The sequence below is a fragment of the Mauremys reevesii genome, linkage group 7 (assembly GCF_016161935.1).
Source record: "Mauremys reevesii isolate NIE-2019 linkage group 7, ASM1616193v1, whole genome shotgun sequence".
NCBI lineage: Eukaryota > Metazoa > Chordata > Testudines > Geoemydidae > Mauremys > Mauremys reevesii.
Window position 1 is genome coordinate 75,961,198 of NC_052629.1, and position 144,179 is coordinate 76,105,376.

The 144,179-nt window shown below is 46.3% G+C and overlaps 1 protein-coding gene across 2 annotated transcripts; it reads right to left on the minus strand.

The window, feature by feature from the left end:
* Window positions 1–11,834: 11,834 nt before the first annotated feature.
* Window positions 11,835–114,358, minus strand: LOC120409243 (protein bassoon-like). 2 transcript variants are annotated; one of them, XM_039546972.1, is made up of 3 exons: window positions 114,078–114,358; window positions 104,289–104,688; window positions 11,835–11,976 (listed from the first exon to the last, which is right to left on the minus strand). In XM_039546972.1, exons 1-3 carry the CDS (start codon window positions 114,239–114,241, stop codon window positions 11,902–11,904), a joined length of 639 nt encoding a protein of 212 aa, XP_039402906.1. In that variant the 5' UTR covers window positions 114,242–114,358; the 3' UTR covers window positions 11,835–11,901. The 2 variants fall into 2 exon arrangements, with proteins under 2 accessions (XP_039402906.1, XP_039402905.1); XM_039546971.1 differs by lacking the exon at window positions 11,835–11,976 and adding an exon at window positions 62,616–62,859 and having other exon boundaries at window positions 114,078–114,355.
* Window positions 114,359–144,179: the final 29,821 nt, after the last annotated feature.

A 144,179-nucleotide genomic window follows, 5' to 3' on the forward strand; every position in this document is an offset into this window, starting at 1 on the left:
GCAAGGTTCACACTATGGGAAAGCACAATATAGAGCAGCAGCACACATTTCTGTGGCTCGTTACTGAAACAAGTTTTCAAAGCCTCCCAGAAACACAGTGCTCCACACTAAGCAATTCTTATAGCCCTGGTATCTGGCTGCTCAAAATTAGCAGACAGCCTCTCCACCTCCACCCCTATGGAAACTTCTCTCTCTTTGCCTCAAAGATATTATGAAGCACACAGCAGGCAGCTATAACCATGGGGATATTACTTTCACTGAGGTCTAACCTAGTAAGCAAACTGCTCCAGCAACCCTTTAAAGAGCCAAAGGCATATTCAACCACCATTCTGCACTTGCTGAGATTATTGTTGAACTGATCCTTGAGGCTATCAGGTGTACAGCTTCATGAACCATTGGAGTAAGGGACAGGCTGGGTCTCTCAGGATCACTACTGGCATTTCAACATCAACAATGGTTATTTTGCATTCAGGAAAGAAAGTCCCTGCTTGCAGCTTTCTGAAGAGACCTGTGTTCCTAAAGATGCTCATGTCATGCACATTCCCTGACCATCCCACACTGATGTCAATAAAATAGCCCCGGTAATCTACCAGCGCTTGCACCACCATTGAAAAGTATCCCTTTCTTGTTTATGTACTCATTGGCAAGGTGGTCTGGTGCAAAGATAGGGATATGTGTGCCATCTATTGCCCTACTGCAGTTAAGGAACCCCATTGCAGCAAAACCATCCAATATCTCCTCCACATTGGCCAGAGTCACAACACATCTTATCAAAAGGCAATTAAGGGCCCTGCATACTTGGATCACAACAGCCCCCATGGTGGATTTACAAACTCCAAATTGATTCCCCACTGACTGGTAACAGTCTGGCATTGCAAGCTTCCACATAGCAATCACCACTCGCTTCTCCACTGTCAGAGCCGGTCTCATTTTAGCGTCATTACGCTGCAGGGCTGGGAAGAACTCTACACACAGTGCCTGGAAAGTGGCCTTGCGCATACGAAAGTTCTGCAATCACTGATCATCATCCCATAACTGCATAATGACGTGATCCCACCAGTCAATGCTTGTTTCGCAAGCCCAGAAATGGCACTCTGCCATGTTCGGTTGCTGTGCAACTGCAGCAGCAACCAGAAATTGTTTTAAACATAAGGATGTTTAAATATAAATGGATTCACTTGACACATGGTTTCATAATTCTTCTTACCATGCTTGATTTTGGCAAGGTATGTTCTGATTTTAATAAGGCCTTCTCTCACAGCACCATCTTCTCCAACTCAGAGCCACTGGCAGAGGGGATTGCATGCATCTAGTCTCATTTGTAGCTAAATAAAGGGTAGTAAGGCTGATAGAGGACTTGATTCTCCATCAGCACTACAAGCTGGGGTACTAGTAACAGTTCTGGATCTAAACAGAAGCACCTGCACCTCCCCTGCCTCCACTATCAACAGTCAGTTTACCAGCAAAAGTGTGGAAGTGACATCTGTTCTCACCCAGTCCACAGAACAAGCTGATCAGCTAATGAGAAATGAGAGAGCAAGAGAAACTATGACATCTCCAGACTGCTGCTCCTTGCCTGAATCATAGAATATCAGGGTTGGAAGGGACCTCAGGAGGTCATCTAGTCCAACCCCCTGCTCAAAGCAGGACCAATTCCCAACTAAATCATCCCAGCCAGGGCTTTGTCAAGCCTGACCTTAAAAACCTCTAAGGAAGGAGATTCCACCACCTCCCTAGGTAACCCATTCCACTGTTTCACCACTCTCTGAGTGAATAAGTTTTTTCTAATATCCAACCTAAAAATCCCCCACTGCGACTTGAGACCATTACTCCTTGTTCTGTCATCGGGTACTACTGAGAACAGTCTAGATCCATCCTCTTTGGAACCCTCTTTCTGGTAGTTGAAAGCAACTATCAAATCCCCCCTCATTCTTCTCTTCTGCAGACTAAACAATCCCAGTTCCCTCAGCCTCTCCTCATAAGTCATGTGCTCCAGACCCCTAATCATTTTTGTTGCCCTCCCGCTGGACTCTTTCCAATTTTTCCACATCCTTCTTGTAGTGTGGGGCCCAAAACTGAACACACTACTCCAGATGAGGCCTCACCAATGTCCAATAGAGGGGAATGATCACATCCCTCGATCTGCTGGCAATGCCCCTACTTATACAGCCCAAAATGCCATTAGCATTCTTTGCAAAAAGGGCACATTGTTGACTCATATCCAGCTTTTCATCCACTGTAACCCCTAGGTCCTTTTCTGCAGAACTGCTTCCTAGCCATTCAGTCCCTAGTCTGTAACAGTGAATGGGATTCTTCCGTCCTAAGTGCAGGACTCTGGTCTCCCTTCAGCTGTCATATAAGGCCACAGAAGCGGCACAGAGAGGGCTTTGAGTCCTTTGTTGCCATGTATGTGGGGGGAAGAGCAAGAGAGAGAAGAAGGAGCTGTGGGGGTGGTGCAAAGAGGGAGTAAGGGGATGTAGGAGAGAGAATGAAAATTAAGCATAGAATACAGCTAAATGTCACCACAAGTAACTGCCCTAAGCATCGTGCTGAACTGAGCTTCCTTGGGTTTAGATCGCATCCTATCCAATGGCTAGAAAGTCAATGTTGATTCAAAATACTGACCAACTGAGGGAGCAATGGTGTAACATTGTGATGGATTTGGAGCTGCCTGTAATAATTGATGAAGATTGTATCTAGACTAGTTTATAGTGTTGTATATTTTATGCATACACTGAGTTAGGGTGAGGGGAGGGGTGAGGATGTGACGTTATTGACATAAACTGTGACCGTATAGATCATTGTTGCAACCAGGTTCCTATGGTTGCATCAGGTCTTGTACAGAGGAGACCAAGTGGGGTGTCTATGGGAAGGCTGTAGTTTGCTGATTATGATTATGCTGTCTGTATGTGTGTATCATTTTTGTATTCAAAGTTATGAATACTGGCTATGTACTTGTTTGATTCTAGGTAGCCTCAGTGAAGCATTTGATCAGCTTCTTGAGAAAGGACTATGCTCAGTAAGTGCCCAGTCAAGAAACACTTAACTGACAATGAACTTTGAGAGATGCCAATCCACATGTGAGCTTTCCTGGGAACATTCAAACTAACATGTAAACAATGGCGTTGGCCTGCAAAAAGCTGAATCATTCATAGATATGGGACTTGCCCAGGTGACTGCAAACTCCATCTTGTTGAGGGGATTTTACACAGGAGAACAAAGGGGTTTCCACTCACAAGAGAAAGACTATATAAGGCCCTGGAAACCCCTCCATTTTGTCTTCAGCTGGCTCAAAAGATAGCCTCTCCACCCCAACGAGATGCCTGAAAGAAACTGGAACAAAGGACAGTAACTACGGGGGTGTGAGTGATTGCTGCACCCAGACTAGGAAGGAGTCTAGTCTGTGAAAGAAGCTTATTGGAACATCTCTGAGGGTGAGATTTACCTGCATTAAGTTTCCTACTGTATTAGGCTTAAATTTGCGTGTTTTTGTTTTATTTTGCTACATAATTCACTTTGTTCTGTTTGTTATTACTTGGAACCACTTAAATCCTACTTTTTATATTTAATAAAATCACGTTTTGCTTATTAATTAACCCAGAGCAAGTATTAATACCTGGAGGAGCAAACAGCTGTGCATATCTCTCTATCAGTGTTATAGAGGGTGAACAATTGACGAGTTTACCCTGTATAAACTTTATACAGAGTAAAACGGATTTATATGGGGTTTGGACCCCATTGGGAACTGGGTATCTGGGTGCTGGAGACAGAAGCACTTCTTAAGCTGTTTTCAGTTAAGCCTGCAACTTTGGGGGGGATGTGGTTCAGACCCATGTCTGTGTTTGCAGCAGGCTAGCATGTCTGGCTCAACAAGACAAGGTACTGAAGTCCCAAAATGCCAGGGAAAACGGGCTCAGAGGTAGTCTCAGCACATCAGGTGGCAGTCCCAAAGGGTTTCTGTGACCCAACCCGTCACAGAGGGTAGAGGTGAAAGTGGGGTGAGGGTGTGGTTAGCAGTGAGGGTAGGGGTGAGAGTGAGGTTGAGGGTGAGGGTAGGGGTGAGGGTGGATTCAAGTTGGAATCCCTGCTCTGTGCAGGGGTCAGAAGCCAAGCCCCTTTCCAGGGGTCAGGGAAAGGTGCGGGTAGGGGTGGGGGAGTATTCTTCCAAGCTCCATCCCCCAAACAAGGTCCCTCCTTGTGAGTCACCAGAATGAGATGCCACATGCAGATTGTGCAGCTATTTAAAATCTGATTATGCATGTTCTCTGAGCACCTCTAGGCTCCTTGTGTCTGGAGTAAAACAGGCCTACTTAAGTCTTTAGGTAAGAAGATGTGTGTATAGCTTGTTTCACTGGTTCAAAAATCTTTTTTCTTTTCTTATGCTATTTCTGCTGTTAAGATTAAATGATACTTTGTTTTAAGAAGTCTGGCTTGGGTTAACGCATTCACCACTGATCACAACTCCTGAAGGGAAGAACCGCAGGGAGCCAAACCCCATCGAACTTGCTGAGCAATCACTATTGGTACATAGGGAGCTGTAGCCCAAAGCCTGGTCTGAGAGTGGGAGAATTGCAGGATTCCTCCTCAGGGAGGTAAAGGCTCTCCAGGCATAAGACCTAGATGGAGGTGTATTCAGGTCGACCAAACAAAGGGTCAGAGGTGCAGCTGAACTTATGACATATTAGTGGCAGAATGGGACAGTGAGAGTAATGAATTTCCAATAAGTGACAACAGGAGTAAATACAAATATTGTAGAAGGAAAAAGCAAGAGAAATGTGTCTTGTGTTCTTTATGGGAATAGAACTGGAAAAACAGACAGAAAAAATGTTACTCAAAGTTTAGGAAAGGTTAGTTAATAGAGATGTGTAAAGAAATAAATCTATATTTCAAAGAACTTTTAAAAAGTCAGCTCTGGTGAAGCTACATGAAGATGACCAGAAGCAAAATGGGGTACCAGCCTGTAATCAGTTGGTTGGGGCTCGACCCTCCAGCGGGCAGGAGGGGAGCCACACCGACTCCCTTCTTATCTCCTGTAAGTCTGCTTGAGTGACAGGGAACAATGTTAGAAGGCCCAGGCCCTCTGGAGCAGGAGCTGGGCAACAGCAGTACACGTCAGTACAAAATAGGCCCAGGCCCTCTGGAGCAGGGGTGGCAGGGGGGACACAGGCCCACCCACTCCACTGTGTCCCAGCCCGGGGCCCTAGCAGCGGCGTGGATCCGCTACCCCCGGGCTACACTCCATTTCCCCCTCAGGGCCTACCTCGTCGGTCGCACTGGGTTCGGGCCAGTCCATCTGCATCGGCTCCTCTGGACCCGGGCTTGGCGGCAGGTCCGGCAGCTCCTCCGGGAAGTCGGGCCAGGACTGCTCGGGCGGCTCCTCCGGGTAACAGCAGGGCCTGGGGGGCTCCTCGTCGTAGCGGGCGCTAGGCAATCCTGGGGGCTCCTCCCAGTACCGGCTCCGGGGACTCCTCGTCGTAGTGAGCGCGGGGAAGCTCCGGCCAGGCAGGGTAGTTGCCTCGGGCCAAGGAGGGTTCCCAGCCGGGAGCTCCCGCTGGCACGTCTGCTCTCGGCGGTGGCTGGCCTCTGACTGAGCTTTGGTGCGCTCCTTTTCTACTTCCTGCCCCGCCCCTTGACTTTCGGGGGGCGGGGACTGGTGGCGGTAGCTCCGCCCACTGAGGGGTTGGCAAGGGAGCTCCCTCTGCCGGGCAGGAGGGGAGCCACACCGACTCACTACACAGCCCCAGACTATAAGCCAGTGCTCTGGCAGGCCAGGCAGATGCCCCAGGGGACAGAGGCCTGAATGGACAAGCAGGACTGGGAGAGTTTGGGAACAACCTACCAGAGGGAAGCAGGGAAGAGGATGACAGGTGTTGATGTAGCGACAGGAGCAGCAACCAGGCCCCAGATAGGCTGAGTTCATTGATGCAACAGTGAAAGAGGCCAAACACCTTGAGGGGGTGCACTCAGAAACCAAGTAGGGGATCAGAGGTGCACTTGGTCAATTATTTTGTTCCAGGCAAGTTGGCCTTTTACCACCTCACAAGGCTGTAATGAATGATCTTCCTGAACATAGAATCATAGAAGATTAGGGTTATAAGAGACCTCAGGAGGTCATCTAGTCCAACCCCCTGCTCAAAGCAGGACCAACCCCAACTAAATCATCCTGGCAGCAGCACTCTAAGAGTCTTGTGCCATTAGTACACAATCAATGGGCCACAATCAGCAGCATGCTCACCTTTGCGCTGCTCCAGAGACACAAAGCAACCGTAATGGGCCAGTTAAACAGGGTATATGACTGTTTTGTCTTATTAGAGCTGTGCAAAGCAGCTAGGCCTCAGTTCAGCAAAGCACATAAGCACATACTTTTTAAGCATGTGTTTGTGTGTTTTGCTGGATCAAGGCCGTAGAGCATAGCAGTGAATCTGGCCATGGGGCTGGAGACCCACTGGCTAAATGGCAGTTCTGCAGAAAAGGACCAGGGGATTACAGTGGACAAGAAGCTGGATATGATTCAACAGTGTGCCCTTGTTGCCAAGAAGGCTAACAGCATATTGGGCTGCATTAGTAGGAGCGTTGCCAACAGATCGAGGGAAGTGATTATTCCCCTCTGTTCGGCACTGGTGAGGCCACATCTGGAGTATCGCGTCCAGTTTTGGGACCCCCACTACAGAAAGGATGTGGACAAATTGGAGAGAGTCCAGCAGAGGGCAGTTAAAATTATTAGGGGGCTGGGCACATAACTTATGAGGAGAGGCTGATGGAACTGGGATTATTTAGTCTGCAGAAGAGTGGGGGGGATTTGATAGCAGCCTTCAACTACCTGAAGAGGATAGAGTTAAGCTGTTCTCAGTGATGGTGGGCAGTGATCGATCCAGCAGGGGTCGATTTATCGCTGTTCTCAGTGATGGCTGTAGGCAAGTTAAAAGAGTTTGACTTGAAGGGTTGAATTGTCACGTGGGCCTCTGGGTTGATGAATTTGGGGTCCACTAAATATTGGTGGATAGTTGACACCTGTGCTCCAGTGTCCCTCCACACAGTAACCTTCTTCCCAGCCACACTCACAGTTTCTCTTCGCTCTGAGGGTATCTGGAAGGCATCTGGGCCTAAGGACCGTTGGTGTGACCCCCATGCAATGAACTGCAAACTGTTGGGGTTCTTGGGGCAGCTGGCCTTCACATGCCCCAGCTCGTTACATTTAACACATCGTCCCGCTGACTGGTCACTGGGGCGAGGTGGGTTGCTGGAGACTGGTGTGGTGGGACGATAAGATGTCTGCAGTTTTCCTTGGGGTAGTAGGTGGGGCCTTGGGCTCTCCCCAGTGCTAGGGTGTTGTCTTGGGTTGCCCCTTCTAATATCCGCTCCAAATGCTACTAGCTTTCTTCTTTTCCGCCACCTCCACCCATTTGGTTCCAATCTCCCCTACCTTGATTACAGTTTTGGGCTTCCCATCTAGGATGTATCGTTCTATTTCTTCAGGAACACCCTCTAAGAACTACTCCACTTGCATGAGCAGAGACAGATCTTCTAGAGATTTAACATTTGCTCCTGATATCCAGGCATTCCAATTTGTTACAATGTGGGAAGTGTGTTGGGAAAATGCCACGTCTGGTTTCTGCCGTAGGGCTCTGAACTGCCGACAGGTATGCTCGGGTGTTAGCACCATTCTAATTTAGCCTTTTTAAAAAAAAGTTCATACTCTGTGATGGGGTCCACTTACCCCGCACTAGCTCAGACAGGGTTAAGCCCCAGGTATTTACAGCGGAAGTCCCGCCTCCCTGGCAAGTCTGGGCATGCTCCAAGTGCTCTAGTAGTATAAAGGGAGAGAGACCAGCTCATTCTGGGCTGGAGGCTGCAGGGGAAGGACCTGCCTGAGAAGCTCCTGTGGAGGGCCAGCCACAGCCTCTGACTATGTTGGGCATTGAAGCTGTTCGCGGCCTGCCTGCACTCCGGCGACTGGAGGAGATCCTAGAGATGACTGGACCTGCCAAACACAGAGAACCCAACGTCTCATGGCAAACTCCAACACAGACTCTGGTAGGAAGTGACCCAGGGAGGGTGGCAGAGTGGTACCTGCTGCCTGGGGAAACTCAGCGTGTTTTGGTAGGACCCCCTGCCCCCCACTGAGTCAGCAAGCCGCTACATCACTGTTAGGTCCCTGGATTGGGGCCTGGTGGAGTCGGATGGGCCCGAGCCCCCCTACTGAATTACAAGTGGATCTGATCTACAAATATTGCTAGGCTAGGGAATCAATCCCCGCTAGAGTAGATGCAGCCAACACCAACAGACATTTTTCTGCTGGTGTAGGTACACCACCTCCAGAACGACACTAGTTATGCTGACAGAAGTACTGTTCTGTCTGTATAGTTGCATCTATGAGGGGTGGGGGGCAGGGGAGTTGGGGGTTGGCACAGCTATATTGATTAGGGGTGTGGTCTTTTCATACCCATGACCGCCACTATAAGTTTAAAGTACAAACCTGTAACAGGGTGATTTTCCCCTTGAACAGCTGGGGCAGGAGAAGACAGGAAACAGCTGATCCTGCCCCAGAAAGTAACCTGACAGGTGCTGTGTTGTGAAGGTCAGGACTAAAACAGGGTTCAAAAAAGAACTAGATAAATTCATGGAGGATAGGTCCATCAATATTAGTCAGGATGGGCAGGGATGGTGTCCTTAGCCTCTGTTTGCCAGAAGCTGGGAATGGGCAATGGGATGGATCGCTTAATGATTACCTGTTCTATTCATTCCCTCTGGGGCACATGGCATTGGCCACTGTCAGAAGATATGATACTGGGCTAGATAGACCTTTGGTCTGACCCAGTATAGCCATTCTTATGTTCTGGGAATCAGCTGATACAGCACCTCATAACTGGCCCTCATTATCACCTGGACAATCATAGGTGACGTGTGAGTTTTCCATTTGGGGAGGTCCATGCGAGTGCCAAAATCTCCCTAAAAATGGGGGGGGGGGGGCCCACTGGCACCTGGACTGTGGCCTTGCCCGCAATCCCCCTCATTCCCCAAAGTCCCACCCTTACTCCATCTCTTCCAGCCCCTGCTCCGCCCCCTCCCCCAAGTTCCGGCCGCTGCTTGCTCCTCTTTGCCTCTTCCTGAGGCCTGCTCACTCCCCTCCACCCCCTCCCCAAAGTCTCCCCCACCCTTCAGCTCACTCCTCTCCTCCTCCTCCCCTGAGGCTCCCCACCTGCCACTCACTCCTATCTGCCTCTTCCCCCGAGAACACCCGGCAGCTTGCTCCTCTCCACCCTCTTCCCCAAGGCCGCCCTGCCCGCTCCGTCCCACCTCTTCCCCTGAGGGCTGCTCGCTCCTCTCCGAGAAACACCCCCCGGCCCACCGCGTGCTCCTCACTGCCTCTTCGCCCGAGGCCTACCCACCCACTGGCCACTCACTCACTCCTCTCCACAGCAGAGAGAAGCAAGCAGCAGGCAGGGGGCCATAAGGGGAAGAGGCAGAGAGAAGCAAGCAGAGGGGGCCTCAGGGTGGGATGCTGGTGGGGACATGGTCCAGGCACCAGTCCCCCCACCCCACACACTTCTAGGATGCTTCTTTTCTGGTGCTCCAAAGGCAGCAGGCTGGTGCGCCTCCAAAGGGAGGTGACCTATGCATCTGTGGCATTTGCCCTCCTGCATGGCCAGCCTTTTTTGGGGAGACAGCCTCCAAGCCTCCAATATCAACTAGTTAGGGCCCTTTCCAACCCAGGGGGCTACACAGGGCAGGCCAGCTGCCTCCTCTCTCCTGGCTTCCCCCTTCCTTCATAGTGCTGAGTTCTCCTTTATATTGTCCACATGGCTGGTGCGTACAAGAGGCCAGAGGACCTCAGTCTGAACCCCTAACCAGACTGTTGTGTTACTTTCTGAACACTTTTCTTTGTTTGTTTGTGAAGACAAACAGAGCCCCAAAGAAAGGGACAGAAACCTAACCCAACTGTCTATCTCCAGCTGGTGACTAGGGCCACTACCATACAGGACCAAATCCTAGTGCCAAGATGGCAGAGACTCATGGTAGAACTGTTATCTTGCTCTCTGGAGTTTATCAGAAAAAAGGTGGATTCTTTCAGGTATCTGACCCACAGGAGCTGGAAAGGTCACCCACTTGGACCTCCAGACCCAGAACGCAATGCTTCCAGGGCTACCTGAGGCCAAGAAAAAGGTACTCTCAAACCAAATGACTGACAATCGAAGGAAAACTACATTCTCATTTATCCCTGAAGTCTGCAATTGAGGATCCCGTTTGGGGAGCAGTCTCTCTTGTTAAAATAAATGAAAGGACAGAGGAAGAGACTGTTACATATTATTAGAGTTGAACCCTGAACCCCAATCCAGGAAGAAGGAAACTATCTGAATACTTGCTTACTTTACTAAAAAGTATTTCTTGGTAACAACCCTTCCAACTGTGAGCAGGCCAGAGCAAGGCACAGGCACTGAAAGCCAATGCCTAGAGCCCCAATTCCCACACCTGTGATTACTTCAGAAGGAGTAAAATGAAAGTAAGTTTCTAGCCCTCATGGCTGTGAAGAAAAGCTTGAAAATGGACCTGAATATACTCAGTGTGGTGACGTCTGTCTATAGTCTGCAGACAGCAACAGCTCTGAGAGAGACTAGCTGCACTAGACATCATAATGGGCTGTTAACTCTAAGGCCCACTGCTCCAAGGTCCCCTGTCCACGTCAACCCATCAGAGGACTCATGCTGCAGGATTGCAACAGGCTCAATGCATCCAGCCAATGAGATACACTCTACCTCCTAAAGTAAGTACTGGAGGGACCCCTACTGTCACCCCTGCCTGAGACAAGGGGCTCCCTTGCTGCTCCCAAAGGGAAGAGGCTCTGCTGCCATTTTGAGGATTTGGGGAGAAGAGGACACTATGCCCCTTCCCACCTCTCTGGAAGAGGAGGTGCACCCTTTGCTACTGCTCTTCTAAGTAAGGGGTATGATCACAGTATAAGATAGGCCATGGGGGCCCTGTTTTATGGTGTACTTAGACCCTGATTGACTCATCTTGCAGTGAGGGCCAGATGAGTTAGACTAGGTTTCAGAACACAGAGTGCACAAAAAGCCTGCAGAAAAAAAATAACATTTTCTTCTCTCTCCTCAGAATCAATACTTTCTTTAAAAAGCAAACAGAGAACTGTTTGGTTTATATAATCCAATATAAATGCTGGGTGTAGACTCCAGGGGATTTTAGATTAAATAGTATTTTTTTAAAAATCTCAAATTGGCAGATCAGGTCAAATGAAAATAGACAATTTTTCTTAATTGTAAATAGTATTTCTCAGATGAAAGGCTCACTCCACAACTATGGCAGATTGTTATTTCTGGACAGTTGATTTATAGTGTTATGGTACACTTCTGAAGAGGTGTAGTAGAGAAAAAGCCTAGAGCACAGAGCCTGGTGCAAGATCTGAGGCCTGAATCAGAGGCTGTGAACCAAAGTCAGGCCTTGCCATGAACCAAGGTCAGGTCATGTATTAAAGCAGATGCTTACAAGTTCACTGTCTGGTACATAAACTTGGCAAAGTTGCTGCTAGCATCGTTAAAACATAAGCACTCCCAAGAAGCACTAGGCACTAGATATTCATGTAAATACATTCCAGGAGGTTAGTACAGATACCTCCCAACACAGTAAAAGATAAGATATTTTAACAGAATAATAAATAAGGATGTTTTGTCCAAGACCTCAGGAACAAGGTACAAGGGGAGGTAACAAACAGATGTCCTGAAACATGTAACGTGATATGTAAGTTGTTTATCCCAGTTGTTTCAGTGTATAAATGTCAGGGTACCTTGCCTTAACCCTCTGCATAATTGAGGAGACAGCAGAAATTCCCGCAGCAGATTGAGCCATTCCTTGCCGCTGGACACTCATGTGTTAGTGTACCTGGAGCTCCTATGGGATGCTAGTACTGTGCCTTGAGGGCAATAAACCTGTCCGAGTGCCTCTATCACCAAACGATGCCTTTCTCTGTGAATAACATCAAAATTTGCTAAATCAGTAGGCTGCATTATCTGCTAGTGCTGATAACACTGGAGCTCCAAGAAAAGAGGCACTGAGCAGTTGTAACAGCTTAGCGGCCTAGACAGCATTACCGCAGCAAAAACAACATTCAATACTTAACAGCAGCAGGCAGTTTTTCTATGAACACTTTGCACTGAAGTTATGGGCCCAGGATATGACCTCCATAGGGGCAGAGACATTTATTTTGTTCTGTGTTTGTATAGGGCCTAGCACAATGGGGGTCCTGGTTCATGGCTGGAACTCGGAGCTCTAGAGCATTACAAATAAACAATTTTGACTAGAGTTGGAATGGTGAATAATCACTATTACTCTGGAAATTGTATTACATTCCTTACAATCAAACAGAGGGGAGAATAAAAGCAAGCAGAATTAGCTGCATAGGATTCCAGTTGGTCCTAACAGCCAGTGGTTTGAGAGAAGTTTTAAATGCTAATTGGAAACAATTTCAGGAGAGGAATGAAGATCACATGATTAAGACACTGGCTCAAGATCTGGCAGATCTGTGTTCAATTCCCAGCTCTACCACAGACTCCATGGGTGACTTAGGGCAAGTCATATACAAATTTTCAAGTGACCACTGATCTGAGTTACCTCCATTTTTGGGTGCCCAATCTGAGATCACATGGTCCGGATTTTCAGAAGTCTGAGTATTTGCAACTACAATTGAACTCTGTGGAGCTTTGGATGCTCAACCATCAGACCCCAATTATCTTAACTTGGACATACAAATTGTGGCATCCAAAATCAGTTGCCATTTCTAAAAACTCGTGATGTAACCTCCCTAATTCACATAGGTGCTGTGAAGCTAAATCCACTTTTTTTTAAGACATTCAGACGTTATAGTGATGACCAACAAAGAAAAGCCTGTATGAAAAATAAATATAACTTGAAAACCAGGCAGAGTAAGAGACAAGAGAGATGTGGTCTAGACTGAGGACTGTGTCAGATGTTAGAGAGAACAGAGTTAGATCAGAGGCCGACACGCTACTTCCATCATAGTTAAGTAACAAATTCAGTGTGAAGCTGATTTTTCAAAGTGCTCTAAAATGTACAGAAAGGGTCAGGTTGGCTTTAAAGTCAGTGGGCCAACTGAAGGCCTAGAGTAGGGTATGTGGTACAAATTTGGGGACATTTGATCCAGGAATTCCAGATATACAATCCCCTCAAAATAGCTTGCCTTTAAAAAAGTCTTGTTCTTAATTATTTTATTTTGTGCAGACTTGAGGGAAAAATCATAGCCAGGATCCACATAAAACACACACTGTGGAACAATGCAGGGTAGAGCTGGGCCAGGGAAGAGCAGGGGCAGCGTGGAGCTGGGGATGAGGCTAGAGCTGGACAGAGCAGAGCTGAGGCTGGGGTGAGGCTGGGCTGGGGGTAGAGTGGGTCTGGGTGGCGCTCTCTCCTGCCTCCCATGGGGGCAGCCCAGGGCCCCCCCATGCGCCCCCCCCATGCACCCCCCCAAATGTTCCTCCATTCTTCCCTAGGGGGGAATGCCCCACAGTTTGGGGACCACTGCTGTAGGGACCACTTCTTGTACCCTTGTCACAAGCCCACTATGTTGTCCTGTCACAGACCATGCTCCATCTATGCAAATTCCAAAACAACATACCCAATCAAGGCCTATGTCTTGGACAAAATTATTTAATAGTTTTAAAAGCTCTTAATCAGTTACTCATGTTGGAAGTGGATGGCAAAACAGAAATTCCTCTTTTAATTCTGTTAATGTAACAAAATGAATGTACACCAGTAGCTGTACAGCATTTGATATATCGGTAGACTCATCTATTGGAATTGAATAATATGGGCTCTGATGAACATTTTCTAGAAGCTGCTCTTTTACATGAGTGGCCATCTCTGCAATATGGCATGTAATTGTGTCATTAGAAAGTGGAATTACATCCAGCTGTGATGCTGCTTTCTCTCCTATCATCACCACACACATAGCCTTTTCAGCTGGAAGTAGTAGTTTCTCACCTATATTGTGCGGCTTACCAGCTTGGGCAACGCACAAAGCCACACAGAAAGAAGTCTCAGTAGCCTTCACATTAACAGTGCTGTACACTTCAACAACTTTTTTTTGTCCTGTTAACTCATTGAGCTTCCTCTGAAAAAACTCTATGAGTTTAGATACTAAGATACACCGGCATCTTGAAACAAGATACTCTAGCTTACAGGGCTGCATACTGTCATAAGAATGCCCATACTGGGTCAGACCAAAGGTCCATCTAGCCCAGTATCCTGTCTTCTGACAGTGGCCAATGCTAGATGCCCCAGAGGGAATGAACAGAACAAGTGATCCATTGCCTGTCACCCATTCCCAGCTTCTGGCAAACAGAAGGTAGGGACACCATCCCTGCCCATCCTGGCTAATAGCCATAGATGGACCTATCCTCCATGAATGTATCTAGTTCTTTTTTGAACCCTGTTATAATCTTGGCCTTTACAACATCCTCTGGCAAAGAGTTCCACAGGTTGACTGTGTGTTGTGTGAAGAAATTACTTCCTTTTATTTGTTTTAAACCCGCTGCCTATTAATTTCATTTGGTGACCCCTAGTTCTTGTGTAATGAGGAGTAAATAACACTTCCTTATTTACTTTCTCCACACCAGTCATGAGTTTATAGACCTCAATCATATCCCCCCTTAGTCGTCTCTTTTCCAAGCCAAAAAGTCCCTGTCTTATTAATCTCTCCTCATATGGAAGCCATTCCATGCCCCTAATCATTTTTGTTGCCTTTTACTGAACCTTTTCCAATTCCAATATATCTTTTTTGAGATGGAGCGATCACATCGGCATGCAATATTCAACATGTGGGTGTTACATGGATTTATATAGCGGCAGCATGATATTTTCTGTCTTATTATCTATCCCTTTCTTAATAATTCCCAACATTCTGTTCCCATTTTTTACTGCCACTGCACACTGAGTGGACGTTTTCAAAGAACTATCCACAATGACTCTAAGATCTCTTTCTTGAGTGTGAACAGCTAATTTAGACCCCATCATTTTATATGTATAGTTAGGATTATGTTTTCCAATGTGCTTTACTTTGCATTTAGCAACATTGAATTTCATCTGCCATTTTGTTGCCCAGTTGCCCAGTTCTGAGAGATCCTTTTGTAGCTCTTTGCAGTCTGCCTGGGCCTTAACTATCTTGAGTAGTTTTGTATCATCTGAAAATTTTGTCACCTCACTGTTTACCCCTTTTTCCAGATCATTTATTAATATGTTGAATAGTTCTGGTCCCAGTACAAGACACCACTATTTACCTCTCTCCATTCTGAAAACTGACCATTTATTCCTACCCTTTGTTTCCTGTCTTTTAATCGGTTATCAATCAATGAGAGCACCTTCCGTCTTATCCCATGACTGCTTACTTTGCTTAAGAGCCTTTGGTGAGAGATCTTGTCAAAGGCTTTCTGAAAATCTAACTACACTATATCCATCGGATCCCCCTTGTTCACATGCTTGTTGACCCTCCTCACTGAATTCTGGTAGATTGGTGAGGCATGATTTCCCTTTACAAAAACCATGTTGTCTCTTCCCCAACAAATTATGTTCATCTATATGTCTGACAGTTTTTTTTTTATTTACTATAGTTTCAGCCAGTTTGCCTGGTGCTGAAGTCAGACTTCCTGGCCTGTAATTGTTGGGATCACCTTTGGAGCACTTTTTAAAAATTGGTGTCACATTAGCTATCCTCCAGTCATTTTGTACAGAAGCTGATTTAAATGATAGGTTACATACCACAGTTAAATGTGAAATTGCAGAATTACTGAGTTCCTTCAGAACTCTTGGGTGAATACAATCTGGCGTTTGCCAACACAGGCCTTGGTGCATCGCTGGACCCGCTCCATGCAAAGCCCAATTTGAAATAAGTCATGTAGGGCCCTGTGTGGCTGTGGCTGTGACTCCTCCTGTCAGTCCAGGCTCCCGCTGTCAGAGTGAGGTAGGCTGCAGCTGCCCATAAGCCCAGGCTCCCACTCTCAGAGCAGGGCAGGCTGCAGCTCCCTGTCAGCCTGGGCTTTGGCTGTCCAAGTGGGGCAGGCTGTGGCTCTGGCTGTCCCCTTTAACCCTTCACCCCCGGGTTTGCACAAGTCCCAGCTGTCCAGAGCTGACAGCTGTATCTCTTTAAAAAAAAAAAAAAGCATACAGATTGCACCTCCCTTTACACATTCTCGCACTCCATAGTTTAAGAACCGCTGGTCTAGACAATACTTAGTCCTGTCTCAATGCAGAAGACCTATTGAGGTCTTTTCCAGTCCTACGTTCCTATGCTCACTGGCAGATTTTTAGGCACCATAGGGACTTTATTAATGGAAAGTTAGGCACCTAGGGAATTTAGGCAGCTATAATGTTAGGCAGCAGCTGAAGGCGGGTTATGAGGATTTAAGTGTTGGGCTTTGGAGCCCAAAGTGGCAATTAGACACCTAGATCCCTTTGTGGGTCTTAGCCCATTACATACACTGCCTTTCACAAAGCATGTGCCATCTGTCTCCATAGCTATGTAGTGTGCACCATCTGAGCCATGCAGACAAGGAGCAGAACTTCCAGTAGCAGGAAGGTTGGGGTGGGGGGGCAGAGGTGAGATTGGAATGCCAAATATATGTCTTCTTGCTTTCATCTGTAGAGCTCCAATTGGGCATGAATGGAAGATAACAATGCCTCTCATACAAACGGCCATACTGGGTCAGACCAGTGGCCCATCTAGCCCAGTATCCTGTCTTCCAACAGTGGCCAATGCCAGGTGCTTCAGCAGGAATGAACGGAACAGGCAATCAGCGAGTGATCCATCTCTTGTTGTCCACTCCCAGCTTCCGGCAGTCAAAGGCTAGGGACACCCAGAAAATGGGGCTACATCCTTCACCATCTTGACTAATAGCCATTGATCTTCCAGGTACTTCTTTAATGCTTTTTTGAACCCAGTTATACTTTTGGCCTTCACAACATCCCCTGGCAATGAGTTCCACAGATTGACTGTGCATTGTATGCATCATAAAAGAGGGCTAAAAATCTGCATGCCCAGGCTCTAAAAATGGGGCTTAGTAAGAAACTTTAATTACAGGCTTGTTATTTCATAACTGCCCATGACAGGGTTTCCTGTCCCTTCCTCTGAAGCATCTGGGATTGGTCACTTTGAGAGAGCAGAGGACCAGAAGGATCACAGATGTGGTCTAATATAGCAGATCGTGTGCCCTTATCTTTTAATCTGTCATACTCATAGAAAGAAACAGGAAAAATCTCCTGTGTCATACTGCTGGAGAGCACTGACTCAAAAACATATCCACCATGCACACGGAAGCTTCTAGAACAAGTTGCAGAACTCAGGGAGCTAGACAAGATGTCTAACTTGTCTAAGCAACCAAGACCACTCCAAGTCATGTAGGATTCTGAGGAGGAGCCACTTGAGATTCAAGATACAACAGCTTCTGATGGATTTCCTCTTTACAATGAACTATAAATAGGGTGACCAGATGTCCCATTTTTAAAGGGACAGTCCTGTATTTAAACTCTCCTGCAGGAGTCCTGACTTTTTCTTAAAAATGGACAAACTGTCCTGCATTTTCTGTCTCCCTCCCATCAGTACTGGTGGGTCCTACTGCTGGCCGGGTGCCTTCTTGCCAGTCGCCTGCCACCAGGGGTGAGTTGGGGGTAGAGCCTGGTGGCCGATGATAGAGGTGGGTGTGCAAGCCTGGTGGTGGGGGAAAGCTGCAGTGCTGGTCCATCAGCGCAGCCCCCACCGTGTGCCGACTCTCAGCCAGCGGGGCCCTGTCCCCGTCCCATTTCCGGCCAGTGCTGGCTGTGTGCTGCAAGGTGCATGTGGGCAGGCACCAGGCAGTGGCCGGTTATGTGTTGCCTCTGCTGCCCCCTATTTACATGCTCCCCCTCTCACTGCCCTCTCACTGCTTTGCCCCTTCACAACCTCAGTCCTGTTGTTCTTCCATATACCCCCCAAAAGGGTGAGTCCCTCTCCCAGCACTGTGCGGAGAACAAGCGCCTGGTCGGAGTGCTCAGCTCATCAACGGGCTAGCCGGTAGACTCCTTCCTTCCTTCCCCCACTGCCTCTGGCTGGGCCAGGGCCCCAAGAAAGCTCAAGACCCTCTGGCCCAGGGTACTGGCCAGGAGGAGCCGAGCCCTGCATGTGCCAAAGCCCAATGCAGTTCTGGCATGAGGAAGTCTCTCCACCCCTCAGCTAATCTCTGGAGTGGAGGGGAGGGAAGCAATTTCCAGCCCGTTCATGCCCAAACGCTGCAGGCTCCACAGCAGTTCCCCGTGCAGGGGCTTACCACCCTCTTCACCCGCCCCCCTCCCACCCTGGGTCCTGCCCAAGGGACCAATGGGCTGTTCCATCCCCTAGGTAACCTCCATTGCTGAGCCACCTCTCTGGCCAGTTCGCTAAAGCCCCTGCAGTCAGGTTCCCTGGGCCTTGGTGCACAACAAATCATAGACTCATAGAATCTCAGGGTTGGAAGGGACCTCAGGAGGTCATCTAGTCCAACCCCCTGCTCAAAGCAGGACCAAACCCAACTAAATCATCCCAGCCAGGGCTTTGTCAAGCCTGACCTTAAAAACCTCTAAGGAAGGAGATTCCACCACCTCCCTAGGTAACCCATTCCAGTTCTTCACCACCCTACTAGTGAAAACGTTTTTCCTAATGTCCAACCTAAACCTCCCCCTCTGCAACTTGAGACCATTACTCCTTGTTCTGTCATCTTCTATCACTGATAACAGTCTAGATCCATCCTCTTTGGAACCCCCTTTCAGGTAGTTGAAAGCAGCTATCAAATCCCCCCTCATTCTTCTCTTCTGCAGACTAAACAATCCCAGTTCCCTTAGCCTCTCCTCATAAGTCATGTGCTCCAGACCCCTAATCATTTTTGTTGCCCTCCGCTGGACTCTCTCCAATATATCCACATCCTTCTTGTAGTGTTGGGCCCAAAACTGGACACAGTACTCCAAATGAGGCCTCACCAGTGCTGAGTAGAGGGGAATGATCACATCCCTCGATCTGCTGGAAATGCCCCTACTTATACAACCCAAAATGCCATTAGCCTTCTTGGCAACAAGGGCACACTGTTGACTCATTCAGCTTTTCGTCCACCGTAACCCCTAGGTCCTTTTCTGCAGAACTGCTGCCTAGCCATTCAGTCCCTAGTCTGTAACAGTGCATGGGATTCTTCCGTCCTAAGTGCAGGACTCTGCACTTGTCCTTGTTGAACCTCATCATATTTCTTTTGGCCCAATCCTCTAATTTGTCTAGGTCCCTCTGTATCCTATCCCTACCCTCCAGAGTATCAACCACTAGTTGATACTCAGATCGAGGGATGTGATCATTCCCCTCTACTCAGCACTGGTGAGGCCTCATTTGGAGTACTGTGTCCAGAGGAGCGTGTGGATCGGACACAGACTTCTCTTAGGGGAGAGTCTGATGATAGAGAATCTCCAGGTTATAGTCAGGAGCAGAGGAATGAGAAGTATAATGTAAGGGCCGGATCAGATGATAAACAATCACATAAAAAAGAATCTGGCACATCAGAAAAAGGCAGGCTAATAAACAGGGACAAGTTTTTAAAGTGCTTGTACACAAATGCTAGAAGTCTAAATAATAAGATGGGTGAACTAGAGTGCCTTGTGATAAAGGAGGATATAGATATAATAGGCATCACAGAAACCTGGTGGACTGAGACCAATCAATGGGACACAATCATTCCGGGGTACAAAATATATCGGAAGGACAGAACAGGCCGTGCAGGGGGAGGAGTGGCACTATATGTTAAAGAAAGTGTAGATTCAAATGAAGTAAAAATCTTAGGCGAATCCACAGGTTCCATAGAGTCTCTGTGGATAGAAATTTCATGCTCTAGTAAAAATATAACATTAGGGATCTATTATCGACCACCTGACCAGGATAGTAATAGTGATGATGAAATGCTAAGGGAAATTAGAGAGGCTATCAAAATTAAGAACCCAATAATAGTGGGGGATTTCAATTATCCCCATATTGACTGGGAACATTTCACTTCAGGACGAAATGCAGAGATAAAATTTCTCGATACTTTAAATGACTGCTTCATGGAGCAGCTGGTACGGGAACCCACAAGGGGAGAGGCGACTCTAGATTTAATCCTGAGTGGAGCGCAGGAGCTGGTCCAAGAGGTAACTATAGCAGGACCGCTTGGAAATAGTGACCATAATACAATAGCATTCAACATCCCTGTGGTGGGAAGAACATCTCAACTGCCCAACACTGTGGCCTTTAATTTCAAAAGGGGAACTATACAAAAATGAGGGGTTAGTTAGACAAAAGTTAAAAGGTACAGTGACTAAAGTGAAATCCCTGCAAGTTGCATGGGCCCTTTTAAAGACACCATAATAGAGGCCCAACTTCAATGTATACCCCAAATTAAGAAAAACAGTAAAAGAACTAAAAAGAGCCACCGTGGCTTAACAACCATGTAAAAGAAGCAGTGAGAGATAAAAGACTTCCTTTAAAAAGTGGAAGTCAAATCCCAGTGAGGCAAATAGAAAGGAGCACAAACACTGCCAACTTAAGTGCAAGAGTGTAATAAGAAAAGCCAAAGAGGAGTTTGAAGAACGGCTAGCCAAAAACTCCAAAGGTAATAACAAAATGTTTTTTAAGTACATCAGAAGCAGGAAGCCTGCTAAACAACCAGTGGGGCCCCTTGACGATGAAAATACAAAAGGAGCGCTTAAAGATGATAAAGTCATTGCGGAGAAACTAAATGGATTCTTTGCTTCAGTCTTCACGGCTGAGGATGTTAGGGAGATTCCCAAACCTGAGCTGGCTTTTGTAGGTGACAAATCTGAGGAACTGTCACAGATTGAAGTGTCACTAGAGGAGGTTTTGGAATTAATTGATAAACTCAACATTAACAAGTCACCAGGACCAGATGGCATTCACCCAAGAGTTCTGAAAGAACTCAAATGTGAAGTTGCGGAACTATTAACCAAGGTTTGTAACCTGTCCTTTAAATCGGCTTCAGTACCCAATGACTGGAAGTTAGCTAATGTAACGCCAATATTTAAAAAGGGCTCTAGGGGTGATCCTGGCAATTACAGACCGGTAAGTCTAACGTCGGTACCGGGCAAATTAGTTGAAACAATAGTAAAGAATAAAATTGTCAGACACATAGAAAAACATAAACTCTTGAGCAATAGTCAACATGGTTTCTGTAAAGGGAAATCGTGTCTTACTAATCTATTAGAGTTCTTTGAAGAGGTCAACAAACACGTGGACAAGGGGGATCCGGTAGACATAGTGTACTTAGATTTCCAGAAAGCCTTTGACAAGGTCCCTCACCAAAGGCTCTTACGTAAATTAAGCTGTCATGGGATAAAAGGGAAGGTCCTTTCATGGATTGAGAACTGGTTAAAGGACAGGGAACAAAGGATAGGAATTAATGGTAAATTCTCAGAATGGAGAGGGGTAACTAGTGGTGTTCCCCAAGGGTCAGTCCTAGGACCAATCCTATTCAATTTATTCATAAATGATCTGGAGAAAGGGGTAAACAGTGAGGTGGCAAAGTTTGCAGATGACACTAAACTACTCAAGATAGTTAAGACCAAAGCAGATTGTGAAGAACTTCAAAAAGATCTCACAAAACTAAGTGATTGGGCAACAAAATGGCAAATGAAATTTAATGTGGATAAATGTAAAGTAATGCACATTGGAAAAAATAACCCCAACTATACATACAACATGATGGGGGCTAATTTAGCTACAACGAGTCAGGAAAAAGATCTTGGAGTTATCGTGGATAGTTCTCTGAAGATGTCCACGCAGTGTGCAGAGGCGGTCAAAAAAGCAAACAGGATGTTAGGAATCATTAAAAAGGGGATAGAGAATAAGACTGAGAATATATTATTGCCCTTATATAAATCCATGGTATGCCCACATCTCGAATACTGTGTACAGATGTGATCTCCTCACCTCAAAAAAGATATTCTAAGGGGGGATATGATAGAGGTCTATAAAATCATGAGTGATGTTGAGAAAGTGGATAAGGAAAAGTTATTTACTTATTCCCATAATACAAGAACTAGGGGTCACCAAATGAAATTAATAGGCAGCAGGTTTAAAACAAATAAAAGGAAGTTCTTCTTCATGCAGCGCACAGTCAACTTGTGGAACTCCTTACCTGAGGAGGTTGTGAAGGCTAGGACTATAACAATGTTTAAAAGGGGACTGGATAAATTCATGGTGGCTAAGTCCATAAATGGCTATTAGCCAGGATGGGTAAGAATGGTGTCCCTAGCCTCTGTTTGTCAGAGGATGGAGATGGATGGCAGGAGAGAGATCACTTGATCATTGCCTGTTAGGTTCACTCATTCAGGGGCACCTGGCATTGGCCACTGGCGGTAGACAGATACTGGGCTAGATGGACCTTTGGTCTGACCCGGTACGGCCTTTATGTTCTTATGTTATGTTCACTCCTCCCTGTTTAGTGTCATCTGCAAACTTGCTAAGGGTGCAGTCCACACCATCCTCCAGATCGTTAATGAAGATATTGAATAAAACCGGCCCAAGCACCGACCCTTGGGGCACTCCACTTGATACCGGCTGCCAACTAGACATGGAACCATTGATCACTACCCGTTGAGCCCGACCATCTAGCCAGTTTTCTATCCACCTTACCGTCCATTCATCCAGCCCAGACTTCTTTAACTTGCTGGCAAGAATACTATGGGAGACTGTATCAAAAGCTTTGCTAAAGTCCAGAAATTGCACATCCACTGCTTTCCCCTCATCCACAGAGCCGGTTATCTCATCATAGAAGGCAATTATGTTAGTCAGGCATGACTTGCCCTTGGTGAATCCATGCTGACTGTTCCTGATCACTTTCCCCTCCTTTAAGTGGTTCAGGATTGATTCCTTGAGGACCTGTTCCATGATTTTTCCAGAGACTGAGGTGAGATTGACTGGCCTGTAGTTCCCTAGATCTTCCTTCTTCCCTTTTTTTAAAGATGGGCACTATATTAGCCTTTTTCCAGTCATCCGGGACCGCCCCCGATCGCCATGATTTTTCAAAGATAATGGCCAATGGCTCTGCAATCTCATCGGCCAACTCCTTTAGCACCCTCGGATGCAGCGCATCCGGCCCCATGGACTTGTGCTCGTCCAGCTTTCCTAAATAGTCCCGAACTACTTCTTTCTCCACAGAGAGCTGGTCACCTCCTCCCCATACCGTGCTGTAGAGTGCACCTTGTCTGTGAAGACAGAGGCAAAAAAAGCATTGAGTACACTAGCTTTCTCCACATCCTCTGTCACTAGGTTCCCTCCCTCATTCAGCAAGGGGCCCACACTTTCCTTGACTTTCTTCTTGTTGCTAACATACCTAAAGAAACCCTTCTTGTTACTCCTAACATCTCCGGCTAGCTGCAACTCCAAGTGTGATTTGGCCTTCCTGATTTCACACCTGCATGCCTGAGCAATACTTTTATACTCCTCCCTGGTTATTTGTCCAATCTTCCACTTCTTGTAAGCTTTTTTTTGTGTTTAAGACGAGCAAGGATTTCACCATTAAGCCAAGCTGGTCGCCTGCCATATTTACTTTACTTTTCTTCCTACACATTGGGATGGTTTGTTCCTGCAACCTCAATAAGGTTTCTTTAAAATACAGCCAGCTTTCCTCAACTCCTTTCCCCGTCATGTTATTCTCCCAGGGGACCTTGCCCATCAGTTCCCTGAGGGAGTCAAAGTCTGCTTTTCTGAAGTCCAGGGTCTCTGTTCTACTGCTTTCCTTGTGTCAGGATCCTGAACTCGACCATCTCATGGTCACTGCCTCCCAGGTTCCCATCCACTATTGCTTCCTCTACTATTTCTTCCCTGTTTGTGAGCAGCAGGTCAAGAAGAGCTTTTCCCCTAGTTGGTTCCTCCAGCACTTGCACCAGGAAATTGTCCCCTACACTTTCCAGAAACTTCCTGGATTGTCTGTGCACCGCTGTATTGCTCTCCCAGCAGATATCAGGGTGATTAAAGTCACCCATGAGAACCAGGGCTTGTGATCTAGCAACTTCTGTTAGTTGCTGGAAGAAAGCCTCGTCCACCTCATCCCCCTGGTCTGGTGGTCTGTAGCAGACTCCCACCACGACATTACCCTTGTTGTTCATACTTAATTTAATCCAGAGACTCTCAGGTTTTTCTGCAGTTTCATACCAGAGCTCTGAGCAGTCATACTGCTCACTTACATACAACGCAACTCCCCCACCTTTTCTGCCCTGCCTGTCCTTCCTGAACAGTTTATATCCATCCATGACAGTACTCCAGTCATGTGAGTTATCCCACCAAGTCTGTTATTCCATCACATCACAATTCCCTGACTGTGCCAGGACTTCTAGTTCTCCCTGCTTGTTCCCCAGGTTTCTTGCATTTGTGTATAGGCACTTAAAATAACTCGCTGATTGTCCCGCTTTCTCGGTCTGAGACAGGAGTCCTCCCCTCTTGCAGTCTCCTGCTTGTGCTTCCTCCCGGTATCCCACTTCCCCACTTACCTCGGGGCTTTGGTCTCCTTCCCCCGGTGAACCTAGTTTAAAGCCCTCCTCACTAGGTTAGCCAGCCTGCTTGCAAAGATGCTCTTCCCTCTCTTCGTGAGGTGGAGCCCGTCTCTGCCTAGCAATCCTTCTTCTTGGAAGACCATCCCATTGTCAAAGAATCCAAACCCTTCTCTCCGACACCATCTGCGTAGCCATTCGTTGATTTCCACGATTCGACAGTCTCTACTCTGGCCTTTTTCCTGCCACAGGGAGGATAGACGAGAACACCACTTGCACCTCAAACTCCTTTATCCTTCTTCCCAGAGCCACGTAGTCTGCAGCGATACGCTCAAGGTCATTCTTGGCAGTATCATTGGTGCCCATGTGGAGAAGCAGGAAGGGGTAGCGATCCGAGGGCTTGATGAGTCTCGGCCGTCTCTCCGTCACATCGTGAATCCTAGCCTCTGGCAAGCAGCACACCTCTCGGTTTTCCCGGTCAGGGTGGCAGATAGATGACTCAGTCCCCCTGAGGAGAGAGTCCCCGACCACCACCACCCTCCTCCTCCTCCTGGGAGTGGTGGTCGTGGAACCCCCATCCCTAGGACGGCGCATCTCATGCCTTCCAATCAGTGGAGTCTCCTTCTGCTCTGTTCCCTCAGATGTATCATCCACTCCACTCTCTGCACTAGTAGTTGCGGAGAGAACACGAAAACGGTTACTCACCTGTATCTGTGTTTCTGGTACATGGACGTTTCTGGTACTCTTTCCTCTTCTGGATGTCACATGCCGCCAGTTATCCTCACTGGCCTTCTGTCCCCGCTGTGTAGCCTGCTCTGAATCTTCAGAACATTGTGCCCACTGAAGCTGATCCTGACGTCTATCCAGGAAATCCTCATTTTCTTTTATGGAACGCAGGGTTGATATCCGTTTCTCCAGACCTTGAATCTTCTCTTCCAAGATGGAGATCAGCTTGCACTTTGTACAGACAAAGTCGCTCCTATCCTGTGGAAGGAAGACGAACATGGCGCATCCTGTGCAGGTCACAACAGCAGATCGCTCAGCATCCATGGTCTCTTCCTTCCTCCAGGCGAATTCCCAGGCAAACTCCTTCTGTTTGTCGCTCTGCTGTTCGCTGCTGTAAGCCTTAGGGCTTAACCTCTTCCTGCCCACGCTGCAGCTGGGGGACAGGAGGCAGGTGGGTTATGTCAGAGGCCAGTAGCAACCTGGAGGTGTTAGCTGCCTTTCAACACTATGTGGGCAGGAAGGGACAAGCTGCTTCCAGCCACAGGGGAGTGGGGAAAGAGATGAATGGAGAGGGCTAAATTATGGAAAGAGAATTCATATAAACCTGGATAATTTGAAGCAGTGGGGAGGCAGATTAAAACAGGTATTCAAATGTTATTCATTTCTAGATCTCAAGGTAGATAGAAAATCCATTGTTGAGTTTATTCTCCTCTTCATTAAGTGACAGTAAACGCAAAGCAGCAGAATGGATGAGCTGTGATATTATTACTTCTCATAGTGGGCAGGTCTTCTATGGAAGAGTGATAGGGCAGGGACAGTTTGTCAGTTTGACCGTGTGCTTGATTGTTTGAAAAGTGTGAATTGGGAGGGCTTTGTTCCAGGTGGGCCTTGAGTGGGCCTGACTGTTATAAAAAGGTAGTCAGCTGCGAACCAGCTGAGCAGCAAATGGTGGAGAAACTAACAGAGGGAGTTTGCCTGGGAGAGCCCACTTAGAGTAGCCTGCAAGATGAAAACCTGAGTAGTTGCTGCAACAGCTGAGGAAGCTCTTAGAAGAAAGGTGATATGGATGGTGAGGAGACAAGGGCCACAGTCTGAGCCATTTTCATCATAAGCCAGCGAGGGAGGTGAGGAGAAGCTATCCTCCCTTGCACAGTCTCTGTTGTCTCCCAGTCTCAGTGATTAATCAGGGGGGAAAAGAGGGGAGCCTGGGCCCGCCCTCTACTCCAGGTTCCAGCCCAAGGACCCTAATAGTGTCAGCTATGGTAGCTGACCTTTTAGGAACAGGACACGTACAATTCCCTGGGCTACTTCCCCACAGCAGCCCCCACTTCGTCAAGCTCCACTTCACCCTTACCTCAGGGCCTCCTTCCTTGTGCCTAATATGGTGTGTACAGCTCAGTCTCTCCAACAGTGGAACTTCTCACAGCTCCTGACATGCGCGCCCACCTGACTAACTGGGAGGCTTTTAACTAGTTTCAGTCAGCCCCTGATTGGCTTCAGGTGTCCCAATCAACCTAGCATCCTCCCTGCCTTCTGGAAAGCTCTTAATTGGCCCGGAGCAGCTGCCGTCTCCTTATCCTGGTACCAGGGATTTGTTTAATCTCCCACTACTTTTCTATAAATCTAGACTGTTCTCAGTGGTAGAAGATGACAGAAAAAGGAGTAATGGTCTCAAGTTGCAGAGGGGAAGGTTTAGGTTGGACATTAGGAAAAACGTTTTCACTAGTAGGGTGGTGAAGAACTGGAATGGGTTACCTAGGGAGGTGGTGGAATCTCCTTCCTTAGAGGTTTTTAAGGTCAGGCTTGACAAAACCCTGGCTGGGATGATTTAGTTGAGTTTGGTCCTGCTTTGAGCAGGGGGTTGGACTAGATGACCTCCTGAGGTCCCTTCCAACCCTGAGATTCTATGATAGCCATCTGGTGTTGCCCATCACACTGGGTAGAGACCACTGAGTAGTGGAAGTCAACGAATGGCTACGCAGGTGGTGTCGGAGAGAAAGCTTTGGATTCTTTGACCATGGGATGGTGTTCCAAGAAGGAGGAGTGCTAGGCAGAGACAGGCTCCACCTAATGAAGAGAATCTTTGCAAGCAGGCTGACTAACCTAGGGTGGAGGGCTTTAAACTAGGTTCACCAGGGGAAGGAGACCAAAGCCCTGAGGTAAGTGGGGAAGTGGGATACTTGGAGGAAGCATGGGAAGGAGAGCACAAGAGGGCAGGACTCCTGCCTCATACTGAGAAAGCAGGATGATCAGCGAGTTATCTTAAATGCCTATACACAAATGCAAGAAGCCTGGAAAACAAGCAGGGGGAACTGGAAGCCCTGGTACAGTCAAGGAATTATGTGATTGGAATAACAGAGACTTGGTGGAATAATTCACATGACTGGAGCACTGTCATGGATGGATATAAACTGTTCAGGAAGGAGAGGTAGGGCAGAAAAGGTGGGGGAGTTGCATTGTAAGTAAGAGCAGTATGACTGCTCAGAACTCTGGTATGAAACTGCAGAAAAACCTGAGTCTCTAGATTAAGTTTAGAAGTGTGAGCAACAAGGGTGATGTCATGGTGGGAGTCTGCTATAGACCACCAGACCAGGGGGTTGAGGTGGACGAGGCTTTCTTCCGGCAACTAACAGAAGTTACTAGATCACAGGCCCTGGTTCTCATGGGAGACTTTAATCACCCTGATATCTGCTGGGAGAGCAATACAGCGGTGCACAGACAATCCAGGAAGTTTTTGGAAAGTGTAGGGGACAATTTCCTGGTGCAAGTGCTGGAGGAACCAACTAGGGGCAGAGCTCTTCTTGACCTGATACTCAAACAGAGAAGAGTTAGATGGGGAAGCAAAAGTGGATGGGAACCTGGGAGGCAGTGACCATGAGATGGTCGAATTCAGGATCCTGACACAAAGAAGAAAGGAGAGCAGCAGAATACGGACCCTGGACTTCAGAAAAGCAGACTTTGACTCCCTCAGGGAACTGATGGGCAGGATCCCCGGGGAGAATAACATGAGGGGAAAGGAGTCCAGGAGAGCTGGCTGTATTTTAAAGAATCCTTATTGAGGTTGCAGGAACAAACCACCCCGATGTGTAGAAAGAATAGTAAATATAGCAGGTGACCAGCTTGGCTTAACAGTGAAATCCTTGCTGATCTTAAACACAGAAAAGAAGCTTACAAGAAGTGGAAGATTGGACAAATGACCAGGAAGGAGTATAAAAATATTGCTCAGGCATGCAGGAGTGAAATCAGAAAGGCCAAATAACATTTGGAGTTGCAGCTAGCAAGGGATATGGAGAGTAACAAGAAAGGTTTTTTTCAGGTATGTTAGCAACAAGGTGGTGGTCAAGGAAAGTTTGGCCCCTTACTAAATGAGGGAGGCAACCTAGTGACAGAAGATGTGGAAAAAGCTAATGGACTCAATGATTTTTTTTGCCTCTGTCTTCACAAACAAGGTCAGCTCCCAGATTGCTGCACTGGGCAGCACAGTATGGGGAGAAGGTGACCAGCCCTCTGTGGAGAAAGAAGTGGTTCAGGACTATTTAGAAAAACTGGACGAGCACAAGTCCATGGGGCTGGATGCGCTGCATCAGAGAGTGCTAAAGGAGTTGGCGAATGTGATTGCAGAGCCATTGGCCATTATCTTTGAAAACTCATGGCGCTCGGGGAAGGTCCTGGATGACTGGAAAAAGGCTAATGTAGTGTCCATCTTTAAAAAAGGGAAGGAGGAAGATCTGGGGAACTACAGGCCAGTCAGCCTCACCTCAGTCCCTGGAAAAATCATGGAGCAGGTCCTCAAGGAATCAATTCTGAAGCTCTTAGAGGAGAGGAAAGTGATCAGGAACAGTCAGCATGGATTCACCAAGGGCAAGTCATGCCTGACTAACCTAATTACCTTCTATGAAGAGATAATTGGATCTGTGGATGAGGGGAAAGCAGTGGACTTTAGCAAAGCTTTTGATACGGTCTCCCACAGTATTCTTGCCGGCAAGTTAAAGAAGTATGGGCTGGATGAATGGACTATAAGGTGGATAGTTGGGCTCAATGGGTAGTGATCAATGGCTCCATGTCTAGTTGGCAGCCAGTTTCAAGCGGAGTGCCCCAAGGGTCGGCCCTGGGGCCGGTTTTGTTCAATATCTTCATTAATGATCTGGAGGACGGTGTGGACTGCACTCTCAGCAAGTTTGCAGATGACACTAATCTGGGAGGAGTGGTAGATACGCTGGAGGGTAGGGACAGGATACAGAGGGACCTAGACAATGTAGAGGACTGGGCCAAAAGAAACCTGATGGAGGTTCAATAAGGACAAGTGCAGAGTCCTGCACTTAGGATGGAAGAATCCCATGCACTGTCACAGACTAAGGACCGAATGGCTAGGCAGCAGTTCTGCAGAAAAGGACCTATGGGTTACAGTGGATGAGAAACTAGATATGAGTCGACAGTATGCCCTTGTTGCCAAGAAAGCTAACGACATTATGGGCTGTATAAATAGGGGTATTCCCCTCTATTCAACATTGGTGAGGCCTCATCTGGAGCAGTGTGTCCAGTTTTGGGCCCCACACTACAAGAAGGATGTGGAAAAATTGAAAAGAGTCCAGCGGAGGGCAACAAAAATGATTAGGGGGCTGGAGCACATGACCTACGAGGAGAGGCTGAGGGAACTTCTGCAGAAGAGAAGAATGAGGGGGGATTTGATAGCTGCTTTCAACTACCTGAAAGGGGGTTCCAAAGAGGATGGATCTAGACTGTTCTCAGTGGTAGAAGATGACAGAACAAGGAGTAATGGTCTCAAGTTGCAGTGGGGGAGGTTTAGGTTGGATATTAGGAAAAACTTGTTTTCATTAGGAGAGTGGTGAAGCAGTGGAATGGGTTACCTAGGGAGGTGGTAGAATCTCCTTCCTCAGAGGTTTTTAAGGTCAGGCTTGACAAAGCCCTGGTTGGGATGATTTAGTTGGGAATTGGTTCTGCTTTGAGCAGGGGGTTGGACTAGATGACCTCCTGAGGTCTCTTCCAACCCTGATATTCATGATTTTATGCTCTGGGTGTCCTAAAACCTCGGCCTGCCAGAAGTTGGGACTGGGTGACAGAGGATAGATCACTTGATAACAACCCTGTTCTGTTCATTCCCACTGAAGCAACTGGCACCAGCTACTGTCAGAAGACAAAGTATCAGAGTACTTGTACAAGTATCCTGTCAGAAGACCGGATACTGGGCTAGATGGACCATTGGTATGACCAAATATTGTCATTATGTTCCTAGAAACATGAGTACCACACACTACATAAAAATGAAACATGAAAAGTTTTTAATCAGAGGTTACAGAAAGAAGGTAAAACCACAGAACAGTTTGTGACTAATCAGAGGCTGAAGAGTTAATCTTGCTATTGGGGGGGAGAGGTGAGTGGTAACTGAGTCTTGGATAAGAGACTAGATCATGATTGACAGACATTTTGCAGCATGAGCTTTCGTGGGTGAATACCCACTTCTTCGGATGCCATCCGAAGAAGTGGGTATTCACCCACGAAAGCTCATGCTGCAAAACGTCTGTTAGTCTAGAAGGTGCCACAGGAGTCTTTGCTGCTTTTACAGAACCAGACTAACACGGCTACCCCTCTGATACTCAGATCATGATTGGAATCTAGGATAAACAACTCAGAGAGAGGCTACAGGAGAGCCAGAGATTAAACCCTAACAAAGATATTTTACTTTTCCAGGTAAGTCAGTCATCCAGTTCAGATTGAAGCTTATGGAGGGTTGACTGTGCTTTGATGCTATAGATATGATAGAGAATCCAAAATACTAAAGAAAAAGTGACCTGGAACAGAAATGCATGTAGATCAAAGTCAGAGTCCAGCAAAAATAGCACATGGAGCTGCCCATGCTGTGAAAACCAGCACAAGGGAATGCCTGATACATGGGGAAAGACGCAAGAAATGCAGTAGATTTATATACGACTTTAAATGAGTTTGTCCACAGCTGTGCACACACTGCTCACATTTGCAAACTCATGTAAATCTACTGCATTTCTTGCATCTTTTCCCAAGGGCCAGATAAGGCCTTAGCTTGTGCTCGTTTTCATCAAGAGGGTGTACTCACTGGAGGGGTAGGAGACAAAAACAACTGAGGAAGAGTTTGAGGATGTCTTGCACAGAACAGAGCTGAAAGATGCCACAATTTATGCCCATAGGTAAGTTCCCTTTGGCCTCAATTTTTCTGGAAATAAGGTGTAAATTTTTTAACAGTGAATAATTAACCATTGGAACAGTTTACCAAGGGTCGTGGTGGATTCTTCATCACTGGCAGTTTTTAAATCAACATTGGATGTTTTTCTAAAAGATCTGCTCTAGGAATTATTGTGGCGAAGTTCTCTGGACTGTGTCCTACAGAAGGTCAGACTGGATGATTACAATAGTCCCTTCTGGTCTTGGAATCTATGAATCTAAGGCAGAGGCTAAAAGAGGAGCTGGACAGGCTCATAGCTCTGGGAACAATACAGCCAGTAGAAGAACCAGAGTGAATATATTTGTTGGTCCCTGTAGTAAAGACAGAACCTTTCACGTGTGTATAAACTCAAATGAGTTAGATGAATACATAAAAAGGGAACATTTTTCACTACCTACACAGGAGACATTTTTGGAGAGATGGCTTAACCCAAATATTTTTCTGCAGCAGCAGGGCTCTAAGCAGGTGCCCTTAGAAAAACAGCGCACGTGTACACATTCGGCACACCCTTTGGGAGACAGTTTCGGCAGACTGACATTTGAGTTATGTTCATCTGAGGTGTTTCACCCAATAATACAACACATTTTTGACGTTATGGAAGGTACTAAGGTCTACATAAATGATATTTTATCTGGGGAAAAAAACAGTAGAGTAGGAGGACCAGAGTCTCCAAGCAATTTTGGAAAGAATGAGAGCTGTTGGGCTAAAGCTGTATAAACACGTACATTTTGAAACAGAAATAACATACTGTGGCAGAGCTCCAACCTTGTCCCTGTGGGTCCCGCGTTTCTAGGTGGTTTATGCTAGCCTCAGTGGCTCACTGCAACCCTCCACATAGCCCTTCTCTCTCTAGGGCAAGGGTTACAGTTACTGAGCCCTTTTCATCATAAGTCAGCAAGGAGGTTGGTAAGAGAACTCCCACCGTCTCTGTTGTCCCTAGGGCTTATTTCAGAACAGTTTAGCCTCCTGTCCTGACAGGGGTCTGTCTTCCCTTCCCAGGAGGCGTTTCTGTAGTGGCAGGTTGGGTTGGGGAACCCGGGCCCGCCCTCTACACCAGGTTCCGGCCTAGGGACTCTAATGGTAGCAGCTGTTGGCAGCCAACCTTTCACTGCCAGAGTTGCTACATTTCCCTGGGCCACTTCCCCCACAGCTCTCCTGCTTCTTCTTTACTGATGGCTTGAGGGTGTCTTCATTAACCAGCCCTTCAGCCACACTTCCTCTCCTCTGGCTCCCTGGCTCTTCTCAGCCTGACTGGAGTGAGCCCTTTTATAGTATCAAAAGGGCCTTAGAGTGAGGTGTTCACATTACCTTAATGGACTCACCTGACTCTTTGCAGGTTAATTGGAATCAGGTGTTCTCATTAGTCTGGAGCAGCCCCTGCTCTGGTCAGTCAGGGAACAGAAAACTGCTAATCCAGTGGCCAGTATATCTGCCTTCTGCTATTCTGCTGTACCCAACTGGCGTGGGTCTATCACAATACCTAGGGGAGAAGTTAACCCAGCAAGAGATACAGGTATATCACAGTAAAGTTGAGGCCATCACTGGTATGACTGCCCCAACACAAAAGGGAAAGTGCAAAGATCCTTGGAATGGTGAACTACGTAAGGAAATTTGTGCCTAGTCTAACTGCCAAAACCAACCTGAGAGCACTAATGTGCAAAGCCATCCAATGGACATGAGATACAAATCTTTATACAGAGTTTGAGAAACCAAAGGAATTAAAAGAGGCCTTATGAGGTACTATGACAATAAGCCACAAAACTAAATTGTTCACAGGAAGTTATTGGTGCAGTCCTTTCACAGCCTATGGTCAAAACTGTAGACCAATGTTTATGCATCAAAGATGCTAACAACATATTCAAATAGAGGTGGTGGTTCTGGCCTTAGTCCATGGTTTTAAACAGTTTCATGTCTTTATTTATGGGAGGTCTGTATTAGCTGAAACAGACCACAAATCACTGCTATTGCCAAAGAGGGCTGGCAAGCACTCTCCTGTGAATACAGAGATTATAACTTGTACATTTGTAGCTGAAAAAATAAACAGAATACAAACCAGGGAGAGATCTGGTGGTTGCAAACTCACATTCTAGAGCATTTGACAAAAGTGAAATGGAGCAAAGTACAGAGCTAGATTTTGTATGATAAAAAACCTGTCTGGTCTCAGGCAAAATGTGTAATTGTGTGTTAATATATAACATCGGTTTTCAAGTGGTGTTGTTTTGGCTTGGAAGAGAAGATGTGGTACTGGAGGCTGTGCCTTAAAGGGCAGAGCATCCCAGACAGAGAGTCTGATGGGGCACTGAAGATCTTGTTATGCACAGCCAGTTGGAAGGAACCAGACACTGAATAAAACAGAGCTGTTGCAAGCACCTTAAGCACTGAAATCACTGAACATTGAATCACTGACAGAACAAGGAGCAGTAGTCTCAAGTTGCAGTGGGGGAGTGTAGCGAGGCGGTGGGATACCCCACAGCCCCGCTGATGGACGAACCTCCCCTAACACCAATGTGGGCGGAGCCACTGGGTCCGGCGCCTGCCCCTCAGAGGTCACGGCGCAGACCCGGAAGTATAAAAGCTCACCTGCAGAGCTCAGTGGAGGACCAGCTGCTGCAGAGACCAGACGTCTGCGACCGAGCTCCCTCTTGGGAGACAGCAGCAGGCCGCAGCCGGCCTGAGCTCGCACCCGGCCAGCCGAGCCTACGCCTTGCTCGCTACCCCGAGGAGGACTGGCCAAGCCTGCCCCGTGCCCACTACCCTGAGGAGGAGCCGAGCCTGCCCTTCGCTGCGTACCCCGAGGAACCGATGGTGTTCGAGACAGCCAAGGACTCTAGCACGACCCAGGTACCCTACGAGGGGGAGTGTGGAAGTAGCCCGGGGGCAGCCGACACCAGTCTGGCTGCAGCACTGCCTGAACCTATGTCACTGTGTTGCAGCCAGGATCCCCACTGAAAGCAGTGAGTTTCTGCTGCTGCTAGGGTCCTGGGCTGGGGTGGGGTGGCAGTGGCAGGCCCCCCCTGCACCACACCTTGGGTGTGCAGACTCCCCTCTCCCTGGCCTGGAGAGAGGCTAGGACCCCCTGCTACTAAACTATCAGCCCCTCCCTGAGGGGCCTGAGAGTCCTTGACTGTTTGGTTGCTGCCCTGCCCTGCCCTAGGGCCGGGGCTGCTGTTGCACTGTTGACTCAGCCCTTTAAGCAGGGGCTGAGCCCCTGACCATGTGCTTGCCGTCCCACACTGCCGGCGAACTAGAGCGAGGCGGTGGGATACCTCACAGCCCCGCTGAGGGACGAACCATGGCAAAGCCGCACTACACGTGGTACCAGAAGTGGGGAGCTCTGCCCAGAATGTGGGCACGTGCCCTTGACCCCCATGAGAAAGGGTCTGGGGGAGAGCGACCCCCCACAGGAGACATGGATCTGGCCAAGCTCTTCACATTCCTGATGGAGAGGCAGGAGCGACAGCAGGCGGCCCAGCTGCAGCAGCAGGCCGCCCAGCTCCAACAGCAACAACAGCTTGTTGAGCAGCTGGGAGCCTAACAGCAGCAACTGATCCAGGACCTGATGGCACAGAACCAAGAGTTCCAGCAACAATGTTTGCAGCAGCTGGCAACGGCGCTCCCCCGCCCCACGGAGCCCCAGCCGGGGGGCACAGATGGGGCTCCCCGACTCACCCCGCCCATAAGGCTGACCAAGATGGGATCACTGGATGACCCCGAAGCCTTTTTGGTGACTTTCGAGAGGGTGGCACACGTTGCTGGGTGGGCGCCAGACCAGTGGTCTACTCTCCTGGCCCCATACTTGATGGGGACGGCCCAAACTGTGTACCGGGGGTTATCCACGGAGGATGCCAGAGACTATACCTGGGTGAAGGCGGCGATCTTAGACGCCTTAGACGTCAGTCCGGAAACCTTCCGGCAGCGGTTTCGGGGGCTGTCCTACAACACAGGCACCCGACCCCGGTTGGTGGCTCAGGAGCTGAGAGACCTGTGTAAGTGGTGGCTACAACCCGACAGGCTGAACGCCGATGAGCTCACTGAGCAAATCATCTTGGAGCAGTTCCTCCACATCCTCCCGTCACGGGGAAGGGCTTGGGTCCTCCGTCATCGGCCCCCAATGGTAGCAGCTGCTGTCACCCTCATGGAGAACTTCCTTGCAGCAGAGACCCCCGGTCGGGCCAGTTATGCGGGGCCACCCTCCAGGGCTGGAGCGCCCCAACCCCGAAAGACGGGTGAGCACCTGGGTCGAACCATGGAATGGCCATGCCCTGCGGAGTCCCCCTACGAGCCAGAGGGGAGGTTTGGCCCGGCCCGGACGACCCGAAATTGGGCCCTGTTTCTCCTGTGGGAAGCATGGGCACCTCCAACGGGACTGCACTGAGATGGACTGCAGCTCTGGGCACTTTTGTGCCGGAGAAAACCGTGCCCGACCGCCGCAGGCTGCCAAAGTCACCGTGCCCGTAGTTGTCGGGGACTGCCAGACACGGGCCCTGGTTGACTCTGGCTGTGGTCAGACTCTAGTCCGCCAAAGCTTAGGCTTCCCGGAAGACCCTCGGCTAGGAACCATCCAGTTGCAGGGCATACATGGTGACGTTCGACCTTACACCAGTGCCTGAGTCCCACTTACTGTAGATGGAGTCACCCGAACCATGGTGGTCAGCCTGGCCCCGCGACTTGCCTACCCCATGATTTTGGGGCGGGACTGGCCGGAGTTCCTGGGCGTCCTGGGGTCGCATGTGCAGGAAAGCCCCGAGGTCACCCCGGCAATGGAAGGGGACTGCCGTGAGGACCCCGCAGAGGAGGCCGAAGAGGCGGGGCCTGGGACCCAGGAAGGCACTTCAGAAGACCCCCCCCCACTAACGTCTGCAGATGTCCCGAAAATCGACACAGACTTCTGCCGGGACCAGAGGGAGGACCCCACCCTGGGTCGGGTGTATGAACAGCTGGCAGCGGTAGACAGCGCTCTGATTGATCCGGCCCGGGCCAAGGTATGGTCCCATTTTGAGCTACGACGCGACTGCCTCTATCCGGTGGATCGAGATTCCCGCACCAGGGAGGTCCAGACCCAACTGCTGGTGCCTCAGTGCCACCGACGAGCAGTGATGAGACTCGCCCACGACGTCCCAGCGGCCGGGCACTTGGGCCAGGAAAAGACCCTCACCTGAATTCTGTCCCGGTTTTTCTGGCCCAAGGTGCACCAGGAGGTGCGGAACTATTGTAGCTCCTGTCCGGAGTGTTAGCTGGCTGCTCCCTCACGTACGGCCCCGGCCCCCCTAATCCCCATGCCCATTATGGAAACACTGTTTGAGCGTGTGGCAATGGATTTGGTGGGACCCCTCCCGAGAAGCCGGGCCGGGTTTCTATACATCCTGGTCATTGTGGACTACGCTACCCGCTTCCCTGAAACGGTCCCGCTCCAGAGCATCACCGCCAAGACCAATGCGGACGAGCTCATCAAGGTCTTTGCCCGCGTAGGCCTGCCCCGGGAGATCCTCACCGACCAGGGCACCAACTTTACCTCCCCATTGCTGCGGCAAGTGTGTAGACTCCTCGGGATTAAGCAGCTACGCACCTCCGTGTACCACCCGCAAACCAGTGGCCTGGTGGAGCGGTTCAACCACACCCTGAAAGACATGCTGCACAAGTTTTCCCCAGAAGACCTGCGTCGATGGGACCAGTTGATCCCACTGTTGCTCCTGGCTGTCCGTGAAGTACCCCAAGCCTCCACAAAATTCTCCCCCTTCGAGCTATTGTATGGCTGTTGCCCGAGGGAACTCCTGGACCTCATGAGGGAGACCTGGGAGCAGGCCCCATCACCAACTCGGGGCCTTCTGCAGTATGTTATTCAGCTTCAGGGACATCTCACACAAGCCGGAGTTCTAGCTCGGGAGAATTTGAAGGCGGCGCAGGAAGCGCAGGCCCACACATAACCGGGAGGCCCGAGTTCCAACGCGGCGACCGGGTTCTGCTTCTCTTGCCCTCCAGCGAGTCAGAACTATTGGCCCGGTGGCAGGGGCTATGAGATGATTCGGAAGGTTGGGCCCGTCACCTATGAGATTAACCAGCCAGACTGCCGGAAGCAGATCCAGTGGTATCATATCAACCTCCTGAAGCCCTGGGAAGAACAGGAAGGCCTCCTAATTAATCCCAGTCCACCAGAGCCTGAGTTAGGGCCCCGGGTCACCCCGACCGACGACACCACGATGCCTCAGCTCGGAGAGTCACTAACTGAGGAACAACGAAAACAGACTGGGTGCCTCCTGCAGGCATTCCGGGGGACATTCACCGCCCAGCCGGGCTATACGATTCTCGTATACCATACCATTCAGACGGAGCCGGGAGTGGTAATCCGAGAGTCAACTAGGCCCTTATCCTATCGGATGCGGCAGGTCGAAGAGGAAGTTCGGGCGATGCTAGAGCTGGGCGTTATTGAACCATCTCAAAGTGAGTGGTGCAGCCCAGTAGTCCTGGTTCCCAAACCGGATGCCACCCAGAGCTTTTGCATCGATTTCTGCCGGGTCAATTCCATCTCGAAGTTTGACGCATACCCGATGCCTCGGGTAGATGAGCTGCTGGACCGTTTAGGCAAGGCCCACTTCCTCAAGACCCTCGATCTAAGCAAAAGGTACTGGCAGATTCCCCTTGACCCCGCTTCGCAGGAGAAGACCACATTTGCCACTGCCACGGGCCTATACCAGTTCACCCGGATGCCCTTTGGTCTCCATGGTGCCCCCGCAACGTTCCAGCGGCTCATGGATCACCTCCTTCGTCCTCATCAACAGTACGCGGCCGCGTACCTGGATGATGTCGTCATTTATAGTGACCGTTGGGACAATCACTTGGAGCGGGTTGCGGCGGTCCCGAGGTCCCTACGAGCCGCAGGATTAACCGCCAATCCAAAGAAGTGCCGTATCGGGTGGCAGGAGACCACCTGCCTGGGGTATACTATTGGAAGGGGACAAGTGAGACCGCTTGTGGGAAAGGTTCAAGCCCTAGCGGCATGCCCAAACCCCACTATGAAGCATCATGTACGCTAATTCCTCAGACTTGCGGGCTACTACCAGAGATTCATCCCCGATTTTGCCTCCATCGCGGCCCCTTTAATGGGACTCTTAACCAAAACTAGTCCCAGATGGGTTGAGTGGACACCATAGTGTGACAATGCCTTCTGGGCCCTCAAAGACTGTCTCTGCCGCGAACCTGTCCTGTACAGCCCCAACTTTTCCCGAGGGTTCATCCTCCAAACCAATGCCTCGGAGGTAGGACTAGGGGCGGTCCTGTCTCAGGAGGTGAATGAAGAGGAACACCCGGTTATATACCTCAGTCGGAAATTATTTCTGCGAGAACGGCACCACGCTGTAATAGAGAAGGAGGCCTTGGCAGTAAAGTGGGCCTGTGATGCCTTGTGGTATTACATCCTGGGGGGCCCCCTTCACACTAGTCACCGACCACGCTGCGCTTCGGTGGTTGGCTCGAATGAAAAATAATAATATGCGGCTCACACGATGGTATCTGGCACTACAGCCCTATGCTTTTACCATATGCCATAGGGCCGGTAATGACCATGCCAACGCAGACTTCTTGTCCGGCCTGGGAGAATTGGATGGGGCTGACCCCGATGGACGGGTGCCAGCCTTGAGGGGGGGAGTGTAGCGAGGTGGTGGGATACCCCACAGCCCCGATGAGAGACGAACTTCCCCTAACACCAATGTGGGCGGAGCCACTGGGTCCGGCGCCTGCCCCTCAGAGGTCACGGCACAGACCCGGAAGTATAAAAGCTCACCTGCAGAGCTCAGTGGAGGACCAGCTGCTGCAGAGACCAGACGTCTGCGACTGAGCTCCCTCTTGGGAGACAGCAGCAGGCCACAGCCGGCCTAAGCTCGCACCCGGCTAGCCGAGCCTACGCCTCGCTCGTTACCCCGAGGACTGGCTGAGCCTACCCCTTGCTCGTTACCCCGAGGACTGGCCAAACCTACCCCTTCCTAGCTACCCCGAGGAGGAGCCGAGCCTGCCCTTCGCTGCGTACCCCGAGGAACCGATGGTGTTCGAGACAGACAAGGACACTAGCACGACCCAGGTACCCTACGAGGGGGAGTGTGGAAGTAGCCTGGGGCAGCCGACAGCAGTCTGGCTGCAGCACTGCCTGAACCTATGTCAGTGTGTTGCGGCCAGGATCCCCACTGACAGCAGTGAGTTTCTGCCGCTGCTAGGGCCCCAGGCTGGGACGCAGTGGAGTGGGAGGGCCTGCATCCCCCCTGCCACCCACTCCTTGGGTGGAAGACTCCCTCTTCTCCCTGGTCTGGAGAGGCTAGGACCTCCTGCTATAGAACTATTGACTCAGCCCCTGCTTAAGGGCCTGAGTCCTTGACTGTTTGGTTGCTGCCCTGGCCTGACCTAGGGCCAGGGCTGCTGTTGCACTGTTGACTCAGCCCCTGCTTAAAGGGCTGAGCCCCTGACCGTGTGCTTGCCGTCCCACACTGCCGGCGAACTAGAGCGAGGCGGTGAGATACCCCATAGCCCCGCTGAGGGACGAACCGCGGGAAAGCCGCACTACAGGGAGGTCTAGGATGGATATTAGGAAACACTATTTCACTAGGAGGGTGGTGAAGCACTGGAATGTATTACCTAGGGAAGTGGTGGAATCTCCATCCTTAGAGGTTTTTAAGGCTCAGCTTGACAAAGCCCTGGCTGGGATGATTTAGCTGGTGTTGGTCCTGCTTTGAGCAGGGGGTCATCTAGTCCAACCCCTTGCTCAAAGCAGGACCAACACCAACTAAATCATGCCAGCCAGGGCTTTGTCAAGTTGGGCCTTAAAAACCTCTAAGGATGGAGATTCCACCACTTCCCTAGGTAATCCATTCCAGTGCTTCACCACCCTCCTAGTGAAATAATTTTTCCTAATATCCAACCTAGACCTCCCCAACTACAACTTGAGACCATTATTTCTTGTTCTGTCATCTGCCACCACTGAACAGCCTAGCTCCATCCTCTTTGGAACCTCCTGTCAGGTAGTTGAAAGCAGCTTTCAATCCCCCACTCCTTCTCATAGAATCATAGAATTCAAGATCAGAAGGGACCATTATGATCATCTAGTCTGACCTCCTGCAAGATGCAGGCCACATAAGCCGATCCACCCACTCCTTAGCAAGCGATCCCTGCCCCATGCTTCGGAGGAAGGCGAAAAACCTCCAGGGCCATTGCCAATCTTCCCTGGAGGAAAATTCCTTCCCGACCCCAAATATGGCGGTCAGCTGAACCCCGAGCATGCGGGCAAGACTCTCCAGCCAAACCCTCTGGAAAAGGTTACATCATACCATTGACCCATTGTACTATTTACCAGTGTGGCACTTAATTGACCTATTGACTAAGCCCGTTATCCTATCATACCATCTCCTCCATAAACTTATCTAGCTTAATCTTAAAGTCATGGAGGTCCTTCGCCCCCACTGTTTCCCTCGGTAGGCTGTTCCAGTATTGCACTCCCCTGATGGTTAGAAACCTTCATCTAATTTCAAGCCTGAATTTCCTGACTGACAATTTATATCTGTTTGTCCTCGTGTCCACATTAGCACTGAGCTGAAATAATTCCTCTCCTTCCCTGGTATTTATCCCTCTGATATATTTAAAGAGTGTAATCATATCTCCTCTTATCCTTCTTTTGGTTAAGGAAAACAAACCGAGCTCCTCAAGTCTCCTTTCATACGAAAGGCCTTCCATTCCTCGGATCATTCTAGTGGCCCTTCTTTGTACCTGTTCTAGTTTGAATTCTCTTCTGCAAACTAAACAATCCCAGTTCCCTCAGCCTCTCCTCATGTCATGTGCCCCAACCCCCTAATCATTTTCACTGCCCTTTGCTGGACTCTCTCCAATTTGTCCACATCCTTTGTGTAGCGAGGGGCCCAAAACTGGACGCAGTACTCCAGATGTGGCCTCACCACTGCCAAAAAGAGGGGAATAATCACTTTCCTCGATCTGCTGGCAACGCTCCTACTAATGCAGCCCAATATGCCATTAGCCTTCTTTGTAATGAGGGCACACTGTTTGACTCATTTCCAGCTTCTCATCCACTGTAATCCCCTGGTCCTTTTCTGCAGAACTGCCGCTTAGCCAGTCGGTCCCCAGCCTGTAGCAGTGCAGGGGATTCTTCTGTCCTAAGTGCAGAACTCTGTCCTTGTTGAACCTCATCAGATTTCTTTTGGCCCAATTGTTCAATTTGTCTAGGTCACTCTGGACTCTATCCCAACCCTCCAGCATATCTACTTCTCCCCCCAGCTTAGTGTCATCCACAAACTTGTTGAGGGTGCAATCCAGCTCATCATCCAGCTCATTAATGAAGATGTTGAACAAAACCAGCCCCAAGATAGACCCCTGGGGCACTCCGCTTGATACTGACGACCAACTAGACATCGAGCGGTTGATCACTACCCATTGAGCCCGATGATCTAGCCTGCTTTCTATCCACCTTATAGACCATTCATCCAATCCATACTTCTTTAATCTGCTGGCAAGAATACTGTGGGAGACTGTATCAAAAGCTTTGCTTAAGTCAAGGTATATCACATCCACTGCTTTCCCCGTATCCACAGAGTTAGTTATCTCATCATAGAAGGCAATCAGGTTGGTCAGGCATGACTTGCCCTTGGTGAATCCATGCCGACTGTTCCTGATCACCTTCCTCTCCTCCAAGTGCTCCAAAATGGATTCCTTGAGGACCTGCTCCATGATTTTTCCAGGGACTGAGATGAGGTGGATTTTCCTTCTTCCCCTTTTTAAAAATGAGCACTATATTTGCCTTTTTCCAGTCATATGCATGCAGGCAGTCGGTGGCTCTGTCTAACCCTAGCCACTTGCTGCCTATGGGCAGGAGGAGCTAAGAAATGGGACTAAAAGGCAGTGCAGAGGGAAGAAGGGGTGAGTATGGGGAAGCTCATGGAGAAGTAAGAGATGATTACAATGGAAGATTGTCTTTGGGCAGTCTGGAAAGAGAGTGGATGGCCAAGGGAAAAAGTAAAGTAAAAGGCTGAGTTCAGCGAGGAAAGGAGAACAGGAAAGCTCAATGGACAAGAAGAGACACCCTAAGAGACAGAGTGTGGAATTTAAAGGAGGAAGAGTGAGAAAAGATCTTGGGAGAAGTAAGGAGAGACACGAAGGGGGCTAATTAAGGGGTAAGAGCCACAGGCAGCTATCCAGAGAGGGAGACACAGGAGAAAAAGAAGAAGAGAAACTGTAAAGCCACTACCTCTGTCCTCCTGAAGAGTTAACTGTACTGTGATCAACAGGACACTGCTGTCTGATAAGGGCTAGGCAGGGGACCAGCTCAGCCTCCTGCTAATGATCAAAACAAGCTTTTTACTGTTAACTTGTCCTCCCACCCTCTCATCTGCTTTGTGTCTTATTATAGTCTTAGCTAGCACGCTGCTTGGTGCAGGGACCGTCTTCTGTTTTTTTATACAGGACCTAGCACAACTGGGCTATGGACCCCTTATTCAGGTCTCTAGGTGTTATCATAATACAAATGAATAAGTTATATGATGGGGAGATGTGGGGACCACTTTTTAGGGATCAGTCTAACAATAGTTATAACCTGGAGAGCTGTGGCTAAATTATGGGGTGTGCTGGAAAGGGTGGTGGAACGCTTTCAGTGCACTGGCACAAGCATAATCCATCTGAATCACAGAATATCAGTGTTGGAAGAGACCTCAGGAGGTCATCTAGTCCAAACCCCTGCTCAAAGCAGGACCGATCCCCAACTAAATCTGCCCTCACCTTGGCATGAAAATGGGGATGGGCACAGCTAGCACTATCTGCAGTGCTGACTTAACCCCAGAGGGAGCATTTCTGGGTTGGGCATCACTCACCCAGACTCCAGGCTGGCTATGCTGGGCGGAGTGTTGATCACACCTCCTTTCTGCACTGGGCTTTCCTCAATGACCCTTCAATGGCATAATGCCTCCCACACTGTTGCATCTCCTCTTGGCCCTACTAAGCCAAGTCAGACTGACCAGAGGTGTAACAGAGCCTTGATATTAAAAGAAAAAAATGTACACTATGAAAAGCATGACCAGACTATTTGGCCAGACACAAGCCTGGGGCAGCAGCATTTACAACCTATTTAAATCCTTTTAATTCATTTAGTGTGTTTCTTGGGGCTCCTGGTAGCTATACTATAAAAAGCAGGACAGGAAGCCAGCTCGTGAAGACGCTTTCTGGGCACATTTCTGGAAAAACAAGGAAAAGTAATACACAGGGAAGATCCTTCTGCTCAACAGTATATTAAAATTCACAAGGTCCTATACTGAACAATCCTATGCAGGGATCCACCTCAGTGAAAGAAAGTATTCCCGCATCCTTTGACATCACTGCTCCATTGCCCAGGTACTTTATGAATGCTTTGCTTTCATCTGAAGCATCAGGTACTGGCCCAGACAAAAGCAGCACACCAGACTTCATGGGCCAATGTTCTCATTCCATATTGCAAATCCAGTGTTCCAACTGTTCCTTCTGTGCTGGCAACACTCTTGATCCACTCTAAGCCCTAATGATACACTTTTAGTGCAACAGCTCTGTTACACATGCTTTAGTTCTGTTAAGGGAGACTGCATTTCATTTTCCACATTTCTCTACAGTGTGATCTTACCTGCTTTTCATTAGATAAAATCAGAGAACAAAGCTGAATCCAACAGTATAGCACATTAACAGTATGCACCAAATTTGGAATTGAAAAATTCAATCCCTTGGGCTGTCTGATCAAAAAGTTTACAGCACAGATAAAGTGACATTTAAATCAAAGCTACAAATAACTTGGTTTTCGTAGCTCAATCAGCACTTGATCCCTTCAAATAAGGGCTGCCCAGCAGCATGTTTCCATATCATGTGTCTTTTTGATGAGCAATCACACACACATAATAGAAACAAGGTTGTATAAGCTTGCAGTAAGGCCCTGAGAAGCTGCACGTGAGTGAACTTCAATAAAAAATATTCCGTAATACTAATACTACCACTCTCAGACACGTCTCTCCCTTTTCAACTTGCTACTCAAGGCAAATCTGCTTGCAGCCTTTACACACCCAAAGGTGACCGGTAGTAGGTGAAAGATGGAAGAGGGAAAAAAGCAATGCTTAGAAAAGCAAGATGGATTTTTCTGGTGACAAGAGCTCACACAGTTTTGTATATAACAGCTTTGATTAGCTCTAAATTAGGTCAAACCCAAGCACCGTATGGATACAGCCATTTCTGCAAAACAATATCAAGTATTTTTAAAAGCCTCATCAACCAGAACACTGATTGAAAAAAAGTCACTAATTGCTATTCATTAGACAGAAGTTCTTTAGCTGAGAGGCATCTCTGATGCACTGAATTTATATAATGTTTGATGAAGTAATTGTCAGCAATGTATGAGAGGTATAACTGGCATCAATATCTACTAGGAGTTAAGGTTGCCTGATGTTTCCCATAATAATCCTCTGTTTTCAACTGCTTATAACTTTGATACACATTAACTGTTTGGGCTAAAATTTTCCATGTTTAGTCTCAGGCTATGTCTACACTACAGCCAGGATCGATGCTCTGAGATCGGTCCACCAGCGGTTGATTTAACAGGTCTAGTGAAGACCTCCCAAAACGACAGCAGATTGCTCTCCAGTCGACCCCTGTACTCTACCCCGGACGAGAAAAGTAAGGTAAATCAACGGAAGAGTTTCTCCCGTCGCCCCCCCCCCCCCATGGTCTAGACCCCATGGTACCTCGAGCTAAGGTACGTCAACTCCAGATACGTTATGGTATAGTTTTGATATTAAAATACTCTCTGGGAGCCCTTTTGTAGCTGGAGTTGCGTAGCGTAGGTCAACTTACTGCGGTAATGTAGACATAGCCTCCAACTTAGGATGGATCAGTTCAGCTCTCAGAGCCAGAAGTTAGGTTTTTCCACTGTTGAAAAAAAATGCTAGCCATATTTTTAAACAGCTTTCGTTACTCAGGAATTCGCAGTGTGAACTTGATATTTGGCAGGGGGATAATCCTGGAGATGCCTTGACCTGTCCTCATGAAAATCCACAGATTTGACCAAGTTACAAGTCACGGGAAATCACCACTTGTGCATAGTTACTAGAACATGTTAGATATTAGTTCTGAGTGCTGAGTGAAAGGCCTAGTGGCGCTATAGTTCGGATTGCACTAGGACTTTCCTTATAATGCAGTCTTTGAATTATATTTCTGTTCAAACTATTTTTGCAGGGGGGAGGGAGAAGAAATATTTTCAGTTACAAATCTTAGCAATTCTGAATTTTCTAAAGTAAGTTTGTTAAGAAGATTATGTAGTTGTGAAGTTAGAATGTTAAAAAGTCACCTTGTCAAGATTTATAGACTGGGAATCTCACTCTTGTTCGGAATTACACTAGTGAGAAGACAAGACACAGAATCCTCAGTTTCACAGGTAGCAAGAGGGTCACATATTTTAGTAAATTAGAGCACTGACTGGGGCAATGAATACATGGATTTTGAGAAATGTTTACCACAAAAGAGTTAGTCATTCACTGATGTCAACCCTGTCTTCAGCACAAGAGTTAACACAATTAAGTTTTGCACATGGAAGTTAACACAACACAGGATTTGTGGTGTAACAATTTAGAGATTTCACCTAACACTTCACTGAAGATGGTACCACATGTGACAAACAAGAAAAGGCAAGGAATGGTTATTTACTTTATAGTAACTGTGACTCTGAGAGGTTTTGTCCATCTGGATCCCATAAACAGTGAACATGTGCCTCATGGACAAGATCTCAAATGCATAAGGGGCATGAAATCTTGAGTGGGTTACACACAGACAAAACATTTCAAGGAAGAACCAAAGGCTGTAAAGTTGCATTGTTGCTCTTTCAAAGAGACAAGATCCTGAAAGACAAAGCGAGACCAGAAGAATGGAAAGATAATGGCCAAGACAGACCATGGGGGCTGCTGGGCAGGTCTATCTTCCAATCATGCCCCATTACCAAGCTCCAGGAGCCCCATGGCTAATGATTTCCCCACATCATAGAGTAGAATCTTTTGATAGAGGGAGAAGCAGGCTCAGCAGCTGAGCTTGCAGTTCTGGTCTGGTGCTTCCTACAGGTACCACTCTGCCCCTGTGTCAAAAGAGCACATTGAACATAGAGGCAGAGCAGGGGTTCAAGCTCAGGGGCAGAACAGAGCTCAGAAGCTCCGGTAATGGGGAAGAACTGTGGAGTAGAGAACTTATTTCCCAACAAGCAGTGAGGACACTGTTGTGGGACTTCATTGGGTGATTCCTGTGGCTCCCCATATTCCCACTGCTCTCTCTCCCCTCAGCCCTGCTTCTCCTGTAAGCTTTTGAGAGACTATCCATGCCCTCCCTTTCTGACTCCCCTTTCCATTGTCTCATGGTAAAATCCACAAATGCCTCTCAGGCGCCACATTGTCTGTCTCTTCCACCACAAGTCTGGTCCCAACAAACCATCCATGGTTTGTCAAAAAGACTCTTACCCAGGGAACCACAGATGATTTGCCAGCAGGAGCTGTCAGAGGAACACAGCAGGGGGATGCCCTCCTGACAGCCCTTCAGGACCAGGCTCTCCCTTCATATGTCACAAGTGCCATGGAGGAGACAGTGAGCAGGAGCTGGTACACAAAGGGCTCTGAGCTAAGGGGAGTTCACTGGAGGTGTAGGCATGCCCACAGACTCCCCTCCCATTCCCAATATCTCTACTTTCTTCACCCTGAACCTGTTCGTCCCAGGGGCAGTCCCAAAACATTTGAATTTTTATCCCAAATCAGGATGCTGGTTTTGTTTTTTGAAAACCTGAAATTTTTCATGGTTCAAAAATTCCACTTCCCAGCCACCTCTTTCCCATTTTTAATATGGCATTTTTTTAATATGGGCTGAGAGCTAGAAAGATGCCAAGGTTCAAGGGCAGTAGTTTGCTATGACCTTAGCTAAGGCTCTCTAGATGTATCCAGCTCTATAACAAAATGACTATAAAGTACTGGAGAGAAATAAAAGTAGAGTTAGCCAGGCTCACTGCTCATCTTGCTGTGTGTGAAATTTAACAAGCAAAAGGAAATACCAGAAAGAAAGCACACTGATCTATATCCATCAGAAGTGTTTGCCTCTGCTTCCAGCTGCTTTAATTACTTCTCTCTCCACCCCATGGTCACACTCCTACAAACAAACCCACAATCCCACAGCCTTTGCTGAGAGTTTAATGTTCCAACTGGACCTTTTTTATTGGTTACTGTGACTTAAAATATCTCAAGAACTTCTCCTTGGTCCAGCTTCTTTGTGACATCAGAAACAAAATTTGTGGATTAAAAAAAAAATCTTGGTGAGTTTGTCTAAAGAGGATCATGAGTAATACTGTGAATAATTTAGCCAACAGATTTGACATTTTTTCTTCAAAGAAATGTTTTTTTCTTTGACCAGCTTTATAAATAAAACTAAACGTAGAGAAGCAAAGGTGATGTTCACTGGAAGGAACAATTTGAATTATTCAGCCACACTGCTGGGTTCTAAATGAATGATAATCGGCTAGGAAAAATACGTGTGTGTCATTGTTGACAACCCAATTAAACATCTTTTCAGCATGTGTCAAATATATAGGGAAAGGTAACAACCTTTATGTATGCAGTAACATAAAGTCCCTCCTGGTCAAAAGGTACAGAATCACTTTACCTGTAAGAGGTTAAGAAGCTCAAATAACCTGGTTGGCACCTAACCAAAAGGACCAATAAGGAAAGAAAATATTTTCAAATCGGGGGAGGGGGGGAAAAAGAGGTTTTGTTTGGTCTCTCTTTGTTGTTCTCTCTCTAGAAAGAGAGAGAGACCAAGCAGGTAAACCATCTTCTGAAAAGATACCTGAAATGATACATATAAAGTTACAGAAATTGTAAGTAAAGGCAAGGAAATGTGTTAGATTATCTTTTGTTTTAGCTTGCGAATTTTCCCTATGTTCAGAGGTAATTTCATTCCTCTTTTGTAACTGGAAAGCAAAGTCAGAGAGGAATCCTCTGTTTTAAATCTTATTTACCCTGTAAAATTACCTTTTATCCTGATTTTACAGGTGTGATGCTTACTTTTTTTTTAAATAAAATTCTTCTTTTAAGAATCTGATTGATTTTCAGTGTCCTAAACCCCAAAGGTTTGGTCTCTGCTCACTTTGTAACCAACTGGTTAGTATACTATTCTCAAGCCTCCCCAGGAAAGGGGGTGAAGGGACTTGGGGGAATGTTTGGGGAAACAGGGACTCCAAGTGGTCCTTTTTCCTGGAGTTTTGTTGAAATCACTTGGTGGTGGCAGCAATACCGTCCAAGGAAAGGATTTGTGCCTTGGGGAAGTTTTAACCTAAGCTGGTAGAAATAAGCTTAGGGGGCCCTTCATGCAGGTCCCCACATCTGTACCCCAGAGTTCAGAGTGGGGAGGGAACACTGACATGGTGGCAGCGTGGTGGGATCATTTTGAACCAGAAGCACAGACCTCAGGGTTTTAAAAGGACACATTTTTTCTTTTGGCTGCTTGAAAACCAGGGATTTTTTTTTTAAAGGCACTTTTTTTTTTTTAAGCTGAGAGCAGCTGGCATTTTTTTTCTTTGCCTGAGGGCAGAGTACACCTCTACGTCGATATAACGCTGTCCTTGGGAGCCAAAAAAATCTTACCCTGTTATAGGTGAAACCGCGTTATATCAAACTTGCTTTGATTCACCGGAGTGTGCAGCCCCGCCCCCATGGAGCACTGCTTTACTGCGTTATATCCAAATTCATGTTATATCGGGTCACATTATATTGGGATAGAGGTGTAGTTAAGTTCCTGCAAGGAAATTCACAAGCTGGGGGGGGGGGTTGTTTTTTTTCTCCTCTAGCTAGTTCTTGGGTTAGGCTAGGCTAAGCACAGGAAGGCTAGGATGATGGAAAGTGAGGGCCAAAAGAAACTAGAATTAGCCAGATTGGAAGCTGAAGAGACAGAAAGAACATGAAAGACAAATGGCCTTAAAGCGCTTAGAGTTGGAAGTGGAGGAGAGGAAGGAGGCAAAGTGCTTGGAAACAGAGGCGAACTGCTTGGATACGGAGTTAGAGCTGAAGGGCTTAGATGTGGAAAGGGCAAAGCTGGGTCTACCAGATAACCCTAACAATCCTTCTCCAGGTACTGCTCCCCATTCCAAAAAATTCCCCACATACAAGGTAGGCAATGGATACAGAGGCCTTCTTAGAAAATTTCAAAAGGGCCTGCCTTGGGTACAGCATCTCTACAGACCAGTATATGGTGGAGCTGAAGCTGCAACTCAGTGGACCCTTAGCAGAGGTGGCAGCTGAAATGCCTAAAGAACCCATGAAAAGCTATGACTTTTTTTTTTTAAAAGCTAGAATTAGAATGAGGCTAATGCCCAAGCATGCCTGTCAGTGGTTCAGAGCCCTAAGGTGGAAAAAAAAGACGTGGCATTTTCCCGACATGCCTACCACATTGTAAAAAATTGGGATGCCTGGATATCAGGAGCAAGCGTTAAATCTCTGGAATATCGGTCTTTCCTAATGCAAATGTACCAGTTCTTAGAGGGTGTTTGAGGAAATAGAAAGGTACATCCTAGATGGGAAGCCCAAAACTGTAATCGAGGTGGGGGAGATCGGAACCAAATGGGTGGAGGTGGCGGAAAAGAAAAAAGCTAGTAGCAGTTGGAGCAGATATCAAAAGGGGCAACCCGAAACAACACCCTACCACCGGGGGCAGCCCAAGGCCCCCCACTTACATCCCAAGGAAAATCCAAAACCCCTTATCGTCCCACCACACCAGTCTCCAGCAACCTACCTCGCCCCAATGACCAGTCAGCTGGACGATGTTTTAAATGTAATGAACTGGGGCATGTGAAGGCCAACTGCCCAAGAACCTCAACAGATTGCAGTTCATTACACCAGAATCACACCAAAGGTCCCCAGGCCCAGATGCCTCCCAGATACCCTCAGAGCAAAGGGAAACTGAGTGTGGGTGGGAAGAAGGTTACTGTGTGGAGGGACACTGGAGCACAGGTGTCAGCTATCCACCAATCCTTAGTGGACCCCAAATTCATCAACCCAGAGGCCCAAGTGATGATTCAATCCTTCATGTCAAACTCTTTAAACTTGCCTACAGCCAAGTTGCCTGTCCAGTACAAGGGCTGGTCAGGAATGTGGACTTTTGCAGTCTATGATGATTATCCCATTCCCATGCTGCTGGGGGAAGGAGTTGGCCAATGATGTGAAGCTAGCCAAGAGGGTGGGAATGGCCACCCGCAGCCAGACTAAGCAAACCTTCACACCTATCCCTGTTCCTAAGCCTTCTACCAGAGCCCTGTCTGTGTTACCAGAGACCCAGACTGAGGTGGTGGAACCAGAACCCCTGCCAACGACTGCAACAGCAGTAGTGGATCCAGTCCCAGAGACCCAACCAGAACCAGTCCCAGAACTCTCCAGCCACTCCCCATAATTGAGGTTCCATTTCAGCGAGTCGCTGAGGATGTTCTGGATCCTTTAAAAAAAAAAAAAAAAAAGGACACCCAGAGGAAAGCAGAACATATTGACTTTTATGGATTTTGCCACCTGATGGCTGGAAGCAGTAGCTTAAGTAACACCAGGGCTAAAACTGTGCCAGGCACTAATAGACATTTTTGCCAGGGTAGGTTGGCCATTCAACATCCTTACAGATTCATGAACTAATTTCCTGGCAGGGACCATGAAGAGCCTTTGGGAAGCCCATGGGGTGAACCACTTGGTTGCCACCCCTTACTGCCATCAAACAAATGGCCTGGTGGAGAAGTTTAATGGAATTATGGGGGCCATGATATATAAATTCATAAAAGAGCAGGCCAGTGATTGGGACCTAGTGTTGCAGCAGTTGCTCTTTGCCTACAGGGCTGTACCACATCCAAGTTTAGGGTTTTCACCAACTGAACTTGTATATGGCCGTGAGGTTAAGGGGCCGTTACAGTTGGTGAAGCAGCAATGGGAGGGGTTTAAGCCGTCTCCAGGAACTAACATTCTGGACTTTGTAAACAACCTACAAAACACTCTCTGAAACTCTTTAGCTCTTGTTAGAGAAAACCTAAAAGATGCTCAGGAAGAGCAAAAGGCCTGGTATGATAAACATGCCAGAGAACGTTCCTTCAAAGTAGGGAACCAGGTCATGTTCTTGAAGGTGCTCCAGGCCCATAAGATGGAAGCGTACTGGGACGGGCCATTTATGGTCCAAGAGTGCCTGGGAGCTGTTAACTATCTCATAGCATCCCCCACCTCAAACCTAAAGCATACCAGTCTCTAAAGCCCTTTTATTCCAGAGAATTAAAGGTTTGTCAGTTTACAGCCCAGGGAGGAGATGACGTTGAGTGGTCTGAAAGTGTTTACTACAAAGGAAAAAGGGACAGTGGCATGGAAGAGGTGACCCTCTCAATGACCCTCAGACGTATGCAGCGACAGCAGATCAAGGAGCTGTGCACTAGTTTCGCACCAATGTTCTCAGCCACCCCAAGATGGACCGAACGGGCATACCACTCCATTGACACAGGTAATACTTGCCCAATTAGAGCCCAACCTTACTATGTCTCCTCAAGCCAAAACTGCTATAGAGCAGATCCAGGACATGCTACAGATGGGTGTAATTCGCCCCTCTGAGAGGGGATGGGCATCTCTAATGGTTCTAGTTCCCAACCCAGATGGGGAGATACGCTTTTGCATGGTCTACCGTAAGCTAAATGCTGTAACTCGTCCCAACAACTATCCAATGCCATGTACAGATGAGCTATTGGAGAAACTGGGACGTGCCCATTTCATCTCTACCTAAGGCCTGGTCTACACTAGGGTGGGGGGGGGGTCGAACTAAGGTACGCGACTTCAGCTACGCGAATAGCGTAGCTGAAGTCGAACTACCTTAGTTCGAACTTCTTACCTGTCCAGACGCCGCGGGATCAAAGTCCACGGCTCCCCCGTCGACTCCGCCACCGCCGTTTGCGGTGGTGGAGTTCCGGAGTCGACGGGAGTGCGTTCGGAGTTCGAACTATCGCGTCTAGAAGTCGAACGCTACCCATCGACCCGGCCGTAAGTATGGACGTACCCTTAGACTTAACCAAGGGGTACTGGCAAGTACCACTAGATGAATCCGCCAAAAAATGGTCAGCCTTCATCACCCATGCAGGGCTGTATGAATTTAAAGTATTCCCTTTCCAACTGTGAAATGCACCTGCCACCTTCCAGAAACTTGTAGATAGTCTCCTAGCGGGATTGGGAGAATCTGCAGTCGCCTGCCTTGATGATGTGGCCATCTTTTCTAATTCATGGGCAGAACACCTGGAGCATCTACAAAAAGTCTTCGAGGGTGTAAGGGAAGCAGGACTAACTTAAGGCTACAAAGTGTCAAACAGACCTAAAGAGTGACTTACCTTGGACACCAGGTGGGTCAAGGAACTATCAACCCCCTAAAGGCCAAAGTGAATGCTATCCAAAAGTGCCCTGTCCCAAAGTCAAAGAAACAGGTCCAATCCTTCTTAGGCCTGGCCGGATATTACAGGTGATTTTTACTGCACTACAGCCAAACCACCACCCCACTGGCTGACCTAACCAAAAAGAAACAGCCAAATGCAGTTCAGTGGACTGAAGAGTGTCAGAAGGCCTTTAACCAGCTTAAAGTGACCCTCATGTCTGACCCTGTGCTAAGGGCCACAGACTGACAAATCTTTCCTAGTAACCACAGATGCATCTGAGCATGGCGTGGGAGAAGTTTTAATGCAGGAATGACCGGATCAAGAATTCCATCCTGTCGTGTTTCTCAGCAAAAAACGGTCTGAGAGGGAACGCCACTGGTCAATCACCAAAAAGGAATGTTACGCCATTGTGTACGCTCTGGAAAAGCTACGCCCATACATTTGGGGACGGTGTTTCCACCTGCAAACTGACCATGCTGTGCTGAAGTGGCTTCATACTGTCAAGGAAAATTTAAAAAAAAAAAAAAAAAAAACACACACACACACTTCGGTGGAGCTTAGCTCTCCAAGATTTTGATTCTGAAATACGACACATTTCAGGAGCTTCTAACAAAGTGGCTGATGCACTCTCCTGTGAAAGGTTTCAGAGTAGCAGCCTGTTAGTCTGTATCCACAAAAAGAACAGGAGTACTTGTGGCACCTTAGAGACTAACAAATTTATTTGAGCATAAGCTTTCGTGGGCTACAGCCCACTTCATTGGATGCATAGACTGGAACATACAGCAAGAAGATATTTATACATATTTATATGTATGTATTTTGTATGTATAAATATCTTCTTGCTGTATGTTCCAGTCTATGCATCCAATGAAGTGGGCTGTAGCCCACGAAAGCTTATGTTCAAATAAATTTGTTAGTCTCTAAGGTGCCACAAGTACTCCTGTTCTTTCTCCTGTGAAAGTTTCCCAGAATCAACTGGTTAAAATCATCTTTGAAACGTGGGAAATATTGTTAATTTTTATATAATCAGTAGTATATCTGAAGGTGCATGTGTCTTATTTACTCTGTTTTCTCCTAGAGCTCCAGGAAGAAATCTCAGCCAGTGTGAATCAGGCTGTCCAGCCCCGTCTGTGATTTGGAAGGCATGTCACAAATGTAAAGGGAAGGGTAACAACCTTTATGTATGCAGTAACATAAAATCTCTCCTGGCCACAGGTACAGAATAATTTTACCTGTAAGGGGTTAAGAAGCTCAAATAACCTGGTTGGCACCTAACCAAAAGGACCAATAAGGAAAGAAGATACTTTCAAATCGGGGGGAGGACGAGGGGTGTGTGTGTGTCTCTCTCTCTCCCTCTCTCATACCTGAACTTGAGGTCAATGGTACTTGGGACAATACAACATGGATTTACAAAAGGTAGATCGTGCCATATCAACCTGATCTCTTTCTTTGAGATGGTAACAGATTTTTTTAGACAAAGGAAACACAGTGGATCTTACCTCGATTTCAGTAAGGCATTTGATACAGTTCCACATGGGGAATTATTAGCTAAATTGGAAAAGATGGGGAATCAATATGAAAATTGAAAGGTGGATAAGGAACTGGTTAAAGGGGAGACTACAACGGGTCATACTGAAAGGTGAACTGTCAGGCTGGAAGGAGGTTACTAGTGGAGTTCCTCAGGGATTGGTTTTGGGACCAATCTTATTATTGACCTTGGCACAAAAAGTGGGAATGTGCTAATAAAGTTTGCAGATGACACAAAGCTGGGAGGTATTGCCAATACAGAGAAGGACCGGGATATCATACAGGAAGATCTGGATAACCTTGTAAACTGGAGTAATAATAATAGGATGAAATTTAATAGTGAAAAGTGCAAGGTCATGCATTTAGGGATTAACAACAAGAATTTTGGTTATAAATTGGGGACACATCAGTTGGTAGTAACAGAGGAGGAGAAGGACCTCAGAGTATTGGTTGATCCCTCGGATCGTTCCCCTTCCTGCTTTTCCACGCGGGCACCAATGATACAGCCAAGAATGACCTTGAACGGATCACTGCAGACTACGTGGCTCTGGGAAGAAGGATAAAGGAGTTTGAGGCACAAGTGGTGTTCTTGTCCATCCTCCCAGTGCAGGGATTCACCAAGGGCAAGTCATGCCTGACTAACCTAATTGCCTTCTATGAGGAGAAAACTGGGTCTGTGGATGAGGGGAAAGCAGTGGATGTGTTATTCCCTGACTTTAGCAAAGCTTTTGATACAGTCTCCCACAGTATTCTTGCCACCAATTGAAGTATGGGCTGGATGAATGGACTATAAGGTGGATTGAAAGCTGGCTAGATCGTTGGGCTCAACGGGTAGTGATCAATGGCTCCCTGTCTAGTTGGCAACCAGTTTCAAGTGGAGTACCCCAAGGGTCAGTCCTGGGGCCGGTTTTGTTCAATATCTTCATTAATGATCTGGAGGATGGCATGGACTGCACTCTCAGCAAGTTTGCAGATGACACTAAACTGAGAGGAGTGGCAGATACGCTGGAGGGTAGGGATAGGATACAGAGGGACCTAGACAAATTAGAGGATTGGGCCAAAAGAAATCTGATGAGGTTAACAAGGACAAGTGCAGAGTCCTGCACTTAGGACGGAAGAATCCCATGCACTGCTACAGACTAGGGACCAAATGGCTAGGCAGCAGTTCTGCAGAAAAGGACCTAGGGGTTAATGTGGACGAAAAGCTGGATATGAGTCAACAGTGTGCCCTTGTTGCCAAGAAGGCTAATGGCATTTTGGGCTGTGTAAGTAGGGGCATTTCCAGCAGATCGAGGGATGTGATCATTCCCCTCTACTCAGCACTGATGAGGCCTCATTTGGAGTACTGTGTCCAGTTTTGGGCCCCACACTACAAGAAGGATGTGGATAAATTGGAGAGAGTCCAGCGGAGGGCAACAAAAATGATTAGGGGGCTGGAGCACATGACTTATGAGGAGAGGCTGAAGGAACTGGGATTGTTTAGTCTGCAGAAGAGAAGAATGAGGGGGGATTTGATAGCTGCTTTCAACTACCTGAAAGGTGGTTCCAAAGAGGATGGATCTAGACTGTTCTCAGTAGTACCTGATGACAGAACAAGGAGTAATGGTCTCAAGTTGCAGTGGGGGAGGTTTAGGTTGGATATTAGGAACAACTTTTTCACTAGGAGGGTGGTGAAGTACTGGAATGGGTTACCTAGGGAGGTGGTGAAATCTCCTTCCTTAGAGGTTTTTAAAGTCAGGCTTGACAAAGCCCTGGCTGGGATGATTTAGTTGGGAATTGGTCCTGCTTTGAGCAGGAGATTGGACTAGATGACCTCCTGAGGTCCCTTCCAACTCTGATATTCTATGATTCTATGATCACAGGATGACTATGAGCTGCCAGTGTGATATGGCCGTTAAAAAAGCTACTGAGGTCTTCGGATGCATCAGGTGAGGTATTTCCAGTAAAGATAAGGTGTTAGTACCGTTACACAAGGCACTGGTGCGACCTCATCTGGAATAGTGTGTGCAGTTCTGGTCTCCCATGTTTAAGAAGGATGAATTCAAACTGGAACAGGTACAGAGAAGGGCTACTAGGATGATCCAAGGAATGGAAAACCTGTCTTATGAAAGGAGACTCAAAGAACTTGGCTTGTTTAGCCTAACCAAAAGAAGGCTGAGGGGAGATAGGATTGCTCTTTATAAATATATCCGAGGGATAAATATCAGGGAGAGGAATTACTGAAGCTTAGTACCAATGTGGACACAAGAACAAATGGATATAAACTGGACACTAGGAAGTTTAGACTTGAAATTAGACGAAGGTTTCTAACCATTAGAGGAGTGAAGTTCTGGAACAGCCTTCCAAGGGGAGTAGTGGGGGCAAATGACATAGCTGGTTTCAAGATTAAGCTTGATAAATTTATCGAGGGGATGGGATAGCCTAATTTTGGCAATTAATTCGTCTTTGATTATTAGCAGGTAAATATGCCCAATGATCTGTGATGGGATGTTAGATGGGGTGGGATCTGAGTTACTACAGAGAATTCTTTCCTGAGTGCTGGCTGTGATCTTGCCCAGATGCTCAGGGTTTAACAGATCACCATATTTGGGGTCAGGAAGGACTTTTCCTCCAGGGCAGATTGGCAGAGGCCCCGGAGGTTTTTCACCTTCCTCTGCAGTGTGGGGCACAGGTCACTTGCTGGAGGAGTCTCTGCACCTTGAGGTCTTTAAACCACAATTTGAGGACTTCAGTAACTCAGACATAGTTTAGGGGTTTGTTACAGGAGTGGGTGGGTGAGAGTCTGGCCTACATTGTGCAGGAGGTCAGACTAGATGATCATAATGGTCCCTTCTGACCTTAAAGTCCATGAGTCTTAGAGTCTATGAAATTATCCATCTAAAATTACAAAAATTGTAAGACAGACAAGGAAATGCATTAGATTATCTTTTATTTTATCTTGTGAAATTTCCCTATGCTAAGAGGTAATTTCATTCATCTTTTGTAACTGGAAAGCAAAGTTAGAGGGGAATCCTCTGTGTTTTAAATCTTTTTATTTACCCTGTAAAGTTACCTTCCATCCTGATTTTACAGGTGTGATTCTTTTAGCCTTTTTTTTTTTTTAAATAAAATTCTTCTTTTAAGAGTCTGATTGATTTTCAGTGTCCTAAAACCCAGGGGTTTGGTCTGTGCTCACTTTGTAACCAATTAATTAGTATATTATCCTCAAGCCTCCCCAGGAAAGGGGGTGAAGGGGCTTGGGGGAATATTTGGGAGAAACAGGGACTCCAAGTGGCCCTTTTTCCTGGATTTTTGTTGAAATCACTTGGTGGTGGCAGCAATACCATCCAAGGACAAGGAAAGGATTTATGCCTTGGGGAAGTTTTAATCTAAGACGGTAGAAATAAGATTAGAGAGTCTTTCATGCAGGTCCCCACATCTGTACCCCAGAGTTCAGAGTGGGGAGTGAACCCTGACAGCATTCAGTAGTGGTCAAAAAGGCAAACAAGTAATTTGTATTTAAAGTTTAGGGAATATTAGTGAAATATGCCATTCTATAAATCAATAGTGAGTTCTTACCTCTGGTCATCCCATTAAGGCCCAAGCCAGAGGCTGCAAAAATTATTAGTGTCATGAAAACACTTCCATATGAGAAGAGATGACACAGAATTGGAATATTTTGTTTAAGGAAAAGACCAGTAAGAGGTGAAGTGATAGAGATGTACAAAAATAATTAAATGATTTAGAGAAGGCAAGTTAGGTGGTCCTCATAACAAAAAAGGGGGGATTGTGATGGGTGTACAAAATCCTCTCTGCCCCCACTCCAACCTCCACTGAAGGCTTCACCACCCTGACATACCTGCGTGAAGGAAAAATATCACTTGAGAAAAGAGACGCAGTGAGTTTAGACCTTTGAGCACTGCCTAGAGAAGCCACTCAGGCTCTGGTACTAGTAGAATCAACAAGACTTGGTCCTCTAGGGGCTAGAATCAGAGTTAGAAGGGACCACAAGTGTCATCTAGTCTAAACCCCAGAAGGCTGGGAGGAGGCAGTAGTCAATCAGGACTCATCAAGATAAGGAGGCTTGCCTGCTTCTTCTAAGGGGAAGTACTGGGTGAAGGTGGACAGGACAGGAGCTTTCATGTCCTAACCCAAAACATCAACGGCAGAGCCTAACAATCTCACTGCACCATCAGTTAAAGCATGTGACAAATTGCTTATTTTGTTGTGGCGTTTAAAAGCCTGTGGGGTCATTTTTAGTTGAACTTCAATTAACTGTTACAGGACTAACAAGGGGCTTGCTACATGAGATGCTTTGCTTCTGGCAAGCTTTGATAGAGACATTCAATGGACCAGAAAGGCAGCAAATTTAAAAATACAAGGTATCACAGGATGACTGTCCCTTTACAGGGATATGGATCCAGCCCCACTTGTGACACAGTTAGCTCACCTCCCAGGGGGAGCAAATGAGCAAAGTCCCATAATAGGTAGATCATGTGGCTCAATCACACCTTTGGGCTGGAGATAAGACAGAAGCATGGGGAGAGCAGGGAGACTCCAGGGAGGAAGCCCTGGGAGTTGCTGCTCAGTAGCAAGTAGGCAGAGACTCAAAAGGAGCACAGAAGAGCTGAAGGGGTGAGAGCAAAGCCCAGATAGTGGGCTGAGCAGCATTTGAAGTGTGAAGAGGGAAGACAGACTGACTGTCAGGAAGGAGTTTGAGATTGGGGATGGAAGACACTTCTATTTGTTTTGGACTTGGATATCCTGGAAGGGGTGGACTTTTTCCTTTTATGACTTGGGTGGAGAGCCAAGTCACTGCAGCAACCAAACCAGGCTGGAAGGTCAGGAGATTCAACCCGAGTGAGAAGAAACTGGGGCAGTGACTGGCCCACAGCCAGACCAAGTAGGCAGCATTTCTACCTAAGGAAACTTTTTTTAAAAACACAAGCCATCCTGTGGAACTCACTGCCACAAGATGTTTTTGAAGCCAAGCATTTTGTAGGATTTTAAAAAGAATTAGACATTTATATGGATAGTAAGTACATCCACAGTTACATTTGATAGGATTAAAAGGTGCAAGAGCTATAAACCCTAATGTTAGAGGACATAAAACCAATCATCAGTTGTTTTGTGTGTTATATGCATATATAATTTGTCCCTTATGAGGTTCTTATATCCTCTCTTCTGAAGGCCAGTTATATAATATTCTTTAAAAGTTTACTGTGGCCCATTAAGGGGAGAGATTTGCATTTTGAACCCCCGTATTTTTCAGCCTGACACCCGCTCTGTAGAGGAAAAAATTCCATATTCTTTAAATATTTCTGCATGAGCATAGCAACAGCTTTTTCAAGCTAAAATGCAGTGTGCATGCCAAGCAAATCAGATTAATATCGGCTTCACAGCTGGGAAAATGAATAGCATGTAAGGTCCCAAGGGCAGAGGAGAACCTTGTGAGCAGTGCTGTACAGTAAGAATAGAAAATGCATGAATATAACCTAGAACTCCTTCATGGCATCCATCCAAATTGTAGAGGGCTGCTTCAAACATGAAATTATTCAGAGCTGGAAGACACAAGAACATAGGAGTCCCAGACTGGATCAGGCCAGTAGTCTGTTTAGTCCAGTATCCTCTCACCAAGAGCGGCTGGTACCAGATACTTCATGGGAAGGTGCAGAAACCTTGCAACAGACAGTTCTGAGATAAACTGCTCCAGGGTATTTTTTCTCCTGATCCCCAACAGATAGAGGCTGGCTTAATCCCTGAAGCATGAAGGTTTTCTAAAACTGTTGTTTATTTTTTAATGGTACACAATGCAGAGTGACCTGCTGTGGTTGGGGAACAGGTTGAGAAGAGATGGGGCCTCTTATAAAAGCATATACTTTAATTCCCTGTAAATCAGACAATACAGTAACTCCTCGCTTAACATTGTAGTTATGTTCCTGAAAAATGTGACTTTAAGCAAAATGATGTTAAGCAAATCCAATTTCCCCATAAGAATTAATGTAAATAGTGGCTCACTGTGACCCTTCACATAGCCCTTCTCTCTCTAGGGCCAGGGTTACAGTCTACTGAGCCCTTTTCATCATAGGCCAGCAAGGAGGTTGGTGAGAGAACTCCCACAGTCTCTGTTGTCCCTGGGAGACTATTTCAGAACAGTTTAGCCTCCTGTCCTGACAGGGGCCTGACTTCCCCTCCCAGATGTTCCTGTAATGGTGGGAACCCAGGCCCGCCCTATACTCCGGGTTCCAGCCTAATGGTAGCAGCTGTTGGCAGCCAACTTTTCACTGCCAGAGTTGCTACATTCCCCTGGGCCACTTCCCCCACAGCTCTCCTGCTTCTCCCTTCTTCACCCTTACCTTAGGGCTCCCTTAATGATGGTTTGAGGGTGTCTTCATTCACCGGCACTTCCTCTCCCCTGCCTGACTGGAGTGAGTCCTTTTTATAGTATCAGCAGGGCCTTAATTAGAGTCAGGTGGTCACATTAACATAATGGCCTCACCTGACTCTTTGCAGGTTAATTAGAGTCAGGTGTTCTCATTAGTCTGGCGCAGCCCCTGCTCTGGTCAGTCAGGGAACAGAAAACTGTTAATCCAGTGGTCAGTATATCTGCCTTCTGCTATTCTGCTGTACCCAACTGGCCTGGGTCTATCACATTATATATATATAATAATAGATAGATATTACACAATATAAGTTTTAAACAAACAATTTAATACTGTACATAGCAATGATGATTGTGAAGCTTGGTTGAGGTGGTGAAGTCAGAGGGTGGGATATTTCCCAGGAAATTTCTTACTGCTAAATGATGAACTAGTACTTGCCTGAGCCCTCAAGGGTTAACACATTGTTAATGTAGCCTCACACTCTACAAGGCAGCACAAATGGAGGGAGGGGAGACAGCATGGCAGACAGAGACAGAGACAAATATCCTGCATTGCCCCTTTAAGTATGCAGACACCACTCTAAGTACATTGCCTTTTTAAGGAAATCAGCAAGTTGAGGCAGCAGCTGCTGCCAGCAATCTCCCTCAGTCCTAAGCCCTGTCGTGTCCCCCCTGCTCTAGGGAGATGGGGTAAGCGGGGGGCAGAAGCAGGGGGGAGGGGGACACCCTGACAGCCCCTCTCTTCTCCACCCCACAGCAAGCAGAAGGCTCCCAGGAGCAGCTCCAAGGCAGAGGGTAGGAGCAGCACATGGCTGTGGGGGGAAGGACAGCTGAACTGCCTGTAACTGATAGTCTGTTGGGTGGCTGCCGCACAGGGAACTTAGGGGAGCTGATAGGGCGGCTGCCGGTCCACCCTGGATCCAAGCCCCCACCAGCTAGCTCCAACGAGCTGCTCTTTCTGCAAGCAGTGGACAAAGCAGGCAACTGCCAAACAATGTTATAAGGGAGCACTGCACAACTTTAAAAGAGCATGTTCTCTAATTGATCAGCAACGTAACAACAAAACAATGTTAACCAAGACGACTTTAAGTGAGGAGTTACTGTACATTCATACCCTTCTCTCCACTACTCCCATGTCCAGCCCTCTGATCTCATAAGCTAAATAGGGTAAGGCCTGGGCAGTACTTGGATGGGAGGCCCCAGTGCAATATCAGTATTGAAATTGTCAGACTTGCAAAAATGCATAGGAAAAAACGGGCACCTTGTCAGGTCACCATGTCAATATGTGCTGGTTTAACTAAGGCCACAAAGCATGGAAGCACTTCAAAGTAAATGGAGGCGGGAATTAGGGATTCCACCCTAACCCCTTGATCCCAGCTACACAAGTTACAAAAAAGATCTCAATGGATCTGTCTTCTGTTTTACCACAAAATAATTTTCAGATATATTTGACTCCAAACTCTGCATGAAATCCTAGTCCCACTGAAGTCAAGGACAGTTTTTCCACGGACTTCAGTGAGGCCAGGATTTCACCCAATATATACAAAGTAGGAATTGAAGACTCATAGGTGTTGGAGATGTGGATGGGCCTGCATTACGAACTTATCCAAAGCCCAGTGAACTCAATGGACTTTAGATCAGGTAATAAATGATTCATAAAAACGCTGATTCTCAGAAACAATATCAGACACTAAAGCACTAGAAACCACCTTCGCCTCTCAATGTATTCAAGTGGATTGAGTGACAGCTTTAGGAAATGCAGTATACGATCAAAGTGAATAACTCTACAAATGTGATGACATTTGGTCTCTAATTTCAGAATTGTTTGACAGATAGCTCTGTACACGGAGCACTATTGCCAAGCTTATCGAAACAGAGATGGAGACAGTTTCAGGCTGATGTCATTCTTGTGTGATGACAATTTCCTAGCTCTGTGTGGTCTTTCTTCTGGCTGACATCCTATGTTCTTCTGCATGTCATTATTCCTTTGTTTCCTATGGTTTCTCTTTCCTCTTTGATCTGGTCATTTATCTGAATTTTCTTATAAGAAAGCAGAAAACAAGTGTAACATTATTTTATGACATGATGAATATAGCTTTATATTGTACTTTTGTATTTTTTCCTTAGTTCATTGCAACTGATGACATTTTCCCTTTGCACAATATACACATTTAAATAAAAAATAAGCCTTTTATGTTTTAACAGAATAAATGTATTTCCATCATTAATAACACAAAAACTGAATGGATTTTCCTCAAACTTAAAAAAAAAATCACCCTTTGGTGTGACACAGTGTATGAAAGTTTTCATCCTTAAATGAGACTTATTTTTTAAATAAATGAAGATTTATAATGGAAGCTCAGTGGTGGCCTTATAATATAGAGTATACAGACATTTAGATAGATGGGATTGGCTCATTTTTCTAGGAAGGACAATGACAGTTCCTAAAGTTAATATGGTTCCCCAAAATGCTTTCCTAATACATGTAGATGCAGTCCTGTATAACTGTCTTCCTGAAGACTATATACATCAACTGCACTACTAGTGACCTTTCAACAAAGTATTAAGCCCAATGATTTTGCACCATAAAGACAGTAATTTGCTACACTAAACATTACAGATTGTCTAATACTCTCTCTCTCTCTCTCTCTCTCTCTACTGGCAGAATCTAATCCACAATGGCATATTTTTAACCTGTCCTTGGACAGTTGCCCATTGTAAACAAGCTGCCCAGCTTAGCTGGGATAACCTCATGACAGCTTTTAAACAAATACTGGAATTTCGCTGATTATTTAACAGTGAGACAAGAAGTCACATGAGGGCTAAGAACAGTAGCAAATCTTGGGCCAGCCAGTTGAACCAACACAGTATTTTGCAATGGGGAATTCAGATTGTACAGAAAACTCAGAACTCAGCATCGTTACTGCCATGGAAATGAACATGTTGATCCTGTAGGTCTTCAACCATAGCACTGCTATTAACAGAGAGCTCTGTGTTACCACATTGAGAGCTCCAGGAGGCACTGGGCCTCACTAAGGCGCAGCATCTCCTTGAACTTCCTGGATCATAGGACAACACAGTTGCTCACCCTTAAGATGACGCATTATGCCCCTCCCCTCTGAAATATGCATTCTGCTGGCTGTTGTAGAGTTCAGGGTAAGAAATCACCTGCTTTCTGCCCCCTTTGAGGTAACTAGTCCATTAGTCTTCTGCAGTCCCTGTGCCAAAGTGAATCATGGTTCAATTTACACCAAACACATATCCAACAGAAATACCTCCCTTCTTTCCCTTATCACCAACACTAAGGTTTCTCATCTGTTCTCAACCTTTATCCCCACCATATACCCCTGCCCTCCCACCACCACTCCCTCCTCTAACTTCCCAGACTTTTTAGACTGCATCCCCTACTTTCCTCATACCCAAAGTCTGACCCTTGGCCCTACCTGTGTCTCTGACTACTGCTCTATTTTCCTTCTTCCTGTCAGTTCTGTCACTCATTAAATGAGTCATTTTCCACCACAGTCTTGAGTTTCTCTCCTGCAACTCCATCCTGGAACCTCTCTAGTCAGGCTTCCGCCAGCTCCATTTCAATAAAACTGCTGTCACCAAGATTTCTAACTACTTTTTCCTGGCCAATCCCAGGGACTGTCTTCCTTCCTCATCTTCCTTGACTTCTATTACTTTTACTTGGCACCTCTGAAAAAAATCAGGCAAATTGGGCACTGTTAACTGGTGTGACTATGCGGTTCTGGCGGGACCCAACTGAGAGTGCCAATTCAGGACTAATTGCTTAAACAGGGCAGTTACAGCCCAAGGCTGGGGTTTTTCCACCTCTAAGGCAAACCAACCAGCCAGACAAAGAGGACTTTGGTTTCACCCCACTGGCTAACCACAAGTCACACAAGCAATTTCCTTAGGCACTCCAGTTTCCCAGTATCACCACCAATCCCACTCGTCCTGGGGATGAATGGTTATGAAAACCAACACCCCAATAAAGAAAAAGGTTCTCTTGACCCCAAAGAATCAAGCCCCAGACCCAGGTCAATATACAAATCAGATCTTACCCACAAATTATGCTGGTGCCAATCCTTTAGAATCTAAAATCTAAAGGTTTATTCATAAAAGGAAAAAGATATAGATGAGAGCTAGAATTGGTTAAATGGAATCAATTACATACAGTAATTGCAAAGTTCTTAGTTCAGGCTTGTAGCAGTGATGGAGTAAACTGCAGGTTCAAATCAAGTCTCTGGAGTACATCCCCCGCTGGGATGGGTCATTCAGTCCTTTGTTCAGAGCTTCAGTTTGTAGCAAAGTCCCTCCAGAGGTAAGAAGCAGGACTGAAGACAAAATGGAGATGAGGCATCAGCCTTTTATAGTTTTTTTCCAGGTGTAAGAACCTCTTTGTCCTTACTGTGGAAAATTACAGCAAAATGGAGTCTGGAGTCACCTGGGCAAGCCCCTGCATACTTTGCTGAGTTACAAGGCGTATCTGCCTTCTCTCAATGGGTCAATTGTGTAGCTGATGGTCCTTAATGGGCCATCAAGCAGGCTAGGCAGAGCTAACACCAACTTGTCTGGGATGTTTCCCAGAAGCACAGCACAAATTTGAAATACAGACAGTATAGAGCCAATACTCATAACTTCAGCTACAAAATGATACATACATATAGACAGCATAATCATAACCAGCAAACCATAACCTGGTCTTAGACACCTTATATGACCCCCTTTACATAAGATTTGGTGCCACTACAGGACCTTGGTTGCAACCATGTTCTTTATGGTCCCAGATTATATCAATAACGTCACAACTGGTCAGTTCCAGTCTTCACTGCCTCCTTGCAATAAGCTTGCCTGAGTTTCCCTCCTTCTCTCTGATGGCCACTTCGCCATCGAGCTTGCTGATTGGCCCTCTGTCACAACCTCAGCTCTCCAACTAGGTTGTTAGTAGTGCTTTCAGAGTGCAAAGAAGTCCAATGCCTTGGTAGGCCAGCTGCCCAAGCTGAAGGTATGTAGCCCTTGGCCTCCTTGAGTGTGGCCCACTTGCTCAAGGCCTTAATAAACTCTCTTGCTGGGTTTCGTAGAGGAAGCCAGGACCCCCGCCTCTCTCAGGGCTCCAGGCCAGGGCACTGCATAAAGTGGTTGGGACCAACCACTTCCAACCCTTCACTGTTTCCTTGGCCTGCTTCCTACTGTGCTGCTCATGGAGACTGTTTCTCTGGTTCACCCTATGGTCCTCTCCTACTGACATCCTGGTTTCATGGGTGGCTTTTCATGGTCTATTACTCATATCCCCTGCTTTCAGGCCTTTCTTGGCTTCACTGGCACCTACCAAACTATATTACATAAGAACGGCCATACTGAGTCAGACCAAAAAATCCATCTAGCCCAGTATCCTGTCCTCTGACAGTTGCCAATGGCAGGTGCCCCAAAGGGAATGAACAGACAGGTTATCATCAAGTGATCCATGCCCTGTCACCCAATCCCAGCTTCTGGCAAACAGAGGCTAGGGACACATTCCTGCCCATCCTGGCTAATAGCCATTGATGGACCTATCTTCCATGAATCTAGCTAGCTCCCTTTTGAACCCCATTATAGTATTGGCCTTCACAACACCCTCTGGCAAGGAGTTCCAGAGATTGACAGTGCGTTGCATGAAAAAATACTTTCGTGTGTGTGTTTTAAACCTACTACCTATTAATTTAATTCGGTGGCCCCCTGTTCTTGTATTATGAGGAGTAAATAACACTTCCTTATTTACTTTCTCTATACCACTCATGATTTTATAGACCTCTATCATATCCCCCCTTAGTCCCCTCTCTTCCAAGCTGAAAAGTCCCAGTTTTATTAATCTCTCCTCATATGGAAGCTGTTCCATACCCCTAATCATTTTATTGCCCTTTTCTGAACCTTTTCCAATTCCAATATATATATTTTTGTGATGTGGCGACCACATCTTCACGCAGTATTCAAGGTGTGGGTGTACTATGGATTTATATAGAGGCAATATGATATTTTCTGTCTTATTATCTATCCCTTTCTTGATGATTCCCAACATTCTGTTTGCTTTTTTGACCGCTGCTGCACATTGAGTGGATGACTTCAGAGAACTATCCACAGTGACTCCAAGATCTCTTAGAGTCCATTCCAAACTGTCCTTATGGTTTCCTTCCTTAAGGCTGGAGTTTCCCTCAGCCCTCCTTGTGGAGCTGGGGTTATGGCTCAACCTACCAATATCTCCCTCCTTCAGCCAGGAGCTCCCCCAAACTGTACGACATGGAGCTGGGGTGGTGGTTCAAGCCAGCTGCAGGACTTTAGCTTCATCTTCAGCTGGACCCTTTTTTCCAATTAGTCCTCCAGCTTGGAGGGTTCAGCAAGCTGATCTTCTCCTGCCGATGCTTCCCTTGCTACCAGGGTGTGTGTGTGTGGGGAGCATATATGCTAATCCCCTTCCCCAATGTTCATTTCAGTTGGCTAGGAGAGGAGAGCCTTGCCCCACCACTCTACAATGCTCCTCATCTCAGACCTTTAAAAATACAGTAAGGATTCCCTCCAAACACTACTTATTACATATTTCCTCTCTCCTCAGATCTCCTGCGTCTTTGTGTATCTAAGTGTTTGGGTGGATCAAAAGGCCTTGGCACATGACAGGGATGACCACTAGGAACCATTACATTTATAAAGGGGCTGGTCACCCCATCACAGGCACCTAAAATTACTGGATCTTCCTATATACTTTTGGTCTTAACTTCTCTGTAGATGTGGCTCCTGGTCCACCTTGCAGAGGTATTGTGCACATAATTTCATTGATATTTGTGAGATACTCCACCACTGTGGCAATGAGCTCCATAGAAAACTACAAGAGTAAATTAATAATTGCACATTTAGTGCAGGGTTTGGATGGTGTGGGCCACAAACTGAATGGTGAAGATAAAAAGGAACGTTATAACATCTTTCTCTCTCCCTGAGCACTGTCCATCCCGCACACCGAATTAGGCAGCGCCTTGTAGGAACAATGGTGCAATTAAAGATTATAATAACGCATATGTACAAGAGGTTGATCTTAATTCTGGCATTTCTTAAACTCTGCATTCTTGTAACATAGATTTTTATATGTAATATACTATAAATATCTACCTCTTCAATATAAAAATAAAAAGTCAGAAGTGTGCAGCTCAGAATTAAATCTGGAACGCTGTCTGCATCTCGAAGCCATCACACTCTATGAGGCAGTAAAGAGAGTAAACTCAAAAAGTATTCAGGATAAGTGAGATCCTGGTAAAGGCAAAGTCATTTAGCAATGTGAAGTCTAAGTGAAATAAATAAACCCAAAATATGCTCCTTGCATATTCCAGCATCAGACAAGCATTTAGGCACCAATTCAGCAAAATGCTTAAGCGTGTGAATTGGAGCCTTAGAAAACAGAGAACAGAACACACCAAGATTTTAAAAACCTCATAACTGGGAAGGGGAGAGAAATGATTCAACAAACCCCAAGAAAAAATTTCAGAGAACATAGAAAATTTATTAATGCCTCAAATTAGCAATTTGCTGCAAATCCTAAAATTCTACGGGAATGCAGAAGGTAGCAGGGCCCAGGGATTATCCCTCATATACAAAAGTAAAAGCAAATCCAAGCAGTTGAAGATTTTGCAATGTCAATAAATCAAACAGCCACAGGAGTATCAGTACTAACACTAAATAAAAGATGTACAAAAAGAAGATTTCCCAATCTACTAAACAGATAGTTTATAAACAGATAGTTAAGGGTTAATGCCTCTTTTACCTGTAAAGGGTTAAGAAGTCCACCTAGCCTTGCTGATACCTGACCAGAGGAACCAATGGGGGAACAAGATGTTTCAAAAGGAAGGAGGGAAGTTTCCTTTGTTTAGTCAGTTTCAGTTTCAGCCAGAGTGAGAAAGATCAAGGAACCAGCCTCTTATCAGAGTAGTAAGTTTTAGAAAGGGATAAATAGGTTTATGTTTATTTTCTTTTGTAACTTGTCTTGGTGCAATTAGGGGAATTATCAAATGGGGTATTCTTGTGTGTATTAAGGTTTTTGCCCATGGGGAACATTCTGTGTTTTAAATCTGTTGTCTGTGAGGTCAGCTGTATGCTGTCTCCCAGGGTTTTTTTTCTTTTACCTTTCTTTTCTTTAATTAAAAGCCTTCTTTTTAAGAACCTGATTGATGTTTCCTTGTTTTAAGATCCAAGGGGATTGGATCTGGACTCACCAGGGATTGGTGGAGGAGTCTCTCAAGGTTACCCAGGGAAGGGAAGGTTTTGGAGGGAAAGAGAGTGTTCCAGGTACTCAGAAATCTGGATGGCGGCAGCGAGACCAGATCTAAGCTGGTAATTAAGCTTAGAAGTGTCCATGCAGGTCCCCACATCTGTACCCTAAAGTTCAGAGTGGGGGTGAGACCTATGACAGCTCTATAGTCTTGAAACTTAGCCATTCACCTGCAGAGGAGTTCTGATATTACCAAAAAAGTTCCAAGAAAGATTTGCAAAAAAACATATGGAAACTAGGAAATATACAAGTTTTACTGGGAAGTTAAAATTCCTATAGCAACATTAACACTGCCACATGGCATTTAACAGCATATACAGTATTCCAAAATACTACTTATGACATGTGAGCAAGGTAGATGACTTAATGTTACTACTGGAACCTTACCATTTCCATTTGCTAACTTTTGCACATTACAATTCTTGCCTTAATTCTGCATTAACAGCTTTGTGCACCAAATTTCCATTTAAGATATAAGAAAACCTTTATAGCAGAAGTAGAGCAGGTTCAGAGACAGATGACAAGAATGAATAAAGGCCTGAAAAAACTGCCACAGGAAGAGAGATTGAAAATATTGAGATGGCATACTTAAGAGAGGAAATGAATATGGGGGGATATGATAAAAGGTATACAAAATAATGAATAGTATAGATAGTGTAGACTTGGAACTACTGTCTCAGAATACAAGAACAAAAGAACAGTCAATGAAATTGATAGTCGCATATATAAAACTGATAAAAAGGAAATATTTTTCATACAACACAATTAACCCATGAATCTCACTGTCCCAAGATAGCACTGAGGCCAATTGCTTGTCAGGATTCAAAAAATGATTGCACATTTGTATGCATAACAAGACTACACAGTTAAAATAGTAATGGTTGAAATAAAAGAAGAGTGAAACAAGAATTCTGGAAGGAATATAAACTGTCCTGCTTTATGGCATAAACCAGCCTTTAACTATAGGATTAAGAAAAAGCTTTCCATATGATCCAATTATTCCATATTTGCCTACTGTAAGACTTCTTGCACCTTCCTCTGAAACATCTAGTATTGATCCCTGTCAATGACAAGATAGAGGGCTAGATGGACCACTGGTCTGATCCAATACAACAATTCCTATGTCCCTATGTACCGGGTATATTTAATCTATGTATAAGAGACATACTCACACAGTTAAATCAAGAAAACAGCTCTTTTATACTTTCACTGTGGTTGTAAGTAACTGAAAACTGATTAACACCCAAGTGGCATGTCAAACAACTACTGCAGTTCCCACCTCGCTGCTCCTGCTGTTTCAGACATTCACACAATAGGGTAGGTGCTAAAGAAAAGCACAACTTCTGTTCTTGGCTTCTTTTTGCTTTTTAGAAAAATTATCAACATGACTATTTCTTCTTATTTTCATGTTGGTAATGTAATCCTGCCACGGAATTTAGAATGCGAGGAGAAGGAGTATCAAAGTTTATGGCCTCTCCGCCTTCCTACAGCCTGGAAGCGAAAGCGTCATGAAAACTCATATGAAAATACACTTCTACCCTGCCATAACACGACCCGATATAACACGGGTTCGCGTATAGTGCGGTAGCAGCGGGGCTCCGGCGGCGCTTTAAAGGCTGGAGCCCTGCCACCGCTATCCCGGGTCTACAGTAGCTGGGCTCGCCGGCGATTTAAAGGGCCCGGGCTCCCTGCAGTAGCTGGAGCCCGGAGCTCTTTAAATCACTGCCGCAGCCCTGCCGCCGCTACCCCGGGGCTGCAGCAGTGGGGCTTGCTGGCGATTTAAAGGGCCTGGGGCTCCGGCTGCTGCAGGGAGCCCAGGGCCCTTTAAATCACCGCTGGAGCCCTGCCACCGCTACCCCGGGGCTGTGGCAGCGGGGCTCCACCGGCGATTTAAAGGGCCTGGGGCTCCCCGCAGTGGCTGGAGCCTGGAGCTCTTTAAATCACCACCGGAGCCCTGCCACCCCTACCCCGATATAACGGAGTTTCAGCTATAACGCGGTAGGGATTTTTGGCTCCCCACGACCACGGGGTAGAGGTGTATATTCATACCCAAATAGTCATGGAAATACATAGTCACATAAATAATGATGTTGGAAGTATTGTGTGCAGCCATCTTGATGTTCTTTTGGGGCTTCAGAGGTCATCCAGTCAGAAAGTACAAACAATTCTGTGGCACTATGCCCCATATTCTTCATAGAGATATTATGATATGATTATGGCATAACTATAATGTATTTTATATAAGATAGGTCATGTGAGATATCATTGTAAAGGTTATGACTTACTGAATATGATTATCCTATTTGTTTGCATGTATCATTTTGGTATCTGAAGTTAGAAATATTGTCTATGTATCTATGACAAGTGTGTTCACACTTGGGGAACGTCCACTAGGCAAAAGACTGTCAGTCTAGATGGCTGGCTGGGAACAGCCCATTCAAGTCAATGGACCAATAGGGGAAAAATAGGTCTTAGAAGAAGCTAATCTCCCACCAGAGAGCCTTCCTGAGGACACTCAAATAGCCTTTGAGTCATGAGTGCTATGACACTACAGGGGCATGTGACTAGATCACCTGGTGCTGGACTCCATCTTGGAATACCAGTGTTTTTCCACTGATTCTTCACTGACTCCCCGCCCAAAGGAGACTCTTGGAAACACCTGAGGAACAAGGACTGAACTGGGGGGAAGTGCTGGACCCAGGCTAGAGGGATTTCTAGCCTGTGAAAGGAATACCTGGGGTTTTTAAGCTGCAAGCAAGTGAAGCTTGCCCCTTAAGAGCCTGCAGCCAGCTTAAATCATCATTTAGGGTGAGAATTTGCTACCTATATCTAATCTCTTTAGTATATTAAGCTCAGATTGCATTTTTGTTTATTTGCTACCCCTTATAATCACTTAAAATTTATCTTTCGTAGTTAATAAATTTATTTTTGCTTTGTCTAAAACCAGCGTGTGGGGGAATCATAACTTGGTGCAGAAAGCTGTATATATTCCTCTCCACACTGAGGGAGGGGGCGAATTTCATGAATTTATGCTGTACTAGGGTGACCAGATGTCCAGATTTTATTGGGACAGTCCCGATTTTTGGGTCTTTTTCTTATATAGGCTCCTATTACCTCCCACCCCCGTCTCGATTTTTCACACTTGCTGTGTGGTCACCCTATGCTGTACAGTTCTCTGTGCAGTGCAAGACAGTATAATTTTGGGTTTACCCTCCAGAGGAGGATGTGCACTTGAGTAGCTGGGCAGTTCCTTAGCTGAAGCCTTCCCATGCAGAGCTGATCTCAGCATCTTTATGTTGCTGTAGTTGGGTGTGGCCCTACCTGTATGTGTGCTGGAGGGGGTCTGAGGGCCTGTCACAGCAGTACAGTTTAAAGAGAGCCCAGGCTGGTGGGTCAGATGGGCTCAGTGGTACCCCAGTTCCAGGTGGCACCCCGGGGGGCATCCATCACAAATACTACTAAGAATGACTACTCATAGCAACAATCGCAGGGAATATTTCATAAACAAACAATATCAAATAATTGTAAATAATGAGCAAATCTGTAAAAATCATGGTCTATTCAGAGATTCCTGAAGAAAACAAGAGGCATGTTCATTGAATAAACTGTTTGCCCAGCCCTAACCCAGAGTGAAAGGTTTCTAGGGCAAGGAAGGATGATATATGGCTCCTGCTATTGATCTCTTTAGGAGCACACATTCCAAGCACAGTGTGGAGTAACCATGCTGTACTTTGCAGTATGACATTAACCTTGAAGATATCAGGTCAGCACAATCAAGCCCAAAATTGACCTAGCACTAACATCAATTCCACTGTCTATTTTAATTTCAAAATTGCTCCAGATGAATGCAACCATAGAAATTTTCAACAAAATCTAAAACGTCGTGTGTGTGCATCCCACATATATACTTGCACACACCTCATAAATACTGTTCTTGCTTCTAGCCCCAGGATTTGTGGGCTGGTTTGTTATTTCTGATCTTGGGATTCATGCACTCTTTTGTGTTCTACAGCCACAGCACTTCAGCTGCCCTCAAACCACTTTATACCAGCTAGAAAGTGGCCACAAAACAGGCATTAGTCTAGTTTTCCCTTCCCATTCCCTGAAGGAGCCCCTGCTGAAGTAGGCAAGGGGTGTTCTGGGGAGAGGAGAGGGTGTGGCCATGTGTGCAGGACTTTCTGAAAATCAGACCCTTTTAAGACATCTCAAATTAGTTGCCCAAAATTGAGGTGTCCAGAATCATTAATCACATTTGGAAAGCTGGGCCAAGACTATAAGAAGAATCATTGATCATTCCTTTTTATCTGACTTTTTCCAAGAACCATTTACCAATGAAGGACATTCTGGCTGTGATAATCTGACCTCTCTCATCAAGGTTAAATGAATTACATGACAACTGTTTCACTTTAATTCACTCTCAGGGCTGGTCTAAACTGGGAACTTACATCGGCACAGTTACATCTCTCAGCGCTGTGGATTTACCCCTGAGAGACATAGCTATGACGATCTAACCCTTGGTATACACGCTGCTAAGTCAATAGAAGAATTCTTCATCAATCTATCTACCGTTTCTCAGGGAGAGATAGGATACAGATAGGATACAGAGGGTCCTAGACTAATTGGAGGATTGGGCCAAAAAAAATCTGATGAGGTTCAACAAGGACAAGTGCAGAGTTTTGCACTTAGGACAGAAGAATCCCATGCACTGTTACAGACTAGGGACTGAATGGCTAGGAAGCCATTCTGCAGAAAAGAACCTAAGGGTTACAGTGGACGAGAAGCTGGATATGAGTCAACAGTGTGTCCTTGTTGCCAAGAAGGCTAATGGCATTTTGGGCTGCATAAGTAGGAGCATGCCAGCAGAACAAAGGATGTGATCATTCCCCTCTATTCGGCATTGGTGAGGCCTCATCTGAAGTACTGTGTCCAGTTTTGGTCCCCACACTACAAGAAGGATCTGGAAAAATTGGAAAGAGTCCAGCGGAGGGCAACAAAAATGATTAGGGGGCTGAGTAAACTGAGATTATTTCGTCTGCAGAAGAGAAAAATGAGGGGGGATTTAATAGCTGCTTTCAGCTACCTGAAAGGGGGTTACAAAGAGGATGGATCTAGACTGTTCTTAGTGGTAGCAGATGACAGAACAAGTTGCAGTGGGGGAGGTTTAGGTTGGATATTAAGAAAAACTTTTTCACTAGGAGGGTGGTGAAGCACTGGAATGGGTTACCTAGGGAAGTGGTGGAATCTCCTTCCTTAGAGGTTTTTAAGGTCAGGCTTGACTAAGCCCTGGCCAGAATGATTTAGTTGGGGATTGGTCCTGCTTTGAGCAGGGGGTTGGTCTAGATGACCTTCTGAGGTCCCTTCCAACCCTGATATTCTATGATTCTATGAAGTGGATTACCTATGTCAGTAGGATAACCCCTCCCATCAGCATAGGTAGTGTCTACACTGGAGCTGTGCTGCTGTAGCGGTTTAAGTGTAGACACACCTTTAGTTACCTTTTTAGAGACTATGTAACAACAAAAGTAATATTGTAGGGGACCTGGTGTTTTTTAAAAAATGCAGTAACTGCTTCAATTCTGATTTCCACACAGTTATATAATATGCCACAGTAAGATCAGCAGACACTTTCAAAGCCCAATTCCCTTAGGAATCTATTTGGAAGTCATATGCTTAAAGGTTGTTCACTGCTGAAATGCATGTGAAACTTGGGGAACAAAAGAAAAAGATCAGGTCATTTTTCTCCTATCCAATTATTTGGATTTGATTGTTTAAGAAAAATAAGTGATCCAAGTAGCAGAGGGAGAAAACAGCACATTAATGAAATTTGCCAGTGATATTAAGTGAGGAGGAATTGCAAAAGAAATATAAAGGGGTCCTGAGACATTTGAAACATGGACAGAAAACACTGATATTCATTTTGGAAAACTGCAGCTCATCCATCCAGGGCAAAATAAAAGCACACTCAGATACCAAGGCGGGAGGGGAAAATATGGGGAGTAGTAATTGTGACAAAGCCCTTGGGGTGAGAATACACAACCAATTAGATCCGAGTCTAAATAATCTCACCAGGTACTGAATTTTTTCCTATTCTTTTCAGTTTACTTGCTCTTTAACAGCTATTAAACAAGATGTTTGTTAATTATTATTACAAACAATCATTGTTCATTATGGTAGTGCCTGAGGGCCAACCAAGTCTGAGGCTACATGGTGCTAGGTGCCGTAAAAACGAAGAGTAGTAGACAGTCCCTGCATCAAAGAGTTTATAGTCTAAATAGATCAGACAGACACAGGATGTGGAAATGGATAGCACACACAGAGTGAACAACGGTATGGCCCAACCGACATGCTAGCTCCACGATTTTATTTATGGTGTAGGTTTACTTAGGAGAGGATCAGCTAAACGGAAAGAAAAAGGAAGGGAAGAATGTGAGGAGAACAGGGCAACGAGAGTATGAAGGGCAGGGGTGAGGTGTTAAACTTTTAATGTGTAACTTAAGATCAAATTAAAACCAGAAACCCATTGAGAAAATGTATTTGTGACAACAAATGAGAAAGAAGTTATCTACGAGATTTCTTTACAGGAGGAGTGAATTCGTATTTCAAAAGGAAGACAGTTTTTGACTTCCTCAAAGTCATCCTAGCCTCCCATCTTTTGTAGACTCCATTCTCCTGCATAGATTGGTATCGCTTAGAGTGAATTGCTAACATGTCAGGGAGAGCGTTGTCTGTTCTTACTAGTTTGAAATGGAAGAATTTTAGGCTCTCTAGTTCATCCCACAAGGGCCAGGGCAAGAGTCTTCCTCACACTCGCTTTAGCCAGTCCAATTTAAATGTTTCAAATGATAGACCTCCCAATCTGCCTGCTTTCTTGCTAACACTTCTCTTTTCCTTGATGTATCTGAAAGAGACCTTCTTGTTCCTTAACCTCTTTGGCAGCATTGATTTACTCTGCTTTGTGTTGCCCCTATATTTTCCCTTCAAACCTTAACTGACTCTGTATATTCTTAAAAACAACGAGGAGTCCTTGTGGCACTTTAGAGACTAACAAATTTATTTGGGCATAAGCTTTCGTGGGCTAGAACCCACTTCATCAGATGCATGAAGTGAAAAATACGGGAGCAGGTATAAATACATGAAAGGATGGGGGGTTCCTTACCAAGTGTGAGGTCAGTCTAACAAGATAAATCAATTAACAGCAGGATACCAAGGGAGGAAAAATAACTTTTGAAGTGGTAAGAGAGTGGCCCATTAAGACAGTTGACAAGAAGGTGTGAGTAACAGTAGGGAGAAATTAGTATTGGGGAAATTAAGTTTAGGTTTTGTAATGACCCAATCACTCCCAGTCTTTATTCAGGCCTAATCTGATGGTATCCAGTTTGCAAATTAATTCCAGTGCTGCAACTTCACGTTGGAGTCTGTTTTTGAAGTTTTTTTTGTTGAAGAATTGCCACTTTTAGGTCTGTTATTGAGTGACTAGAGAGATTGAAGTGTTCTACTACTGGTTTTTTAATGTTATGAGTCCCAATGTCAGATTTGTGTCCATTTATTCTTTTGCGTAGAGACTGTCTGGTTTCACCAATGTACATGGCAGAGGGGCATTGCTGGCACATGATGGCATATATCACATTGGTAGATGTGCAGGTGAACAAGCCCCAGATAGTGTGGCTGATGTGGTTAGGTCCTATGATGATATCCCCTGAATAGATATGTGGACAGCGTTGGCACCGGGATTTGTAGTAGTGTTTGGCTCCTGGGTTGCTGTTTTTGTTGTGTGGTGTGTAGCTGCTGGTGAGTATTTGCTTCAGGTTTGGGGGCTGCCTGTAGGTGAGGACTGGCCTGTCTCCCAAGCTCTGAGAGAGTGAAGAATCGTCCTTCAGGATAGGTTGTAGATCCTTGATGATGCGCTGGAGAGGTTTTAGTTGAGGGCTATCGGTGATGGCTAGTGGCGTTCTATTACTTTCTTTGTTGGGGCTGTCCTGTAGTAGGTGAATTTTCAGTAGCCTTCTGGCTCTGTCATTCTGTTTCTTCACTTCACCAGGTGGGTACTGCAGTTTTAAGAACGCTTGATAGAGATTCTGTAGGTGTTTGTCTCTGTCTGAGGGACTGGAGCAAATGCGGTTGTATATTAGAGCTTGGCTGTAGACAACTGATCATGTGATGTGGTCTGGATGAAAGCTGGAGGCATGTAGGTAAGTATAGCGGTCAGTAGGTTTCCAGTATAGCGTCTAGGAAGTGGGCCTCTTGAGTGGACTGATCCAGGCAGAGGTTGATGGTAGGGTGGAAATCGTTGAAATCTTGGTGGAATTCCTCAAGGGCCTCCTTCCCATGGATCCAGATGATGATGTCATCAATGTAGCATAAGTAGAGAGGGGCGTAAGGGGACGACAGATGAGGAAGCGTTGTTCTAAGTCAGCCATAAAAATGTTGGCATACTGAGGGGCCATGTGGATATCTATAGCAGTCCCGATGACTTAAAGGTATAAATTGTCCCCAAATCTGAAATAGTTGTGGGTGAGGACAAAGTCTCAAAGTTCAGCCACCAGGTTTGCCGTGATGGTATTGGGGATGCTATTCCTGATGGCTTGTAGTCCATCTTTGTATAGAAAGTTGGTGTAGAGGACTTTTACATCCATAGTGGCTAGGTGTTTTCTGGAAGATCACCAAAGGATTGTAGTTTCCTCAGGAAGTCAGTGGTGTCTCTAAGATAGCTGATAGTGCTGGTAGCATAGTGCCTGAGGAGAGAGTCTACATAGCCAGATAATCCTGCTGTCAGGGTGCCAATGCCTGAGATGATGCGGCGTCCAGGATTCCCAACTCTGTCCACATATCTATTCAAGGGACACCATCATAGGACCTAACCACATCAGCCATACCATCTGGGACTCATTCACCTGCACATCTACCAATGTGATATATGCCATCATGTGCCAGCACATTGGTGAAACTGGACAATCTCTACACAAAAGAATAAATGGACACAAATCTGACATCGGGAATCATAACATTAAAAAATCAGTAGGAGAACACTTCAATCTCTCTGGTCACTCAATAACAGACCTAAAAGTGGCAATTCTTCAACAAAAAAACTTCAAAAACAGACTCCAATGTAAAGCTGCAGCACTGGAATTAATTTGCAAACTGGATACCATCAGATTAGGCCTGAATAAAGACTGGGAGTGGTTGGGTCATTACAAAACCTAAACTTAATTTCCCCAATACTAATTTCTCCCTACTGTTACTCACACCTTCTTGTCAACTGTCTTAATGGGCCGCTCTCTTACCACTTCAAAAGTTATTTTTCCTCCCTTGGTATCCTGCTGTTAATTGATTTATCTTGTTAGACTGACCTCACACTTGGTAAGGAACCCCTCCATCCTTTCATGTATTTATACCTGCTCCCGTATTTTTCACTTCATGCATCTGATGAAGTGGGTTCTAGCCCACGAAAGCTTATGCCCAAATAAATTTGTTAGTCTCTAAGGTGCCACAAGGACTCCTCATTGTTTTTGCTGATACAGACTAACACGGCTACCACTCTGAAAACAGTATATTCTTAGTAAGTCCACTTCTTACTTCTTCATTTCAAGAACAAAGACTGTTCTTTCCCCAATATCTACTGAAAAGCATGCCATCCCACACAAGGAAGGAGGTTTTGCTGCTTCTGTGGATCTGTCTCCATCCAGTGGTGTCGGAACCTCCTGTGAAATTGACAAGGCTGCCTGGCTCCCCGCAGGCAGTTGGTGGTGGCCGCTTGGACTTCTTGCCCCAGTCTCCCAGCTGGGATTGAGATCTGAAGCCACCCCAGCTTCTCACCCATGCTCCCAACTGGGAGAGGGGTGTGACATTATGCCCCATATTCTTCACCAAAATATGCTTATGATATGAATATGTCATAACTAAGATGTGTTTTATGCAAGATGGGCCATGTGAGATATCACTGGAAATGTTATGATTTACTGAATGTGATTATCCAATTTATATGCATGTACCATTTCTGTATCTGAAGTTAGGAATATTGACTACAAAACAATTACAACTGTGTGTACACTTGGGAGATGCATACCAGACAGTATGCAATCAGCCTGGATGGGCCATTAGGAAGGACAATAAGACTCTGAAGATGCTAATCTCCCTCTCTCCTGAGAAGTTTCCTGGGATGCTGCTTTGACACTCCAGGATCAGGTGATCATGTCACCTGGTATTGGACATCAACTTGGACTTCTAGTGTTTTTTCCATTAAGAGGAGGTGGAAGTCAAACTGGGAAACAAAGGGCTTACATACTCTGCTGTCCTTTCACCAAAGCTAGCTGTTGACTGAGTATGAAGTGAGAAGCAGAAGGCAATCACACTACACCCTACTAAGAAGAATAATCAGAGCTGATCCAGAGAACGGAAGGATGTGATGTCTGCCAGGAGCTAAGATACGGGATGTTGACCTGAGGCTGAAGAGGATCCTAATAAGAGCAGGAAACAATCCACTGATTTATTCCAACATGAAAGACAATGATACTGTTAGATTTTCACTGGAACGCATCAAGGGAGAATATTCCAGGCTGTGGAAGAAATTTAAAGAAATGGAGGCTCAGGTGACCTTCAGTGGAGGAGAGTGAAGGTGAGACAAGATTATGATGATCAACAGGTGGCACAGGCAAGGGCGCTACAAGAAGGGATTTGAGACGTTTGACTACTAGGAGGCATTTACTGACAGAGGACTGTTGTCATGAGATGGACTCCACCTGAGTAGGGAGAAAATAGACTTCTGAGAAGGATATTGGCTCAACTGATTAAAAAAAGCTTTACACTAGGAATTATGGGGAGATGGCTGGGAGATGCTCATGTAATCTCCACCTCTGATTCCAATATTAAGCGGAATGAAAATTACAAAAGAGGATATAGCAATGGAAAAAGGAACAGCAGAGAGTAGGAGAATGGACATCAAGAGGAAAAATAAGTGTAATTAGAATTGGCACTAATAGTCAGTTGATATTAGCAGTAGAATGACCGTAACTAATCGAGTGAAGAATTTGGGCAAAGTCAAGCAGAAACAACTAAGATGTCTGTATATCAGTGCAAGGAGCCTGGGTAACAAAATGGAGGAACTAGAACTACTGGTGCAGAAAGTGAAACCAGACAGTACAGGGATAACAGAAACATAGGGGAATAGTAGTCATGACTGGAGTACAGGTCTTGAAGGGAATGTGCTATAAGACAGTTTGAGTGATCATGAACTAATTCAATTTAAACTAAACAGGATGATAAACAGATATAGGTCTGCAACTAGGGTCCTTGGTTTCAAAAAGGCAAACTTAAAAAAATTAAGGGAATTAGTTAGGGAAATGGATTCGACTGACGAACTCATGGATCTGAATGTGGAGGAGCTTGGAATTACTTTAAATCAAAGTTGCAGAAACTATCTGAAACTTGCATCCCAAGCAAGGGGGGGCGGGAAATTGTATGAAAGAGTTGCAGACCAAACTGGACAGGCAAACATCTGAAATAGTTGATTAAGAGAAAACAGGAAGCCTACAAGGAATGGAGGATGGGATGGATCAGCAAGGAAAGTTACCTCTTGGAGGTCAGAAAGCGTAGGGAAAAAGTGAGAACTGGCAAAAGCCAAGCAGAGTTGGACCTTGCAAAAGAAATTAAAATGAATAGTAAAAGGTTCTATAGTCATATGAACATGGAGGCGGGTAAACCACCAGCTGGGGGAGACTAGCCCCCAGCTGCCCCCGCCCCGCTCTCCCCGCGGACCCACCTCCTTCCCCCAACAAAGCTCCCACCCCTCCAAACAGCCGCCAGCCCTCCCACCCCAGCCCTGGAGCGCCGAGCAGGCGGGCAACTCGTGCCCGACCCCCGGGCAGTTAGGCCGGCAGCATGCAGCCCTCCAAGTGGGCGGCACATGGCCTTCCCCAGCCCCCAAGCCCAGGGCGGGCACACTGTCCCTCCCCCTCAGTTCCCGAGCACCAGGTGGGCATGTGGGGCAGACGGACAGTGCGTGGACAGACGGGCAGTGTGCGCCCCTCCGAATCCTGAGCACAGGGTGGGTGGGCATGTAGCCCCCACTGAGCCCCAAGTGCAGGGTGGGTGGGCTGAGTGCAGGGCAGGCAGCACATGGGCCCCCAAGCCCCAGTGCCCCCAGCCCCTCCAAGCACAGGGCAGACAGCCCCAGTGCCTCCAATCCCCCCACTGCCCAAGTGCCAGGCAGCACGGCCCAACCACCCGGGGCCCCCCAGTCCCGGTCACCCCAGCCCCAGCACAGAAAAAGAGCAGCCTGCCTGCCAGGGCTGGGGGTAAGGGCAAGTGGGGGGGGCTTCGGGGAGGAGCGTGGGCAGGGCCACGTGGGGCTGTTTGTGGAGGCACAGCTTTCCCCAACATATTGGACATGCCGTCCATGCATATAAATAAATAGAAAACAAGAAAAGTAGTGGAACCACTAAACACTGAGGATGGGATGGAGATTAAAAATAATCTAGGTATGGCACAGCACCTAAATGAATACTTTGCTTCAGTTTTTAATAATGGTAATGAGAATCTTAGGGGTAGTGGCGGGACGGCTAACAGAAATTACCACATCAGAGGTGGAAGCCAAACTCAAACAGCTTGATGGGACCAAACTGGTGGCGGGGGGGGGGACCCCAGATAATCTCCATCCAAGAATATTAAAGGAACTGGAACATGAATTTGCACACCCAATAGCAAGGATTTTTAATGAATCCACAAACTCAGGGATTGGACCCAATGACTGGAGAATTGCTAATATAGGACCTATTTTTAAGAAAGGGGGAAAAAGTAATAGAATGCAATCAGGTGAGCTATTTCCAGTAGATATAGAGAAGTGTTAGTACCATTATATATGGCACTGGTGAGACCTCATCTGGAATACTGGCCACAATTCTGGTCTCCCGTGTTTATAAAAGATTAATTCAAACTGGAACAGGTGCAGAGAAGGGCTACTAGGATGATCAGAGGAATGGAAAACCTACATCATGAGAGGAGATGCTGGCCTGTTTAGCCTAATAAAACAAAAGCTGAGGGCAGATATAGAATATCAGGGGTGGAAGGGAGCTTGGGAGGTAATCTAGTCCAACCCCCTGCTCAAAGGGTGAACCTATCACCATACAGATTTTCACCCCAGTTCCCTAAATGTCCCCCTCAAGGACTGAACTCACAACCTTGGGTTTAGCAGGCCAATGCTCAAACCACTGAGCTATCCCTCCCCCTGATTGCTTATTATAAATACAACAGAGAAATAAATACCAGAGAGAGAGAGAGAGGACTTATTTAAATTAAGGACCAATGTTGGCACAAGAACAAATGGATAAAAAATGGCTGTCAACAAGTTTAGGCTTGAAATTAGATGAAAATTTCTATCCATTAGAGGACTGAAGCTCTGGAACAGCCTTCTAAGGGGATCAGTGGGGGCAAAAATAACATAGCTGGTTTCAAGACTGAGCTTCATAAATTTATGGCGGGGATGGTATGATGAGATGGCCACATGTCAGTGCAGGCAATCTGCAATGGCTAGTAGCAAATATCCCAAATGGTCATAGATGGGAAACTAGACGGGGAGGGCTCTGAGTTACTACAGTGAATTCTTTCCCAGGTGTCTGGTTGGTGGGTTTTGCTGACATGCTCAGGGTCTAACTAACTGTCATATTTGGGGTTGGGAATGAATTTTCCCCGAGGTCAGATTGGCAGAGACCCTGAGGGGTCTTTGCCTTCCTCTGCAGTCTGTGGCATGGGTCACTTGCTGGTTTAAACTAGAGTAATGGTGGATTCTTTGTAACCCAAAGTCTTTAAGAACTGAATTGAGGAATTCAGTAACTCATTCACAGGTTATGGGTCTATTACAGGAGTGAAAGGGTGAGGTTCTGTGGCCTGCAATGTGCTAGAGGTCAGAATAGATGATCACAATGGTCCCTTCTGGCTTTAAAGTCTATGTCTCTATGCAACACACAGCACTAGTTGCATCACAGTACTATGCCAAAGCATCATCAAATTCAGGAAAAGTGCTGTATGGCGTTTGTAGACCTGACAAAAGATCTTTAACACTGTTAGTCACAAGGGTCTCTGGCAGATCTTGCACAAAGTTAGATGCCCACACAAATTCATCACTATCATGCACTTATTCCATGATAGCATGGCTAGCTCAAGTGCTGGAAAATGGTGCTTCACCTGAGCCTCTCTTTGTCACGAACGCATTAAGCATGTGTTGTTTGAGTCTCATCTGTAACATCAAGTGGTCGGACAGGACACCAAACATTAAAAGTCCTGGACCAGTGCTACATGACTAGCATTGAATCCCTAATCATACAGATGCAACTTCGCTGGGCTGGTCATCTAGTACATATGGATGATATGCAAATCTTCAAAGCCATATTTTATGTATAGTTGAAAACAGGAGCACATACTCTGGGAGGCCAATGAAAACGAATGCTGCATATAGATCAAGCGGCCATTCCAGTAATTCTAGAGACTCCATTTCTAAAGGAGGATCGGCTGGTTTTGGACTTAACCAATGGAATCTTATGGCATGTGAACAGCTGGACGGAGGGTGCTGCAACATTCTGAGAATATGTGCTGCAAAAGCAGAAGAGGAAATTACCGTATATACTCGTTCATTAGCCCGTTCATTTATAGGCTGACCACCCAAGATGGTTAGGTAAAAATAGCAAAAACTGTATGACCCTTTCATAAGCCGACCCTATATTTCAGGGGGTGGCAAACTTTGGCTCCTGGCCCATTAGGGTAAGCCACTAGCAGGCCTGGATGTTTTGTTTACCTGGAGCGTTCACAGGCACGGAGCTCCTCAGCCCCCAGTGTCTGCGGTTTGCCATTCCCAGCCAATGGGATCTGCGGGAAGTGGTGCGCCACTTCCTGCAGCACCCATTGGCTGGGAACGGCGAACCACGGCCACAGGAAGCCAAGGGGTCCGTGCCTGCAGACGCTCCAAGTAAACAAAATGACAATGTCTTAGATATTCAATTCAATGATTCCATAGAGTTTAAAATTGTCAAATATTGGTGTAGACCCGTTTATAAGCCGACTCCCGCTCTTTGATGCATCACTTTTTAACCAAAAATATTTGACTTATGAACAAGTATATACAGTAATCTAGATCAGCAGGATATGTGATGTATAGATTAAAAATAAACCAGAATGTGGTACAATTGAGGCATGTGTTAAAATTGTAGGGGATAAAGTACCACCACAAAAACAGTATAAATACCTCCATACAAGCGGAGGCAGGTGTTGGAAAGATAACTGAATCATTAGAACAACAGGGAGTAATTGAAAAGGGAAATTTGGCATACAACAGCCTAATTTGGCCCAGATTAAAGGCCTCAGAAGACTGGAGATTGACAGTGGATTTTAGACAAATGAACAAAGCCACTTCCCCTATGGCACCGATAGTAGCAGATTTGCCTCAAGTGATGGCAAGGATACAGGGGATCCTTAAATGGTTCTCTGTAATAGACTTGGGAAACTGTTTCTTTGCCATTCCATTGCACCCTGATTCCTGGGCCTGCTGTGTATTTAAAGGACAACAAAGCTGTTTAAAAGAATACCCCAGGGATTGCATAATGCCCGAGATATCGCGCACCAACACGTGGTGGAGATGTTGGACCAGTTATTTAAGAGGACTGGGAGAATGTCACGTCATATGTGGATGATATATTAGTTTGGGGAGATACTGAGGGGAAGGTAAATGAACGCACTAGAGAGGTTCTAAAGCAGGGGTCGGCAACCTTTCAGAAGTGGTGTGCGGAGTCTTCATTTATTCACTTTAATTTAAGGTTTTGCATGCAGTAATACATTTTAACGTCTTTTAGGTTTCTCGCTCTAAGTCTATATATAGTATAACTAAACTACTGTTGTAGGTAAAGTAAACAAGGTTTTCAAAATGTTTAAGAAGCTTCATTTAAAATTAAATTAAAATACAGATCTTAAGCCGCCGGCCTGCTCAGCCCACTCCGAGCCTGGGGTTCTGTTCATCTAGGACTGGCAGCGGGCTGAGCGGGGCCGGCAGCTGGCACCCCAGCTGGCAAGGAGCCGGCAGCCAGAACCCCAGGCCGGCGGCGGGCTGAGCAGGGCCGGCAGCCAGAACCCCAGACCGGCGGCGAGCTGAGCGGGGCTGGCACCCCAGACCAGCAGCGGGCCGAGCCACCGGCCCCGCTCAGCCCGCTGCCAGCCTGGGGTCCCGGCCCTGCCCACATTGAGTGGGTACCTACCTTCTCCCTGGTTCTGGCCCATTCTCTTCCTCTCTCTCTCTCTGCACCGAGCTGAGGGTGAGGGTGCACTGAGCACAGGGCTGGGGGTGCCGGAGCAGGCTGAGGGTTGGGGTGCAGGGTCTGGCTAGGAACTAGAATGAGGGAGGGGGCTGGGTTGGGGTAGGAGGTTTGGATGTGAAGCGCTTACCTGGGCAGCTCCCATTTGGTGCAAGGGGTGCAGGTGGGAATGTGGAGGGGGTGCAGGAGCTCCCATTTGGTGTTCACGGTGAGGAGTGGGGATGTGGGGGGTGCAAGAGTCAGGGCATGAGGCGTGGAGGGGCTGGGTATGTGTGGGGAGTGCAGGAGTCAGGGCAGGGGGTGTGGTGGGGCTGGGTATGTGTGGACAGTGCAGGAGTCGGGGCAGAGGGCTGGGGGCATGTGGGGAGTGCAGGAGTCAGGGCATGAGGTGTGGGGGGGCTGGGTATGTGTGGAGGGTGCAGGAGTCAGGGATGGGGTCGTGAGGGGGATGCAGGGAGCTGGGGTGCAAGGGGGTGCGGGGTCAGGGCAGAGGGCTGGGGACATGGGGGTGCAGGAGACAGGGCATGGAGTGTGAGGGGGCTGGGTATGTGTGGAGGGTGCAGGAATCAGGGATGGGGTTGTGGGGGGGGATGCAGGGGGCTGGGGTGCAAGGGGGGGTGCAGGGGTCAGGGCAGAGGGCTGGGATCTGGGGGTGCTCCCAGCCCCCTGCCCTGAGCGGCTCACGACTCATGGCAGGGGGCTGGAGGGATACGCCCTGCTCCTACCCCCGTTCCCCAAGGCTCCGCTCCTGCCTCCCTTCCCCGTCTCCTTACCGGTCTGAGCAGTGAGGGCGCTGGGGCTGCTCTTCTCCCCGCCTCGCAAGGGCCATCAGCGACAGGGAGGGAGAGGAGGCAGGGCTCGATGCAGCACGTTGGGGGAAGAGGCGGGGGATGGGGGAAGCTTGGCTGCCGGAGGAGCCTGCCGTACAGCAGCAGCCGGCAGGACCAAGCTTGCTTCTGCCCCCTGCCTGCCAGAGAGAACGGTAGGCAGGAGGCAGAGAAGAGCGGGCTGGGTAGGGCAGCATTTTTAATGGCACGCTGCTGCCTGCCGGGGTTCGGCAGCGGGCTGAGTGGGACCCCAGCAGGCAGCAGCATGCCATTAAAAAATCGGCTCGCATGCCATCTTCGGCACGCATGCCATAGGTTGCCGACCCCTGTTCTAAAGCTTATTCAGAAGATGGGCTTTAAGGTTAATAGAGAGAAAGCCCAATCGGTACAAAGGAAAGTAACTTATTTAGGGGTAACCCTGGGAGAACAAGGAATTCAAGTGGATCAACAAATGGTGAAATCGCTAATGAATCTGCCAAGACCAGAGGTCCCCCATGTGACGTTCCCCTCTAGTGTAATCCGGACCGGTGACCTGCTAAGTTACTCCAATACTTGAGTCTGGGAGCCGGCCTTACCCTGTTCTGCTCTGAGAACCCCCACTCCTGGGCTGTTCACACACAGCCACTAGCATGTAAGCTGCTCCTTGGCTTGTGCTACCGAATGACACTAGCCAATATCTCTGGTCCCAGACACAATCCTAGGAACCTCCGTCTTGCAGTGTCCAGTTATGCCCGCTGGACACTGCAAGCTTATATGAGTTTGTCAATTTAACAAAGAAATTGATATGCACCAGGGTTGTTATCCCAAGGGGAGTTTCTGACATACTTCAAACCAAACGCACTGCTTCAGGTAGAATAAACAAACAAATTTATTAACTACAAAGCAGGGTGGATAAAAATCAATGATTAAAAAAAAATTAAAATCTGTTTTTTTTATTTAAATCAGATTTTTTAATAAAATGCTGTTTGAGGAAAAAACCTACCTAAAGATATATCTTTGAGCTACAATGTCTCATTGTGGACTAGGGATTATAAATGCTAATTCTATAGTATGAGACAATATATTCATGAAATGTTTAAGAAGTTTTGTGAATGAGTTCAATTAGTTCATGGATTAGGGATCCAATCTTGTGGGGTTCCAGGGTCTTCTGTATAGATTATTTAGGTTAATCTTTCTATCTATTCAATGAGACTCAGTCTAGAAGATACCATCAGAGATGCTTAGTTTTAGAGTTCTCAAACTGTGGATTTATGTCTTCAGAGATAACATGTGTGGCAAAGTACCTGCTTCTCCTCAGCTGGCTCAGTCCCTTTTTGCCTTGGAGACACAGGCTTGGGCAAAGTAAAAGCCTTCCCAGTCACGCAGGGTCTGGCTGATCCTCCTCTCAGTCAGCCCCTTGCTGTTTTACTCCCCTTCTGGGGACAGAGTGCAGTCTTCCTTGCTGGAAGAGGGCAGAGCCTTGCTGCACCTATTTGCTGGCAGCTTCTCTGCTTCTCTCACTCCCCCCGTTTCCCTGCCAGGGAGGGTTTAAAAAGGTCACCAGCAATTGGGGCCAGCTGAACCAAATTAGTTCCCTGATAACCCCTGTTCCAGCTGAACCTAATTTCTCACAGCTGTTTCTCCTCAATGGATAGGGAGAAGCCTTTTAATCCCCCTTGGACTAATTCCTACCCCCCCCCTTTGTAGCCATTTGGCCTAGGTTTGCCACATATCCCACCCCCCTGCAAAACACTACGGGGTTGGGCTACTTGGGTCGGAAAGCAGTGCACCCTCGACAGGCCATCTGCATTGCCATGTTGGGTTCCAGACCTATGTCGTACTTTGAAGTGGAAGGGTTGAAGCGACAGAAACCATCTTGTTACCCTCGCATTTTTGTCCTTGTTTTGGTGCATCCACTGCAAAGGGGCATGGTCCGTCACCAGGGTAAACCACCGCCCAAGTAGATAGTAGCGGAGGCTTTCTATGGCCCACTTTACTGCCAGGCATTCCTTCTCCACTATGGCGTATTTCCATTCCTTAGGTAGGAGCTTCCTACTGAGGAAGAGGATGGGGTGTTCGTCATCTCCAACCATTTGTGAAAGCACCGTCCCCAGCCCTACTTCAGAGGCATCCGTTTGTAGGATAAACTCCTTCCCCCAGTCCGGAGCTACTAGTACGGGGTCTGTGCAAAGGGCCATCCTCAGATCGGCAAAAGTGGCTTCCGCTCAGCAGACCATTTTACTATGTCTGGGCCCCGAGCTTTGGTTAGGTCTGTTAATGGGCATGCCCTGGTGGCAAAGTGGGGAATGAACCGTCTATAGTACCCCACTAGTCCCAGGAATGCTCTGACCTGTTTTTTCCGGAGTGGTCGGGGCCACTTCTGTATAGCTTCTAACTTATTGAGTTGGGGCTTCACCACGCCCCTCCCCACTATATACCCAAGGTACTTGGCCTCAGCTAACCCGACTGAACATTTGGAGGGATTTGCAGTCAGTTGCCTTCCTCAGGGTGTCCAGGACTGCTTCTACCTTCTCCACGTGCGTCTCCCAGTCGGGGCTATAGATAATGACGTCGTCGAGATAGGCTGCCGCGTACTTTCCATGGGGTCATAACAGTTTGTCCATTAGCCGTTGGAAGGTAGCGGGAGCCCCATGCAACCCAAAGGGGAGAACCGTGTACTGATATAGTCCTTCTGGAGTTGCAAAGGCCGTCTTCTCCTTGTCGGCCTTGGCCAGTGGGATCTGCCAATAGCCCTTGGTAAGGTCAAGGGTAGACATAAACCGTGCCTTTCCCAATCGGTCAATCAGCTCATCTATCCTGGGTATAGGGTATGCATCGAATCGGGACACCTCATTCAGCTTGCGGAAGTCATTGCAGAACCTCGTACTGCCGTCCGGCTTAGGCACTAAAACCACGGGACTGGACCATTGACTATGAGATTCTTCGATGACTCCTAAGGCCAGCATCTTCCTGACCTCTCTCCTAATCTCTTCTCTCTTGGCCTCCGGGATCCAGTACGGCTTGATGTTCACCTTCACTCCGGGCTCTGTGAAGATGTGATGGTGAACCTCAGTCGTCCTGCCTGGTTTTTCCGAGAACACGTCCTGGTTGCGTTCTATCAGGCTGATCACTTCTGACCGTTGTATCGGAGTTAACTCCGAGGATATTCCCACCAGGTTGGGCTAGTTGCTTGTAGGGGATGGTGCCCCCAGCGCAACCACCGGAGCTTCTCTATCCTGCCACGGTTTCAGCAGATTTATATGGTAGATCTGCTCCAGCTTCCGGCGACCTGGCTGTCGGATCTTATAGTCGACTTCTCCTATAGTTTCTATTACCTCATATGGCCCCTGCCACCTGGCCAGGAGCTTGCTCTCCGCTGTGGGTATGAGCACCATCACCCGGTCCCCTACCTGGAATTTCCGGGTCCTCGCTTGACGATTGTAGTACATCCATTGTGCCCCTTGGGCCTTCTCCATGTGCTCGCGCACAAGGGGAGCGACTCGGGCTATTCTGTCCTTCATCCCTAGCACATGTTCCACAACGTTTCTCCCCAGGTTCGGCTGTTCTTCCCAGTCTTCTTTAGCCAGGTCCAGTATGCCCCTGGGGTGGCGACCATATAACAGCTCGAAGGGGGAGAATCCAGTGGAAGCCTGAGGGACCTCCCGCACAGCAAACAGTACATAAGGCAGCAGGGCGTCCCAGTCTTTCCCGTCACGACTAATCACTTTCCGTAACATGTTTTTCAATGTCCTATTAAAACGTTCAACAAGGCCGTCGGTCTGGGGATGATAGACCGACGTTCTAAGGGTTCGTATATGGAGCACGGTACATAGGTCCTTCATCAGTGTAGACACAAAGGGGGTCCCTTGGTCCGTCAGGATCTCCTTAGGTATTCCTACTCTGGAAAAAATTTGGACCAATTCTTTGGCTATGGTCTTGGACATGGTATTCCGTAGGGGTACGGCCTTGGGGTACCGGGTGGTATAATCTAGCACTACTAGAATGTACTGATGGCCCCGGGCTGACTTCTCCAATGGCCCTACAATGTCCATAGCTATTCGCTCAAATGGAACCTCGATAATTGGCAGAGGTACCAGAGGGGCCCTTAAGTATGGTCGGGACCCATGTATTTGGCATTCCAGACAGGAGGTACAATATCGTCGGACGGCCGCATAAATGCCAGGCCAAAAAAACCTCTGTAGGATCTGATCAAGGGTCTTATCTACTGCTAGATGGGCCCCGAACAGATGACTGTGGGCCAGATCCATTACCGCCCTCTGATGCTTTCGGGGGACCAAGAGTTGTTCTATAACTTGCTCTTGGACCCGGACTACTCTATATAGCAGATCTTTCTTAATCACGTAGTATGGCCCGGGGCCCTTAACTCTCCCCTCCCCATTTACCTCGACTACTTCCCTATGAATATTGTGGTATATGGGATCATTGGCCTGATCCTGACCAAAATTCCCACGTGCGGTCCCCATTTGACCAAATTCTGGGGGGTCTACCTCCGTCTCCCCTTCGGGGACAGCCCCTGGGGAACCAGGCCCAAAGATAGGGTTGTTGATGGCCGACCCAGTCCCGCTGTCAGCCGAGCCCCTTCTTTCCCCAGCCAGCGTAGACTTCTGGTACTGGGTCAGGATCCTCGTCCCCCTCCTTTTATCCGCCCTCCGTTCCCTCCGAGTCTTCCTGGGCTTCCCCGGCGGGGAGAACAAATCCTGGCTAAACCCATGGAAGGCTGGGGAAGGGTCATCTATCTGGACCACACCTTGGGTCCCAGGGTCATTATTTTCTTCTACCTCGTCCCCGGGGAGTAGGCCATCAAACCCCGGGAAATCTCGTCCGATAAGGACAGGGTAAGGGAGTTTCGGAACTACTCCCACCGTCAACTTAGTGGGGTTTCCGAGAACTTCTATGCTTACGGGGATGGTTGGATAATAGTTGACATCCCCATGCACACAGGATATCCCCGAGCGTTTGGCCCGGGATAGTTGGTCCTGCCTGACCAGCTTCCCCGAGACTAATGTGACTGCACTTCCCGAGTCAATTAATGCCGTGGTCTCTATACCGTTCATCTTAACGGGCCTAGTGTATCTATGCGGGACCATTGCAACCCCAACCAGACTTATTAGATCACATAGTCCCCCTATATCTTCCAGTTCACATTGCAGAGGCTCTCCTAGATTTGGGCATTGGGCAGCAATATGCCCCAATTCGCCACAGGCATAACATCGGTACCCCACTCGGGGCAGCCCCCTATTTTTCGGGCTGCTGGGATTTATCCCCCGAGTCTTTCTCCCCCAGTCCTCCAGCCCCTCCGGGACTGCTGGCTGCTCTCCTGCCTCCTTCCTCCTCTCCATTGTCCGGCCTGGCGTTAGGGCAAACCGGGGCCTCGGCGCAGAGACTGGTCTCTGGTTCTGGCGCCTCCCTTCCTCGGTGGTCCGAGAAAGTTCTTGGGCTACCAAGTGTCTCTCTACGAGAGCAACTAGTTCATCACAAGAGGAGGGATCATTTTGGCAGACCCACCCTCGTATGTCTGGCGGCAACCCCCTCATGTACCTGTCCAATACCAGGATTTCTACTACCTTCTCCGGCCCATGGGTCTCAGGGCGAAGCCACTTCCGGGCGAGGTGTATCAAGTCAAATAGCTGGGACCTTGGTGCTTTGTCATCCCGGTATTTCCACTCATGGAAGTGCTGGGCCCTTATGGCCGGCATCACGCCTGTCCTCGCCAGGATTTCCGCCTTCAGCTGGGGGTAATCCATAGCTGCATCTGCGGTCAAGTCAAAGTAGGCCTTCTGGGCCTCCCCACACAGGAATGGGGCCAGGAGGCCTGCCCACTGGTCTTGGGGCCAGGACTCCCGCAGTGCCGTCCTCTCGAATGCGAGGAGATATGCCTTTATATAGTCATCTGTAGTCATCTTCTGTAAATAGTTGTTAGCCCATAGCAGCCGGGTCCCCTGGGCCTCGTGCGTCAGCGTGGCCAGGGCTTTCAGCTGGTTCACTACCTCATTCAGGGTGGCTCGATCTTGGGCCACCTGGTTCATCAGCAGCTGGTTGGTCTCCTGTTGGACACGTACTGCCTCTTGCTGGGCCACCGCCCGTACCCTGGTAGCCTCTTGCTGGGCCGCAGTGGCCTGTAACAGCGCCTTCACTACGTCCTCCATTTTTTTTTATTTTTTTATTTTTTTGTGTGATTTACCTTGCCCTGAGGTGGCTTGCCACAGAGCCACACTCGCTATCACATCCCACTCCTGACACCACGTGTGGCAAAGTACCTGCTTCTCCTCAGCTGGCTCAGTCCCTTTTTGCCTTGGAGACACAGGCTTGGGCAAAGTAAAAGCCTTCCCAGTCACGCAGGGTCTGGCTGATCCTCCTCTCAGTCAGCCCCTTGCTGTTTTACTCCCCTTCTGGGGACAGAGTGCAGTCTTCCTTGCTGGAAGAGGGCAGAGCCTTGCTGCACCTATTTGCTGGCAGCTTCTCTGCTTCTCTCACTCCCCCCGTTTCCCTGCCAGAGAGGGTTTAAAAAGGTCACCAGCAATTGGGGCCAGCTGAACCAAATTAGTTCCCTGATAACCCCTGTACCAGCTGAACCTAATTTCTCACAGCTGTTTCTCCTCAATGGATAGGGAGAAGCCTTTTAATCCCCCTGGGACTAATTCCTACCCCCCTCTTTGTAGCCATTTGGCCTGGGTTTGCCACACATGCTTGTTAACAGCAAAAATGTTTTTAAATAAATAAATAATATATAGAGGTGAGAAATAACAGACCTCAACCCTATTGTCCTGCTGCACATTTGTGTACACAGAGTCAATCTCTTACCTCTCTCTAAAAGTGCAAAGTTTCAAAAAGTTCAATGAATAGAAGATTGTTGAGGGTGGAATAGATCTGGAGAAGGAGAAGAAGTCTGGAGATAAATGTGAGAAGGGAGGGACAGACAGTAGAAACAAAACTAAAACTGTTTGAGCAGCATATTCCAGAAGTCTTGAGGTCTTTCTGAGTGTAGCCTTCATTGATTTGAGATCTACCATACCATTCTCTCACTAGAAGGGAAAACCTATAATGGCAGCAGAGCATAAAAGAGACCCAGTTTGGGAATATTTTAATGAAGTTCCTCTACCTGTGGGTAAAGACAGGCATGTGTGCAAAATGAAAACAGTGCAACAAAGAAATGCAAGGCCTGCATGCCCAAATGAAACAACATCATGAGAAGTGTTCCTTCTCATGAGGAAGCTGTGTTGAAGATGATGAAAGGAACATGTCTGAACATGCAGAATCTTCAGGTTGGTAAACTTCTTTATTTCATACTTCTTTCTTAAGGACTGCCTGTCTTCCTTCTGGACTATTCTTGAATTCTCATATAGTTGTTACTCTATTTAGTTCCAGATGTGATAAAAAATAAATAGCTGAAATAGGTAGATCTTCCTTTTACAATTTCACTTTGAAAGTCAGTGAATGCAATGAGTAATACTAAATGAGCAGTGTGGTAATAACAAATAAATAACTGCATTGTGTGACACAGCATGACCAGAGGGCAGCAGGAGAGGGTTAGAAGGGAGCCTTATTCCCTGTAGAGGGAAGAAAGTTTGCTATAGATTAATTAAAGCACCTGAAACCAATTAAAGCACCTGAAGTCAGTCACCTGACAAGAAACCCCTGCTTCAGTCAGACAAGGGGAGGAGTTGAAGCAGAGTGGATTGGTGTTGGAGCAGAGAGCAGTTTGGAGGGAAGCAGAGGAAAGTTTGGAGAAGTGCAGCGGTGGGCTAAGAAGACCAAGACCCTAGGTAAAGGGACTCCTGGCTTGTGCAGAAGGAGGGCAGGAAGCCCCCACAAGCTGAAGGGCAGGAGAGGGAAGTAGCCCAGGGGAAGGAACCGCTAGTTCAAGTGGTTTACTGCTATCACTAGGGCCCCTGGGCTGGGACCCGGAGTAGAGGGCGGGCCCAGGTCCCTCCCTCTAGGACACTAGTGGTGCAGTTAATATCCCAGTTCAGGGGCAAGAAACAGTGCCCTGACACCACCTTACCGCCCCCCCCCCCAAAAAAGAAAGAACGCGCGAGACCCATCATAGTAGTGCCAGCAATTTGCCACAACTGTCTTATTTTGTTTAGGAGAATCCATCCTCAACATACAGGATTCTGAAGACTATCCACCTTCAAGATCACCATCATTTTCTATAGTTTCAGAGTTATATGCCAATGATAGTGTTTCAGTCACATTATGTATGTTACAGAGCCACAGTATATCTCCTGTAGCAAAAAGAAAAAAAAACCTCCATCATCCAGAAACAAACCATAGATAAGTTTGTGATAAGAGCCAGCATATTACAAAAAGAGATAATAGATGAAAAAATTGCCTGGTTTGTTTATACAACAAACTCTCCTTTCCGTATGATTGAGAACCCACACTTCATTAACACGGTTCAGTCATTAAGACCAGGATACAATCCACCCAACAGAGAAAATGGCACAGGCAAATTGCTGGATAAAGTGTATGAAAGAGAAATTGGGCAGTGTGCAAAAGGTCTAGAGGGTAAAATTGTTAACCCTGAGTCTTGATGGGTGGAGCAATGTCCACAATGATCCTGTTGTATGGCCCTGTGTGACAATAAAAGAAAGGAATGTCTTCCTTACAGAAGTATCGGAGGGGTAGCCATGTTAGTCTGGATTCTGTTCCTTACAGAAACAACTGATACATCAGGAAATGCACACATAGCAGAATACTTACAAGTAGCAGCAGTAAAAGCTATAACAAACTGAGAAAAATAATTCAGATGTCTAGTACATAGCTTGGTCACAGACAATGCTGCAAATGTATCCAAAATGAGAATAAAATTATTCAGAAGAGAGTGAAGAGAGTCCCAAGATAATAACATATGGCTGCAGTGCTCATTTGATGCATCTCCTAGCCACAGACTTCAGTGCTCCAGAAATAAAGGATAGTATTGTTGAAATTGAAAAATACTTCCATAACAACCACTTTGCAGCAGCTGCTCTGAAAAAAGTGGGAGGAACCAAGCAAACTCTGCCACAAGACGTGCGATGGAACTCAGTAGTGGACTGTTTTGCGCACTATATCAAGAACTGGCCTAATCCGATGACAGTTAGTGAACAAAATCGTGAACAAAAAAAATAGATGGCACTGTCACAGCCAAACTTCTCAGCACGGGGCTTAAGAGAAATGTTGAACACATGCTGAGTACCCTGAATCCTATTTCTGTAGCCTTGAACAAAATGCAGGGAAATAGCTGTTTTATTGCTGATGCTGTTGAAATTTGGAAGGAACAGAGTGAGATCTTAAAAAGAGAAATATGCAATGATAGTTAAATTACAAGCATTAAAAAAAACAAATGGGACAAGCACTATCTCCAGCTCATTTTCTTGCAAATATTCTCAATACTCAGTACCAGGGTCAAACCTTAACTGCTGAAGAAGAGGAGTTAGCTATGACATGGACATCCAGCAATCATCCCTCCATAATGCCAACTATAATAAACTTCAGAGCTAAGGGTGAACCATTCGAGAAATATATGTTTGCTCATGATGTTTTAAAGAAAGTCACACCAGTGAACTGGTGGATGTCAGTTTAGCACTTGGGTTCAGAGACTGTAGAAGTGATAATCTCACTTTTAACAGCAGTAGCTCCTTCTGCCCATGTAGAAAAGATATTTTCTTCCTTTGGACTAATTCATTCCAAATTGAGAAATCGTTTGGGATCTGAAAAAGCAGGAAAGCTGGTTTTTCTTTTCCAGATTATGAACAAACAGGAAAATGAAGGTGAAGAGGACTCAGTTAACCGCAGAAGCCAATATTTTAAGTTTCTCATGTTGACCAGGCTGACACAGTCGATTTAATTTTTTTTTTTAATATTTCATTTAACTATGTTAGTTAAAAACAGTTTTAACAAAAACAAACCTGATTTTAAAAAACTTGAATGTTCGACTAAATTCAAAAATTCATATGCTTGTTTTGTTAAAATATTATATGTTTGTTGTTGAAGAAAAAATCCAGAATACATAACGTTGTTGTTTTAGTTAAATAAAACAATTTAAATGTCTGTCTCGTGATGTTCTCCTCCTAATACAACATAGCAAGAAAATCCTCCAAATATTAATGATTAACCTGTTGAATTGGAGATAGTTCACCTCTCAATAACTTCATAAATATCTGCTTCAATTACCTTTGGTAAATGAAATTACCAAACAATCATTCATTTTCTGATATAACTGTAAAACTAATCTGAAAAGTTTTCAAAACAAATCACTTTAAAAATGCATAGTGTGATCCTTCTAAAAATGAAACCTACATCTATCCCCGAGTTGTGAAGAATCTGTATTAAGGGTATAACAACCAACAAGAATGCACTTTTATGTAGAAATCCATGATTAAATCGAGTCTTCCTGACTAGTGATTTAAATCAATTTGATTTAAATCAAATCCACCTTAGTGATTTGTTAGTATGGAAGAATGGAACCTTGGATTGCATTAAACGTTTATATGGATTCAGATTTTGTAGTACAAGGATTGTTGTATAGGATTAGTCCAAAAGGAGGACTGGAAGCAAATTTATTATTGGTTAAAAAGGAATCCAGGGAAACTGAAGGTATGACATATTAGAAGAGGTCATCAAAAGCGAGAGGGGAATGAAAAATTTTGGAATGATAAGGCTGATGCCTTGGCCAAGACAGCAGCAATGTAGTTGTGATAGTTACTAGAGCATAGGCTATAGTGCAGGAGAATAAGCCAGAGGAGAAATGGGGAAACTGGAGTGTAAAGGGGGTACACAGTGAACAAAAAGACAGGAGAGGTAAAGTGGGTCCCTGAAAAAACCCAAAGGGAAGAAATCATTAATGTCTGCCACTCCACGGCACATCAAGGAATAATGAACACATTTTTTAAGGTAAAACAAATCAGAATTTGGCCTAGAGTATGGGAGGATGTACAGAGATTTCTTACAAATTGTATAAAATGCATGGCAAACAGCAATAGAACACCTAGTGCAGGGCCATTATTACATCAGAGAATTGCAGGGCCATGGAATATGGATAAGTTGCTGAAAACTTCCAGGGGAAATCAGTATCTGGTGGTGGTGGTAGATTCCTTTTCCGGATGGATGAAGGTGATTCATACCCGGAACCATACTGCACAGACTAAGAAACTATGGGAAGTTGTTTTTAGCAGGTATGGAACTCCGGGAGTGATTGATTCAGATAACGGGCAGCATTTTGTGGGGGAAGTAGTTAAAGGTTTATTGAAGGCTTTAGGAACAAAGCAGCAGTTACACATTCCTTACCATCCTCAATCATCAGGATTGGTAGAGTAAATCAAACAATTAGGTAGGCTCTGCGAAAGGTAGTACAAGAGGCAAGTAAAGGATGAGAAATTACCATTGGTGTTGGCAGCAATTTGAAGTAGTGACTGGTTAGGTATAGGGTACCAGCCATACCAAATTCTTTATGGAAGGCCTATAGACTGTGGAGCCCTCTACTATACCCAGGAGAAGGGGAAGTAGAGGAAGTGTCAGTTACCCAGTGGGTTAAAGTGTTACTGATGGAACTTAAGAAAATGGAATTTAGACTAACAGATGCAATTTGGAAAGCAAAAGAATATGTGGACTCACAGGCCACTCAGGATACAAAATTGTGGAATGCTAGGGATAAGGTGATGTATCTGAGGCTGACATCAAAAGATCATATTTTGGAATCAAAATGGGTTGGACCATTTTCAAGTATGAATAAAATTTCCCCCATTGTAGTGCAAATTAATAAGGAAGAAAAGGGGAAACGGGTACACACATCGCAATTAAAGTTATGGCCCAAAGATTAGATAACCTTTTGGTTTTACATGGTTTGTTTTACAGAGATAAAAGGGGAATGTCCAACTGCACAGGAGGATATCCCAACCAGATCCTGGATTGGGAGTGTGGACACGGTGCTAAAATTTTTGCAATTGGCTTGCTACTTATGCTTGCTTTACTTTGTATTATTTGTCTGGTTGATAGATTGTGCTGTGTGAATTACATTTTAGGTAGAAGAATACCAGAGCTCGAGCAAAGACAGAATTGTTTAGCAAAGGCTTAGCAAAGGCGCTTGGGGTAGTATAGTCAGAGGCACTGGACAATATTCTTCAGAATAATGGCCAAGACCTCAACACAAGAAGGGTGCAAAAGTGGAACCAGACAAAAGAAAAGTTTGCAAAGAATGAAGATTGATTTTAAAGTTCTAACACCATCAGAAATCCCAATGATTAGGGGAAAATGGGAAAGTCGATGGCACCCTGAAGGGTGGGGATATGGTTTCTGTTTTTTATGTTTTGTGAATATTTGGGGAAGCTTAGGGGTACAAAGATACACACATGGGAGCACCTCTAAAGTGCAGGTATGGATTAAAGAGGAAAATATGTTCAACCACCATGGGACACAATGGGGAAAATGGGACCAAACAAAACCACATGTGAGGGGAAACCTTTTGAGGTGAAATTTGAAATATGGTAGGGAAATGGTAAGATTTTGACATGGGAAATATTTAAAACCAAAGGATGTGGAGAAGCAAGGGAGGTATTTTTATATTATAAAAGGGTAGGGCTGGTTGATACTTAAATTTAGTTATAATGAAAATAACCCAAATATAAACATCCCGAATTGCACTTTTTGGAATTTAATGTAACTACCCTGGATGTGATTCACAAAAAAGAATGGAGTAATGTCCATGTGGGATGGAAGAAGTCGACATCTCTCAAAGTGTGGATGTATGACGTTATGGTAAATTCTTCCGTAATGGTAAAATTAAGCTGTTTCAAGAGAATTGATAGGGGAATATACTTTTGGGGATATGGTCAGTATTTTGTGTTTCTTAATCAAACACCAGTAAATAAAACCACATCAAGAATCACAGCAAATGAACATCCATATAGAAGGGGGGAAGTAACTGAAGCCCCAACTATTGTGGACCAAACAATCTGGCTGGAGGGAATGCAATTAAATGTGAGTGCACAACATTCAGAGTGTATGCCATATGCCTTGCTTCTATTACTAGCATGGCAACAACAATGGGGAGATGGAGCTAAAAGTAGTAAGAGAAGTATAGGAGAATATCTTGTGGGTGGCATTGGTGCTGGGAACAGGGTGTTGAATTTGTTTGATATTGAGACATTATGGGGGAAAATGTCAAATTTGGGTGAGATTTTGGGAGCCAAACAGACGCATACAATACAAAATTTTGGCATATTATCGGAGCAAGGAATAAGGAATGTAATGCTCCAATTAAAACAAATACAAGCCTTGGAAATGTATCTAAATGCGAGAAATTAATAACAAAACTGCATTAGCAATACGATGCGTACAGATGCAAGCTTATGGGATACAGTATATAGAGAGGATAGTCAATCTACTGAGTAATGGGCAATGGCCCTTTGAATGGTTCAAAGACTCCCATATATGGAAACAACGAATTATAGGATGGAAGAAACATGTTGAGTTTAATCGGAATCAAACCACTCTAAGAGGGGATTGGAAGGGCAGGATGCTACTACATAATACAGGGGAGCAGGGGAGAAAGAGAAGCTATGGCCTTGGTGCTGCCGAAGATTATTAACAGAGAATTATGGCAAATAGAAATAAGTGGAACACATCTGATCCAGGAAGAGGGGGGCTATAAATTGGTGGAACTGACAAAACATTGTGAGGAGTGGGGGCAAAATAAATGGGTGTGCCCACAGCTAACTTGGTCCTTAGAGGGATGTTATCTAAACCATTCAAGTGGACAATGTATAACACAGTATTTAGCCCCTAATGGCACAAGTGTGTTTGATTTAGGCAATTGTGTGGTAACCACTGAAAAATATATATTTTGGAGAAATATGACAGAAAAAGGTCCAACTGAGTCACGCAAATTTAATGTAATGGAGGTTATTATTGAAGGGACTTTTTAATCGGGGACCCTTATTTTTAAAAAAGGAAATCGTCTGGGAATCAAAAGATGTGGAGTGGTCCTTTGATCTAGGGTACACTGGAAACGATGGGAGGAATCGGTTGATAAAAGTGAAAGAATAAAGTAATATGCAAAGAATTTGTCTAAATCTGCCCAGCTAGGAAAGATAAGTATCTTGTTGCATAATGATCATATATTGGGAAAACAAGGGGAAGAATTGAAAGTCCACCATTGGTACGATGTCTTTAAAGGATGGTCTCCCAGTGCCACAGCCCTCCTGGCATTGCATCCTATTGTTATATTGTTCATGTTAATGATTCTATTAACCTTTGTCATGCTGTGTTTGTATTGTCAAATAAGAAAACAACAAGGAGTTTTGAATCAGGAAATATATAAAGCTGAGAGGCTTGCAAAATTATGAAAGTGATACAATAATCAATGTAGAAGCCCTCTACACCAACATTCCACACAAAGATGGACTACAAGCCATCAGGAACAGTAGCCCCGATAATGTCACAGCAAACCTGGTGGCTGAACTTTGTAACTTTGTCCTCACCCATAACTATTTCACATTTGGGGACAATGTGTACCTTCAAATCAGCGGCACTGCTATGGGTACCCGCATGGCCCCACAGTATGCCAACATTTTTATGGCTGACTTAGAACAATGCTTCCTCAGCTCTCGTCCCCTAACGCCCCTACTCGCGCTACATTGATGACATCTTCATTATCTGAACCCATGGAAAAGAAGCCCTTGAGGAATTTCATCATGATTTCAACAATTTCCACCCCACCATCAACCTCAGCCTCAGAGATCTACTTCCTGGACACTACAGTATTAATAAACAATGGCCACATAAACACCACCCTATACCGGAAACCTACTGACCGCTATACTTACCTACATGCCTCCAGCTTTCATCCAGACCACATCACTTGATCCATTGTCTACAGCCAAGCTCTACGATACAATCGCATTTACTCCAACCCCTCAGACAGAGACAAACACCTACAAAATCTCTATCAAGCGTTCTTACAACTACAATATCCACCTGCTGAAGTGAAGAAACAGATTGACAGAGCCAGAAGAGTACCCAGAAGTCACCTACTACAGGACAGGCCCAACAAAGAAAGTAACAGAACACCACTAGCCGTTACCTACAGCCCCCAACTAAAACCTCTCCAGTGCATCATCAAGGATCTACAACCTATCCTGAAGGACGATCCATCACTCTCACAGATCTTGGGAGACAGGCCAGTCCTTGCTTACAGACAGCCCCCAAACCTGAAGCAAATACTCACCAGCAACCACACAACAAAAACACTAACCCAGGAACCTATCCTTGCAACAAAGCCCATTTCCAACTCTGTCCACATATCTATTCAAGGGACACCATCATAGGACGTAATCACATCAGCCACACTATCAGAGGCTCGTTCACCTGCACATCTACCAATGTAATATTTGCCATCATGTGCCAGCAATGCCCCTCTGCCATGTACATTGGCCAAACCGGACAGTCTCTACGTAAAAGAATAAATGGGCACAAATCGGACGTCAAGAATTATAACATTAAAAAACCAGTTGGAGAACACTTCAACCTTCCTGACCACTCGATTACAGACCTAAAAGTCGCAATATTACAACAAAAAAAACTTCAAAAACAGATTCCCATGAGAGACTGCTGAATTGGAATTAATTTGCAAATTGGACACCATTAAATTAGGTTTGAATAAAGACTGGGAGTGGATGGGCCATTACACAAAGTAAAGCTATTTCCCCATGCTTATCTCCTTGCCAAGTGCTGGAAATAGGCCATTTTCATTACCACTACAAACAGTTATTTTTCTCTCCTGCTGACAACAGCTCACCTTAACTGATCACTCTCTTTATAATGTGTATGGTAACACCCATTGTTTCGTGTGTGTGTGCGTGTGTGTGTTCCTTCTGTATTTTCCACTACATGCATCCGATGAAGTGAGCTGTAGCCCACGAAAGCTTATGCTACAATAAATTTGTTAGTCTCTAAGGTGCCACAAGTGCTCCTGGTTTTTTTGCGGATACAGACTAACACGGCTACTACTCTGAAATAATAATCAATGTTATTAATCATTGGGGGACTGTTGGGCTATATAGTAGTATATGTTGTAATATGCTATAGGCCATTGAGGCCTAGTATGAATGCTGTGTGCTTGACGTGAGTATGTTAGGTACGTGTTGGCAACTGAAGTGAGGATTTAAGGTTATAAGCGGTAAAGGACTGGTTGGTATTAAAGAAGTTTGTCATGTCCATAAGAGGAAATGGAATGTCTTGGATTATGGTGGCCTGCCCGGAACAGTTTTCCCGGAGATATGGGTGAAAGGCTTAGGAAACAAAGACAAAGAGCTGATGATGAGACCGACTTGTCTATAAATAGTTGCCTGACATTTCTGAAATTTGAAGTCAGACATCATCCAGAGCCCTGATAAAGAAGGTGTATGCAGTGCCCGCTCTCCACACCTTGTGATCGGATTGAATTTCGACTGGACATCGGGATTTCATTCTGATCTTCAGACTTTGATGCAGTATGAAAGCAGTATGAATGTGGAGCGAGTGGGGTTTATATTGTAATCAATAAAAAGTATTTAGAGTATTATATACCAACACTGTGTCCGGTATCTGCCTACCCCCCCATCCCATAGAAAGACCTCTATTGTGAGCCTAACTAATGATTATAAAGAAACATGCAGCTGGCATAAGTATCATATACCTTGCTATGCAAGGGATAGAAGTCCTCCTAACCTTTCCTTTTCCAAAGAACAAATATTGACAGCAATGAGGCTTTATATGAGGCAACAACATTTAGAAACTGAAATTTCTGTTAGTGAAGTGAGAATCCAGAGGAGTCACTGGCAGATCACTGAAATTATGGGGACAATTTTCAAAAGCACTTATGTGACTTAGAAGCCCAACTTCCCTTGGATTTGGGTTCCTAACTCACATAAGCACTTTTGAACATTTTAATAAAATCTTAGGATTTAAGATATTTTTTATTACCTGGGAAAGTTTTATGGATACTAATAGTCTCAATTATACATCTCCTTAATAGCTACAAAAGTACATCTACCTTGTTCTTTCAGCTAGGAATTTACATGTACCCATAATTAAAGTCACAAATGTAAATAAGAGTGATCAGGTGTTTCAAAGAGTCCCACACACCTGCATGTCCTCAGCATTACATCACTCAACTATTTCAAACACTGTCAAATCTGCCTCCGGGAATCTCATGCTTACAATTTTACATAGCCCGCATCACACACCTTGGTTGAAACACTTTACAAGTAGACATTAACTTGCAAATGATTATTCTCACTTATCTCCCACCTCATCAGAAGAAAATATCTGCTTCCAATTCTGTCAGGCATTCACAGCCTGTATCACTCAGAATCTGAAATATTCAGCATTCAAATACTTGTTCTGCCACCGGTCACCACCTCATGAAGATCCCACTATGGTACAACCCTTCACAGCTATGACATTTCTTTGCAAGTGGAACTAACCTGGGTCAGGAAATCCATGGCCTCCGGGGGGGGCGGGAGTGAAGGAGGGAGGGAAGGAATCTACATGGAAACTGTACCTCCATGAAGGTCTAAGCCAGTGGCTCTCAAACTTTTTTTACTGGTGACTCCTTTCACATAGCAAGTCTCTGAGTGTGACCCCCCCCCTTTTAAATTAAAAAAACTTTTTTATATATTTAACACCATTATAAATGCTGGAGGCAAAGCGGGGTTTGAGGTGGAGGCTGACAGCTCACGACCCCCTGAGGGGTCCCGACCCCCAGTTTGAGAACCCCTGGTAAGCTTTTCCCTTATATCGGCTTCCCATTCTTCCTCTACAGTCCTCAGATCACTACAACCATCCACTGATTAGCCGGCAGTGTCACCATTAAAGGACAAGGATGCTAACCTGTCATGAACGTAGAAGATGAGGATGCAACCTCAAAGCTCAGCCTGAAATTTGAACTATTTGGCAGCACATGATGTTTCCTGAGAACACCAACCTGACTGTTTCCCATTCCTAAAAACACCAAAGGTGATCTGGTGTTAGAGCAATCTTACTTGCTACCTCTTGAGTAAAAAATTTCAGGCTGAAAATCTGAGAAATAAAAGAAGCAATTACCTCAGTGAGATGGGGGTTGGGGTTGAATCCACACTGGTTGCAGACCTTGTTGTGACACTGTGTACAAGTGTTGAAGTTTGGCTGATTAGGAGAGGAGGTGAGTTCTGTTGTCTTGCATATAGGACAGAGTGTACTGCTTGGAAGGGGTGCGATTTGTGGGACAGAATAAGGTGAGGTAGGGGTGCTGCCTCGATCTGGTGATACAGAGGGAGATCGTCCTGATCTCTGAATTCTGGTGTCCACCTGGAGTGTCCTCCTAGGTCCATCTGTTTGTTGGCTGGCGTGACCATGGCTCAGCATCTCTCTTGTGCTTTCATGGGTCTGGGCAGACTGTTTAAGGGATGGGGAAGCTGATCTCTCTCCAACTGGGAGATCCGATTGAGTCGGTCTTCTTGGTGTGCTGAAATATTATTAAAAAACAACATGTATGTAAACCAAGTTTTAGAGGATTCAATGATTACATCCAAATCTGAAAATGCAATACATAACAAAAATAGCAAACTTTCATATATCAAGGCTACTGGAGATATAATGAAGCAATCTTAGAGGGTGCTGAATTCCTTCAACTCTGGCAATTTAAGACACTCAGTACCTTGCAGGATGAGAACAAAGTAAATTTCACATACTTTAAACCTTCTCTGTATACTTGGGTTACACACATATAATTGGTTTACATTGTGTGTTCCAAGAAGAATCTTGGGGGGTATCACCACATCGTTTCATGGAAAACATCATGAGAAGTACACAGCAGACTGCCAGGAAAGGGCTTAGCACTCTTCCAACATCAGTTGATGAATTCACAATGCAGCACGGGCTTCAGTTTCCAGGAACACTAATTGCCTGGCCATTCCTGTTGAGCTGATAGTTGGGTGAGTGCTGGCTATCTCCTCACAAATGACTTTTGCGACACCTTATACTAAGAGGGGGGGAGGGATAGCTCAGTGGTTTGAGCATTGGCCTGCTAAACCCAGGGTTGTGAGTTCAATCCTGGAGGAGGCCACTTGGGGATCTGGGGCAAAAAAAATTGGTCCTGCTAGTGAAGGCAGGGGGCTGGACTTGATGACCTTTCAAGGTCCCTTCTAGTTCTAGGAGATTGGTATATCTCCAATTATTACCTTTAAGAGAAAACAGAAGTCTACAAAAGAGCAAAATGCTGATTGTTCAAAAATAGTGGCCCCGATTGTCTATCGTGCTAGATCCACTTGACAAAGGAGAGTGGGAAGGCAGTCAAGCAGCTGGTTATGGCTCCTTGATTCTCAAGCTGCCCTAGTATAAATAATAAATTACAGCAGCCAAAGACCTGTTCTCACTTTACACCACCTGGCTATGTTTCCCAAGGGACCACATTCCAGTGGAAAACTGGCAGAGTGCAGGCACATGCCATCCTGCCCCAGACCCATTACCTATGCTGGGTGAGGAGCAGTCGGCATAGGAGCTGGCCAGGCTGCTGTACATCATTTCTGTACAAAATTTCACTTTTATGTTGATGAATTTCTCTTTAAATGCAACATTCTGATCCAATCAGCATCAAATACCGAAAAGGCTTAAAACCACCAAGATTTGTTTGCCAATTAAGTTACATACACATAAAAGAAGAGTCTTGACTAAGAAAATTAGCACATATCTTGAAGAACTTACTATGGAGGCCTAATAAAAGAAAGACAGCAAAAATCTAAATGTAAGAACCTCCTATTGTTTCAGTTTAACTCTAAAATCAAATATAAAGTTTATTCAGGTAGAAGTGGAATAACCTACAGTAGACATAACTAAGCTAAGAGATCATAAGCATAGATGTAAACCGTGCTTTCCCAAACGTAGGTTGTATCCCTTATCTTGGAGAACAGCTTCCTTCAGTCTCACTTGTACCATACTCTCCCTCTTACAATTTGCACTTAATATTGATCTCAGCTGATTTACAGCACTGTAACTAATATAAATGGATTGAGGCCAGATTTACATCAGTGTAAATAAGATCAGAATTTAGCCCAAAGTTTCATCCTTCCACACATGCTCTCTGTATTATTTAAAAACATTTCAGATTATATTTGGCTCCAACCTTCACACTTTACTATTATGCTTTTGCTTCCTAAACATTTATAATTTTGTTACTTTCTTCCCAATTTTATGAGAAAAAAAACATTAAAATATTTTATATACATTTCTAAAGCAATTGACATGACGTCCACAAACCCTTATCAAATCCTTGAAGGGCTCTCTTCACAAGTTACTTTGCGAACCAGCTCAGAGAGAAAGCCCAGCCTGCAGGGGAGACTGCCATCCACTGGGCATTATTTTCCTAAATCCACCAGCGACAGATGACCCAGGAGCCCCACAAGCAGGGTTTGCAGTTCAGCTCGTTGTATAAGTCGTTAGTCTTGAGAGGGAGATGATCATAAAGAGAACAGACAACACTGTGTCTTGGAGTCAGGCATCCCCCAGTGAACATGTCCTGATTGTGAGTGCCAGGCATGGTTAGGTGTGGTCACGTGGCTAGAGCAGGGGGCCTGGGAACCAGGACTCTTATTCCAGGTTCTGCCATTATCAATTATTTATATTACTTTATTGATTTATGAGTACTCCTATTGAACTAAATGGGACTACTCATTCAAAGACTACTCATGTGAGTTACAGTTCAATCCTCTAAACCTTTATTCCTGTAAGTAGTCCTCAGCCTCACTGAACTATTCAGACAGCTTGAATTTGCAGCAAGCTCCTTGTGATTACACAATGGCTTAAACATTTGACAGCTTGGGTCTAGCTGGAATCCTTAATATAAAACTGAACATCACCAAAAAGCCTAAAAAGATATTATTTTAGTGTTAATGTTATAAAACATTGTCACAGGTTCACATATTACTTTTAGAATGCTATTATTTCTTTAGCACCCTCTAGCCGCCTTCTGAAGTCTAGCACAAATTAGTTGACAACACAATGCATAATTTCTAATAATCTAAATATCAAAATTAATATCCCAATCCAACCTAGTATCTTATATACTATAAAGCAAGTAGCAAAAATTACACTTCGGAACAGTGCATCTTACTGCTTACTGACTTGTCTATGGCTTCAGATGTTTTAATTTAGAGACAATGTTTAAAAATTGCATGTTCCCTTTTGCTTGCTTTGTCTCTTTGGATTTCTCAAGTTCCCTTCCACTAGGTTTGTAAAGATTGATGTTTCCAATGGAAATAAGGCATGAATTTTTAACCAGGGCCGACTCTAGGTTTTTTGCTGCCCCAAGCAAAAAGATTTTGGCTACCCTCCACCCAGCCCTGGGCTCTCTCTTCCCCCACCCCATTCGCACCCCATCCCGCCCCAGCCCTGGGCTCCCCCCACCACCAGTGCTGACTCCGGCCGCTGACTCCTCGCCTCCAGCTGGTCCAGCGCTGGCAGGGTCAGAGTAAGCAGTGGGGCTCCCAGGCCACGCCTGAGCCCAAGGTCCCTCCAGCCAGGGCTCCTGCCTCCAGGACTGGCCGGGACCCGGGAGGGCAGAGCCGGGGGACCGCCCCGGCAGGGGACTGAGGAGCTGGGGCAGGGTAGCCCCAGAGGGAGCGGAGCCCCAGAGAGCAGGACGCGGGCGCCGCATGGCAGCGCCCGCCCTCTAAAGCCCCGCTGCTGCTGCTGCTTCTGGCTGCCATGCCGCAGTCCCTGGGCGGCTTGGGCCACTTCACTCAGCCCTGGCTGCGGCGCTGGGGGGGCGGCCGCCCTGTGGCACCTGCAGGCAGCTCCGTGTGCCCCGCGAGGCGGCCCCCAACCCGAGTGTCCCCCGTTCGGAGCCTGCCCAGTCCAGCCACAAGGTGCAGGTACTACTCTCCCCGCTGCATGAACCGCAGTGGCCCCAGGGCACTCCCCGTGCATGACGCACTGCTGCTGCCAGGGCTGGCTCTAGGATTTTGCCGCCCAAAGCCAAAAAAAAAAAGAAAAAAAAAGGATGGCCGGAATGCCGCCCCTGAAAATGTGCTGCCCCAAGCGCATGCTTGTTTGCTGGTGCCTAGAGCCGGCCCTGTTTTTAACAGTGAGACTAATTAACTATTTGAACAATTTACCAAGGGTAAGTGGTGGATTCTCCACCACTGACACATTTTAAATGAAGACTGAATGCTTGAGGAATTATTTTGAGGAAGCTGTATGGCCTGTGTTATATAGTAAGTCAGACTAGAGGATCACAATGGTCCTTTCCAGCCCTGAAATCTATCAGTATGAATACACTAGAACCTCAGAGTTACAAACATCTCAGGAATGGAGGTTATTCATAACTCTGAACAAAATGTTATGGTTGTTCTTTCAAAAGTTCACAACTGAACACTGACTTAATACAGCTTTTCAACTTTACTATGAAGAAGAAAAACTATTTTAAAAAAAGGAAAGCAACATTTATGTTTAACAGAGTACTGTACTATACTTGCTTTTTTTTTTTTTTTTGGTCTCTGCCACTGCCTGATTGTGTAGTTCCATTTCCAAATGAGGTGTGTGGTTAACCGGTCAGTTTGTAACGCTGGTATTCATAACTCTGAGGTTCTACTGTATATTGTATTCACCAGCACTAGATTGTTTTGCTAGATCTAACATATTTTCCATGTGTATTCCTGCAGTTTACAAAAATTACTTTCTGTCAAGGCCTTTCTTTTTCAAACTCCCCCTCCAAAAGCTTTGTTAACTTTGAGTTAAGAAACCTAAATATTATCCCTGCTCCCTATAACATGCCCCCTATTTTCCTACCACATTCAGCTTTTAAACACCTACATATATCAACAGTTAATATTTGAACACGTGGGGCAATAGGAAGCATGAAGGAATACAGGGTTTTTCAAGGCAGTGGAGAAGGGGGCAATGTGTGCAGGGTAAAAGGTATAGAGGAATTTGGATTGCATGTTAAAGGAATATGAGAGAAGTTGGTTTGAGCTGGGAGGAGCCTGGATGTATACATCTATGCTGTAGGTGTAACCTCCAGTTCGAGTAACCAATGCTAACTCAATCAGAGCTACTTAAATAAAAATAGAAATATAGCTGCAATGGCATGAGAAGCAGTATGATCCCACATCTGAAACTCAAGGTATGTACTTGGGTGGCTAGCCCATCCTGCCACTCCCACCATCATGGCAGAGCTAGCACACATATGTCTACCCATGCTGGAAATTACACCTCCAACTCCATTCTAGATGTACCCTGACAGTGATCACACTACAAAATAACACCTGAGCTACATTGAAATGACTGGATTAACAGCTGATAAGTTATAACTTCTTCATCTCTACTGCATTAATCTAACTTGAACATCAGCAGCACTTGAGCTTTAGCCCATCCCCTCCCCCTATTAACCAGCTAGCTCAAGCTTAAAGCAAAACTTAACTTGAAATAGAGATTTTTGTGTGTGTATGGGAGTCAGATTAGGGGCAAATTTCTGCTAATGGTGCAGTGAAGACAAACCCTGAGAAGAGAGACACTGACAAACCCCAGGGACTTCCTCAAAGTGCATCTCCCCCATCATGGCAGAGTGGGGTGGAGTAGAAGCCCCACATTTTCTTCATGCTCTCCTTACCCCTGACATCAACGCTCCATTCCCATTTATATGGCTGCACTTCAGTTCCGGGGCGAGGGGGGTGTCTAGGGATGTGGGGAGGCAGAGGGGTGATTAGGGCTATACAGATAGCTGGAAGGTACAGTGTGTCTCCTCTGATACCACAGCTCCCCTCCTCCACCTACCTCCCAGGCCCCCAACCTGCTCTCAATTCCCAGGCCCCTGCATCCCAAATCACTTCCTTTTCCAAGGGTGGGCAGCCCTTTTAGGGGGCAGTCACATAAACAGAGCAGACATGTTCTGTAGTCAGGGACATGTGGCAAATAGGTCTGGACAAAAAAAATTAAACAAAACATTACCATCAGAAAACAGAGTTTTGTCAAAATTTAAATTTTCCATTGGAAAAGACAGATTTTGGAAGGATTTTCCACTGGGAAAGCAGGGAAAAAAAAGCTAATCTAGATTTTTCTGAACGTTTTGTTCAGAAAAAGTTTTGATATTTTGCCTTTTCATCCAGATTCAGGTTCATCAGATTCCAAAATATTGGAATTTCCAACAGGCTGGAAAGTGGGGTTTTTTTAATCAGCTTTTGTGGGAAAGCCATAGAGTGGAGGAACAGGACTGTGTTAGTGACCTTCATCTGGAAGGAGACCGATGCTTCTGCACTGAGACAGCAGTAGCTGAAGAGCTTTGCAACACTGCTCCACAGCCATCGTAGCAGCAGTGTCATGCAAAGCGCTAAGGCACTTGGCTTCCTGAGGTGACATTACCTGGAAATGTAGGCAGCAGCATTAGAGGAATCCTTCAAGAGACAGAGAGTCGGTGAAAAGAAATTAGGCACTCCCTTTCCTGGCCACCCAGACACTTCTGTTAGCCCACAGTCATTCCAAAGCCCTACTTACTGCCCTCAAAGTCTGATTCATTCTGCCACCACCCACACTACAAACATCCCCATTCATCCCTTCCATTGTCCCCCAAAGCCCACCCCTCCATACCCTTTGACACTCAACCAGTCCCCGGGCTCATGGAGGAAGAGCCCAGTTGACGCATAAGGGAAGCAGACTGGCAGCATCAGAGAATAGAAATAGCTGGGAGACCTGAGCAGTTCCATTAGCTAATCTTGGTGTAAATCTGAGGGTGGCCTGAATAAGGGTGATAGCTTCATTTTAATTTTAAAATTTCAAAAACACACTACATCTATGTTATCACTGAGAGAGAGAGAGAGAGGGGGGGGGGGGGAAGGACAGAGAGAGCGGGGAAGTCAAGAATTAAGGGTCTATGATTACTTAGCTAGAGGAACTCAAAGACATGAGGAAAATAGGGCAAAATTTCAAAAGGAGCATTTTAAAAGGTTTTCTCTTCAACAGTTAGTAAAGATTTTACAGAGAAAATTATACATAAAATTTACCGTATTTTCCGCACTATAAGGCGCACCTAAGAGCCTTAAATTTTCTCAAAAATTGGCCGTGCGTCTTATAATCCGGTGCGCCTTATGTGTGCACTGAGTTCCAAAATCTGTAAAAATGTTGTTGTGCGACTTTGGTAAGCGCTTTGCTTGATTGACTGTCGGACCATTTTTCGCTGACACAGGGACGTAATACGTAAACTACGTACGCTGGCAGCGATAAACCAATCAGAGAACATTACGTAATACGTACAGTACGTACGTTTACCTTCTTTTGTAGACCGTATGTTTTAGCATGCGCCTTATAATACGGTGCGCCTTATGTATGGGTTAAGTACAGAAATAGATCCCGTAATTGAGACTGCGCCTTATAATCCGGTGCGCCTTATAGTGCAGAAAATACGGGTAATTGTCCTCTGAAGAGTTATTGAGCCAAATTTGGAGACTGAATTCAATCATTAAAGTGTGTGAACAGTGATTTTAGTCCTATTTTAAGTTCAAATCTCAGTACAAGCTTATCTGTGAACAGCTGCCTATTTGGATTTCTAACCACAACATCCTTTTATATTTTCTGAATTCCAAACAACACAACAACTGGCCAGATTCCAAGTCCTTTTAAATTCATAGATGAGGTCAAGACATTTTAAATCATCAGTTACTTTTAGGGGGCTTTTAAGGAATACATTCAATCCTATTCCCCTCTCCAACATATGCTCTCAAAATATTTCACTCCTATTTTGTTATTTTTAGTAGACAAGATGGCATTGTATATATCACAGTAAGCTTTTACATCAATTATTTCTCTACATACATGTACTTTATTTAAGTTACCTAACCACCTTTCTCTTTTATGTCACAAATCAGCGCTACAGTTAGGAGAGCTATATTTGGGGTACACGTATGATGTAATCACGGTCACTGGTGTTCCACAAACTGGTATTGCAATAAATTGAGCAATAAAAGGTTGGAGACCCATGCACAAACACAGGGGATGCAAACAGGGAGATATTCTTTCTGGCTCGCCCCATTCATCAATTCTACCCCCATGCTCTCTCCCTGACACCAGGCTGCACTCTGGCACTCTTCCCTAGTCCTCCACAGAAGGTAGGTTTGTCCTCCTACGTTCTCCTAGCTCCCCAACCACAATTAGCCCCTCCGCCTTCTCTTCTAGCTTTCCCCAGGGCCTGTGACCCACACTCGCACCTTGAACACAGAGCACCACTTCCCCCCCTTCTCTAGGCCCTTCCCTTCCCCACAAACAGGCCACCCATCCAGTGGCAAAAGTAAGACGGTACGGGCTGATACAGAGTACCGGTAAAAAGTGGCCACCACTACCGGCCTGTACAGCTGACTTTAAAACGCTGCCCTTTTGCCCCCACCCCGGGCCACCAATGGGGTGGGGGGGAAGGAGCAGCTGCCCCAGGGCCAGCGATTTAAAAAGACCTGGGGCAGTGACCGGAGCCCTGGGTCCTTTAAATCGCCACTGGAGCCCCAGGCGGCACAGGCCAGGCAGTGCAGATGGGCTGGCTGGGGGACGCTGGGGGACACTGAGCCCCAGCCCCAGCCCCGCCCCTTCTGCCCAAGGACCCGCACCTTCTGGTAAGAGTTCAATTTTACTTACACCCCTGCACCCATCTGACCCACTCCCTCAGTGTCCCCTGCAGATTGTACCATCATCTTCTCCCCGACTCACCCTATAAGCAGCAGCCCACACCTTTTCCCCTAGTTCTCCTCCCACATCAGTTACACCCTCGCCCTGACTCTCTCTCCCACTGGCACAAAGACTGTAACCCTCCTCTCCTAACCTCCACAGCAAGCTTCACCTCATCATCTATCCTACTTCCCCTACTTCCTACCCTCACCTCAACCTCTCTGAAGGCTACGCTGCACAACCCTTGCACTCAGACTGTACCCGCCCCGTCCCTTAGCCATAATCTGTTCAGGATGCACCTTCTTCCTCCCATACCCTATATGTAGGCCGTACCCCAACCCACTCCAAAGGCAACATCCTGCCTTCTCCCCATACCGCTTTCCAGGCCACACACCTCTAAACATCCCCCTTACCACAGGCTGCACCTCACTCCCTTATACTCTTCTTCTCCCTGCACACTGACCCCAATCTCTATCCTAAATGTCCACCTCCTCTTCACAAGTTGCCCCTACCCTCCACCCTAGCCCCCTTCCTTGCACACTGCCCCCCTTGTCTCCCCCTCCTCCCTGCAGATTGCAATCCCCTCCCGCTTAGATCCTCCTCCTCCCCTCAGGCTGCCCCTAAACTCCACTCAGTCCTCCATCCTCTTCTAACACTACCCCCCGACCCGCTGATCTAGGCCACCTACTCCTCCATCCTAGATGCCCTCTTCTCTTCACAGGCTACCCCCTCCTCCGCCCTAGACCCCTGCTCTCCCCACAGGTTCCCTCCTTCCTCCGCCCGAGTCCCCCCTCTCCCTGCAGGCTCCCCCCCTCCTCTGCCCGAGTCCCCCCTCTCCCTGCAGGCTCCCCCACCTCCTCTGCCCGAGTCCTCCCTCTCCCTGCAGGCTCCCCGCCCCTCCTCTGCCCGAGTCCCCCCTCTCCCTGCAGGCTCCCCCCCCTCCTCTGCCCGAGTCCCCCCTCTCCCTGCAGGCTCCCCCCCCTCCTCTGCCCGAGTCCCCTCTCCCTGCAGGCTCCCCCTCCTCTGCCCGAGTCCCCCTCTCCCTGCAGGCTCCCCCTCCTCTGCCCGAGTCCCCCTCCTCTGCCCGAGTCCCCTCTCCCTGCAGGCTCCCCCTCCTCTGCCCGAGTCCCCTCTCCCTGCAGGCTACCCCCGGCCCTGGATACCCCTCCCCGCAGGCCGCCGCCCGCCGTCTCACCCAGGGCTGGGCTCGCTCACCTGTCGTCGGACGCTGGGGCCGCTGCCCTCCCGGGGAGCTGTCCGCCAGTGCCTGGTGCTGAAGGAGGCTTGGCAGCTCCGAGCGCCGACGGGTGCCCGGCGGCGGGGCCAGGCGGGAGCCTCCCCTCGGCTCCCCCGCCCTCCAGGCTGGCCTCATTGCCCATAGCAGCGCGGCGGACGGGACGGCGGGTCGCGACAGGCTCCCTCAGCGCAGCGCCGCCTCCACCGCCATCAGCCCAGCGCCTCCATCGCCGCCTGCCCCGCCACCGAGCATGCGCCAGCTGTGAGCGCGCCCGACTCCTTCCGTCACAGGGAGCGCCTCGGATACGCGCACGGCCAGGCCAATGGGAGCATGCGCTAGGTTCAGACTCGCCTATCCTGGGCACTGACTGGCCAATCACAGCTCGGGCCCGCTGCGAGCCAATGGGACGGGAGCACCGGACAGTCTCGACTCGGCCTCAGCTCCCTCGGGCATGCGCACGGTCTGGCCAATGGGAGCCCCTTTGGCCCACCCACCCCTGACCTTGCACATGCTCACCCAGGGAAGCCCTACCCGTCCCTGTCACGCAGCGCTCCACCAATAGAAGCCCTGCCCGGTTGCCAGTCGTTGTTCTCAGCTTGGCCCATGGGTGCCCAAGCCAGTCACATGTTCTTGGCCAGTGGGAGCCTCTGCTCAGCCCATCCACCTAGAGTTTGCACAGTACAGTCAACATTTCCTATCTCTATTAACACACGTGAATTAGTCTATGCATACTATTATACTTAACATTTCTTTGATGTTCACACACAAGTGAATTGGTCTATGGCTTTGGCCTGATCTGGTCTGTCGGCATCACAACAAGCTTGCCAAATTAGATAATTTGTCTGAAATCTACAAGATGAACTTCAATAGAGACAAGTACAAAGTCCTTCAGTTAGGAAGGAAAAATCAAATGCACAACTACAAAATGGGGAATAACTGGCTATGTGGTAGTACCAAAAAGGATCTGAGAGTTATAGTGGATCACAAATTGAATACAAGTCAACAGTGTTGTGCAGTTATGAAAAAGTAATGTCTGGGGTGTATTAACAGGAGTGTCATATGTAAGACACTGGTGGTACTGCTCTACTTGGTACTGGTGAGGTCTCAGCTGGACTACTGTGTCCAGTTTTGGGCATTACATTTTAGGAAAGATGTGGACAATTTGGAGAGAGTCCAGAGAAGAGCAACAAAAATAAAAAGTTTAGAAAACCTGACCTATTAGAAAAGGTTAAAAAAAACTGGATGTATTTAGTCTTGAGAAAAGAAGATTGAGGGGGCACCTGATAGTCTTCACATATATAAAGAGGACAGGGATCAGTTGTTCTCCATGTCTGCTGGAGGCTGAACAAGAAGTAATTAATCTGTAACAGGAGAGATAGTTTAGATATTAGAAAAAAAGTTAATGGATTCCATGAATCTGGATAAAATGCCAGAAGGGACCATTGTGATCATCTAGTCTCACCTCCTGTATAACATAAGCCATAGAACTTCCCCAAAATAATTCCTAGAGCACGTCTTAGAAAAATTTCCATTCTATTTAAAAAATTTTAGTGATGGAGAATCCACCATGACCCTTAGTAAATTATGTCAATGGTTAATTACTCTCACTGTGAAAAATGTATGCCTTATTTCCAATCTGAATTTGTGTAGCTTCAACTTCCAGCCACTGGATTGTGTTATACCTTTCTCCGTTAGATTGAAGAGCCCATTATTAAATATTACTGCTGAGAGAATTATGCCCACAATATTTTAAAATTCTGCAAAATTCTGCAAATTTTATTTGTCAATACATAAATGTGGCTCCAGCATGGTAGTGGGGAGCACAGGCCACTGGCTGCTCTGAGTTGGGAGATCACCCTGAAGCCCCCACCTCCCCCTGTACAGTGACTTGGCAGTGAGGCTGCACCTGGCCCTGACACAATGCAAGGCCTGGTCCAGAAACACCCTGGGGCCCTGCCCCTTTGTGCCAGGTGCACCAGGTGTGGGTGGGCAGGCTCAGCCCAGCAGGATCCAAGTGTGGAGGGCCTTAATGTGGGGGGATCCAGGTATGGGGTAAGAGGGTTCTGTGTGGGGCAACCTGTGTTCAGGCGGCTCAGTGGGAGATCTGGATGCACAGTGGCTCTGGGGGGCTCAAATGGGGGTCTGGATGCTGGAGGAGTAGGACTTGATGGGATGGGAGTCCAGGTGCAGCTGGCTGGGGGTGGGGTCCTGGATGTGGGGGGCTCGTTGAAGGGGTCCAGGTGGAGGGGGGTAGGGCTTGTAAGAGTGAGGGTCTGATGGGCCTGCTTAACAGGGGAGCTGCAGCTGCTGCCTAGGGAACGCCGCATCCCAGGATCCCACTTCTCCCGTGATTCCCCTATCCCCTTTCCTTCTCCATCCCCCACCCCTTACTCCCACATTCCCCTTCCCCTGCCCTATTCCACCCTCCTTCCTTCCCCACTGCCTCTTCTCCCTACCCCCACACCCTTCTTTCACTCATTTCCCACACCTCCCCCTTCCCCAGCCCCACCACGGGCACTCACTGTTGCACAGAAAACAGGAAGGCTCCCAGCACATAGAAGGGGAGCACAACTGGCACTAGGATCGAGGAGGCGACATTCACGCTGCAGAGTCAGCAGAGCCAAGACACACAGCTTCCTTCAGCTGGGCATCTCTGCGCTTGCAGAAATGAGGGGGTGCAGTGGCATGTAATCCCGTGTGCCCCCCATGCGTCACCTCTGTTGGGGGGGGCAATCTCCCCTGAAAACACTGCACCCATGGTCATCCCCCACCCCACCCCAGCACGGCTTCCCTTTGCTTCCCTGCCATTTTCTGCAGGGAAGCACAGGAATTCTGCAGGAGGGCTGTTTTCTAAGGGGGCGCAGTCATGCAGAATCCGCCCCCCCAGGTGTAAAATATATATCCCCCATGGAGACTGTAATCAAGTTACCCCTTATTCTGCTCTTTGTTAAGATAACTAGATTGAACTCTTTGAGTCTATCACTATAAGGCAGGTTTTCTAATCTTTTAATCATTCTTGTAGCTCTTCTCTGAATCCTCTCTAACAATATGATAGTTAAGCTCTGGAATAGGTTTCCAAGGGAGGCCGTGGGATCCCCATCACTGAAGGTTTTTAAGAACAGGCTGGACAAACACCTGTCAGGATGGTCTAGGTTTACTTGGTCCTGCTTCTCACAAGGGGCTGGACTTGATGACTTTCTGTGAGGTCCCTTCCAGCTGTACATTTCTATGCTTTTATGATTCTGGGCCATCCTGCTGTTGACCCCTCTTGGACTACTCCAGGTTTCCCCACTGCTGGCCTCCTTGCTGTCACTTCCTGTTGGGTGACTCCAGGGCTGCCCTGCTGCCAATGCCACCTCAGGTGCCTCTGGGCTGCACCTCCATTAAGGAATTGATGTAGTGTATAATACACTTTGGGGGGGTTTCAAGTTATGTCATATTTAGTTAATAATGTTATTTTACCATTCTCATTAATCTCAGAGGATTTAGTAAAGGCAAGATATTACTAGTCTTGATATTATTTAAACCTAGTGAGGTTGTGTTCACCAACCTGCACCTTCACTATTTATGCCCATGTTTGGCCAATAGGAACATGCACCCAACTCATCCTACCCCACAAGCACACATACTTCCTGGGAAATGGGAGTCCAAGCCAGCCCCCACATAAACATTCAGGCAGCCCCGCTAATAGGAGTCCATACCCACTTGGTTTCTTTGAGTCTTTGAGAGAGAGATGTCTATTAGGACTGCAAAGGGTGGGCTGTTCAAAGACCAATTTTTCCCCACACTCACAAGCTGGAGCCCAGAAAAGCTTGCTGGGCTAATTCCCCAAACTCTGTATGGCCTAAATCCATGGTGTCCCTGCAGAGCTCAGTTCTCCTCCCCATCAACTTGAGCTGAAGTCAGGGAGACCCTAATGGGCTTGGGTCACCTATCCCCAACAGAGACCATAGTCCAGCAACCCACCAGGATTCTAAGACACCAGGATGTGCAGGTCTGACAGATAAAATAAGAATATGTCTTTATTGGTACTTTGGATAAGTTTTTATATGGAGAAATTTAAGACACAATGAACATGGAGCCCAGCAGTGTCATTTTTCACAGGAAAGCTGCATTTTATATGAATGTATCTGTAAACTCTGTTGTTCATTGTGGTAATTTCTATAAAAAAAATTATAAAAATTTTATTAAAAAATATAGGTCTTTATTCTGTGCTTATCACTGTACTATCAGAGCACCTTACAAAAGCTGTGATGCTATATGAAAAGGAAGATGACCATTTATATCATTGCTACCACTGTTGCACAATTGCACTAAATCTAATACAAAGCAGGTCAGTGGAAAAGTTATAATCTGCTAAATTTGATAGTCCTGTTTCTATGAATGTGTCACCTTTGTATCTGAAGTTATGAATATTTGCTATGTAGTTGTATCTCCAACATGTGTTGTGTTCCTGGGTGACACCCCCCAACTCCGATAGATTTGCATCAACACTAGCCAGCCTGCTTGAAGACCCATTAAGGACAGTCAACTATTCCAGGGTCTCTCTCAAAAATTCCTCAAGGAGCACTTACTCAATGAATACCCCTATGATTCAGCAAAGCATGTAAGGATATGTGATCTAAGGCCTGGTCTACACTAGGGGTGGGGAGGATTGAGCTAAGTTACGCAACTTGAGCTATGTGAATAATGTAGCTGAAGTCAACGTACTTAGATCGACTTACCGTGGTGTCTTCACCGTGGTGAGTCAACTGCTGCCACTCCCCTCTTGCGGCGGTGGACTACAGGAGTTGACGGGAGAGCGCTCGGGAATCGATTTATCGCGTCTAGACTAGATGTGATAAATTGACCCCTGATGGATCGATCGCTGCCTGCTGACAGCGGGTAGTGTAGACATACCCTAAGACTCCATCTTTTACCAGTAACTTTCCATGCACCTGAGCTGAGCTATAAATTTCAAGCTGTGATATCACTGCGTTTTCTTCATTCCTGCTTCTCATCTCTGGACTGTGATTTTCTAAGGAAGCTTTGAACAACGATCTGAATGACCCCCAAACTGCTTGGATAAACCAGGGAGACTTATTACAAGCTAGCAGATTTAACATCACTGCTATTATCCTGACCTGCAAATTCTGAGAATCAATTGTAATATACATCAGTGGTTCTCAACTAGGGGCCCAGGGCCCCCTGGTGGGCCATGAGCAGGTTTCATAGAATGAATCATAGAATCATAGGGTTGGAAGGGACCTCAGGAGGTCATCTAATCCAACCCCCTGCTCAAAACAGGACCAGACAGATTTTTACCCCAGTTCCCTAAATGGCCCCCTCAAGGATTGAACTCACAACCCTGGGTTTAGCAGGCTCAAACCACTGAGCTATCCCTCCCCCATAAAAGCTTCCCTCACCCGCTAAACGTTTCATGGGGTCTGCCAAGTAGGGCTGGCATTAGACTTGCTGGGACCCAGGGCGGAAAGTCAAAATTCACGCTATGTGGGGCAGAAGCCCTGGGGCCTTGAGCCCCGCCGCCTGGGGCTGAAGCTGCAGCCTGACCAACTTCACATTGCGGGGGTCTCTGTGGCATGGGGCCCCTGGCAATTGCCCTGCTTGCTACCCGCTAATGCCAGGCCTGGCTTTTATATGCAGAAAAACAGTTATTATGGCATGGGTGGGCCGTGGAGTTTTTATACCATGTTGGGGGGCCCTCAAAAAGAAAAAGGTTGAGAATCCCTGATGTATATGATTTCTTAACCGTTTAATACTCTCTTCTTTTTATATCATTAAACCTTTAGCTTTCAATTACTAAAGGATTGGCTACATCCGTGTTTTTGGGTAAGATCTGAGTTATATATAGGGCCCTATGAAATTCACATCCATGAAAAATGCATCATGGATCATGAAATCTGGTCTTTTGTGTGCTTTTACCCTATATTATGCAGATTTCAAGGGGGAGACCAGTGCTTCTCAAATTGGGGGTCCTGACCCAAAAGGGAGGTGCAGGGGCAGGTCACAAGGTTATTTTAGGGTGGTGGGTCACGGTATTGCCACCCTTACTTCTGCACTGCTGCCTTCAGAGCTGGGCGGTCAGAGAGTGGCAGGTGCTGGCCAATGGCCCGACTCTGAAGGCAGTGCCCTGTCAGCAGCAGCACAGAATTAAGGGTCGCAATACCATACCATACCATGTCCTCCTTACTTCTGTGCTGCTGCTGGTGGCCGCTCTTACCTTCAGAGCTGGGCTCCTGGCCAGTAGCCTCCACTCTCCAGCTGCCCAGCTCTGAAGGCAGCACCACCACCCCCAGCAGCAGCGCAGAAGTAAGGGTAGCAGTACCACAACCACATACAGGAACCTTGCGACACCCACAACTCCTTTTTGGGTCAGGACCCCTATAATTACAACACCATGAAATTTAAGATTTAAATAGCTGAAATAATGAAAGTTACTCATTTTAAAACCTATTAATGTGAAATTGACCAAAGCGGACCATGAATTTGACCTGGAGAAGTGGCTGATCCTTTGGGATTGGAAGAGCTTTTATATGATGAATCTGGTTTTCAGTAACCTCTCATCATAAAGACCAGATGGGTTGGATTGCCTAAGGGCACTATATTTTGGCTTCTTGTAACCAGTGTGGTGCTACAGAAGGTCATTTTGTTAGGCCTTGTGTATACTGCCACTTTACAGCGTTGAAACTTGCATCGCTTGGGGGATGTTTTTTCAGTGCTTCAAAGTGGCAGTGTAGACAGTGCACCAGCACCGGGAGCTGTGCTGGTAGGTACTCCCATCGTGGGAGTGATTTTTTTACAGTACTGGCAGTGCTGGTGCTGCGATTACACAGCCATGTTAAAGCGCTGCCATGGCAGCGCTTTAAGGTTGGTAGTGAAGACATACCCTTACTGGTATGGTGAATCTAATGTTAGAATAACCACCAGTTTGGTGTGGTTATCTTTGTCAGTCTGTCCTGAATTTGGCATTCTCAGTTGTGACCCACACCAGGCACTGGTCGACAGTAGCAACATGACTAATTTCTTTCATGTGTTGTTTTCTCATCCCTCCCCAGGGACAGAAGTATATGCTGTGGAGTGTTTTGGTTTTACAATAATTGGTAAAAAAAAATTTATCTGGATTCATTTTCATTCTTAACTATAGAATTTTGCCCTATATGTCACCAGCTGCAGCCAGCAATACCAACTGTCAGCAGTTATCACCAATTGCAAGTAACTGCCACCAACAGTCAAACTATTACTGTCATCAACCATGATTGTTACCAATTGCCACTGTGTCACCAAAAGCCCATGACAGTTAACACCAGCTGTTTCCATCTACTGCTGTCATTATCTGCTATTAGTTGTAACCAAACATTCATGACTGCCACCCACTGCTATAAATGCCATGGAACTCTTGACGACTGTCTCCAGCTGCAATAACTGTCTCATTCATAGAATAATCATAGATATATAAGGGGGTGGAACAGAACAATGATAGACTATCAGGGTTGTAAAGGCCCTCAGGAGGTCATCTATCCAACCCCCTGGTCAAAGCAGGACCTATCCCCAGACAGATTTTTACCCCAGTTCCCTAAAGGGCCCCCTCAAGGACTGAATTCACAACCTTGGGTTTAGCAGGCCAATGCTCAAAGCACTGAGCTATCCTTCCCCATTAATAATTTTGCTCACCATTTGTCACTCACTGTCATCAGCTGCCAGTAACTGCTACCAGATGTAAACTATCTGCCAGTAAACTCCCCCTCTGCAGGTGACTACCATCAGCTGCCAATAACTGTTACAGTCGCCAGCTATTACTGTCACCAACCAGTAGTAAGAGACTCTCTCTGTTTTTTTGTCTTTCTTAAAAATGCTCCCACTCTAGGTACAGTGTACTATATCAATACAATCCATACTCCCTGGATTTGTGTAAAAACATGAAAGACCTTCCAGAATGTTCTGAATACAGATTCTCCCACCACATCTTTCTACCCATTCAGCTCTCCCCTTAGCCCTGGTCCTTGATAATCAGAAAATTACAGACTCTGGCAGACATAGTGGGAAAGTATACAGTGTTGTTGTAGCCATGTCAGTCCCAAAATATTAGAGAGACAAGATGGGTAAGATAATACTGTGACACTGCACCCCATATTCTTCATAGAGATATTATTATGATATAATTGACATAATTATGATGTATTTTATGCAAGATAAATCATGTGAGATGTCATTGGAAATGTTATGATTTGCTGAATAGGATAATCTCATTTGTATGCATGTATCATTTTTGTATCAGAAGTTAGGAATATTGACTATGTATCTGTATTTCAAATGTAGTTATACCTGGGTAACGCCCAGTAGACAAGATGCTTTCAGTCTAGATAGCCGTGTGGGGAATGGCCTATTCAGGGTAATGTGCCATTAAGGAAAAACAGTAGGCCTTAGGAGAAGCTTATCTCCCACTTGTGGAGTGAAGGGTTAAAATCCACGTGTATTTTATATAACAACCACTCCATTGGTATATGGATTGTGCCAGCTCTTTCTCAGACCCAAAGTCCAGAGTTTGGTCTGGAGACCAGAGGCCTAGCAAATAGTGATTAGCTAAGAGAAAGCTGGGGTAAACAGATAATCTTGTTTTGCTAAAATAGGCCTGGTCAGCAAATTGCCAGGTGTTGGAGCTAAGAACTAAATAATTGTGTCTTATTCAGAGTTGCAAATTGAACAAAGGATCCCTGTTCCTATTGTGTCAGTCTCTTCTGTAGGTAACGTTCTTCCCACAGATCCAACCTTGAGTTTATGAAAAGTTGGCACGTCAGTATAAAGATATGGCATCCTTCCACCTCTCTTCCCAAGGACCAATGCCTGCCTTAAGACATAAAGGGGACAATCTTTATTGCCATATACTTTCACTGTTAGTTTGCTTTAACCCTTAGGAATGTACGTGTTGGACAATCAAAGGAGTTGCTCCACTCCTATGGACCCCAAATCAGAATTCAACATATATATTTTATACTAATAACATTTCATCAAAGTATTAATTAAATGTTAACTTGTTAACTTGAGACCATGGGCGGAGACATTATGTAACCTTTTAACCATTGGCTAATGTGCTATCTTGTCTTGCTGCAAAACCTATCCCGGGGTGTGGAACTGCCTACCCCATCACTTTCCCCCGCCCATGGAAAATCTATATATTCTATTGTAATCAATTGATTGACAGTGTCTTTGAGCCTAATAAGCCAGGTGACACTCCGCCAGGGCTGTGTGTAATAAACTCCTATGCTTGGCCTCTACACGGTGTGGATTTATGTCCTTCATGGAGCCTTCCTGAAAACACTACAGACAGCCTCCAAGTAATTGCTGCTATGACTCAGCAAGGACATGTGATGAGTAGGCCCCTATCACTGTCTATTTTGGTCAATTTCACAGTCATGGGATTTTTAAAACAGTAAATTTAATGGTTTCAGATATTTAAATCTTAATTTTCATGGTGTTGTAATTGTAGGGGTCCTGACCAAAAAATTGTAGGGGTCCTGACTGAAGGGGGTGTGGGGGGATGTTTCATAAGGTTACTGTATGTGGTTGTGGTACTGCTACCGTTACTTCCGCGCTGCTGCTGCTGGGGGTGGCGGTGCTGCCTTCAGTGCTGGGCAGCTGGAGAGTGGAGGCTGCTGGTCAGGAGCCCAGCTCTGAAGGCAGAGCAGCCATCAGCAGCAGCGCAGAAGTAAGGATGACATGGTATGATATTACAACCCTTACTTCTGCGCTGCTGCTGACAGGATGCCACTGTGTTGAGCCCCTGGCCAGCAGCTGCCACTTTCCAGCTGCCCAGCTCTGAAGGCAGCAGTGCAGAAGTAAGGGTGGTAATACCATGACCCACCACCCTAAATAACCTTGTGACCCCCTGCAATTCCCTTTTGGGTCAGGACCCCCAATTTGAGAAGCACTGGTCTCCCCCATGAAATCTGTATACTATAGGGTAAAAGCACACAAAAGACCAGATTTCACAATCCATGACACGTTTTTCATGGCTGCGAATTTGGTAGAGTCCTGGTGATGAAACCACATGTCTCTACATTCCATCTTGGGATGTCAGTATTTTTCCACAGACTGGTCTGGGACCAAAGCTTTGGGAACAAAGGGTTCCCGCCATATGCAAAAGCTATATAAGGCAGGAAGTGACATCATTTGGTTTTCTTCAGAACCCCACCCAAGAAGACTCCTGGAAACACCTGAGGAACAAAGATGAACTGCGGGAAGTGCTCAACCCAGGCTAAAGGGATTTCTAGCCTGTGAATGAGACATCTGGGGATTCCAAGCTTTAAAGCAAGTGCAGCTTGCCCTTTAAGAATCTGCAGCCTGCTTGTATCATCTCCTAGGGTGATAATCTGCTACTCATATCCAATCTATTTTGTATATTAAGCTTAGTTTGCGTCTTTTGTTTATTTGTTAGTTAATCTGCTTTGATCGCTTTGCTATCACTTATAATCACGTAAAATCTATCTTTTGTAGTTAATAAACTTGTTTGTGCTTTATCTAAACCATTGAGTTGGAATGAAGTGTGTGGGAATCATAACTCATAGGCAAAAGGCTGTTGCATATTCTCTCCACATTGAGGAAGGGGGCAAATTTTATGATCTTATGCTGTACAGTTTCCTATGCAACACAATATGGTATAATTTTGGGTTTATACTCCAGAGGGAGGGGGTGTGCCTGAGGAGTTGGGAGTAGCTTTCTTATGCAGTGGCTGGTCAGAGATCCTGCCTGTAACTGAAGCTGGGTGTGCCCCTACCTGTATGTATGCTGGTGAAAGTGCAGGCTGGAGGGCTTTTTCAGCTTCTCACAGCAATATAGTGTGAGAGGGAGCCCAGGCTGGTGGGTCAGGGGGCTCAGTAGTACCCAGTTCCAGGTGGCACGCCAGGAGGAACCCATCACACATACTTTTTATTGGACCAATGTCTGTTGGTGGGAGAAATAAACTTTTGAGCCACACAGGGCTCTTCTTGTATCAGAGGGGTAGCCGTGTTAGTCTGGATCTGTAAAAGCAACAAAGAATCCTGTGGCACCTTATAGACTAACAGACGTTTTGCAGCATGAGCTTTCGTGGGTGAATACAAGTGGTGGAAATTTCCAGGGGCAGGTAATATATGCAAGCAAGAAGCAAGCTAGAGATAACGAGGTTAGTTCAATCAGGGAGGATGAGGCCCTGTTCTAGCAGCTGAGGTGTGAAAACCAAGGGAGGAGAAACTGGTTCTGTAATTGGCAAGCCATTCACAGTCTTTGTTTAATCCTGAGCTGATGGTGTCAAATTTGCAGATGAACTGGAGCTCAGCAGTTTCTCTTTGAAGTCTGGTCCTGAAGTTTTTTTGCTGCAGGATGGCCACCTTAAGATCTGCTATTGTGTGGCCAGGGAGGTTGAAGTGTTCTCCTACAGGTTTTTGTATATTGCCATTCCTAATATCTGATTTGTGTCCATTTATCCTTTTCCTTAGAGACTGTCCAGTTTGGCCGATGTACAGAGCAGAGGGGCATTGCTGGCATATGATGGCATATATTACATTGGTGGACGTGCAGGTGAATGAACCGGTGATGGTGTGGCTGATCTGGTTAGGTCCTGTGATGGTGTTGCTGGTGTAGATATGGGGGCAGAGTTGGCATTGAGGTTTGTTGCATGGGTTGGTTCCTGAGCTAGAGTTACTATGGTGCGGTGTGCAGTTACTGGTGAGAATATGCTTCAGGTTGGCAGGTTGTCTGTGGGCGAGGACTGGCCTGCCACCCAAGGCCTGTGAAAGTGTGGGATCATTCTCCAGGATGGGTTGTAGATCCCTGATGATGCGCTGGAGGGGTTTTAGCTGGGGACTGTATGTGATGGCCAGTGGAGTCCTGTTGGTTTCTTTCTTGGGTTTGTCTTGCAGTAGGAGGCTTCTGGGTACACGTCTGGCTCTGTTGATCTGTCTCCTTATTTCTTCGTGCGGGTACTGTAGTTTTGAGAATGCTTGGTGGAGATTTTGTAGGTGTTGGTCTCTGTCTGTGGGGTTAGAGCAGATGCGGTTGTACCTCAGTGCTTGGCTGTAGACAATGGATCTTGTGGTGTGCCCGGGATGGAAGCTGGAGGCATGAAGGTAGGCATAGCAGTCGGTAGGTTTTCGGTATAGGGTGGTGTTAATGCGACCATCAATTATTTGCACCGTAGTGTCTAGGAAGTGGACCTCCCGTGTAGATTGGTCCAGGCTGAGGTTGATGGTGGGGTGGAAGCTGTTGAAATCGTGGTGGAATTTTTCCAGAGTCTCCTTCCCATGGGTCCAGATGATGAAGATGTCATCAATGTAGCGTAGGTAGAGAAGGGGCGTGAGTGGACGGGAGCTGAGGAAGCGTTGTTCTAGGTCAGCCATAAAAATATTGGCATATTGTGGGGCCATGCGGGTGCCCATAGCGGTGCCACTGATCTGGAGATATATATTGTCATCAAATTTGAAATAGTTGTGTCTGAGGATAAAGGCACAGAGCTCAGCAACCAGTTGTGCTGTGGCATCATCAGGGATACTGTTCCTGACAGCTTGTATTCCATCAGCGTGTGGGATGTTGGTGTAGAGAGCCTCTACATCCATGGTGGCCAGGATGGTGTTTTGTGGAAGGTCACCAATGCATTGTAGTTTCCTCAGGAAATCAGTGGTGTCACGGAGATAGCTGGGAGTGCTGGTGGCATAGGATCTGAGTAGAGAGTCCACATATCCAGACAGTCCTTCAGTGAGAGTTCCAATGCCTGAGATGATGGGGCATCCAGGATTTCCAGGTTTGTGGATTTTGGGCAGTAGATAGAATAGCCCTGGTCGGGGCTCTAAGGGTATGTTGATTTGTTCCGGTGTTAGTGTAGGGAGTGTCCTGAGTAGATGGTTCAGTTCCTTAGTGTATTCCTCAGTGGGATCTGAGGGAAGTGGCCTGTAGAATTTGGTGTTGGAGAGTTGTCTGGCGGCCTCCTTTTGGTAGTCAGACCTGTTCATGATGACAACAGCACCTCCTTTATCAGCCTCTTTGATTATAATGTCAGGATGGTTTCTGAGGCTGTGGATGGCATTGTGTTCTGCACGACTTAGGTTATGAGGCAAGCGATGTTGTTTTTCCACAATTTCTGCCTGTGCACATCGGCGGAAGCATTCAGTGTATAGGTCCAGACTGTCATTTCGACCCTCAGGAGGAGTCCATGTGGAGTTCTTCTTTTTGTGCTGTTGGTGGGAGGGTAACTGTGTATCAGTGCGCTGTTCAGTGTTGTCCTGAAAGTATTCTTTGAGTCGGAGACGGCGAAAGTAGGCTTCCAGATCGCCGCAGAACTGTATCATGTTGGTGGGGGTGGCAGGGCAAAAAGAGAGTCCCCGAGATAGGACAGACTTTCTTCTGGGCTGAGTGTGTGGTTGGATAGATTGACGATATTGCTGGGTGGGTTAGGGGTACCACGGTTGTGGCCCCATGTGGCAGGTAGGAGTTTAGACAGCTTACAGTCCTTTTTCCTTTGTAGAGAGGTGAAGTGAGTGATGTAGATCTCCTGTCTTATTTTAGTGAAGTCCGTTTGTATGGAAGTTTGGTTATTGATGAGAGTCTCCAGGTTGGAGAGCTCTTTTTTGATGTTTTCCTGTTTGCTGTATAGGAGGCTGATCAGGTGGTTCCTGATCAGCCTCCTGATCAGGGCTCTTCTTAACTTCTTAGAGCTGTGTGTGGCTGGAAAGCTTGTCTCTCTCACCAACAGATGTTAGGCCAATAAAAGGTTTGACTTCACCCATCTTGTCTTTCTAATAGTGGGGAAGTGCAGTCCAGAGTTGAGGATGTGTCACCGAGTAATGCCTAAGCAACAGCACCCCTTGAGTTTAAACCAAGTAGCTATCAGCTTCAGTGTCTCCATTGCAGTTGCCACTGCATCTCATTAAAGGAGAGGAGGTCTCAGGTAGCAAAGATCCAAAACATTCATGGTTTACAAGTAAACAACAACATAGAAATTACTTAGCAGCCAGTACACCTCACAGAACCCAGGTGTAATTTGCTGGCTGTGTGAAAACTGCTTTAGCAGCTGTCATCAGATGTCACCTGTGTGGTGCTCTGCTCTGTTCGATGTTGATAACAGTCAGCTGCATGTGTGTGTGTTCTCCCTGTGTGCTATCCCAGCTCTGCGCAGATAGCTGGCACAGCAGATCTCGAGCAAACCACCCAATGACCACAGACTCTGAACAAAGGCACCCAGCCAGGTTTATTGCCAAACAAAACACAGTCTCTAGCTCCCCGGATCAGAAGTCTACAGTTCTGCTAGTACATATGTGCTCCCTGACAATGGACGAGCTCAGTCAGTGGCGGGATTTCCCACTGCCCCCTAGGCCAGACAAAGACATCCACTCAGGGCTGCGTTCTTATACACAGGTACAAACAAATTACACATCACTCCTGATGCATTGAGGTACAACCCCGATACGCGTTAGGGTGCTGCCTCTCTCCTGGTACATGTTGATTCGAACAAACAACTCTATACATCATATTATCCTTTTGACCCTGTCTTTTGGCTGGGTCAGCCTGTTCCTCATTACCTCTGTGGAATGTGTTCGTACCAGAATGTTCTGGTGCCACCCTTGCACATGTTCATCCTATTAGCACTTGATACCTTTTAGATATGTGTATACATGCAATTTGCAGCCTTCTTCTTGACAACTTCTGTGAGCAGGGCCTGCCTCTGGTTCACAGCTTAACTTTGCTTTATCTTAGCAAAGTCTTGACCATTACTTTAGTTCAGGCCTCAGGCCTCATGACAGGCCTCTGATACTAAGGGTTTATGTTTCAGGGCCTCATCTTACTACATCAGGCAGTCTACAGTTTGCGCTTTAGCAGTAATTTTCAAATGGGTGTAAGAAATAGTTTTAAGTAGAGCCAGTTACAGTATCAAGTCCAGAGGTAACAAAGATAAGGAGAACCTTACCTTATGGCAAGGATCATATCCCAAAAAAATGGCTTCAACCTTATTTCCAATGTGCAAATGGTACAAAGTACATGTGGTAACTACTGCCTCTGAAGATCCAGGAATAGCTGAGGATCCAACAAGACTCACAGGCTATAAGTTTGAGAGACAAATGACAGGCATCCTTATATATGGGGCATTAATATAAAAAACACTTATTCTGGTTCTACTCTATCAGAATTGCCTAAATCTTATCAGGATTGAGAGTAGAAGGCTAGTTCCCATCCATGCCGTAAACTCTGTTAGGCACTACACATCTGAGTTAACTGCATGAGGTGGGTTGGTTGAGGTGAAGACACCACAGCCCAGATTTCTTCACTAGCCCTCTGAAGGGGCCCCTATACATTTGAACAAGAGCAGTGAGAAAAGGGAAGACCCATCTGAATAGCCCTAATGACAGAAGAAGTCTGGTACCACTGTTTGCTACCTCTGAGAGAGAAAGGAGTAGAGCCACAGATTATTTTGTTTAGGATTGCTAGGGTCTGAGGATGTGTTAACCGCACTTCATGGACAATGGAACTGGAGGCAGCTGGCATAGCTAAAAGAATCAGCATGGACAACTGATTTTCATCACTAGGAAGGGTCAACGGCACATTCAGTGCTGTCTGCACCCAAATGATCATATCTCTTCATCAGGACTGTTACAACAATCAACACTGCCGGAATCTCCTGCCAAAGGCCATCAGGTTCCAGGAACTGTCACCAAATGCTCCAGCTTAACCAGGCATTAGAGACTGGATGCAGGAATCCCTGGGTGAAGTTCTCTGGCCTGTGCTATACGTAAAGTCAGAATGGTCCTTTCTGGCCTTAAAATCTATGAATTGTTGCAAATCTTACCCACTGCCCTAACAAGCATCAAATCTCTCAAACACCATCAGTTGCCCCAGCAGCCATTAATGACACAATATTCCTCCAACTGCAGGTAAGTGCCTGCAGCTGCTGCTGACTATGTCAAATTCCACCAGCTGCCATTCACTGCCACCAGCTACCATCAATTCTCATCAGAGACAGCAGAAACTCACTTTGAATAGGGGGCAGTGTGGGGAGCAGGGGAGTTGGGGTATCAGGGGTAGGCGAGGGCATGGGATGTGTGTGTTGCCTGGGGGGTGGGGCAGTTGGTGTGTCGGGTAGTAGAGGGAGCAGGATGGGTGCTCTGCAGGCGGGCAGGGCAGTCAGGATGTGAGGGATTGTAGGGGGAGTGGGGTGGGTGCTCTGTGTAGGGAATGGGGGATGGTTAGGGTGTCAGGAATAGGAAAGGGAGCAGGGTGGGTGCTCTGCATGGGGAGCAGGAGGCAGTGGATGTGTCAGGGATGTGGGAGTGGGATGGGTGTCAGGGACAGAGGGGATGTTGGGGTGTCAGGGATGTGAAGGGGAGTGGGGTGGGTGCTTTACATAGAGAGCAGGGGACAGTCAGGGTGTAAAGGGAGTGTAGAGTGAGTAGTTCTTACCTGCTCCCAGACCCAATTCCAGCCCCCTGAGACCCGCTCTTGCTTCTTCCTGCCATGTGCGCATGCAGTTTACAGGAAACAACAGATGGGGCAGAAATACAGATCATCCCCCACAATATTTCCATTGCAGGGGTGCTAGACCCAACTGTCTTCCTGTCCCCCTTTGCTCCAGTTCTCACCAGCTTCCAGGAAGTGTAACCAGATCTCTACAACTGCCACCTGCCTGTATGAACCACCAAGTGTTAATTGCCACAAACCACTCGAAACTGCCCTTAATGGCTAGTAACTGCTACTAAATGAGGTTAGCTACTACTACTACCAATACACATCACCAGTTGCCAGTTATGGCCACTGTAACCAAGCCAAGCAACCTTCACGTTCTCCTTAACTGCCAACAGTAACTCCCATCATCTTCTCAGCACCATTTGGGGATGTTATAGGACCATTTTCACACTTGACCATGTTGCTCAGACCATTACCTCTGAAGTAAGAGTCTCCCAACAGTGGGTAAGCCCAGACTAACAGCTACCATATGCAATTCCAGTTATCTTAAAAGGCAAATTTATTGATTGGCACTAAGCTTAGTTTACTTATTAAGCAAGATGAAAACCTTACATTTTAGAAAGCTCTTAGGCTGCTCAGAGCTTCAAGGCTTCTCTCTGGAAATTTGTGTGTCATGTCTCAACAAGGTCTCTGTCCTTCTTGTCTCCCTGGATGCTGTAGATTCCCAGAAATGAAGAATTTCCCCAGTTTGATTTGTTGCATAATTATTCTGGAATTTGATTGTTGGAATCAATCAAGAGAGATGAAACATTGGAACGAAAGCCCAGAAGAAAGAAGGAGAAAGCAGTGGAGCTGCTGAGCTACTTTCTCTGCAATAAGGGTAGCTGAGAAGAAGAAGGTACTCCCAAAATGTACTGGAGATACTGGAATGATGAGGAAAAGGAGGATGTAGTGAAAACCACTGGCAATTACAAGTTGTTATGAAGAGAAACTTAGACCATTGCACATTAGGGAGTTCTTAACCTAAATTTTGTGAGGCCAGGACAGACAGTAATTTACCAGGAAATGGGAGCCAATAAATGCTGACACATCTCATCCTGTTTTCCACAAAAAGTAGATTCTGAAGCTCAGATAACTGAAAGTTGACAATCACACTCAGGCCTGGTCTACACTACGCGTTTAAACCGATTTTAGCAGCGTTAAACCGATTTAACACTGCACCCGTCCACACTACGAGGCCCTTTATATCGATATAAAGGGCTCTTTAAACCGGTTTCTGTACTCCTCCCCAATGAGGAGTAGCGCTAATATCGGTATTACCATATCGGATTAGGGTTAGTGTGGCCGCAAATCAATGGTATTGGCCTCCAGGCGGTATCCCACAGTGCACCACTGTGACCGCTCTGGACAGCAATCTGAACTCGGATGCACTGGCCAGGTACACAGGAAAAGCCCCGCGAACTTTTGAAATTCATTTCCTGCTTGCCCAGCATGGAGAGCTCATCAGCACAGGTGACCACGCACAGCTCATCTGCACAGGTAACAATGCAGTCTCCTGAGAATGGAAAAAGAGCTCCAGCATGGACTGCACGGGAGGTACTGGATCTGATCGCTATATGGGGAGAGGATTCAGTGCTAACAGAACTGCGTTCCAAAAGACTAAATGAAAAAGTATTTGAAAGAATTTCCAAGGCTATGATGGAAAAAGGCCATAGCAGGGACTCAGTGCAGTGCAGAGTGAAAGTTAAGGAGCTCAGACAAGCCTACCAGAAAACCAAAGAAGCAAACGGAAGGTCCGGTGCAGGGCCAAAAACATGCCGCTTCTACGCTGAGCTGCATGCAATTTTAGGGGGCTGCGCCACAACTACCCCATCCCTGTCCGTTGATTCCAAGGTGGGGGTTGTAATCTCTGCCATGGATGAGGATTATGCGGATGGGGAAGATGAGGAGGAGGAAGAGGAGGACGAGCTTGCAGAGAGCACACAGCACTCTGTTAGCCCCAACAGCCAGGAGCTTTTTCTGACCCAGACGGAATTAGCCTCCCAGCCCTCCCAAGCCACTATCCCAGACAATGAAGCCATGGAAGGGACCTCTGGTGAGTGTACCTTTGTAAATATCAAACATTGTTTTTAAGCAAGCGTTTTTTAATGATTGATTTGCCCTGAGGACTTGGGATGCATTCGCAGCCAGTAAAGTTACTTAGAAAAGGTTGTTAACATGTCTGGGGATTGAGCGGAAATCCTCCAGGGACATCTCCATGAAGCTCTCCTGGAGGTACTCCAAAAGCCTTTGCAGAAGGTTTCTGGGCAAGGCAGCCTTGTTCCGTCCACCATGGTAGGACACTTTACCACGCCATGCATGTAGCAAGTAATCGGGTATCATTGCATGGCAAAGCATAGCTGCGTATGGTCCCGGTGATTGCTGGCATTCAAGAAACATCTGTTCTTTATCTCGCTGTGTTATCCTCAGCAGAGTGATATCGTTCAGGGTAACCTGGTTGAAAATCAGGAATTTAATTAAGGGGACAGAGATGGCCATTTTCCTACTGGGTTCGTGGACTGCAGCTTAAAAAAAAATCCTTTCTTGCACGTAGCCAAGCGGGGGGAGGGGAGGAGTGAAATACCGATGAGCTTTTTCGCATTTGGTTAGCAGGGATCTTCCCAGCTAACAGCCACGCGGTGCGGGGGAGAAAGGGGGGTGATTAGCAGTGAGCTTTCATGGTACCAGCCATGCGGTGGGGGGAGGGGTAAAGCACTGCAGAAGCCGAAAGACAGTGGCTTACCATGGCCGCATGCAAGCTGAATTCTGATGCCCGGACCTGTGTCTGTGAGATCTGTAACACCAGAGCCGCAGGCACTCAATATTAAGATGCAAAATGTGACCTTGTAGTGAAATCACATGTGCTATGTAAGGTGAATAGTGCTGTTCACTGTGAAAGAGTATAACCATTGTTCTGTAAAATGTATCTTTTTAAATACTTCTCTCCCTTTTTTCCCTCCCTCATGCAGCTGCAATTTTTTCAAGCATCCCTACTCCGTCCCGAAGGCTAGCTCAGATAAGGTGGCGGAAAAAAAAGATGTGAGAAGAAATGTTTTCCGAAATCATGGAAGTGACCCGCAATGAAAGAGCGCATCTGAATGAGTGGAATGATGTGGTAGCAAAGTACAGGAAAGATGCCAGTGACCGTGAGGACAGGAGGGACCAACGTGAGGATAGAAGAGACGAATGTGAGGACAGGAGAGACGCTTGAGATGAGAGGAGAGATGCTTGAGATGAGAGGTGGCAGCACGAAGATCAGCGGTGGCGGGATGCAACTCTGGGGCTGCTGCGTGATCAAACTGACATGCTCCGGCGCCTGGTGGAGCTTCAGGAATGGCAGCAGGATCACAGAGTGCCGCTGCAGCCCCTGTATAACCACCCTCCCCCCTCACCATGTTCCTTAGCCTCCTCACCCAGACGTGTAAGAACGCGTGGGGGGAGGCTCCGTGCACCCGCCCACTCCACTCCTGTGGACAGCCCAACCAAAAGGCTGTCATTAATGTGAAAAAATTTTAGTGGCCTTTTCCTTCCCTCCTATCCTTCTCCCAAACCACACCCGGGCTACCTTCTCAGTTCTCTCCCTCTTTTTATAATGAATTAATAAAGAATAAATGATTTTTAAACGATAGTGACTTTATTTCCTTAAGCAAGTTGTAATCGAAGGGGGAGGGTGGGTTGCTTACAGGGAATGATTCAATCAAGGGGGGTGGGTGTTCATGAAGGGGAAACAAACACAGCAGTCACACCCTACCCTGGCCAGTGATGAAGCTCGTTTTCAAAGCTTCTCTGATGCGCACCGCTTCCTGGTGAGCTCTTCTAATCTCCCTGGTGTCTGGCTGCGTGTAATCAGCGGCCAGGTGATTTGCCTCAGCCTCCCACCCCGCCATAAAGGTCTCCCCCTTACTCTCACAGAGATTGTGGAGAACACAGCAAGCAGCAATAACAAAGGGGACATTGGTTTGGCTGAGGTCTGAGCGAGTCAGTAATGTGCGCCAGCGCGCCTTTAAATGGCCAAAGGCACATTCTACCACCATTCTGCACTTGCTCAGCCTGTAGTTGAACAGCTCCTGACCACTGTCCAGGCTGCCTGTGTATGGCTTCATGAGCCATGGCATCAAGGGGTAGGCTGGGTCCCCCAGGATAACGACAGGCATTTCAACATCCCCAACTGTTATTTTCTGGTCTGGGAAGTAATTCCCTTGCTGCAGCCGTTTAAACAGAGTAGTGCTTCTGAAGACACGAGCGTCATGAACCCTTCCCGGCCATCCCACGTGGATGTTGGTGAAACGTCCCTTGTGATCCACCAGTGCTTGCAGCACCATTGAAAAGTACCCCTTGGTGGTTTACATACTGGGTGCCCTGGTGCTCCGGTGCCAAGATAGGGATATGGGTTCCATCTACCGCCCCCCTACAGTTAGGGAATCCCATTGCAGCAAAGCCATCCACTATGGCCTGCATGTTTCCCAGAGTCACAACCTTTCGTAGCAGCAGCTTAATGATTGCTTTGGCTACTTGCATCACAGCAGCCCCCACAGTTGATTTGCCCACTCCAAATTGATTCCCGACTGACCGGTAGCTGTCTGGCGTTGCAAGCTTCCAGAGGGCTATTGCCACTCACTTCTCCACTGTGAGGGCTGCTCTCATCTTGGTATTCTGGCATTTCAGGGCAGGGGAAAGCAAGTCACAAAGTTCCATGAAAGTGCCCTTACGCATGCGAAAGTTTCGCAGCCACTGCAAATCGTCCCACACCTGCAAAACTATGCGGTCCCACCAGTCTGTGCTTGTTTCCCGGACCCAAAATCGGCATTCAATGGCTAGAACCTGCCCCATTACCATCAGGATCTCCAAAGCGCAGGGGGCCGCGGTTTGAGAGAATTCTGTGTCCATGTCCTCATCACTCTCATCGCCGCGCTGCCGTAGCTGCCTCCTCCTCGCCTGGCTTTGCAGGTCCTGGTTCAGCATAGACTGCACGAGAATGCGCGAGGTGTTTAAAACGTCCATGATTGCGGTATTAAGCTGAGCAGGGTCCATACTTGCTGTGCTATGGCGTCTGCACAGTTCACCCAGGAAAAAAGGCGCGAAACGGTTGTCTGCTGCTTTCACGGAGGGAGGGGTGAGGCTGTACCCAGAACCACCCGCGACAATGATTTTTGTCCCATCAGGCACTGGGATCTCAACCCAGAATTCCAAGGGGTGGGGGAGACTGCGGGAACTATGGGATAACTACCCACAGTGCAATGCTCCGGAAATCGACGCTAGCCTCGGACCATGGACGCACACCGCCGAATTACTGTGCGTTGTGTGGCCGCGTGCACTCGACTTTATACAATCTGTTTTACAAAACCGGTTTCTGTAAAATCGGAATAATCCTGTAGTGTAGACGTACCCTCAAAATTAAAGGGTCCAAAGGAGGACAGATTCCACTTCTCCAAAGGTATCTTTGTAATGACACTATAAGACTGACATTATCACACATTAAAGGGAAACCTCCAGTACAGCTGCTGGTGCAGCTGTTGGTGCACCTCCATAATAATAAAAGGTTACATAATAAAATACAAAGGACAGAAATGCAATATGTAAGCTCAGAGTAATGTTTATTCACCCATCTTGCACATATTATAGTTACCTCTATTGCTAAGACTGCTGGAGGCTTTCATTATAAATGGATATAGTCAGTAAACTGGACATAAGATGCAGTTTTTCAGTGTGAGGGTAATCAATCAAGGGAACAGCTCACCAGGGGCTGTTGTGGATTCTCCAGTCACTTGACATCTTTAAGATTGGATGTCTATTTAAAAGAGATGCTCTAGTTCAACCACAAGTCACTGAAATGCTAGGGTGAAGTTCTCTGACCTGTGTTATACAGGAAATCATACTAGATGAGTAGTATTGTCCCTTCTGTCCTCAAACATTCTCTGAAACCCCCTTATTTTCACAGTCCTATAATCTTCTGAAATATTTTCCCTGGGGCTAAAATGTTTTAGGTTTGGTCTCATGACAGAGGTGTTTATTTTATTTTTGGAGACTGAATAAAATCTCTTCAGATGCAAAGGGGGGAATATTTTCCCCAGTTTAAAATTACTTTTGCAATCCTTTTTCACTCCCATATTACTCGAACTTCTGACCTTTACCATCTAAAATGGCCAGGTAGGCTTGTTCTCACTGATGCTAAGCCTTTTAATATTATTTGGGTGGGGTTTCAGGACTGTGAGTTATAGAACTATTTGCAGATTCATTTTTGCACATATAGAATCATAGAATTCAAGATCAGAAGGGACCATTATGATCATCTAGTCTGACCTCCTGCAAGATGCAGGCCACATAAGCCAATCCACCCACTCCTGAACTAATTCTCTCCCTTGACTCTGCTTTTGAATGCTCCAAATCATGATTTAAAGACTTCAAGTAGCAGATAATCCACCAGCAAGCGACCCCTGCCCCATGCTTCGGAGGAAGGCAAAAAACCTCCAGGGCCACTGCCAATCTACCCTAGAGGAAAATTCCTTCCCGACCCCAAATATGGCGATCAGCTGAACCCCGAGCATGTGGGCAAGACTCTCCAGCCAGACCCTCTGGAAAAGGCTAACAATATCCCAACATTGACCCTTTGTACTAATTACCAGTGTGGCACGTATTGACCTATTGACTAAACCCGTTATCCTATCATACCATCCCCTCCATAAACTTATCCAGCTTAATCATGCAGCAGTAAGTTTTGCAAATGATAAGAACCACTATTTGAGCTGCAGCTGTAAGGAGCTATGGGTGCAGTGAAATCAGGGCTTGTGCATGAGTTCACAGAATTTGTGTGCATGCAACTCAAGTGCACCCAAATTCACTTGAGTTACATGCAGTAGGCAAGCAATGCATAGGCATTTTCTCATCTGTACAGCTAAAACTCCAATTTTTAAATTTCTACCCTGACAGTTTATGTGACTGTGTTATGCTTATAAGAAGCACACAGCAGGAAATGATTAAATCATACACCAATATATTTAATACATGCTACATTCTTTTTTTTTGAAATTATATAAAATACAAACTTAAATCCTACTACTACATGTCCCCCTTTTGACCCCTCAAGAACAATTCTTGAGTGTCATATTTCATACAATTATTTTATAGTAATATACTGAGAGACAATTTGAGCTTGTGGTTGTAATTTAACAAACATTTTCTTTGTTTAACAGCACATACAACACATTCCTAGCAAGCAAACACAGGACAATATTAACACAACTAGTAATGGGTGAAACATAATAGACAATATGTCCTTAAAGGTTGGGGACCAGCCTGTAAAAATGTCATACCAGTGATAGGCTGTTAGGTTTTTTTTAGATTTAGCAATTTTTAGCATGTTTTTATTTGCATGTAATATTTGAATGACATGCTTTTTTATATCCCTCTGTGTTTGTTGTAAAAACGGAGTGACGTTGATTTTTGACAATAAGTGATTAGTTAGATTGCGCAAATTTAGGCTAAGGGTAACAGAGAAATTAACTGGGGTGGCGGTTATAGTGCTTTGTGCTTTTTTTATTTTTGGTAAATACTGGTAAATGTGTGATTGCTAGTATATAATACATGAGCTTTACATTTAAATTTATTTATTAGGGGTTGGCTGATACTTGTATTTTCCCCAAATACTATTTTTTAGGATGTAACACATACACATTGTCCGTTGTACAAAACACACATCACATTTTCTAGTTTGTCCCACACATGTTCCCAATGACGTGTCCTTGCTGCATGGTTATGTGGTGACAGGTAGGGACAAACACACCCATTTTTGAGGGCTCTATTTTGTATACCCTTGGGTATTTAATTACCAGTACTTTTTTTTTTTAGCCCACTGACCCATAACCCGGGGTAGTCAAAAGGATCCTATAGTCAATTTTGGGAGCGGACTCACTTTTTATATTTTTGTTTTTATAGATTGTTGGTTAGCAATTTTAATAATAATTTCTCCTAATAATAAATTAGGCTTAACCATGCTGGAAACATATTACATCTATTTATATTTGTAGGTGTTAAACAAGGACCTTTTTTATTGTTTTAAAAGATGTGTTAATACCTGAACATTCCCAGATATGACCCAAAACATTATGTGTTTGAGGCCTGGTCTACACTAGGCGTTTAAATCGGTTTTACGAGCGTAAAACCGATTTAACGCCACAACCGTCCACACTAGGAGGCACCATATATCGATTTTAATGGCTCTTTAAACCGGTTTCTGTACTCCTCATTAACGAGAGGAGTAACGCTAGCATCGGTATTAACATATCGGATTATGGTTAGTGTGGACGCTGATCGACGGTATTGGCCTCCGGGAGCTATCCCACAGTGCACCACTGACCGCTCTGGACAGCAATCTGAGCTCGGATGCAGTGGCCAGGTAGACAGGAAAAGCCCCGCGAACTTTTGAATATTTCCTGTTTGCCCAGCGTGGAGCTCCGATCAGCACGGGTGGCGATGCAGTTAAAAATCAAAATAAAGAAAGAGCTCCCGCATGGACCATGCGGATGTGATCGCTGTAAGGGCAGGCAAATCTGTTCTATCAGCGCTCCGTTACAGAAGACGAAATTCAAAATCATTTTTAAAAAAATCTCCAGACAGACGCCATAGCAGGGGCTCAGCGCACTGCTGCGTGACAAACGTAACGGAAAGCCCAAGAATCAAATGGACGCTCATGGACTGGAGGACTCAAGCTATCCCACAGTTCCTGCAGTCTCCGAAAAGTATTTGCATTCTTGGCTGAGCTCCAAATGCTTCTAGGGTCAAACACAGTGTCTGCGGTGGGTCAGGGCATAGCTCGGCAATTTACACACCCCCCTACCCACCCCAGAAGTGAAAGGGAAAACAATCCTCTCTTGACTCTAACATGTCACCCTATCTTTACTGAATGCTGCAGATAGACCCGATGCTGCAGCACTCAACACCAACATCCTTGCTTCGCCCCGCCATGGGTGGCTGATGGTGCAATAAGACTGGTACCCGTCCTCATCATCAGCCTATTGGCAAAAGGGGCAGTGCAAAAGGACTGGTAACCATGATGACCAGCATCTGTTAGGTCGATCAAGGGTGCCTGGTCCTAATTTTTCATGGTAGATGGTGCAGTATGGCTGATAACCATCATCGTCATAGAAACAGGGGGCTGAGCTCCATCAGCCCCCACCCTTCATGTGTAAAGAAAAGATTCAAGTGTCCCTGAACTAGCAGAGGGATGCTGGGCTCCTCTCCTACACACTCCTTACTGTCCTGTCTGGACTATCATAGCAGCTGGAGGCTGCCTTCCACTCATATCTCACTAACAAATCACTGTGTCTTATTCCTGCATTCTTTATTACTTCATCACACAAGTGGGGACAATGCTATGGTAGCCCAGGAAGGCTGAGGGAAGAACGGAATCAACAGGTGGGGTTGTTGCAGGAGCACCCCCTGTGAATAGAATACAGCTCATAATTTCTGCAGGATCTGACACAGAGCAGCTGTGCTCTCTGGTTCTCTGATACAGTGGTTCTCTAGTACACTTGCCCATATTCTAGGCAGGACTAGGGGACTTGCCCATATTCTAGGGGACTTGCCCATATTCTAGGCAGGACTGATTCTATTTTTAGATACCAAAAAGGAGGGATTGACTCAGGGAGTCATTCCCAATTTTTTTTTGCGCCCTGGCTAAGAGCAGCCAGGGGCACTTATGACAGCAGCAAATGGAACAGTGCAAAAGGACTGGTAGCCACAATCATCTTATTACCAATTTATGGTATGGTAGATGGTGCAATATGGCTGATAACCATCCCTGCTATCATGCAAAAGCAAAAGCATGCTGCTGTGTAGCGCTGCTGAATCGCCTCTGTGAGCGGCATCTAGTCCACATACGGTGACAGTCACAAAAGGCTACACAGGCTCCATGATTGCCATGCTATGGCATCTGCCAGGGCAATCCAGGGAAAAAAGGCATGAAATGCTTGTCTGCCGTTGCTTTCCCAGCGGAAGGAGTGACTGACGACATTTACCCAGAACCACCCGCGACAATGAATTTCTCAACCCGGAAATTCAAAGGGGCGGGGAGGAGGCGGGGAGGCTGCGGGAACTATGGGATAGCTACGGAGTAGCTACCCACAGTGCAATGCTCCAGAAATCGACGCTAGCCTCGGACCGTGGACGCACACCACCGATTTAATGTGTTTAGTGTGGCCACGCACACTCGATTTTATAAAATCTGTTTTACAAAACCGGTTTATGCAAATTCGGAATAGTCCCGTAGTGTAGACGTACCCTAAGTGATGCTAAACTAAGGATTTGCATCTCAGTACATCCTATGGCCAAGACAGTTTCATTTTTTAATTTTATTTGTTCTCTATACTGCAGCTAGGAGGTGGTGTTTAGCCACCACCACATATTTTATATTGCTTTTAGGTTTCCCAGACCTATTTGTACCAAATTGACAGTTTTATCTGCCTGCTTGTGAATGAGACAATTTTGCAGTTGTGACAAGAAACTTAACTTATTTTTAATTACCTTCAGATCTACAGTCTTTATAATTTTTGCTCCAAATTTAACTTTTTTTAATATGGTGTCTACTACATCTTGTTTTGCTTGGCCATTGGAGCGTTGATGTGTTTTTATTTAGGCTGTTATAATAGGAAGAAAGTAGGGTGAACATTTAGGTTTTAATTTAGACACGTTTAGCTGAGTCTAATTTATACCAATTTTTATTTTTACTAATAGTGGATTTAACAAGACTTTTACTGGGTTACTTTGAGTTACAAACAATTTTGTTTTTTTTTTATTTTTTTGAATGCATAGTTTTTGGTTCAGGTTTTGGTGCATGTGTTCGGGAACCATAGGTTCAATTTAGTATGGGGTATTGGACAGTATACCACAATAACTGTTAGTATTGTTCCTGTTTTATTTATTGATATGGTAGTTGTGAATAGCTGGAACTTTAGATGGTATCGCCATAAGGACCCTTTATTTTAACCCCTATTTCCCACTGGTTTGGCACTTTTGTGGTGTTTATAAGGTGAACCTTAAGTCCCACTTCCCCTTCCCAGGCATACATATTGGTATTTTTTAAGGGTTTTAAGAGTTGGCTAGTATTTTTATTATACCATTTTATTGGTTGGTGGGGAGTGAATTATTTCTTAAATATTGGTTTATATGGAGGGCTGCATTTTTTTTTATAATTGCTTTAATTATTTGAGCATTGAAAGTTTCCAGAAGCAGGTAAAGCCAGACCTTACACTGGAGTCTTATTTTTTGTGGATTAAAATTGTGGTGGTTAAGCAGCACTTCGTGCTCAGGTTTCAGGATGTTCTTTTCTGCAAAGAATTCAAACATTATTATTTATGTAAACAATTTAATTTGCGAAATGTATCCATTTTAGTTTTTTACTTTTTTAATGCGATATACCAATGGGCTAAGGCGGTCCACTGTGGACTAAGTAACCCCTTTTTCCCATTTTAAGGTACATGACTTGGGCCCCTGTTATCCACAAGGCTGCCTTTGTGGGCCTTTGTTTTTGAATTTTGCTCTTTATGTGTTTGATGGCCTGATTAACCCTATACTGGAGAGGTTTTGTTTGTTTGTTTGTTTTTGTAACTGTTTGAGACATTGAAAATAATTATGCTGGTTATATTAGACCTTTTTTTTAACCCTGAACCAGGTAACTAGGATTAATTATTAGGCACATTGTATGCCCAAAGAGGATTTGAAAGGGTTGAATTTTTGTTTTTAGTTTATTACTGCTGTGGAGGACAGCCAAAATTAGAGGCAGTTTATTTGGCCAGTTTTTTCCTGTGCTTTCAGAGTGCTTCCTTACTAGTGTGATTTATGCACTCTACTTGGCCTGAGGACTGAGGCCGGTATGGTATATGGAGCTTTTGTTTAATTTCCAAGGCTTGTATTATTGTTGTAAAGATTTTTTTACAAAGGCTTTTTATTATTGGAATTTATTATTTAGAGGGTGCCACATTGACATTCTATCTTATTAAAAAACTTTTTGGCCACCACTTGTTGCTATTATTTTTAGTAGGAAATGCCTCCACCCATCCTGAAAAGGAATCAATTATCACCAATAAATATTGGAATTCTTTCTTACTTTTTGGCAATTTATTAATAAAATCAGTTTGAACCCTGTGCCACGGCCCAAGCCTTCGTTGGTCCATTATGGGTTGCCAGTGCTGAGGACGCGCCTTGTCCTGAGCATATCGCACACAATTTCGTGCCCATGTTTTAACATTATCTTTCATACACTTCCATTTTGCTACTTGCAAAGTTTTTAAAGTTTTTTTCCACTCTTTTATGGATAAACTGATAGGCTACATTAAATAACTCTTGTCTTTTTATTTTTTTTGGAACTTGGTTAGGGTGGTTTGTAGTGCCATCTGTTGGCTCAGATGTGTAGACGTTCCTTTTTTGACCTTTGGTTACAACTGCTATATCATGCTGTTGGGCTATTGTATTTACCCAGTTATTTTAGGTGGTTTTCATACCCATTACTCTATTGTTTGTCCTTACATGTCTCACCTTTAACTGTTTAGGGTTTTTTGTTACCCACTGGTAAATCTATTTCCATTTTTTTGAATATGCAATATTCTTTTTATTTGCTGCTTTTCACCTGTTTTTATACCAATCATGAATCCAAAACTGTATTTTCTGTCACACAAATATTACTGTCAGCATAAATATACACAGGTCATGGGGAATTTTCATATTGCCTTAAAACCTAATAAATTGTGCGGCGCCGCAGACACAGCTGCTGGTTCCCCAGTGCCACCGGCGGGCCGTAATGAAGTTAGCCCATGATGTGCCAGCCGCCGGGCACCTGGGGCAGGAGAAGACCCTGGCGCGGATCCTAGGACAGTTCTTCTGGCCCGGGATCCACCATGACATAAAGAGGTACTGCAGTTCCTGCCCGGAGTGCCAGCTCGCTGCTCCGCCCGGGGTACCCAGGGCGCCCCTAGTCCCCATGTCCCTCATGGAAGCACCCTTTGAAAGGATTGCCATGGATCTCGTGGGCCCACTACCAAAAAGTGCGGCCAAGTTCCAGTATGTTCTGGTGCTTGTGGACTACGCCACCCGATTCCCGGAGGCAATCCCATTGCGGAGCATTACCGCCCGGACCATTGCCGGGGAGTTGGTGAAGATCTTTGCGCGGGTAGGGCTCCCCAGGGAGATTTTAATGGACCAAGGGACCAACTTCACCTCCCGGCTGCTCAAACAGGTGTGCACCCTCTTAGGGATAAAGCAGCTCTGCACGTCAGTCTACCACCCGCAAACAGACGGGTTGGTGGAGCGCTTTAATCAGACCCTCAAGGGCATGATGCGAAAGTTCCCACCGGGGGAGCTCCGCCATTGGGATCAGTTCCTGCCGGCCTTGCTGTTAGCCATCCGAGAGGTTCCCCAGGCGTCGACGAAATTTTCTCCGTTTGAGCTACTCTACGGCCATCGGCCGCAGGGCCTCCTAGATCTGATGCAGGAGACCTGGGAACAGTCGACCTCCCCAGCCCAGGGCCTCCTGAAATACGTCTTCCAATTGCAGGAGTACCTGGCCCAAGCAGGAACCCTAGCGCGTGAGAATTTAAGAGCGGCCCAGGAACGGCAGGAGCGGGCCTACA

What these genes read in the sequence shown, in the direction of transcription:
- LOC120409243 (XM_039546971.1), bottom strand. Translation starts at nt 114,241, where the DNA reads ATGGGCAATGAGGCCAGCCTGGAGGGCGGGGGAGCCGAGGGGAGGCTC. An exon ending in GCCCCAGCGTCCGACGACAG is followed by an intron (nt 104,689 to 114,077) that starts GTGAGCGAGCCC and finishes ATAATATTTCAG; the next exon opens with CACACCAAGAAGACCGACTC. An exon ending in CCAACCCCCATCTCACTGAG is followed by an intron (nt 62,860 to 104,288) that starts GTAATTGCTTCT and finishes CTTTCTTATAAG; the next exon opens with AAAATTCAGATAAATGACCA.